Genomic DNA, 144,179 nt, shown 5'->3' with positions numbered 1-144,179 from the left:
AAAGATAAAGGGCCAGAATAATTATTTGAATAAATAAGGTCTGAAAATTTCCCTAATATGGGGAAGGAAACAGTCATCCAGCTCCAGGAAGCCCAGAAAGTTCCAAATAAGATGAATTCAGAGAAATACACAAAGATATTATAATTAAAATGATGAAAGTTAAGGATAAAGAGAGAACCTTATAAACAACAAGAGAAAATTGAAAGCTTTTCCTCTCAGATCAGGAAAAAGACAAGAATGCCCACTCTCACCTTTATTTATTTATTTATTCATTCATTCATTTATTTTCCACGTTTTAATCACAAAGCTGCTACAAATATTTGTGTACAAGTTTCTCTGTGAAAATACATTTTCATTTCCGAGGATATACATACAATAGTGCAGCTGTTAGGTTGCATGACACATTCATTTTTAGTTTTAAAAGGAACTCTGAAATATTTTTCCAAAGTGACTGTGTACCACTTTTATTTAACATAGTATTGGAAGTCCTAGATACAGCCATTAGGAAGGGGAAAAAAAGGCATCTAAACTGAAAAGAAAGAAGTAAAACTGTCACTATTTGCAGATGACACACAGAAAACCTCAAAGATTCCACCAAAAAATATTAGAACTAATAAATTCAGGAAACTAATAGGATAAAAATATACAAAAATGTGTTGCATTTCTATACATTTATAAGGAACTCTCAGAAACAGAAATTAAGAAAGCAATCCAAACACAATTGCATCAAAAATAATAAAATATCTAGGAATAAATTTAATCAAAGAGGTGAAAAACCTGTACTCTGAAAACTATAAAGCATTGGTAAAGGAAACTGAAGATGAAAAAAATAAATGGTAAGATATACTGTGCCCATGGATTGGAAGAATTAATATTGTTAAAATATCCAAACTACCCAACTCAATCTACAGATTCAATGCAATCCACATCAAAATACCAATGGCATTTTTCACAGAACTGGAACAAGGAATACCAAAACTTGTATGGAACCATAAAAGACCAAGAATAGTCAAAGCAATCATGAGAAAGAAGAACAAAGCTGGGTTGTCATGCCCCTTGACTTTAAACTATACCACAAAGCTATAGTAATCAAAACAGTATGGTACTGGTACATAAACAGACACATAGATCAATGCAGCAGAGAGCCCAGAAATAAACCCATGCTTCTATGGTCAATTAATCTATGACAAAGGAGGTAAGGATGTACAATGGGGAAAAGGCAGTGTCTTCAATAAACTGTGTTGGGAAAGCTACATGCAAAAGAATCCAACTGTATCACTTTCCAGAACACTATGTACAAAAATAAACTCAAAATGGTTTAAAAACTTAAATGTAAGAGCTGAAACCTTAAAACTCCTGGAAGAAAACAAACAACACAGAAACAGACTTATTGATCCACATAACAGACTAGCGGTTGTGAGAGGGGAGGAGATTGAAACGTGAAGTTATTAAGCTGTGTTTTTTGTGGTTGCAGTCTTTGCACCTGTTAGTGATGTCCATCCATACCCTTCCAAGAAAGGGCCTTTCTTTTTCTCCCCTTCCTCACTGTTCTTGTCAATGTACATTTGAACGTGAAACCTGATTCTTCCATGGCCTTGTCAGACTGAGTCATGGCAGTTGTAATTCAGAATTCTCTGGCCCTCATCTCCATTTTACAGAAGTTGCACCTACAAACTCTTCCTAGGAGTCTCCAAAGATTGCTTTACATTTGCCACTAAACAGCTGCTTTCTGCTGGGGGTTACCCTGCACTCTGGACACTACCATACTTCAAACAGTGTCCCCAGCAGACACATCTGTGGGGTTAGCATCTATTGTGTTTGGCATTAAGGTACCACTGGACCCTTGCTGGATGTAGCATCTAAACACTGGATGTTTTTAGTGTCACAGTTTGCAGGTTAGTTTTTTTTTCTTTTTATTAAAGTGCAGCCAATTACAATGTGTCAGTCTCTGGTGTACAGCACAATGTCCCAGTCATGCATATACATACATATATTTGTTTTCATTTTTTTTCCATTAAAGGTTATTATAAGATCTTGAACATAGTTCCCTGTGCTATACAAAAGAAAGTTTTTAAAATCTATTTTTATATATAGTGGCTAACATTTGTAAATCTCAAACTCCCAAATTTATCCCCTCCCAGCTCCTTTCCCCCATAACCATAAGATTGTTTACTAAGTCTGTGAGTCTGTTTCTGTTCTGTAGACAAGTTCATAGCGCCTTTTTTTTTTTGTAAGATGCCACATATGAGTGATATAATATACTATTTTTCTTTTTCTTTCTGGCTTACTTCACTTAGAATAATGATCTCTAGGTCCATCCATGTTGCTGCAAATGGCATTATTTTATTCTTTTTTTATGGCTGAGTAGTATTCCATTGTATAAATATACCACAACTTCTTTATCCAGTCATCTGTTGATGGATATTTAGGTTGCTTCCATGTCTTGGCCATTGTATATAGTGCTGCTATGAACATCGGGTTGTGATTTAGAGTTCCCTCTGGATATATACCCAGAAGTGGGATTGCTGGATGAAAGAACAGCTCTCTGTTCTTCGTACTCTATGTAATAAATGAGTCCCCAGGCAGTGCTCCTGATATCTGACAGAGTTTTTAGTGAGACAGTTGTTTCATCTTCTATTTAGATCTTTTCTATCATCCGTGGGATCCAAAAGTGAATCCAAGGTGGGGACGCCTGGGAGACAATTTGAATGAAGACCATGTTGTAATCACATTTCCCCTTTCTCCTGAGAACCATGGTATTTGTACTGCATCTAACTCCTTTGGCTTCTATCCTTCTTCCTCTAGGAAGCTCACTCTTTTTCTAAGTACATTTGTTTTCAGTCCCTTTGCTCCTTCTGAAAGGTCACGGCTAGTGTTGCTTTCGGCTTGAAGTCTCTCAGATCTCATGAAAACTGACTTTTGGGAGGTTGACTCCACCTGTTCACCAATTATGACATAATGTCACTTGGACTTAGCATGGATTCATCTTTACCTCCATTTTTATGTTTACCTAAGACTGATATATTTTTAATGACTTCAGAAAGACTGTTTAGTATGTTTCGCTCATTGTGTAAAGCCAGGACTAAAAATACTGATCGACTTGAAATGATCGCTATGTAAATAATGTTGTGTCTGAAAAATATAAGCTATTTCAAGCCCTCAGTTCTTGGTTTGTTGTAACAATATAAAGAATCCAATCCACCTGTATATACTGTGTTTGCAAGAGTTGTCATCACCTGCAGGATTTGTGAGACGTGTTTATCTATCCTAAACTGAAGAGGTAGATTGGAGGTCTGCCCTGGTTACGTTGAGCCTGAGTAAATAGCCAGAAGCACTAATAGTAAAGAATGCTATAGCACTTTGAATTCTTTATAGCTGAATAATGAGACCATTTGAAATAATAATTTCAACTTTGGATTAATTTGAACTCATAATAAAAGTATTTAAATAAATTCAACTCTCTTTGTACTATGGCTCAGGCCTGTTGTGAACATTTAGGACCAAACAATAGTTATTCCACACTTTACTCAGAGAAATTGCTATCTGCTCAGCAAGAATATCATGAACTTATAACAGCTCTGTCCCTATTATTTATCTTTTGGTGCAGAACAAATTTACCCAAATATCAGCAACTTAAAACAACAACAAAATTATTATCTTATCCAATTTATAAGGGCCAGGTCCTGGAAGCAGCTTAGCTGGATGGTTCTGACTCAGTCTCTCATAAGCTGAGGTCAAGCTGTTGCTCAGGGCACCATTCATCTGAAGACTTGAATGGGGATGGAGGTTCTACCTCCAAACTCACTCACATGGCTGTTGGCAGGAGGCCTCACTTCCTAGCCAAGGGAGCCTCTCTATTTGGCTGCCCATGACTTGGAAGCTGGCTTCCAACAGAGTCAGTATAGAGAGAAACAGATACTGAGAGAGAGAGAGAGAGAGAGAGAACATTGACTTTAATGCCCTACGTCCCAGTCACACACCATCACTTTCACTTACCAGATTCATAGAAGCAAATCACTAAGTCAAGCCCACACAACAGTAGGGGCTTATATGAGGGCATGAATACCAGGAGGTGGGGGTTGATAAGGGCCACCTTGGGTCGTGGTACCACCGCCACCAACCTGCTGACTGAATGTGAGCAACAGACTATGTCTCTTGCAGCTTTTCGTTTCTTACAGGTTTAGGGATTTTACTGGATAGCCCCTTCTACATCAGTTTGGGCTCTCAAAGCTGAAAATAAACTGAAGAGCGGTCAGATGCTGGAGGACTTGGACAGAAGCGTAGTCCAAATCCGTGAATGGGGAAATTTGACTTTGCTCCCTTTACCCCAGCTCCCTGAAGTGACAGCTGAATTGTTTTGTCCTTATTTTCAGCTATCTGAAACACCTGCCCGAGACGCCTTGTTACAAAGACCCACAGCAATTGTAAATAAGTATCTCAGATTAGTTTACCTATCACTATTTAGGGATGCTTTCTCAAGTTTCTTCATCGTATCTTTAAGGACACTGAGATCCAGATTTGTTTCCTTTGTTAATTACTGGCATCTGTCTTTGTACAATAGTGTATGTAATAGGACTACTTTTGCTCAGAAACTGAAATAAATAACATGTATTGAGAATTACCGTTTGCCTAGCACTCTTCTAAGCGCTGTTTCAATCCTCCCAGCTATCCCGGCGAGGTAGAACCAGAACGTGCTTTGGTCACACACATATGGTGCGGCACAGTTGGGATTCATACCAGGCAGCCTGGCCCCCAGACCAGGCCCTCAATGCCTGTGTTCTACTGTGAAGAGAGAGGCTACAGAACTTGCACTTGATCATAAAGCAAATTCAAGCGAGGAACAGTCACACACCCGGTGAACTCACGCTCACGGCCGATGGGGTGGCGGTTCAGGAAGGACTCAACTCGGCTCTAAGTGTGTTCAGACCCCCAGACTCCAGGAAAATAGAGAGGCTGACTTCATCAGATCTAAATTAGGGTTTTGAGTACATCAGATATGCTTATATTTTAGGAAGTCAGTGTGAACCCCTGTTTCTTAATTACATGTCAGACTTCATGATTTTACATTCCCCAAGCATAAAGCTGCCCTGTTGCTATAGCGTCGGTGAGACAGGATGATTTCATCTTTTGCCTGACATGTTAAAAAGGAGCTGGGCTGCAGTGGGGGATAAAATGATGATGGTCGCTAGCTGTGAGTTGACAAACACTAGTCTCAGTAAACACCAATTATTTGTCTTGTTTTTGTTTTCAGAGTGAATCACATGCTAGAGAATGCCCAGAATAGCTTACAGTGAGGTACACGGGATAACTAAAGCTCCTCTGAAGGCTTTTTCCAGTATTTGTTCTGTTTTGCAGATCTACTCAACAATTCAGCGAAACTTCTGAGCATATTTGCTGGCTGCTTCAGTGAAAACAGCACAGAGCACATAGCTTTTATCTAATACTTTGAGGAAATAACCATATGCATTAAAATATTGGCTCTGAATTTTCTTCATGTTTAAGATGTTTAATACAAATTAATACTGAGAGTACCACCATTTAGTACATTGAATATAGTTGGCCAGATAAAATACAGGACACTGAGTTAAATTTGAGAACAACAGCAAAAATATTTAGTGTAAAATATTTGGCACCTATTTAAACTAAAAAAAAAATTGTTTCTTATCTGAAATTCAAATTTAACTGGGCATCTGTATTTTCATTTGCAAAATCTGGAAAACTTAGTTTGGGGGCCTTCAGAAGAACTGAGAATGCTCTCTTCCCTCCTGTTTTGGGGACTGGTGGCCTCATTACTTTGGACTCCACCTTCAAGTGGAAACTAAGTAAAAACTGAGCCTCCGTATCTCATGAAACTAAGCAGAGGCTTTGCGGTAGGATGGACTAGAGTCCAGCTTAGCTTTGCTGTTTGCTCTCTGTATGACCGGGGGCAAAGCACTCACGTGTTCTTGGAAACTGTTCTCTTAACGCTTTTCATCTCCAGCCTATTTTATAAGATTTGATAGGTGGGGGCACAAACTTCCTATTAACCCATTCTTTGCTCCGTCTTCCCTCCCTCCTTCCCTTCCTTTTCCCCTCCTCTTCTATAAAAGAGAAGTTCAGGTCCTATTGGAGTTACCCTGAAGCTAAGAAGGGTAACTTATAGAGAAAAGAACCCCACGGCAAACTGCTTTCCCATCCAGGACAGCCTACTGCTTTGCCCACAACCACTTGACTCTTCCAGTATTCAGCAGGACAGATTCAAAGTAGAATTCAAGGTCGATGTAGAATGGGAGATATGGAGGAAAAGCTCAATTAAAAAATCAAAATCTCAGTATTTATCAGAGAGAAACAGAACCAATCAATGACTGTTCAAATTTAAACTTCAGAAAATGACTCGCAGAATATTGTGCAATAGTGATGTTTGTTTTGGACTGTTTTGGGGTGACTATTAGTGTCTGTTTATGCTTTACTTTGGGTAGATCTTTTGGGTATAAAGTAATAGGAATTAATGGAGTGATATTTGGGGGAAAATGCCAGAACTAAGTATCAAAAGAATGATTTTGGTTAGGTCAAAATCCAAAGGTTTAATAACGGCAAGAACACCAAGCTCTGTCTCAGCCAGACAGCACATTCAGGACCTCGGAATGTAGCCGGGCCTCCCCACGTGTTGGTCTCACTTCCTAGAAAGATCTTTTCCCCCTATCTTTCTAAAATTATTTTATTCTTCCTATGAACCACCTTTCTTCTGCTCTAATGCCCCTTATTCTCACACAACCATTATACAGCCTATGCACCCTGCAAATATTTCTTTGATTGCATATGCCACTTGCTATTTTAATGGTATCTTTGTATTTTCTCTTATCTTGAAGGCAGGGACCGTCTCCTAGTCATCTCTGTGTTCCCCATGTCTCTTTAGCATAGAGCTAAGTACATAGTATTTTTCTGTAAAAGTTTGGTGAATTGAACATAGCAGGATCATTGGCTATAAAGCAAGAAATTCACATTTGGATTATTTCATTTCATCACACATAATCTCAACTATCAAACACATTTAAAGCTTTAACAAATTATGAAAAAGGCAGTAGAGATGTAAACAGTTTGATATGTCAGGAGTTGAAAAGTTTTCATCTTCTGGTACCTAGGTGCTCATTCCAACATTGATATGTATCTTTTATTTTCTTATCATGTCTAGGGTCCAGATGGATTTTCATTAGTTCGTCAAACAGCAGACTTGACTTGTATTTAAATCAGTATAATTAGTATAATCTTAAACTAAAGCAAATTAAATTGCTAAATGGGCCTGGATATTTAGTTATGACTTTTTAGTGCCTTATAAATGTGAGTGAAATGAAAGAGCAGTATACTTCCTTATGATCCGATGTGTGACTTTTTCTTATGGCACCAGCGGACATTACAGATTTTGCCTAGTCTTTTGGGTTCCTGCAACTTTACCTGATCCAGTTACTGTTTCATTTACAGGAAATTTTAATGGATTTTACCCCAAAGCAAATACATTTTTTGTTTCTATACCAGAAGCCCGTTTTCCAAGAATTTCAGCTGGTCTGAAACTTGTTCTTCTTTTGATGAGTAGGCACCAGTCCCGAAATTTTCTAAGAAAGCGCTTTTCTTACAAACTCGATGTAAGAGGGAGATAATACTAACAGTGAACAGTTGTCAAACATGTACACATCCAGCGCTGTGCTAGGTGCTTCACATTTAATCCCCACGGTATTCTGTGAAATGGCAGTGACCTCTGTTTTCACCCAAACAGCTAGTAGCTCCGGGAGAAGTCTCCACCCAGACTCTGTTCTCTTGAAAAGCTATTCCAGTTAGCCGTGGGATGGGCGTACATCATTGTGTAAAGTTGGGATTAAAATTTCCTGATTATGTAAATTAAGTTTCCCCTGCACTAAGGTTACCCTGCGTGTTGGAACTCATGACTAATAAGGTGGACGTATTGCTACTGAACCTTGAGCGAGTTCACATCCACGAGAACCACAGTTCATGTGGTCATTCATGATATTACCACAAGGGGGCGCTCGCTAAAGACAAAGGCGCCCGCACCTTCCCTTTTCCGCAGGGAAGGTGTCTTCCCTTTGAAACGTGTTCCTTGATTTAGTGAGATGCCTGGACTTGGAGTTTAACCTTGCTACAGCTTTTCCAGCGTGTTAACAAAAGTCTTCCGACAGTTCAGTTCTCCAATTGCATCACTGCTTGGCACATTCCACGAAAATAACATGGTTTTATAAAGACCGTTTCCAGGGTGGGTACTAGAAAATACCATAATCATCTAACACAACACAGTTCAGCTACTTTTAAATGAGATTCTTTCTTTTTTAGTAACTTTTTCCTGGAGTCTGCTGGCAAGTTCTGTAGAGCCAGAAGATGGATATATCAAGAGCTTTAGCTCACAGCAAAGGGGAATTTGATCATCAACATAAAATTGAATAAAGAATGCAGGCTGAAACCAAGTGGCTGAAAATACAGTTTGCATCTACTTAAGATAATTATGCTAAATGCACTCGTTTAATTTAATAACCATATTATTATAACTGTGGATTAAAAACATATGCTACAACAAAAATTTGAGAGAACGCATTATAGAAAAAAGGAAATTGACTCATCATTTAATAAACTTCTAACGAGGACAAGAATTCATCTTAGACAGATGTAGAAATTCATGGGCTTAATGTAATCTCTACTTTTTTTTTTTCCATGTGAAGTACTATGTAGATAATTCTATATGAGCTTATTAAGGTTTCATTTCTCCATGCACAGTTTTATACACCGGATCAGGAGAAACAGCTAAAAAATAATTATCATGAAAATCTAGATTTCTGTATACATATGTATGTGTATTCGACGTTTTATTTTCAGAGGTTTAATATTCACAATGACATTTGAAGATAGTCCTCCATCTTCACCACATAATTTATTTGCTCATTCAGTGGATATTTACTAAAAGCTTAGCAAATGCTAGGTACCAGGCACATGGGATCCATTAGTAAACGCAATAGCTCAAAATCCCTGTCACCGTGAAGTGTATATTCTAGTGAAAGAGGAAAGGCAACAAACAACAAACCGTAATGAATAAGTAAATGACACAGTGCACTAATATATAAATACCATTGAAAAAGAGGTCAGGTCAAAGAGGACTAGGAGTGCTGGGGACAAATGTCATGAGGCCAGAGGAGGTCTGATTGAGAAAGTGAAATTTGAACAAAGACTCAAAGGAGCAAAGCACATTTCCTTGCCTATTCCTGGAGCAGAAGGACAGGAACTCCAGAGGAGGGAACAGCCAGTGCAAAGGCTGCCTACCACAGGCAGAAGGACAAAGAGTATGAGCTAATCCGTCTTAAGGTTTTAAAGGATTCACCTTGATTTTTATGTTGCAAATAGACTTTCTATGTATGTGGGGATGGGTGGAGCTTCTAGGTTTCTGGAAGAGATGATGGTGGCTACCAGAGTGGTATCAGTGGACTCTGGAATTATTTTGAAGGTTGAATCAACTGGAGATGTTGAGACTGGATGAAAGAGGTAGAGAAGGAAGAGGAGAGTCAGAGATGCCTCTAAGGTCTTTAGCCTGGCAGCTGGCAGGATGAGGCTGTCTTGAACTGTTACAGGGATTCAGAGGGAAGTGAGGAGAGGATGAGTACCTGAATGATGGGCGGGATGGGTTTCAGATGCTCACTGGACATCCGGGTGGCAGATGACAGAATCCTCTCTTCCCTTAAGGAGTGGTAACTCCTGTCCCAAGAACACCCTACCCCTCTCCTACCATGAACGACATCCCGATCAAACCTCCTTCATTCCTGCTAACTTCATGGAGCCTGGACTCTTTCTTAAACACATAGACCCAGATAATTAATACTTCCTGACTAAAGTCTGAAAGTAAAAATAACGCTTGGGTTTCTTGCTAGGCTACTTCTAAAGACAACCAGACTTCTCCAAGATGTCTCACTATTGTAGCCACAGATTTCTCTTAAATATATCTCTATCAATATCTAAATGGGAGCAGGCTTGGCATAAGACCCAGGTTATTCCAGTTGGTAACTTAGAGTTTCCCTGTGGTATAGCCATGGTCTGCTGCATTTTCCCAGGATGCGGAGAAACAATTTGTGTCCCTGAAATCTGTCTCAGGCCTGACGGCAGACTGACTTTTCCTGAACTGCTTTGGAGCTGTCATCCTGTTCTCTTTGGCAGCTTATTTTATTTTATTTTTTTCATTTGTAGGGCAAGAGAAAGCAGAGCAGGCATTGTGGATTTTGCCAGTGATAACGCATGTCCGACAGGAGAGAAGTCCACCCTTCTGATTTCCTACCGAGAAAACATTTATTATTGGGAGGAACAGAACAGCGATCTGACCCTCTTTAACGGTTGAATCTCTGCATCGTGCCCGGTCTCCCCACTCCTCCCACAGAGCAGACGCATCCCCTCTCTCATCCACTAGAATCTAACCAAGAGCAGGTGAGCGGTAGAAGGGAATGTCTTCCCCGGCACCTAGACACCAGACAGCAGGGCATTTAAAAAAGAAATAATTGGAACAAAGTTTAAAAGAAACGCTGTAAACATACACCACTTCTTCATTTCAAAAGGGGTTTATTGAGTGTGTCCAGACTTGTTCCGTTCAAGATAAAAGGTTTTGCATTTCTCTGAGGGTGGCAATAATTCATTCAGTAATAAATGACAAGAAGTGTATGTACAAAAAAGTGTACATACAACTCATGCTGGTTAGTAAAATGTCTTTGTCTTCTTGCTGCGCATAAACACAGATGTCAGGAGAGAATCTCTTTGTTAATCTGAGGATGGGAACTGCTGACACAGCAGCTAACACAGCTGAATTATCTGTCTGCATGCTTGTGCTTTCCTGGTTTATAGAGAAGAGTTGATTTTTTTTTTTTTTTTGGTCTGAATATAAATCAATAGAAAGAGAACTTTACAGCTATTTAGAATTCTAACCACTTGTGTTAAGACAGGAACCTCTTTGACTATGTAATGTTGCCATGAATTCACTCACTTAGTAAAACCACAGCTGTCTTCTTTTCTATTATCCTGAATTTGTGTCTGAAAGGAGCAATGTACCTTAAAATGGACTGCAAAGTCAGTCAGTTGTTTCTTTAAAAAAAAAAATTATCATTTTATAAATACTAAATGCTCGTGAGTTTCTTTACTAGGGAAAGAGCACTTGAATAGAATTGGCAAATTAAAGCCAACAAGCATTGGCACCCCACTCTTCAAGCTAGAGCCACGTCAGCCGCTAGTGCTTCCCACCATCCCCCCGGAGGTCACGCGTGCAGAGGAAGCTGGAAATGCCACCCGCCAGCTGGGGAGGCGCTGGGGGGGGGTGCCTCTCCAGTTCTGTGATTAGCAACAGCAGTAAGGAAGTAAACTGAGAAGGTAACGGGGGTGAAAAAGCGTTCTTAGGGGCCAGTGATGAAGTGTAAAATCAAACATCCCTGCTGCTTAACCTGCTCTAGTGGATGGCTTGATTAGTACACATATCATGGAGAAATGACAGAAAATAAGTCTGAAAAGAGAACTATGAATTCAGTTCTGGTTGAGTTATAAGGCCACTGATTTCTCCATAAGCACGTTATAAGACACCCCGAGTATACATTTATTCCCTAAGTGTCATCTCCTTCTCAACAACCTTGTTACAGAATCCTGGGCAGTTCTTGCTCTTTTTTGTTGTCTTATTTTTTTCAGTCACCTTTACATTCTGCAGCATGTTTCCCTGGCAAACTTCAGTGATTAAGGACATTTCACCTTCCGAGGGTGGCTTTCTGGAAGCCATCCAGTCCTTTAAGGATGGTAAGTGGGTACGGTGAACAAGTGATTAGACTGAATAATATTGATCTGGTCAAAATAACCATGATTCGCAAAGTATGATCCTGAGACAAGCAGCATCACAATCACCCGGAGGGCTTAAGTGGTCAGAGATCCTGACTCTGCGGGTCCCAGGGAGAACCTAAAAGCTTGCATTTCCAGCAAGTTTCCAGGTGGTACTGATGCTGTTGGTCCAGGGACCACAGTTTGAGACCCACTGAAATAATACACTATCTTAAAAGAATTATCTTGACTTTATTTTGTATTTTAAAATCAGTCTTAAAAGCAGTTCCAGGGAGGCCCTCCGATGTTAGTACTGTCAGAAAAAGCTTAAAGCTTCTGACGACTGTTTTATAAGGCAAATATTCTGCAGGTTCTGTTGTATTTGTTTCTAGACAAAAAGCCCCCGGACTTCACTGGGAGGCTGACTCCCTGGGAGGCTGACTCAGCACAGCCTGGCAGGAAGGACCCTGGTGTAAGGCCTGCAAACACTTCCCACAGGGTCACGGCCACCAGCCGCCTCTTGTTTGGGTGTCACAAGTATAAGGAGACAGGATTTTGGATTCAGCTTTCTAGCATCCAGGAATTTTGTTAGGTTTGGGGAGCTGGTTCTTGAGAAATTAGAGTAAAACTGATGCTCTGCTTTACCCATGTGACACTCTTTAAGTGCCTCTCCTTTGGGGATTGTTGTGTGCCTTGTCTGAGAGACACTAAGTTCCATGAGGGTAGGAACCATTTCTGTGGCAACTGTTATGCATTCCATGCTTCAAATGGTATCCAGGACCAGAACAGGCACTTCACAAATTGATTTATTTTATTTTTTCTTGAATTAGGAATAAAAATGTTTTTCTACCTTTTCATGCTCCCTTTGTAAATTTATGTTGAATATTAAAGTCCGGTGTCTTGGCACATAAGGCCCTTCATGATCTGTCCCTTTCTTGCCTCTCCCTCCATCACCCACCATACCTGGGCTGTCCAGAAATAATGATTTCACTTTTTGTCCTAAGCCACCATGCTCTTGGCACTATCGTAGAACTACATTGGTTGGCAGCTTTATTTTTTACTATTGGCAGACAAATGTTATGACCTTTGGGGAAATGAATTAGAATTGGTTGAAACTTACCTGGTCATTAGCTCTTAGGTCCTAAAGATAGTTGTTTGGGTTTTTGTCTGCATAGTTAAAGTGAACTATTGGTTAGCAGAAAAGGAAACTATTTTGGAAATAACAGCAGAGCATCTGCAGACCATCTCAGGTGGCTGCGATGGGGATAGTAACTGAAAGTCCAGTTGCCTCTGCTTCCATCTAGTCAAATTTGGGGAAGGGGGCTGGAGAACAAAGAGTTTCTCTGACATTTTCCTGACCCCCATAGAGCTTGGCAATCCATCTGAAAATCAATACTATCTTTAAACCGCTTACATTGTTTTCACTTGTTTTTGCTAGAAAGGGTGAAGTAGAGGTATTTGGTTTTGAAATTCTGAAATGTCAACAAGCAGTGTGAATGTTCCAGATTAAGGACAACATACCTCGGTTTACATGAGTATGAAAGTATGAGTTACAGTGTCTTCCAGTTGGATACAGAGGGAGCAGAATGTCATACTAAGCATAATTCTAAATTGCTGGACATGTTACAAGCATAGGTTTGGCCTGTTAAGGAGCGCTATGGTCTGAATGTTCGTGCCTCTCCCCAAATTCATATGTTCAAATCCTAATCCTCTAAAGTGATGAGATGAGCAGGTGCGGCCTTTGGGAGGTGCTTGTTATGAGGTAGAAGTCTCATGAGCGACATCAGCGCCTTTGACAAGAGGCCCCCGAGAGATCTGCAGCTCCCCTCAGCAACTGAGAGCACAGGCAGGAGCTGCTGGTCATGCACCAGGGAGACGGCCCTCGCCCAACCCTGCTGGCACCCCGACCGTGGACCTGCCGGCCTCCAGCACTGTGAGAAAAATCTGTTGTTTATAAGCTGCCCAGTCCGTGGTGTTTTGTGATAGCAGCCTGAATGGACTAAAGCACAGAGCAAAATATGACCACGGAAACAGAATCACGAGGACCCCGAAGTCTGCTTTGGTAGACACTCACTAAATGACTAGTCAATTCATCTTTCTTCCTCATCTGTCAGGATTCTGGTGTGGACAAGTGCAGGTGATAGGTACAGGGGGGAAAGAAGCGTTCTAGATAATAAATCTGTTATTACTCTCATCCAAGGCCAGGGGCTGTTCTGGATATTTCACCTACCCTAGTGGTTAAGAATGTAGACTCAGGGTTAGACATACCCGCATTCAAATTCCAGCACCATTGCTGAGGGACTCTGTGACCTTGGACACCGAAATAAAAACTTCTCAGTACAAAGTAACTGCTCAGTACACACAGGCTATTACTATTAACATACTGTTGCTATCTGTGCTCTATGTGAGGATGCAGAATAGACACTGATTTTCCAAGATATCGTGCCTTTTCTGACAGTGACTGTTCTTATTCATAAGATCATCAGCTGCGTCTCTCCTTTATTGTCAGGTGTACTGTAAAGGCATATTTAAGCAGCAGTAGCTTATTTATTCACCAGAAGACCCTCTGCAATCATAGGCTATTTCTTAAGGACCTGGTTTTCTTGAGTCAAATCTGTAAGATGACAGCTTATACTTAGTTCACATCCCTGCAATTCGGCTTGCTGATTTAAAATTGATTCCATCCATCCTTGGGCATTCATGGATGATCAGTCTGAAGCAACAGATTTTTAACATGTAAATATGAAGTCCTGACACTCGAGGTGCTAAGCAGAATGCTTCAAAAAGCAAACCCCACCTGTGTAGCTCAAAACCATAAAAAAATTTTACTGTCCAGAATCTACTCTTACTCTAAAATGCAAAGTGTTTAATGCATTCAAAGAAACAGCAGGTGCTCGCCGTTTGGGTGGACAGAAAAGAGTCTGCAATAGTTAGGTTTCTGTCTTTCTTTTTCTTTTTGCTTACTTCCTACTTCAGTGCCTAAAGGTGGTTTCTGTTCTTTCATTTAAAACACAGTATTCGTTTGCTTTTGTTCATGGTCAAATACCTTTTCAAAGTAAGAAAACCCACTCTTACCTCCACAGTCTTAATCATCTCATCCTTATACACCCACTGCCCTGTCTCAGGAAAGTGGGGTTGCATCACCTTCACAGTTTCAACCCATGAAGGCGGCGGTGGTGACCTCTACCATGAGGGATCTGCATCGCGAGCAGTGGGGCTGCTCCAGGCTTCTGGACTCTGCCCTTGCCTGTCTCCATCACCCTCTCTGGGCCACGCACGCTGCCCACATCTTGTGGAACGAGTCACTCTGGATTAAAACGTCAAATCCCCACAAAAGCAGTGGGAAAGGTGTGATGTTTCTTGGTTTCCAGTGACCTTGTATACTTTCTGCTCCCCTTTATAAAAATACTTGTTCTGTGTTCCATTATTTTTGGTTCCCTAATTTCTCCCAGCTGAACCAAACATTGTACTCCAGGGATCAGAGTCCTAAGCAAATGAATATCGCAGGTATTGGAGGAAGGGGAGAAGACAGCACAAGAGCACTGAGTTCCTGGGGACGAACATTGTAAGGGCAGATTGAACACTTCAAAGGAGAAGGACCAGAAACAAAGACTGCTCTAATTTGCCTAAGGTGGTGGGACGCAACTCTGTGAAATTCACGTGCCTCCCAGCCCTCCTCCCACTACGGATACCCAGGATTAGCACAGCTACCCCTTCCCTTCAGCCTTCTGGCCCAAATTCAGACACAAAAGACTGGCCATCACTGTAGGATGCTAAGTATAAGAAATACAAAATATTAAAATTAGAATCACTCGAGCTTTTCTCCAGTTGGTAGTGGGAGGCTACAGAAGCGCGTGACAGCTACAGGAATGGAACTACTCGTCAAGGCCTGAATTCACTCCGTTTTTACAAATTCCTGAACTTTTTCCTCTTCTTCTGTATTTAACTTCTTACATCTTTCTTCCTAACAACTTTTAGTTCTCTTTTCTCTGTTAAAAAAGCCTGAACTTTCCCATTTCTGTTTTTCTGCTTCCCCCATCATACGTACACGGGTATGTTGCCTGTGAACTCCTCCCTCGCGTGCCCCCTCCTTGCCTCAGTTGATCAGGTCCTTTCTGCACCATATGCTGTCTTGTGCTAGAAGAACCTCAGTTTCAAGGGTCAGGGGAATAACATGTCTTTTTTACACATACACCTTCTAAACGTTTAACATTGTGAACAGATGGACTTGCCGGGCAGGTAGGCAGCTCACCACGAAGACAAAACATTGAGGTATGGAATTTCTACTGTAATGGAAAGACTTTCAAAGAAGACAGTCAAAATCATATTTTCACGACATGCACAACCAAATACTGTACTGAGTGGTAATTTGTGATAAGTGGCAGGAGTTTGCATACCTGGTGAATTACCAATGTTTTTACACAACTGTAAATTTTGGTTCCCATTTTGTTAATTTTTAGTCTGTGCTCATGACAGTCCTCCTGACATACAGGCTATTTAATTACCTCTCCTTCAAGAGAGGTTCTGGCTGTAAGTCTGCAGGGGTCGGGAGCTCTTGTCCTTGACTTTATCACATGCCTCTGTAAAAGATTTTCTTGGCTCCACCCTTGTGTTTCATCTCTCAGACTATTCCTATGTCACATCGTGCACCTGAAAGCTCTTTGAGAAGAAATTCTAGCTGATTATGCCTGTGGGTCATAGATAAAGAAACAGAAACTCTAAGTCTTTCTTAGAGAAGAAAATGCAGAGTCAGCTAATAGGGATCAGGGACATAATACACTGAGAATGAGCTCTTCCTCAGGATCTTGAAAGACATGAATAGGAGAGAAGACTTTACATACAAAGGACGAGCAAGACGGAAGTGTGGCTGTTAGTGCCCCGGGCCCTTCGACAAAAGAGCTCTTTTTTGTTTCTGCTGTTGTTAAACACCAGATGCCCTGCTGAAGGGATGAGTCATGACCCATCTAACCCATTCATGGTACTCTTGTTCTTTTTTGTCAAATGCTGATTTAGGGATGGGCGTGCAGTCCCTTTTGTACAACAGTGTGTGAGAAGAAAACTCGGCGTTGCTTATGGAAAATATTTTCTGCTCTGATTTTTAAAAAAGCCTGCTGAGGTAAAAGCCTTTTCCCCTGGCTCCAGCTCCGAAGGTACTTATGTACTTATTTGTTGTTTGGGAGATAACTCAAACACCCTGAGAATGATGGAGGAGTGTGGAAAGAATCTTGGTCCTTGAGGACATCACTGAACTGCTGCACCAATTTCGAATCATCTACCAAGTGACACATTAAAATTGATCTCACTTATACAAGAAATAGTGAAGGCCCACATTAACATTAACCCCTTCTCTTTACTCTCCATCTATAAAACAAACAAACAAAAAAAACAAAACAAAAAAAAAACTGCTCCTTTTTATGGCCTAGATTAAGTTCCACCTCCTCTGGGATCATTTTTCAACCACTCCAGACTAAGTTTATAATTTTCTTGGTATGAATTGCTGGAAGCTTATTGCGTGGGTATTTAGTCCCATATTTACATGACCTATGGCATCTTCCATGGGATTGTATAATCCTTAGGGGACAGGTTATGCAACCTAACTCACCTTTCTTTTATAGTTTATAGTTTTTATTCTTGTGCAAACTATCCATGAGGACCTCAGTAAACATAGCTTTAATAGCAAACAATTACTGAGCCCTTATTCTGTGCCAGGTCATTTTGCTAAGCCCTTTGTAACAGCTAATCCCCATTAATCCTCCCTCATTGTAACAGTTAATCCTCATGACTATACTGCAGAAAGCACTGCTCTATTCCACAGCGCTCTCCTAGGTTGGGATGGGTGCTCATCACATGCTGTCACGGCATCCTGTAGCTTTCCTTCAGAGCATTCAGTTAAAAAACAAAGAAACTAAGCATGCATTTGATTGCTTATTGTCCTTTTCTCCCCAAGTAAAGTCTGTGAGGGCAGGGATAATTTTTGTCATATATCCTCAGGCCATGGAACAGGCTTGTGTGTAGTAGTCTTAAATATTTGGTGAATTAATAACAAGTACTCTTTTCTTAGAGTAGGAGACAGAGGTTTAGAGCACGGCACATCTGGCTCAAGTTCGCAGCACAGGGACTAGAGTTCACAATCATGCCGCTCTCTCTCTTTCCAGGGGTCCTGCCTAGAATACCTGTGCCATGTTGTTTTCCACTGATGTATTTCAAACTTGAAATGAAGCTCTGAGTTTACCATCCTACTTCTTGTGTGGGAAACAAAGAAAGCACATTTGGACAGCCAATTCAAAGACTTCAGGCTCCTGAAGTGAGCAGCTAAGAGTGGTGATGGTGATGATGTCACTGTGATTTACAGAGCACCCCATTTCTGCTGAGGATATTACAGTCAATCCACAAGTTAGGTTTTACTTCGTATTCATAGAGGAAACTGATGCTCAAAGAGGCTCCGATATACTTTCAATCATCAAATAATCTAAGGGAATTATTAACAGAGTAAGAAAGGAAACAATGGTTACATGTGAATGAATTTAAAAGCAAAATAGGTCCAAAAGTAGGTTTGGAGTCTGGCAGAGTTTTATAAAAACATATCGATTTTCATGGGAGTCTTTGAAACTATCTATTACAGAAAAATGTTCAGGTTTATATTTAATCCATACACAGGGACTAGCAGGAGGGCAATGGACTTGAATAAGAAGGAAAATAAGGTAACTGAACGGCCAAATCACATTTTGCAGCCATGGGAGACTAGCTGCAGACATCCTCAAAGGGTTCGACAAGGATGGGACAGATAGCAACTCGAAATTTAAAGCTGTTACATGTATCTGAGTTCGGTCACTTCTAAGGACATTTGACCTTTTAAAAGGAAACATGTAATCCTGTAAGAGCTCCTATGGGAGAGATCGAGTCTTCATCTCCGGTGCCACAGTAACAAAATAACTGAAAAACAAAATCAGATAAAGATTAGTTGCTTTCTTTTAATCTACAACGTCCGGCCCAGCATCGCTGGGCACAGCCCCGTTCTCACTTCCCGGCCCCTTCCCGGCCCCTTCCCACCAGACATCTGCTGTTGGAGATTTGATTGTTATCTGTCACTCTGGCAATCATGTGCATGTGTGCTTTCCAGAAGGATGAGTTGTAGACTTCCAGTTTGGGCTTCAGTGGTACAATGTGCAGCTGCTGTAATGTTAACAAGAACATTTCATCTACGGTCTCTAACCACGCTGCTAGCGACAGCCTAATGGCCAGAGGTAGGCTTCTCTCCCCAAATGCTCTGTAATGAAACCAAGAACAGCAACACTCAGAAAATGAGCAGATGCTAAAAGCTGAAGAATTCACTTCTCCAAAAGGAAATTTTGATGGCCGAATCCCGAGAAGCAGGAAGAAGAAAAACAGCAAGCAACATTGATAATTTCCAACAGAATGCTTGCTTCTCCTTACTTATTTTTATTTTATAAGTTAATATTTTGTTCTTATTAAAGAATGTTGTTGAATTAGTAAGGGAATTGAAGAAATCCAGTGAGAAATGCTGAAAAGGACTGAGTTATTTAGCTTGAAAACAAAAAACAAACCAAAAATCAAGTTGCCATTGTGAATAACACAATTTTGACATCAAGCCTGTCATTTAATCTGTCTAATTTCCAGGGTCTTTTTTTTTTTTTTCAGGGAAAAAAGGTAGTATTTATTTATCTCTTAGGTCCCTCCTGATAAATACTTCTACTTAGACTTACTTCAGCATTTTAAGCAACCCACATAGATGTGTACAACCTAAAACAGCACACCCAAATTACATGTAACATACAGAATCACTTTGCCCATTGTTCTAAATGCCATGGTCCTGTAAGCAGTGTAACAGGCCACTCACTCTGAGATGACAGACCACAGAGACCATTCTACTGTCAGTCGTCCTAAGGGAGGGTAGGTAGAGTGTGACCATGGAGCCTCCAGATTATTCTCCAGAAACAGGACAAAGATGAGTTGTTTCACAGTTTCTATTTATCTTCCATTTTAATTTTTTTATTGAAGTATAGTTGACTTACAATATTATATTAGTTTCAGGTGTATGACATAGTAACTTGATATTTTTATAGATTATGTTCCAAGTTTATAAAATATTGACTCTATTCCCTGTGCTGTATATTACATCTTTGTAACTTATTTATTTTATACCTAGTAGTTTGTGCCTCTTAATCCCCATTCACCACAGTTTCTATTTATTTTTAATAACTGCATCCCAAGTTAGCGAGATCATTGACTAACTGCCAGGTGACATACTAAATTGGGGAATTTTGCTAGAGATTCCAAAACTTAAAGTAGTTCTTAATCATCTGACACTTAATAGCACAAGAAATAACACTGAATAATCCAAGAAGTGAAAAAAAAGAAACAAGCTGATATTTTTTTTTTCTGCTCTTTCCTCCAACATGCCAGATCCCACACCCCTGCATAGTAAACAAGATGCCTGTTATGGATGGGAGCCTAGGATTACACACACACACACACACATACACACACACACGAGTTATTAAGAGGGAATAAAAGATGCCTCCTGTAACAGGTTCCCGTGTTTTTCTCCTCTGTATGACTTTTACCAAAATTGCAAATGCATAATTCATTTTTGGATTGTTTGTTTAGTGTCTGACCTCCTGTCATGTTCATACTGAATGGACAATAACATCATGCTTTGTATTTCACTGATGTTCAAACCATTGGTTGCATCATTAAATAAAGGAGTGAATGAATGAATAATCTTTCTTTATTCATGGGCCTTATTGATCACATGTAGTGTCTTTTTGTCAATTATTCTTTAAGCATGAGTAAACACACTGAAGAAAGATATTTTCTGTTTGGATAGCTTAAAATAATCAGTTTCATTCTAGATGGCAAAAGTTGACTTAATGATGCAAGGCTTGTAATTCTTAACTATAGTTGCATAAATCACTGAACCCAATCACTATCTTATTCTCTCTCTCCTCTTGATCTCGGTCTGTCTCCTCCCCTCTCTCTCTCACACACACATGCACACACGCATTTACACACTCACTCTACACCTACACAATTGGCTCTCAGCAGTGGAACCATGGTAATTCTCTTTAGTGATTGCTGCTCAGTCCCCAAACTCCACTCTTCAGAAGAAACAGGAATCCCATTCTGAAGGAGCAGTTGGTAGCCTTGTGAAAGTGGCTTAGAGCTGGAGGTTTTCAAAGTCTGGCTGCAGCTACCCCGTCGCAAAATGACGCAAGATGTATCTTCTTTCAAAGACATCTGTATTTGAATCTGGGTGACTAGATAAACAGCCGTTAAGTGACCTCATTTTGGGGTAAAGATCAATGCCCCTGAAAACTGCAAAATATTAAAAGACGGGGAACAGCTCCGTAAGCATGCCTTTGGCAGGGACAGGAGACCCTGACTTACCCTCCTTTCCCGGGACTCAACTCACCACCTCAGCGTGCATTTCATCTACTCTGTTTTCCGGATGAAAGCTTAGATATTCGAGCTTTTCAAAGGTCACACTTCGTTTGACAGAACTTCCTTTGCAGTCTTATAAGTACTTCCGTGGACTGTGGTTTTCTCTCTCAGTGACTTAATGCTGTTGAGAGAAAACGCCACTGCTTTATGTGAGGGATAATTTGAAGAACATGTTGCTTAGTATACAAAGGCCACACAAAAGCCAATCTAAGAAATCCACCTGAAACAATGTAAAAGTCACACACTCGGAAAATGTTTCAAAAAGTGGTTTTATGTATGTTCGTCAGTACTCTGTAAGACATGGAGGAAGTTTTCTCAGAATTTAAAACATACTCATTATCTTTCTTTAGGAATTTAAAATGTGTTCTCACTGAAAAATGGTTTAAATAATACGTATCTTATGGTGTTGGGAAGCATAATTAAGACTGTATGTGTATGAGAGCTTATCACAGAATCTAGGCTATGGCAGGTGCTCAAAATAAGGCAGCTGAATTTGCATTTAAATATATTGCATTTATGCCATGTGTACAATGTAGAAAGATGATGAAAATGAAGGCCTCAGGGAATTTCCTAAGTGGAATTTTGGAGCCACTTTACAAATGAACTAATAAGACAAAAGGAGTATCACAGAATTCAGCCAACAGTCAGCGTAAGCTCAAATGTCATCATCACGTGCTGGTTCTTGGTTGTCGACTTTATGGTTAAATAAAATAAAACAATGTGCTATTGAAACACAACACTGAAATATTTTAATAATGAAAACATTTTTCTAGAGATTGTTAATGCAATAATACTTCTGTAACAGCATAGGAATTATGATATAAAATTTTTTCAATGACAACAATAATTAAAACATTATTATAAAATGTTATTATAAATTATAAAAAAATAGAAAACACAAGGAATATCAGCAATAGAACTGTGAGAGACACACAAATGGAAACACCAAATAAAAAGGCCAATGCTTCCCACATTTAATAATTAATTAAATATACTTCCAATAAAAATCTCAATGAGCTATTGATCTGGAACTTGATAAGTTTTTTAAACAGTAATTTGAAAAAAGTAAATGAGGAGACAGCTAGGAAAAATGTGAAGTGGACAAGTACTACAGAGGAAATTAACTCCACTAGAAATATATACTAAACATATAAAATCACAGTCTAAACTAGAGAAAGTGGATTTTAATTTGGAGTGGGTATTTATTTTCTATTACCATTTTTGAGCGTTTATTACAGTTAGTACATTTTATATTAGATATTTTCCATTATAAAATTTATTTTTAAGTTTAAAATCAGTTTGGGGGTGAAATTTGCTAAAATATTACCAATTTCAGTGCTAAATGAACCATGACCATCTTTCTTAAAACCTTTTCCTTTCTTTCAATTCTTAGTAAGAATATATGTCTATGTATTTTCTAACTGTGACAATTACTATTTTTATGACTTTATCATGTAATATGGCCTTTCTAAACTTTAGTTTTCTCATCTATTAAATGAAGATAACACTAGTAACATCAGCACAGACCTAGCGTGAAGCTTAAGTGAAATGACTCATGTAACTGGCTTACCATAGTGCAAATCAGCCAGCAGTTCATGTTGGGGAGTAAGCCTGGCAGTGGGAGTAGCAGATACAGCTTGTAGACTAGCCTTTCTCTAGTGAATTTGAGACTTAGTTGGAAATTAACGCTCTCTGTGTGGGTTGATTTCTGGGTTTTCCATTTTATTCTAATCTATGTGTCTAGCTCTTTACCAACACCACATTGTCTTGAGTAATGTTGCCTTACGATAAACTTTGATACCAAGTAGACCTGAAAGCTCCATTTTTTGTTCTTTAAAGTTGTTCTGCCTATTCTGGCATCTTTATCTTTCTGTATAAATTTCATAACCCTGCTTCTCCACTTCCTTAGGTATAAAAGTTTTTTTTTTTTTTTTTCAGTTTCCCTCCCCCAGCCACAGTGGGCTTTTCCTGTGCCCCCAGGGATGACAGGCTTGCTTTCCTGCAGGGAAATGCTTCCTCCTGTCTTCCATCACAACCCCCATCTCTCTTGTGACTGCCTGGTGGGGGCCTGTGCAGCAGAGTCTGTGACCAGGTGCAAACACTCCTTGTGTCTGCAGCTTCTAGGGGTTCCAATCACTCACGGTGGATCGTTCTTGGCTTTTCAGAAAGAGTTTAGACATTTTAGTTTAGCTCTTACTGCTTTTACGGTGGCTTTTTCTTCTCCCCACGCCTTTCGCCCATCAGGCCAGCGCTTGTATTCCGTCTCTCCTTAAAGACACTGTCTTTACACAGATGTCGGGGTATTTGGTTATGACGTAACATCAAGTCTTTACAAACACACGATTTTATATTGTAGCCAGGTTTTTCATGCCTTTAAGGTGGGAATGATGTTCTTTCCAGATTTCTGCATCCTAAGCAGAAACTGGAACCCCCAGTGATATTCTGTTTTATCTAGGCTATCACCCTTTCTGATACATCCAGTTTCCTTCTTATTTTGTTGTCTTTTCAGCTTAGTCTTTTCTCGTCAAGTGGATTCCTGCATTAATTTTTAGAGGCCCCATCTCACTGAATTCTATTGAAGTAGTCACATAATGTAATGAATCATGCATTAGGTCATTTTCAGCAGCATGTTCTGCATTCAATTTCACTGTGTGCTTTATTCTTCTTTCCTGTGTTCCATTCAATCTTTTATGACGCTAGCTTGACTTTGGATAAAGTGAGATTTCCTAAGCTCAGCATTTGTACCATACAGGATGTACAGCTTGACCCCGGGCCAGCTTTCTGTGAAGGTGTGTCATGGCCAAATCGCCTTTTGAAATCTACCAGTGGAAGCTGGTCTTGTGCACAGCAGCCCATTCAATTCTAAATGTCTAACCTGCTTCTGCTATAATGACATGACATCTCCTACTCCTAAGGTTGGCTTGCTGATATGCAGAACTATGAAAACATAAACTTTGAGCTTATATTTGCACATTAAATAATATAACTCTCATCATACCCAGATAACTGGGCTCTTATCTACACAGTACCCTCCCTCATCCCCAAGGAGCATTATTTGTACCTTGAATTAGCCTAATTCTATTCAGTTATCTTATTTTCTACAGTTCTCTCTCTCTTTCTCTCTCTCTCTCTCTGAAGGTAAAAGACAGAAAATAGCTTTAGATGGGTCAGGAGGATAAAAATATTACCTTGTTTCCCTCAGAAAGCCATTTCCTGAGATGCCTTATATCCAGGGTTTTTACATTTCTTATCGTCCTCTCATTTAGGAGGAACAGCCCTTCTATGCCATAAGCTAAAATCTGCATTTTCTCTCAGTTCAGCTTGAAAATTTATTGGTAAGTGAGAATTCTTTCCAATTTTATTTATTTATTTATTTTGGCGACTGGGAGTTAGAAACTTAAACTGTAAGTCTGATGTATTGTTGAAAAAAAAGAGTTAAAATTGTAAGTTGGATTGAAATAAGATTATCATATTTGGCAAAGACCTATGACCTTAGCATTCTCAACATCTGACCCTGGAAGGATTACTTAGTGTAAGGTTTCTAATGGGAACTGAAAGAAGGGATGCTCTCGGACGATTTGTAATCTTCATTGTAAGTTTAAAACTCACGTTTACGAATGCATGTGCTTTGGGGACTTCATCAGATCGTAGTGCCATCAACATTCTTTCGTTTGTGTGAGACTAGCACAATACTCAGAACCCAGCAGCCTGAAAGCCTCCTTCTCGTCTTCCATTGCGAAGCCAGTGGTTCTCAGCTGGGAACAATTCTTCCTTCTCCAAGGGATATTTGGCAATGTCTGGAGACATTTTTCACTATCACAACTAGGGTATCTAGTGGATAGAAGTCATGGATGTTGCTAAACATCCTATAATGCATATGACATCCTCCCCATGGCAAAGAATTATCTGGCCAAAATATCAATAATGGTGAGTTTGAGAAACTCTTTTCTAAGCCCACATTGAAATACTAGCTCTTCCAATAAATCTAAGAACAAACAGGACAAGGAAAGAGGAGCCTGTTTTTCCCCAAGCCCCAGAGCAAGAGGTCCAGGCTTCCCGTACTAGGTCGCCTCAGCTCGTCTTATTGTGCCAGCTTCATGGGACAAAGACCCAAAAAGAGAACTGTGATAGAGAGTATTAAGTAGAAAAGTAAAGGTTGAGAGTTTATTCCCATGAAGACTCAGAAATTCTCCTCTTTCCTAAAAATACAGAAATATTAGTGCCTCTTACTAAGACCCAAAGATGGAGTAAAGAGAAATTTACTTCTCCCAAGAGGTCAGTATGTACATTTTCTTCCTTTTATTACCCACTGGGGAGAACTCACTAAGGATTTAAATATATTCTATTCCTATCTTAAAACTTGTTCTTGATTCCTGTTTTCATACAGTCTATCGTCAAAACTCCTTAATACAGCATGAGACATACTCCACGGACAAGCCTTTTCTTATTTCTTTAAACTCATTAACTGTTACCTGTCTTTGCCTAGTCCATAGCTCATTCATACTAAACTCATGGCCTTTTCCTGGGTGTATTACACATTGATACAGTTTTCTTAAGATTTCATTCACCTGGGATTGTTTGAAGCCAGGAAATGCCAAGTCATCAGTCAAAGCTCAAATCAAAGGGCATCATGCCCACACAGCATTTTCAGGACCTGTCAGTCAGACTGGCCTCTTTTCCTTCTGTTGTCCCACAGCACAACGTGACTGCTTTGACTTGGTACTGATTCCATCTGGCTTTGTATTTTACTAAGTTGTTTAATGTTAAATCCTAGAAAACAAGGTTAATTTCTGTGTGCCCACAGCATCAAGCAAAGTAAATACTCCATGACGCTGGTTAAACGTTGTATATATGTGGCAGAAAGGGAATGAGAGGATACAAACAACCAAATGGACTTCAATTAAGTTTTTCAACAGCTTTGAACTTAATTAAAAATAAATTGTCCTACTGAGAAGGAGAAAGGCAGTAGCTTTTTGCCAATATTGTTCTAACATGCAATTTGTTATATGTTTGTTTTAGCTAAACAGGTTATCTTCTGTGCCTAACAACTACTGGGAGTTCATGACTATAGGAACCACATGGGATCAAGACTGGAAATTCCCTCATGACACATTTTCTCTGGACACTTCCTCCTTCTTAAAGAACAGGCTGTTGTGAGGGGACTATTAGCTTAGACAACAACCTGATGGCATACTGGGCAACATTCGAGATAACATAGGAATATTCCATTGGCTTACCCATATGTAAGATCTCATGGGTCAAGGATTTGGGTGGATAATTTTGATAAGATGCTCCTATAGCTAACCTTTCATTTTATCATTGCAAAAAATCAGGTGTGAAGAAAACGCCAAAAAATTGTTTTAGGTAGAGAATCATAATTTGGAATGTATTGGTATAATACAGTTTCTTAATATGCTTTACATAATGAGGATTATTGTGCCCCCAAATAAAAATTATTGTATCTGTTTTTATTCCCAAATTCTTGAAAAGCTAAGAATAACATGCTTTGGCTAACTATGGTAATTGGGAAAACATGTTCTTTTCTGTTATTTGCAGTATTTTCAGAGAAAACTGCAAAGAATTAGCAGATATGTTTCCCTTTGGGCTGTGTCTATTCCTAAAAATTTTAGCTAATACATGAGAAATATTTATATGTTAGCCTCTATTATAAGTATTTTACATGTGTTAAATAATTTATTCCTTCCAACTATATAAAGCAAGAGCCAGCACACTATTTATATAAAGGGCCATAGATAATAAATATTTTAGGGTTTGTAGGCCACATCGTCTCTGTGTCAACTATTCATTTCTGCCATTGTCACTCAAATGCAGCCCTAGGAAATGCATAAGTGAATGAGTACGGCTGAATTCCAATACGCCTGCATTTACCAACATGTGCAGTGAGTTAGGCTTGGCCAAAAAGCCCTAGTCTGACAAGCAAACTGTAAAGCAGAAGTCATTTTTAGTTCATAATTTGCAAGTTGAGAAAATTTAAATGAGACATAAATAAGTAAACAGCAAAGGTAATTCAGCTTGCAAGTGGCAGAAGAGTGATTAATCCAAGCAGTCTTGTTCTAAAATATGGTAGCCACCAGCTTTATGTGGCTCTTGAGTACTGTAGATATGGCTAGTCTGAACTGAATTATAAGGTAAAACACACATCAGCTTTCAAAGATAGTATGAAAAAGGAATATAAAGTATCTGTAAGTTTTCTAATGATTGCATGTTGAACTGATAACACTTTGGCTATACAGGGATAAATAACTTATAAAAATTAAGTTCACCTGTTTCTCTTTACTTATGTTAGTATCACCACTAAATATTTAAATTAAAATACGTAGCTTGTATTTGTGACTCACATTGTACTGGCTCCTAACAACTACCTTTACACACGTACAAGAAGTTACATTAAATTTTCCCTGAAAATGTCTCTAGGGGTAGGACTTTCAGAAGGGCAGAGTGAGGCTCTCCACAAATCTTCTCGTGTGAAAAAGCAACAAAAACACTAGCATAAAACATGTGATCATCAGCTTCTTCAGAACTCTGTAAATTAGCAAGTGCTTGCAAGATTGAGGAGCATTTATTCAAGGAAGACTGTGGTGCAGGGGGCCTATGGCTCCCCTGGGTCCCCAACCTCTCCCTACTGACATCTGGAGTTTTCGCTTTTTCTTTTTTAATCCATTTTTGCTAATTTGCATTTAATTTTTTTTAAAAAGGGACAAAATGCAAAACTATTTTCCCCATCTCTTGGGTTTCTGGGATGTCATCACCTCTAGTTTGTTAGGTTTGTTTCCAACTACTAATACAGCATGGAAGCAGTAAAAATACACACATAGACATATACCATATACATATTATATATGTATATATTATATATATATTTATATATATATGTGGACAAAAGAGGGTGGGGGAAATGGATGTATTACAGAACAAGGTCCTAGTGAAACAAAGTTAGCACTAATCCAAATCCAAACTAGGTTGCTTTAAAATGATAAGTTTAACCTCTAGGGTAACTATTAAGAAAATAACTAAAAAACACAGCAAAAAACTGTAATATGATTAAAATGATACACTAGAAAAGATCTATTTAACACAAAATAAGGCAGTAATGGAGGAAGAGAGAAACAAAGACCTAAGATATATAGAAAATAATAGTAAAATGGCAGACGTAAATCCTACCTTACCAGTAATTGCATTAAATATAAATGGATTGAACACATTAATCTGCTAATCAAAAGGAAGCAATTTGCAGAACAGTTTTAAAAATGATGTAACCATATGCTACCTACAAGAAACACACTTCAGATTCAAAGAAACAAATATGTTGAAAGAAAAGTAAGAAAAAAGAAAAAAAAAAGTTCTATACAAACAATGACCAAAGAGATCTGGATGGGCATGATTAATATCAGACAAAACAGATTTTACTACAAAAATTTTAATAGGTACAAAGGAGGATATTTTATGATGATAACAGGTCATTCCATAAGCAAGACATAACAAGTACAAACACACAAAATGAAATTAAGAAAATAATGTAACTGATAGTATCATCTGGGACCAGGGAGGAGGGAGAATTTTGGTAGGAGCCGAAGGCAGGGAGGAACAAAGCCACTGCCCACTGCTTGAGGCGGAGAGAAGAGGAGACGTGCCCTGCTTTTGTATTTACCTGGCCCTTCAAGGTCTTGTCTGAACTCTCTCAGAAGCAAGTGAACCTGGCAAGTAGTTTGAAAGACTGGCTCCCTTCAATAGAGTGCAACCCATGACGTATGAGGAATGCATCTCAGAGGAAACAGGAAAATAAATGCCTGGCACATTTATCCAACATCATCCTCTGAAGTTAGGCATATAAACTAAAATTTAATTGCCATGGTTTTACAATAGATATAATATGATTATATGGAATATTCATGCCATAATGTTTCTCTTCCCAGATCTATATAAACAGCATGAACTTATAGCCTAGGGTGTGTGTGTGTATGTGTGTGTGTGTGTGTGTGTGTGTGTGTGTGTGTGTGTGTGTGTGTGTTTTGTCCTTTTAATTGCAAAGAAGCTTAGGGAAGTGGAGACAGAGGTGTTAGTTGCTCGGATTCCTGCACAGAAATAATATCCCTTCACTTCATGTGTTAAATGACATTAATAGTACCCATTCCATTATTGAGAAAACTTAATGAAGTACTATGTGTAAAATTCCTAGTACAAGGTCTGGCACAGAGTAAGTGATCAAAAGTGATACTAATAAACTCACCTACAAAATAGAAACAGACTCACAGATATAGTAAACCATCTTATGACTACCAGGGGAAAGGGGGTGGGAAGGGATACATTTAGGAGTTTGAGATTTGCAAATGTTAGCCACTATATATAAAAATAGATTAAAAAAACAGATTTCTTCTGTATAGCACAGGGAACTATATTCAATATCTTGTAATAACCTTTAATGAAAAATAATGTGAAAATGAATATATGTATATTTATATACATGACTGGGACATTACGCTGTACACCAGAAATTGACACACTATACCTGACTACACTTTAATTAAAAAATAAAAAAGAGCATGCAAAAAAAAAAAGTGATACTTTCCCATTTCTGCCTTGTGATCCCATTATAGAAATGTCCTCCTAGAGGCCTTATCTTTTTGGCAATTTGTGGGCTACAGCCACAAAATCAGAGCTTTGTTCCTGTTAAGAAGCTCTCAAAAAGTCTACCATCTCACAAATGATGCTTGGTATTCAAACTGAGGGCTATCATTTTATCTGGCAACTTCCAAGAATGCTGTCTTGGCAAACAGAAGTGGATGCTGGGCTATGTGATTTACATTACATGGCTCTCTGCTGAATTATGATTTGCAATCTGGCTAATCTGTCATCCATTCACTGCAAATCAAATACATGTGTGCAAAATTAGTCCAAGACAAGGAAACCATGACTAATGAACAAAAGTAAAACTAGTGTTGGGGAGGATAGGAGAGCTGTTCCAAATGGCAGCAGAAGCAGTATTTAGCCCTTATAGATGATCTCCACTTTGTCATTTAGATATGAAATTCCTTTGTAGAAATTTGTTAAGCAGTTTTGCAGTTTGCTACTGGCCGCCAAAACACTACTGTTACTATTCTGTAAAATTTGTCATTTAATTGAACTGACTAATTTTTGCAGGGGTCCTCATTATCCTCCTAGATCTCAAAGACTTCTTAATTCTTGTTTCTAAATCAGTGCCCTGCAGCAGGGGTCAAGGGAGGGAACACCCTAACATTGCTGTTAAGAAGTTCTTATTGTGGATGGAGCATGTAACTCAAGGTCATGACCATTTGTGTTCATTAAAAATCCCGCAGAATTTTGAGACGGGATAAGGATGCTCACTCTCTGGTGTTCTGGCTAACTTCCAGCCGGATAATTATTTTCTGCCTGTAAAAATGATCCCCCTGCCATTGGAGCTGGCTAGGGCCTTTACTTATTTATTTATTATTCCCCACCTTCAGCTCACATCTGTGTGACACTGGTGCTAATTTCAGGAGGTCAAATGCTACCTGCTCCTTGCAGGATGAGGTTTTACAATCATTCTGTACTACCCTGAGAATGTTCCTTGGACTCCAGAACTTTGAAGGTTTTTGGTTATATAATCACAACCACTGCCTCTTATCAGTAAATTATCTAGAATTATTGGAGGATCATATCTACTATTTTCTTGAAGTTATGCCTCCTTTGGATTTTACTACATTACAAGCACGCATGCATGTTCAATATTCTACAGCTTTTTTTCATAACTTTGTTGACATGTATGTAGGAATGCCAGGATACATGGCTACAGAAATGCCAGGATACATGGCTACACAAATACTACATCACAATAGGCTGTTCATTACTCTCCCATTTGTTTTATATTTCTGTAAAATATACTTGTATGTATTAACACATATATTCCTTCACCACAGCATATATATTTTCTATCAATGTCTGGTTTTGATCTGAACACCGCAGGAACTTTATACCATACAATTATCTCTGAATTTCAGAAATCTAAAAAGGCTAATGTTCCATACCTCCTCTCACAGGTCATCTTTCAACCAAGTGAATTTCTCTTCCCTGGGCTTCTGTTTAGCATACACGTGGGAACCAAATGGAAATGCCTATTGGAAATTCACCTGGAGTTTGGTTACTATTTATTGAAAAAGTTGTGTTAAGGTTGATTTCAAAGTAGAAGGAGGTTTCTTTTTCCTCTTTTTAAAGTACTTTCCTCCTCCATTTGGGTCCTTTTCTTGCACTCAGTCCCTAGGAACAGTATTTATTCTAAGAAGTCTAGATTCACAGGTTGGTAAGCCCTGAGAAATCCTTTCCCTTGATAAATTAACAGCTTTCATGATCAAAAAGAGTTGTCACAAATTTATTTTCAGATCTAGAGCATCGAGTAGGTGGACGTTTTTTGAAAGGGAGTCTCCCATGTACCTCATGTCAAAGTAGTTAGGTTTAATTGCTTGAAAATTCAGTCCTATCTATGTATCAAAGTATAGATATCAAGGTATCAAGGTTCAGATTAACTGAAGTCAAACTTTGAAAGACTGTTAATGGTTACTTGCACCAGTCTTTCAATAATACAGACAGGGAACTTAAATTGAAGTTATTGGTTCAAAGTCACAAAAGTGAAAGAGATGAGACTAGAATTTAAGTATCTATTACCCTGAAAAATCTTTCCATGACCTCAAAATTTCCAAGTTTTTATCTGGTACTATCACATCTTCTACCTTTCTCTCATTATGTTTTTAGAATGATTGAAAGAACATTTATGCTATTCCTTCTGAAGTTATGCCTCTTTGGGAATTCATTACATTATTTGTTCCCAAATGACTCCTCCATATATACATGATTGTATTAGGGATGGGACTTACCATTTCCTGTGGCACAAAATAACATTCTATGTTGAATCTTATCTACTCAGAAAGCCTGGAATCTGTGGTACAGAAGGAAGACAACTGAGCTCCAAAAACTATCAGAATGGCATTTACACAATCATTCATGTCATCCAATTTATCAGCACAAGCATGGAAAATCGGAAGCTACATAAAAGACAGGAACATGGCTTGTGAAGGTGATTTTGAAGACTGGACTGAGGTGATGAATAGAGCTTGTGACCAGGTGCTCCATGTGAGAGAGTGAACACAGTAAAAGGGAAAGTCATTTCATTCCACAGGAGTTGCCAGTCTGGATTAGATTACTGATCCATAAATTTTGGATACCTTCCCATAGCAACAGAGACTTATTCCAAGAGCTTACCAAGAAATCAGAACACTTTATCGGATTCTAAGCCAAATGAACTATGCAAAGGAAAGTCATTGCAAGTGACTTGAGAGGAGATCAGTTAGATGAGAAACAGAAAATCTGAAACAATAAACACTAATATTTTTGAACAATAAGTGATATGACTACCTTTGAATATGTGCATTACATATAGTCTACATTAATAATCATTAATTTCATTAAAATGTATGGCTGTAAGAAAAGATCTTGAAGCTGTTGTGGCTATAATAAACATAGGTATCTTTTAAGGAAAGCGACTTTAAAAATATTTTTACACATATTTTATGATGGCATGTAAATTGATAATTGGATGTAAATCAGTCAGTCTATCTATCTATCTATCTATCTATCTATCTATCTATCTATCTATCCCAACAGACTGAGGTAGGGATCAGCACCAGAGCTAGACGAACTCAATAAGATTATACAAAAGATAGACTGGTCATGTCACGGACACAATAGTTCATCTAGTAGAACATATTGGATGATGGCCAACAGATTTAATCACTAAACACACACACAGACAAACAAACACAGGTGATTTATGATCAGGTTTCAATTTCATTGTTTTCCACAAAACTATTTAGTTGGAGTAATACTGTTTATTGAGACCTCCATCTTTTCCCCCCAAATTTGAGGTCCAATCTAAACCAAATATTAAAGGTCCATATGCAAATGGGCTTTTTTCTGCTCTATTAATTTACCTTTCAATTCATGAACCAGTGCAACTCTGTTTTATTTGGAGCAGTTTTACAATATGTTCTAATATCTCTGCAGAGACAACCACCGCTCACTCCCCACAGCCTCACATACTATTGCTTTTATTTTTCAGTTTTTTTTTTTCCTGGCTATTCATGCTAGTTTGTTTTTCCAAGAAAACTTTACAACCAATTTATTAGGTTTAGGGAGGCAAAAGGGAAGGGAGAAACTGATGGTGTTTATACTGCAATTGCTTTAATTTTGCAGTTTATCATATGGATATTGGTATCTTTATAACACTGAGATTCCTTAATCAAGAATGCAATATGTCATTTCCATTTATTCCAGTCAACTTTTATGTTGGAAAGTTGGAAAAACAAACTCGTATAAACAGCCAGAAAAAAACTTATATTTTGTTAAATTTCATGTATGTATTTTATATCTACTTATTTTTCTATCCACTTATTCATTGCTATAGCAAGGCTATCTTTTCCTCCATTAAATGATCAAATTGATATTTGCATGTATATGTGAAGGTTATTAATTTTTATATATGGGATTTTATAATGTCATATTTTTTAAATCTTTTTTTTTAAGATTTTCTATACATTAGCATGTCTGAAATTACTTCAGAGGCCACTCATTATGACTCATCATTAAAGAGAGATGATTAGACATTATATACTATCTAATGGAAATTCACACCACCATTTATGAAGTGTACATGGTAAAGAAATATAAAGACTGTAGTACACGAAGCCTCTAGATCCAATTACTAACTGAAAATTAACATAGGGAATAGCAGAATATATTAAATGACAACACAGGGTTCAAAATTCTTAACTGAAGTGGACTCTCTAGTGAAGAGAACATAGTTTTGCTTTGATGAAAGAGTGAAGCAACCTACAGAAACTTAACAGTTGAATATTTTAATGAAAGTGGGAAAAGTAATATTTTGTATTAGACTTTATATTTTATATTCATTTAAATATGTTTAATTTATTTCATATTAGATTTTATAATTATAATTATACTGACTCAAAAATACCTTTTATATTTTACACAATAATCAGCATAGTAAAGGAGTGTGTAAGTAACACTTTTATTTTCTCTTTAACTTTTCTCTTTAAAGGGAAAAGTCACATAACAAAAATAGTTCAGTTCAAAAGCAGGCAAAATGAAGAGTAAAGGGGAATATAAGACAGACGAGGCAAACAGAAAACAAATCATGAGACTGCAAATCTAACCCAAAACACCATCAATAATTTCATAAAAAATCCAACAATATGCTGCTCACAAGAGACACATCTTAAATATAAGAACATACAAAATATAAATGTAAAACACCTTAAATATAAGAATAGTTGGAATTAGAAGTACAGAAAAAGATATAGCATACACACACTAAGCAAAATAAAACTGGTAAAGCTGTACCAAAACCAAAGTTGAGTTTAAATTCAGAAGACTAACAATAAATGTAAAGATACATTTTATGATAATAAAAGGGTCAACCCAAAAAGAAAGATATCACAATGTGCAATACATGTTCCCAATATCAGAGCTTCAAAGTACATGAAGCAAAAATGTACAGAACTAAAAGAAGAAATGGAAGATCTATGTTGCATATGAGACTTTAAAACAAACCTTTCTTCATAGCTGATGGTGTATATACAAACAACAATACTAGAAAAGCTATAGAAGATCTTAACTAGATTAATAAAATTAACCTTGTCTTATAAAGAACGCTAAACCCAACAATGACCAAATAAAGTTTCTTTAGCTGTACCTGCAATAGTTACCAAAATAATATGTTAAGCCCTAAAGTAAGGTCCCCAAATTTTCTAAATCTTAAAATTCAAACATTTTCTTTGACCAGACAGGAATTACACTAGAAATCAATTTAAATTTTAAAAGAGCCTAAACAATACCCAACTTTTGAAAATGAAACAGTATTATTTTAAAATAAATCATAATCGAAAGTTGATAGCACACAGGAAATTACTTTTAATTTGAAATGAATGTGATAATGAAAAAAATGTGAAAACCTATGGGATATAGTGAAAGATATACTTAAAGTGAAATCTATAATACCAAGTGCATAGATTGGGAAAGAAAAAAGTCTGACACTTGACCTAAAATTCCATCTCAAGGAAATAACAAAGGAACAGCAAACTAAACCCAGAGAGAGTAAAATACAGATAATAAAAATATAAAGAACAGGTATGAATTAAATAGAAAATAGAAAACTAAATAGAAAGAAATGTGTAAGAAGAAAACAACACCAAATCTGGGTCTTTTGACAATACTAATAAAAATTCAGATCTATTTAGACTGATCAGTAATAAATAAAAAAGAAGGAATACATTTCTAGTATCAGCAGTGAAAAAGGCAACATCAAGTAAGATATCTTAAACTTAGTAAAATATTAATAAACAGATATTATAAACAAGTTTTGTGCCAGTAAATTTGAAAATGGAGATGAAATAGGAAAATACAACTTAGCAAAACTGAATCCAATAGAAATAGAAAATCTAAATAATCTTATAAAGTAATTTGATCCTTAATTCTAGATCTTTCCACAGAGAAAACTTAAGGCTTAGATACTTCTCCTAATGTTCAAAAAAAACCCCATATTATACAAAATGATCCAAGGAATAAAGATGGAAGGAATGCTTTCCAATCATTCTATGAAGGCAGTATAAACTTGATATTAAAAGTTCAAAAGATCTCTAAAATGTAAAGAAAAAAATTATTACTAGATAATTGGTATTATAAATATAGAGCAAGGATTATAAATAAACTATTAGGGAACCACATCCTTTATTATAAAAAATGATTATACTCTGACCAAGTTGTGTTTATTTCAGGAATGCTAAGTTGGCTCAACACTGGAAAAGAAATGCAGTTCACCACATTACTAGAAAGAAGGATGATCATCATTGATCATGTGAATAATCCATTCATAATAAAACCAGGAGTAGAGTAATTATTTAATCTGATAAATATCTACAAAAGCCTTCAACACAATCACACTTAATATTGGATACTGAGAGCTTTCTTACTGAGATTGGGAGTAAGATCAAGATGCTAGTACTACTTTTATTCAATTCCATGCTGGACATTATAACCAATGCAATAAAGGAAGGAAAAAAAATAAAAGGTATATGGCTTTGGAGGAAAAAATTAAATTATCATTATTTGTAAAACAGAAAATTCAAAAGAGTCCACAGATAAATATTAGAATTAATAAATAAATTTAGCAAAGTTACAAGGTACAGCGTTAATACTCAAATGTCAATTGTATTTCTATCTACCAACAGCAAATAGAAAATAAAATTTAAAAATCACATTATTTACAAAGAAATCAAATGATCAAAAATAGTACGGGGTAAACTAATGAGTGATGTTAAATTTCTTCTGAGGAGATCTCTACTGAAATAGTACAAAACATTATTAAGAATAATTCAATAATTGGAGAGATATGTTGCTGGATTAGAAGACTCATTACTGTAAAGATATCTTTTTAAAGCTGATACATAGTTTCAATAACAATCAAAAGATCAGCAATCTTTTGCTTTTTAATTTTTGGTGGAATTTGAAAAGTATACTCTGACATATGTATATATACACACACACACACACACACATACATATATGAAACCAAAGAACCAAGCCCAAAGTAGAAAATTTCTAGAGAACTTGCAATTTTAGATATCAAGCTGCAGTAATTTAAATATTGTAGCACTGATGTGCTACATACATACAGTCACCTAATAAATGACAATGGCACCATTACTTTGTGAAGAAGGATATCACATTCAATAGACGTCGTGGGAACAATTAAATGTTCAAATAAAAAGTTACACTTGGCCCTTATCTCTCATATTACACAGATACACATTTCGGTTAGATTGAAGACAAATGTGAAAGTTAAAAAATGAAGTTTCTAAAAAGTAACATATGTCATAGTCTGCTTGGACTAGTATAACAAAATATCACAGACTGGAAAGCTTATAAGCAACAGAAATTTATTTCTCACAGTTCTGGAGGTTGAAAGTGCTGGATTAGGGTGTAAGCACAGTCAGGTTACGGTAATGGCCCTCTTCCAAGGTCACAGACTGCTGACTTTCATTGTGTCCGTGCATGGTGGAAAGGAGTAGGGAGCCCTGTGGGGTCTCCTTTACATGAGCACTAATCTCATTCATGTGAGCTCCATGCTCATGACCTATACACTTCTCAAACATCTCACCTTTTAAGAGCATCATATGGAGCATCAGGATTTGAACATACAAATTTTCGGGGGAACACAAACATTCAGACCATAGCAACATACAGTTAAATACCCATGTCTTTGGTGTAGGCAAAACTTTCTTCTGCTGGGCAGAAAAATCACTAAATATATAAAGGTCAAAAATTGGTAAGATGAACTACAACAAAAATGAGAAATTCTATTTATCAAAATACACCATAAAGAAACTCAAGTGACACATGGCGGGAGAAGATATTGTTTAAATATACAGACAAACACATAAAAGCAAAGGACTCATACATACAGTATACGATGTAGTCCTATAATTTAATAAAAGACAACCCAGTGAAAAAAATGAGCAAAGTATTGATTTAACTAGGCACTTTCAAAAAATCCATCCAACCTGCCAACTTAAAACTATGACACATCTATAGATGTATAGAGATGGAATGACATGATGTCTGGGATTTGCTTCAAAATGATCCAGCGAGGTAAGGGCCAGTGGGGCTAAAAGAGAAACGATGCAAGAGCGGTAATGAGTTGGTGACTCCTGTAGCTGTGTGATGAAGTGCAGGGTCACTGAACTAGTTTTGTGTATTAAAATTTTCCATCATAAATATTAAAGAAGTAAAGAAAAACTTTAGTTAATAGAAGTCAGGACATACCTTATGAGGTTTTGAGATAATCATCTAGTACTCCATGGAAGCTTTGCTGTATCCAGGGTTAGATACCCTAGAACCCAGACTGACTATATAGTTAAAAGATGAAATCTTCTATTCCTAAACTCCCATGTAATTTTTCAATAAATTCCAATATTGAAACTATCCGAGGCTGTCTCTTCTTTGCAAACTTAAAGACCTTCATACATTGAATAAATTCATTGAGGAGAACTGTTTACTCATTCATTTAGCAAGTGTTTATTTAGCATTTGTATGTGGGACAAAATATGAAATATCTGCACAACATGGCTTTGTTATCTTGATTTTTTTAAACATAAAAAGAACAAGCTGTGCGCAGTGTGTGTACATAGCAAGCATGTACTGACTCTTTTTGTGCTTTAATTTTTTACTCTGACTTTTGATCACTGTGAGTGTGTACAGAAGCCAAAGGAACAAATCAGTTATATTCATTCAACTAAAATAACTGAAACAAAAACCAAGTTTTTCCACTACCGTATTATGTTCTCTTAAAGAGACTCTAGCATAATTAACCAAATTGCATTGTCAACAAAAAATTTTTTAAAAAGTTCTGTTTTATATTAATTGTTTCAAAGTAAGATATATGGTGATATAAAGGTAATATTTTATATAATTTTGTTTTATTCTCTCTTATACAGATATGTAAATTATAAATTTTTATAGTCTTCCAAATGTTGCATATAATAAACACTTAGTAAATATCTTCATTAAAGAAGATATATGCTTGCATATTATTTGGAAAGAGTGTATTATTATTTTGAGTAACTTAATATTTGAGCATTTTCCAAGATCATCAAATTAACATTACGGCATTTTCCTATATTCTGTACAAAACATAAGTGAAATACTAATTATTTGTAAAACTGATATATTGCATTGATGGTGATAGAAACAGTTTCATATTTCCAAATCCATTGTTTAAAAATGTGGGTATTTCTTTGCTCATATTTACTTCCTAAAATTTGTCACAGTTTGAAACTGGAATAAATTAAAGCATAATTTCAAATTCAGTATATTCCCTATAGCAAAGTAGGTATGTTTCTCTTTATTAAACTGTTTGAAAACTTGCAAGTGCCAGCTGACTGAACACTAAAGAGAACTGGAAGACAATTGAGTTGTGTGCCATTGATTAAATGTGTTTTAATTTACATCCATAATCGGATCTGAGTATTACCTAATTTTAAAAGGTCCATTTTTAGGAAGCCAGAAATTAAAATGCCCAGGAGAATAGCCCTATTTAGGTCAAATCCCAGTTCCAAACTTAATGATTTAATTTACTTGTCCTTTACCTTGTTAGATTACAGGTACAAGAAATTATGTGTTCTAATATAGTTATACGACTATTGTGGTAGGCTAAAAAGAAGAAGATGGTCTCCCAAAGACGTCTACATTCTAATCCCTGGAACCTGTGACAGTGTTATGTTACATGGATAAGGAAGTTAAGGTGAAATTAAGGTTTCTAATCAGATGACTTTAAATTGGGAGATTTTCCCCCCAATTATCTGAGTGCATCCAATATAATCACAAAGGACTTTAAAAGATGTAAGATAGAGGGAGAAAAGTCATTTCAAAGTGATGAAATGGGAAAAAACCTCAACTGAACATTGCCAGCTATGTGTAGATAAGGAAAGTCTGGATTTTGTTTCTGCTTATTGTACTCTTGACTGTCTGGTTATTCAAAATAAAGAATCTGTTAGTTCAGTTGCATATACACATATTGTCAGAGAGTGCAAGAAAAATTTCCAGAAAGGGACTGAACTGTGCCCCACCCCTACCCCCCAAATTCATATGTTGAAGCGCTAACCTTCAATATGACAGTATTTGTTGTAAGGAAGTAATTAACATTAAATAAGGTCATAGGGATGGGGCCCTGATAGAATTAGTGTCCTAGGAAGAGACAGCAGAAAGCTCACTCTGCCTCTGTGAAGAAAGGACACAGTGAAAAGGAGTTTGTTTGCAAATCAGGAAGATAGTCCTCACCAGAACCCAACAATGCTGGAACGCAGGTGTCAGACTTCTAGCCTCCAGAACTGAGAGTAAATAAATTTCTGTTGTTTAAACCACCTAGTTTATGACATTTTGTTATAGCAGCCCTGGTAGACTAATACAGGAACATATTGACTTGGGTGAGCACAAATTCAGATTTTTTAGTTCAAAGATCTTAAGGATTTGCCTTCTTGAATTTCAGAGTAGTGATACCTGTGGTTCTCATATTCCTTGAAGTTGTGATTTTGCCTCAGGCTTAGTGTCTTCCAGCTCCAGCTCATGTATTGTGGGTCAGTCCTCCCCTCCCCAAGATTGTTATGATGTCCTTCATAATGTCAGCCCTGACTTTCACACTCTCATCCACACTCTGCTTCCTTGACGCTCTCCTTGAAGTTGCTTCAAGTCTTGAGCTCACATGGTACTTTCCTTTTGTTTCCTTTGAGAGGTATCTATCACTGGCATGTCTTAGTTGAGTCCAAAACTACTCATGAGAACACAAAATAAATGCAAAAGAGTTTAGAGTAGAATAAATTAAAATGATTGCATCCCATGCTCTGGGGTGTGGCACTGTAAGTGGCTGAAGGCGTAGTCAGGATGCACAGTGCACACCGGCTGTGGCTGGAGATAGAGACAGAGATAGAGATACAGAGGTACAGAAGTAGATATGTAGAGAGAAAAGAGCGAGAAATTGATTTATCTTTTTTAAACATTTCAATGATACATACAATAATAAATTACTCCATATGAAAGTTTGTTAACTAAAGTGAGTACAGAACATTAAAATCTGATTTTTTAAAATTTCATTAGTACTTCTTTTTATTTCAAGAAACTACATCTGTTAAGAACTGTCTTTGCCTAAGAGTCTATGAAAAGGAAGAAAATTACTGCATGCTTTTATGACTCAAGGTTTATTTTTCCCTAATTCTATTGGTCCCTTTTTACAGTTGTGGCTGGTTAATTAGCAGCCATAATAAAGAAGCGCAGTGTGTGGTATGTGGTGGGAACCTCAACACGAACCCGGCGGATACGGGGTACTTGTTCTTCCTCCGGCCACTCCCGGAGGTGTAGGGAATGCCAGCTCCTTGTCCACAGGCGGCAAATACTGCTGAGGCCCAACGGACTGCCCTTTTTGTTTTGTGCACTATATGCCATAGTTTGTCTCCTGGCTCTAGTTTTAAACGTCACAGACCAACACCTCTGTGTCATTTCTCTACTACGTAACAGCAGTAGTGAGAGAAGGAAGGGGACTTCGCATTGCATAAAGGCAAGGAAGAAAATCTTTGAAGGGGACCAAGGGACAAAACTATGTCCTTTACTGGCAGGTAGAAAAAAAGATGACTATGGGTATTAAGATCTCTGAATGTTTTTTATTATCATGATGTTGTTAATTACAATGTCAAAGATTTTACTAAAGGATAGGCAGGCTCCAGTGGCCCTTTGCTAAGATTATTCAGCCACACATAGAAATCAAGTTAGAAATGTGATATCCTTACATCTGCAGACTGTTCCTGTGTGTGATGAGTGTTTAGAATTCAATCACCATCTAAGGAGTCGCTCCTGTGTAATGACTGGAGGTGTCTTTTGGGAGGAAAATGGAGTAAAATGAATGGCATAGGGGTGACAGGCTGTTCCACCCTTTTTTTCCCATCCTAAAATGCTTCACATTTTCATACTCAGATACACTGACTTCCACCAAAAAAGACTGAAGAAAGATATGGCTTTATATTATCCAATCAGGGCTACTGTCTTTTATTTATAGTTATCTCAACAAGTTAGAAAAAGCAGCAATTAAGACAACTTATAGTTTCATTACTCAACTGTCATATAATTGTTCAGGTTCAATAACCAGGATCTCTGATTTGTGGATGTCTGGGAGATGCTGGATGCTGGGCAGGCAACAACTATGACTGCAATATCAAACCACACACACACACACACACACACACACACACACACACACACACCCTTAGTGCACTTCAATTTTAGTTGCTTCTAAAACTTCGTCTCCCCTAACAGAGTCAGTATTAGTGTTTTGTTTCCCAATTGCAATAAAGCAGAATAAAGGATAAAAAATGGATTAGTCCTGGCCAAAATAAAGAATAGAAGATTTAAAAAAAAAACAAACAAACATAGAAGGAGAGATACTGTTTATACTCAGCGAGCATCAGAGGAAGTAGAAAGGTGTCTGTTAGTGCATGCCCTAATTTCTTGCCGTCTATAGACTAGAGGATGACTTTACCATGCATATCTTTACCAGTCTGATGATGTTTCTGTTTGCTTTGTGTTTTTTTTTTTTTCAGAGTAAAATACATTTTCATTCGACATGGTGTAATACTTAATTGTTTTTTAAAATTCTTTTTATACTTCATATCTCAAGACTTTATTGGGCTTTTGGTAATTGTCTCTATGTGTATGAGTATATCAAACTTCATAGCTTACTTCTCTACAGATGCTTATTTGCTGACGCTATCTATCAACACAGAACATAAAAATATACTTGAATAATAACAAAAGATTCTCAAGGATGAGGCACTGAAATGTATGCTTACTTTATGTCATAAAAATGTCTCCTAGATGGTCTCCCAGAGTCTATTTAATTCTATTTCACATGTAGCCTTAATAAGTTCAATTACGTGGTGGAAAAACTTACAGATACAATAACCAGTAAATCGGAATGAGAAGGCTTCTAGAGGAAGACAAAGTGCTAGTATAAAAAGTAATAAGTGAGAGTCTCAAAGTGAGAACAAAGGTTGAAATTTATGAACACTGAACACAGGATATTAAAAATATTTATTTCTGGGGTTGTTTAATATAGAGAGCATACTTATCAGCTACTTAGGTTGTTCTTTCATTCAATAAATATTTCTTTATATCCACAAGGAGAAAAATAAGTGTGAACACCTGTAGGAATAGACAGAATAAACAGTGACACTGATACTGAGCTCACACTGTGCCAGATACACACTAAGCTTTCCTCTTGAATTAACTTATTTACTCCTCAAGGTAAAAAGTGAGTATTATCATCATATCCATTTTACAGATAAGAAAACAAAAATCTAGAAAGATTAAGTAACTTGTCCAAGGCCACATACCCAGCAACAACTAGAGCTCAGTTTGAACTGGTTCCAGAACCTATATTCATAGACACTGCACAGAATTTGCCTCTGAAAAGCCAACTGACCATCAAAATAAAGTGCTTTGGGCTGTAAAAATAATTTCAAAATAGGAACTTGAGTCATACTGCTATTTGTCTTCTAAGATTGGTTCCCTCCTTCTTATAATAACTTTACTAGAAGGGCACATGCAACCCTGCTTGAGACTACATTTCCTAGTTGTTTTTGTAGTGAGATGACTTCCCAGTAGAATGTGAGCTGTCATGATATATGTTACTTCCATTTCACAAGATGAAAAGCAATCTTATCTCCTATATCCTCTCTTGCCCTTTCCTGTCAGCTGTTAAGTTTTGGTAGTGGCAACCCAGCTTCAACTATGTAGCCAAGAGCAACCGGAGAAGTAAGACAGAAGTAATTGGGGTACCTGAATAACTTCATGGAACAGACAGACCATTTGCAGCTGCACTACAATAAGAAATGTATTTGGTCTTTGTCCTTGGTTTCTGGCGTAGAGCGTCTAAAACCCATGGAATTTGCTGAGTGATGAGTGAAGTGGTAAGAGTGTCTTTTGTTCCAGTGAGGTGACTCCTGGCAGGCCCCTAGATAGCTTAGGATAGGGGATGGTCACCAGAAAGACCAAGCCTTAATTAGAAGCTTAGAACGTTTGGTCCCACTCCTCAGCCTCCAGGGAAGGGATAGGGGCTGGAGATTGAATTAATAACCAGTGGCCAATGATTTAATCAACCGTGCCTAGTTAATGGAACCTTCACAAAATCCTTAAATTGTGGGGTTCAGGGTGCTGCCTGGTTTGAAAACATACCCATGTGCCAGAAGGGCAGCACATCACAAGTCGGTGGGAACAGTGGTTCCTGTACTCAGGACCCTTATGGACCTCACCCTATGTACTTCTTCATCTGGATATTCATTTGTAGCCTTTATAATAAACCATAGTAGTAAGTATAGCCTTTTTCAGTTTTGTGAGGAACTCCAGCAAATTATCGAACCTGTGGGAGAGGTTTCGGGAATCCCCAAATTTGTAGCTATGTCAAACAGAAATGGGGGTAACCTGGGACCTGATACTTGAGCCTGGCCTCTGAAGTGAGGGTAGTCTTGTAGGACTGAGCCCTTCATCTATGGGGTCTGATACTAACTCCAGTTAGTTAGTGTCAGAACTGAATCAGACTGTAGGTCACCTGGTTGGTGTCAGATAATTGGAAAACTGGTTGCTGTGGGGGGAAAAAAGAAAAAAACAAAAACCTAACAGCTTACGAGGCCAATCATCTCTAGACTGTTATGTGAGAGAGCAAGAAAGTTTAATTTTACTTTATCTATATTCTAGGTGCCTTTCTTACAGCATGTTAATCTGTTTCCTATCTAATACAGAACTAAGCATGTGTTGGCCAATGATGGTATCGCTGAAATAACTGTGATCTATCTTGGAGAGAACTGTTTTCATGGAAAGTGACATGATGCAATGGAAATTATCTGGAAAAACAGCACAGAGATCTAGGGCTTAGTTCCAGATTTATTATGTTCTCCCTTTTTCAGTGTTTATTGAGCACCCACCATATGTTGTGTTACAAACTGAGGATGTAAAAAGACAATAAAAGCAATAAGTCTGCTTTAATACGAAAAGTATTATAATGGAGAAAATAATTCTAAGAGATGCTAAAGGAGAAGGAGCCTAACACTGCAAGAAAGGGAAGGAGAGAGAACACGGTGACTTCCTAAGAAAGCTGATGCCTGAGTTAAATATTTGAGAATGAATAGAAGTTCCCTGTGTAGGAAAGAGGAGGGGAAGGTATTCTGGGCATGAACAGCATCCTTTATAAAAGCAAACAGATACAAATCAGTAAGACCTACTGATTAACCAGAAGTATCTCCTTATTGTTGAAACGTAATATTGAAAAGTCGTGAAAAGATGATATGGGAGAGGTGCCGAAGAGTGTGCACTTCATACTGAAAGCAATGTGAGGTCGCTGAAATTTTAAAAATAGGGGCACATGGTAATACCCATGTGTTATATTTAATATATATCATACGCTAAATTCTCTGCTAGATATGGGGGATACAGAAAGCTGAAACATGGTGTCTGCCTTCAAGAAATTCACAAGCTATTGGAAAATCACATAAATAAACAGCAGCAATGCCTGTGATAAACGGTCTGAGGAAGGCAAACAGTGTGCTTGTGTTACGGAGGAAGAGGAGAATGTGGGAAATTGTGAAGATGAGAAAGAGGAATTGCAAGTAGTTTAAAAGTGATTCTGGAGGGTGGGAAACAGTGAGGACAGCAGAGAAGTTTGGAGAATAGTTAAGGGCCAGGTCCAGAAGGTCTTTTATGTCATTCTAAGAAGTATTTTATTCTGAAATCAATCACCAACTGTGAAAAGAGGAAGCTGGAAGGTTAAGCCACTAGAAGGGATGCAGCAGGGAAAGGGGACAGAATGAACATTCTTTTGTGTCTCCCTGAGTAGCTGGAGTGATGGGCTCTCTAACTGAGACAGGAAACAGATGGGTCAGAGTCAATTTAGGAGCAGGAGAAAGATGAGCCACTGCACAGATGCCCCGTCCACAGCCCTCGATGAAAAAGGCAGCCCATTTTACTACCTAATACCCTGGCCATCGCTGCGGTAACTGGATTGAGAATCTGACTGAAAAGTAGCCAATCTGCAGTCAGGACCAGCCAGCAGTGGTGTGCCCTGGCACGAAAGCAGAACTATCCAGATAACAAAGGAGGTACTAGTGGGAACTGCCTTTATTAGGTCCCAGTGCAGACAGAGAAGCCTATGGCAGACCATGGTGAGCCATGCACAAATCAAAGTTATGAGGAGGCCGACGTGTGGAAAGCAGCGGAGATGCCCTGGAGAGACCGTGTGAGCTCCTGGCAGTGATGGGAGAGAAGCGGTTGCCCAAGGTGTCGGCTGCCAATGGCTTTGATGGCTTTCCGCATCCATGCCTTACAACAGACTCACTTTTCCTTGAGGTAGTGGTGTCAGCGATTCTCTGTCGCCTGGAACCAAAAAAATCTAACTGAAGCAGTCACCAACAGGCTGTGTGCTCGCTCTCTCACTTCTGAAAGAGCCTTTGAAGAGTGAGGGTCATAGTCAAAGTCCTTTAGAACCATTTTTTGCCTCCTTTCAGCAAAATTTTTGTTAACCGATGAGCAAGACCTTTGGATCTACTGATATAAAGTCATATGGGACCTCACACTTAGAATCATGGGCGCAGAGGAAGGGCTGCCTACTGCCCTGTCCAGTGCCACATGAAAATGTGGGGACACTGCCTGGGGTGGTTTAATCTCCCTTTCCACACACTTTCATCTCAACACTCAGTGGATGGGCAACCCAAAATGGGTTGCAACCTCAGCACGGGGACACTCTTGGTTTCTGGGTAGGGTGGGAGACTTCATCGCAAGTTGCCTAATGAATGAGTCCAGATGCACAGCTGACCTGGGGCAGAGGTGGTTACTGCTCTCCCAGCGCAGGGAGCCCACAAAATGTGTTTGACTCCTGTTCCTGTGCCCAGATCTCTGGCAGCAGTGGTCACCGGGTGGCTGGCCAAGGGGAGCAGGAGCTAGGAGGGGGCAATAGAGAATCCTTCCCGGGCAGAGGGAGAGATGATGTGAGGTGAACCATCTAGTTGCTGAGACCTCATTATCCCCAGCACATGGTTCTTGCCCCACTGGACTTCATCACCAAACAAATTCAATGACAACCTTATTAAAAATTTCAAGACAGAGACTTCAAAGCTTTAAACCTCAAGCAGGAGCCCTACAGAGTTTGAGACCCTGATGTGATTTGCTGAATAAATGTCTAGGCCCAAGATGGAGCTGCTCTTGCTCGGGGTGCTGTACTAGCAAACCGAAACTTAGGTAACGTTTGTGTCCCTATGCATGCTTGGCCAGAAATGGCAGTAAATCCAGTCAGCCAATCCCCAGATGCCAAGCCAAGCTCTGGGCACTATGCTAATTTCCTTGTTCCTCATTCATTTTCTATTTTTCTCTCCCTTGTTCCTTATTCTTTATCCTTTAAAAGTTTCCTGCTTTCTGTCACAGTTTGCAGTTCTCTGGACCCTTGGGAATAGAGACCACTTCATGAAATGTTAAATAAAGTTTGCTCTTTATCAACTTAATTGTCCTCTTTAGTCATTTTTAACATTGGTCACATTTTAACTGGTCACATTGGTGACATAAAGTCAGGCCTAGGTCGATGGAATCTGGATAGAGAAAGGAGGAAACGTGGGAGTAAAATGAATATTTGTTAAAGAATTCTGATTTTTTTTAACAAGAAGAAATCTTATTTATAACTTATGTTTTGAGATAGAAGGATTTCATACATAATTTTCCCCAAAGATTATTTCTTTCGTGGACAGAATTATCACTAAAAACCAAACCAAACCAAACCAAAACTAAAACTAAAACAGAAGTATTATAAGAGTCATACTGTAAAAATGCAGTATTTATAAATTCTCAGAAGGTAATTCTCTTCAAGGTAAGTCTGAGAATTAACCATCTTGATGTTAATGATTCAACTGCTTAACCTCTACCTGTAAGACTTTGTTCTTTATCAATGTGAGAACACAACAGAGGACTGTAATTTACAAGCATATGTAACTCCTACATGTCAGATTCCATTACAATACATGGAAAGTGGAAATCCATGGATGAAAATGTAGCCTGGGACTGTGGCCTTTGAATCTCCAAAATAGCCAGGCTTTGAGAAGTAGTCTCACAATTTGTACTTATTTCTTATCAAGCAGCTATTTTTCAGGAAGCAGCAAAAAAAAAAAAAAAAAAAAAAAAAAGAAAAAACCCAAACCAAAACAAAAAAAAAACACGTTTTGTTTTGTTCCAGTTTCTAAGGGAAACAGGGGAGTTCCCAGATTCTAAGCAGTAAGCTTATATTCCTAATCATGCAGAAAACTCTTAGAAAGGATGGTTGTTAAACCAACAAGTTGTTTTGTTTTTAGAAGCCTCCAGGAAAATGCGGCTTTATTCATAACACTTTTCACTGAAGCAGCAGCAACGTCCATAGCGACTTTCTCACACAAAGCTCCTGTTTAACCAAAGAGAGAGGACGGACAAGTGCAAGTTCAAGTGGGAGAAGGTGAGAGTAACTTCACAATCACTGGCGTCCAGGGGAGGGATCAGTGGCCAAAGAGGACAAAGACCACACAGTGAGCTTTTGACACCTCAAGAGTGGCTCAGGAGTTCTTCATTATTCAAGCAGGAAATAAAAAAGATTATTTCTCCCTGGCAATGATTAGTATGGGCCATTGAACGAGAAGGAGCTCTTGAGACTACAATGCGCTATGTCAGTTCTCACAGAAGTTTTCTTTCCCCTAATGAATCCCCAGTATAATGACTTGCGCTGCTACCCTGTAAAGTCATGCTGTAATCCGCATGAAGGATGCTCAAGGCAGCACTCGACTGGTGTCACCTCTCTACGCCCTCTTCTGCAAGCGGCAGGGAGACCCTCAAAGGTGGAGACTTGCAATGTAAAGGAAAAGACAGAGGAGAATTTATTATTCAGCTGAGATGTTGCCCATATGTCCCCAAGTGATAATATTGTTCTCTTTTCCTATATGTGTCTTCAAAGGGATAAATAAACGCCACAGCACTGAGTTACTGTGGGGTACAGAAATGCCCTCTTGATGTTTAATTGCAAGGCAAGTGTTCCCTGGAAATGAGCCAGGGTATCTTGTGAATCCAACAGCCTTCGTTCAGTACTGCCTCTGCCTCATCGACGCTGAGGCGCTGTGATCCTGTGCACTGCCCCAAACCCAGAAGCTGGGTGCGATTTTCTGCTCTGCCTAGTGAGGATGATTTAGCCATTGTTATGTTTCGGTCAGAGTTCATTTAATTGCTCCTAATGTTAATGCACTGTAATACATATGTTAATACTCATGGCACCCTGCTTCGGGGACCTTTAGGTTATTTAGTGTCAGCCCATTTCACTGGCAGAGACCAGGCTCAGGAAGTTTCCCCCTTCACAAAAGCACTTTGCATTCATTAATTCTTTCATGGCTCTTGAGTGTGAGGCAGATTATATTCACAGCTGCAGCGATGGTACTAGGAGAAGTGGTATTTCCCAGCACCCCTCTATGTGTGTAGCCTTCTTTGACATTCTTTGCTAAATAAAAGACCCAGTCACCTGCTTGACATCAAACTTCTATTATCGCAAGCCTATAGTTGGATGAAGCCCTCTGTTAGTCCCCTGCTGCACTGCACACGCCAGTGCTCAGAAAATAATTCCTTCCTTGACATACTTGTAAGCATAACTATTACACCATCTCCCCAATGGGAAGGATCACAATCACCCCGACATCACCTCTGACCACAGCATCGCCTACTTTTAGTTATAGTCCCCAGGAGAAGCTTTAGTTTATTTGAGGCATTATCAATAGAATCATGGACTCCTATAATACTATATCTAAAAGTTACTCTAGAGATAACCTCATTCAATTTCATATATGTTTAAATATATATGCATACACCCCCCCAACACACACACACACCTGAGTGTTAAGGAGAGTAGGTGATCTGCCCAAAATCATCCAGCCTATTAGAGTCTGAGACAGTGGTAAGTTGATTTCCAGAATTCCCGGTCCCTTTACTCCACAAGCTTTCCAGAGACCAGTCTGTCAAAGCCATGACAAACTCCATGGAAACCTTAGCTCCTAGGACCAATGCCTTGGCATTCTTAGGCAGTGCTAAGATGTTTTGCTACTAATCATTTGACCAGGTAATACTGAGCACTTACAATGTGTGAGCCATGGGACTTAAGACCAGGATACAGATGTAAAAGCCATATTGAATCCCTGTGTGCAGAGAAATCTCTCATAGGCCGTAACTGACACCCAGGGCCATCTGATATTTTCAGATATGTCTAGAAGAAGTTGTTTTCCTTAAAAAAAAAGAAAAAAACCCCACTCTTTTGTTAAGCAGAATACAGGTAGAAGGAAAAGATCGTTTTCAATGAAGCTGAAACATGCAGGGATAACTCAATCACTTTAGAATATAATCTTTGGAATAGATAAGCATGTAGATGGTTGATAACATAAATAATTAGTTTAAGATAAGTAATGAAATTTTAACCAAAGTGCCTTTTTATTAGCTGTAAACTGGGAGGAATCCGTGCATTTAGTAGGGACATAGAATATGTCACAATGGAAGTGATGTATTGGAATTAATCATTTCTTCTCTAATTTATTAGAACTGCTTCCTGTGGGAGATGAGATTTCAAGACCTGTTTGAGTGATGAAGTAAAGGGAATTTGTCAGAGAGAATCAAAAGTTTTGTGAGAGAAAGCAATTTGTGCAAGGTCATTTAACTAGCCCGTGTCAGAGTAGGGAATTAAACACACTGAAAAGAAATGAGTGTTTCTATAGTGAGTCTCCTGTAAGAGCACCTTAGAGCTGATGTTAAGGATTTTCTCCAGGAGGTAGAGGAGAATGACAGTGACCTTCATGAAATTACCCATTTTGTCTCAGAGAAAAGGGACTCAGATTTTTCAGCTAAGAACCCTAGGTTCCAAGGGCAGATCTAAACCTCCTGTCTCTCTTATCCATGAAAATGCTTTCCAAATGTCAGTGGAACCTAGAGCAGGACAAAAATACGTGTCTGAGACAGATGAAAACTTACTTTCCTCAACCTTTCGTCTGAGCAATATAATCCTCATTTTTCTCCTGAAAACAAGAGTCATAAATGAATGCAAACATTCACAGCTGAAAGTCTGTAAAGAATTTCTCCCAACTAGTTAACCTGAGTAAGAAGGGAGCAAAGCAAGAAGCATGGCTGATCACACAAATACTAAGTCAGAGAGAAACTTCTTTCCATTAGTCATGTCACCAAGAACTACACGTTTATTTTCCTTATGATCAGATCTCCATCCTTCCAGTCCCTAATCATTCTCTTATCTGCTTGTTCTTCTTTGTAGCAAGATCCTATCTGAAGTGTTTTTTTTGTTTGTTTGTTTTTAGTTATTTGGGTTTTTGGGGAGGGGTGGTAATTAGGGTTTTGTTTTTTTTTTTTTAATGGCAGCAGTGGGTATTGAGCACAGGACCTTGTGCGTGCTAAGCATGCACTCTACCACTGAGCTATACCCTCCCCCTGAAGTTTTATTACTTGTTTTTTCCCCCAAAACTCTCTCTTGCCTCACTGGAGTGAAAGCTCTATGAAGACAAACCATCTGGCTCGCTACTGTAACAACAGCACCTAGAATAGAACCCAGCACACAGGGATATTCAATAAATATTTGCAAAACAAATATCCAACAAATGCCATAAAACATTCAAAATCAATTTCTAATATTTTTCCCAAATAACAGCAAAAAACACAAAGACTGTGAAATTACTGAATGAAAACTGAGGGTAAATATGTGGCATTTTTTATATTGAAACGCTTCACCACTGGTACAGATGGCAGTTATTAAAGATGACAAGTTACATGTTGTGAATAGTATCTTCTCATATGTGTGACATATACCCGTGTGATACATAACCTGAAGACTACAGATGGAGGCTTACCTGAGACACAGAGATCTGGAGATCATGCAGTAAGAAGCATGGGTAGAAGTTACTTATTACACAGTAGCCACTGTGATGTCTTTAAACATACAGCATTGCCCTCCCTCCACTACTTACAAACATCCAGTGGCACTGCAGATGCGTAATTCATCATCCAGAATCTTCACCACAGCTCAGAAGTTCCACCTGATGTGCTCCTGCTGCCCTCTCAGAATTCATCGCTTACATTTTCTGTTTTGCTTAATGAGCTTGTAGATTCTCACTTCCACTGGCCATCAAACTGTCCCTCAGATAACTCAGCTCAGTCCCTCACTCAAGGCCTTTATACGCATAGATTTTTCTGCTTAAAAAGTTTTTAACCTCAGATCTCCACATGTCCAGCTTCTCATAGTCTAGGTTTTTATCAAAATGTCACCTTCCTGAGAACCCATCTTGACCATTTTGTCTAATTTAACTCATTTCAGTTACTGTCTATTGTCTCACACCTCTAAATGTTTTTCATAGCATTATTTGAAGTTATATTATTCATTTACTTGCTTGTTCATGATGTGTCTCCACCCACTAGAACAAAAGTGCCGTAAGAGAGAAGCCATGTGTGCTCTGCTCATCTCTGTACACCCTGTGTTTAGTTACTGGATGTAATAAATATATGCTGAAGAAATGAACAAATCCCAGAGTCTTGCTAGGTGGAGGGGATGGGAATAGTCTGGAGCCTTCCAGGGGAGCAGTACAACACACAGGACAGTGAAAACCCATGTGACACGCAGAGAGAGAGGAGACTTCAGTGGGCTGTTTCCAGAGCCTCAGTGTTGAAGCCGTGACCTTCCCAATTACATGGTGAACTTCTTAAAGTCAGGAAACTGGGTCTCAATCATCTTTCTGACCCCAGATCCTAGCATACTGTGTAACTTCTGCTAAGGTTTCAATATGTGGTTATTGAAATGAATTGGCTGACTTCTCTTAAATAGTATACAAATGTATTTCTGGCTCCAATCTTAAAGCCAAGAAGGATTTCCTTCGTTTTTCCCTTATTAGAGGGAAGCTCTTTTTCGTTAGTTGTCAGCAAAGAATTGTGTCTAAAAGCAAGTCACACAGGTGCCGCAGTGTCAACAGCTCTGGCTTCATGTCCTCCTCTGAGCTGAAGTCACATAAATCTATCAGCGGGGGCTTCTGAGTGACAGGGGGTGGAGATTCTTTTAACAATGTATGTCTGAAGCCGGATGTTAAATTATCTTTCACTAAAGCTTAAGAGGCTGACTATCTGGGCAGGATGTTCAGGGGACAAAAGTGATCTCAGCCTCAGTTATACACGTCACCAGTAGGGCTGGGCTGCAGGGCCGTCACCCTTATTGCAACCTCCTGACCCTGAAAGTTCAGAGGTGCCCAAAGGCTTCCTTGGCATTTCAGGCGGCGGAGACATTTGATCCAAAGGTGTTTATGCCAGACATGAAGTGTCAGTGTGTGAGGTTGCCCCCACTTCCTCCGAGTTAATATAAAGGTCATGGACTTAGAATTGGAAGAGGGGAAAATAACTTATCATTTGCAAAAAGGAAGGCAACAGGTGCTGGCATATTAAATAGAAATTAAATACAGATCACAGCAAGTGCTCTTGGAGAAGTGGGTGATGTGAATTTAGCTGTCCACACAGTCTTGAATCTCATTAAAACAGGTGAGAGATTAATGTTTTCCCTTCAAAACACATGTAGCAGATTTTTTTTTTCCTGTGTGTGACTGTATTGCATGGGCTACCCATTAGATCTCAAGTCCTAGTTTACATCAAGATGTATGTGTTTGTGTGTGTGTGTGTGTGTGTGTGTGTGTGTATTGGGGGGATATTATCCTGAGTCTAAGCTTAGATGTGCTGGTGAAAAGAGGAAAAGAGGAAGAGCAGCTTCTTTCCTTTCTTTCTCACTTGCTGAAAGAGGGAGAGGTACGAGGGGGTGGGGTGGGATGCCAAATGAGGGCCTGGGTGTTTGGCCATGGAAAGAGCCCTGCTACTTGGGCTTGTTCTGGTATCCACAATGCATAAAAGAGAAAGAAAAATAAAACAGCAAAGAGAGATGCTGCGATATTCCCGCAATGGCACTTAGGACTCATATCAAGGATACCTGGGTCTAGATCTAATTGTGTCATGATGTGTCATAATGTGAAAACTAAAGTTAGTGCCCTTCTCTGGGTCTCAGTTCAATCATTCTTCATAAAATAGGGAGGAAAGATGATGATTTTTTGTCTCTGAGGTTCATTCCAGCAGTGTTTCTGTGTTTAAAGGAAGCTGGCCCCCTCGTAACTGGGGTTGACGGCTGAACCAGAATGGTAGCCCATGTCAATAACGTGACTCTGAGAAAATGCTGGCTATAAAAGGACGTCACTGTTCAGTTTACACAGATGGAGGTATTTTTATTCAGCATAGTCTGTAAAGATGTGCCTGGTCTAGAAACCAAAAATTAGAAGACTGACACCAGGGTCCACGGGAGGGTCAAGATAACCCGTGAGTGAATCAGATTCAAGGGCGAAGAGTGCTGTCAGTTAAAGGCACCCATTCTTACTCCTTTTTTCTCTTATTTTATTGATATATAGTTGATACATTATAGTTTCAGGTTTACAATGTAATAATTTGATATTTACATATTTTGCAAAATGATCACCATAATAAGTCTAGTTAACATCCATTACCATGCATAGTTACAAAACTTTTTTTTTTTCTTGTGGTGAGAACTTTCAAGATCTACTCTCTCAGCAACTTTCAAATAGAATATTATTAACTATAGTCACCATGCTGTACATGGCATCCTAGTGACTTATTTTATAACTAGAAATTTGTCCTTTTTGACCCTTTTTCACCATCTCACCCACCCCCACTGAAGACATTATTTTAGAAAGTGAGTGGAGACACCAGGTTAGGACAGAAGACTGAGTCACGGGTTGCTTCTGTGTTCAGGTGGTGATCTCTTTTACTGGCCTTTATTCTCATGTTAAGCAAAGGTTAACGGAACACTCATAGGGTAAATAAAGACTCCTACATGGGAAACAAAGTCCCCTAAGTATCGCAGTGACTGCAATACACGTGAGGGATAAGGACCACAGAAGAAGAAAGGGCAGGCTTAGATCACCTGAACAGTATCACAGAGTAAAACTCGCCAGCTGTCGGAGGCGGGAGAAATAAATTCCAAGAGAAGTGAGCAGTAAGAATCTGAATAAGAGATTCTTCTTGTAGGTTTTAGAGTTGAGAAACATTTTTAAAATAGTTTAAAATAGCAGAGATAAGGAAAATAATGAGGAAGGGGGAGCCTGACTACAAGCAACAGGGCTGAGGGAGCACGACCAGGGACAGCGGGATGGCTGCTCTTTGGGGCTTGGGTGGAAGAACCACTCTGGGCCCGGAGATCATTATTAAATGAAAGCTACCTTACTTCAAAGACAGCATGTGAGGCTAAAACTGGGTTTGAATCCTTATACAACACGGCTTAGCTCTTTGATCTTGGGGAAGTTATGCAAACATCATTTTATTCATTTGAAAAACAGTAACTATATTATTCAAGCACTTATTATAAGGTTAAATATGATACATGTAAAAAAAATAAGCACTTAACAGAAGGGCAGCTATTAGCACACATCGCACCATCATCTGGTTATGCATTTTCTCATTATGTAAGGGAAACGACGCCAAACTTGCTTACCTTATTTCAAATAATTATTATTCTAGAAGACCCGAAAACAGCATAGTAATGAAATCCACAAAAAAAAAAAAAAAAAAAAAGAGAAGCTGGGGTGGTTGGGAATAAACAGTAAGAGAAGGAAGGTCAAATGGGGGAATAAAAACAGTTCTGTTAGGCAGGTATGTAAATAGCATCGTATTTCATGCGGACTAATTAGAGGGCTTGTGGATAAATGAGATGTACAAGAAATAATTTCCAAATATCCTTTCTTTGCTTAAGTGATGAAAAATTAAGCTATTTGATTGGCTACTTTAAAAGAGAGGCGGAATCCTGAGAAGCAGGACGTCCATTTTCATTCTGGATTAATGATTCACTATCCAAGTGTGAAATTAGATAAATACACACTCCTTCATGCAGAGCAGAAATCTGAAATGCCCAGGGAGTTTTGACAGTGTCACACAGTGTCTCTGTTTTCCCTTTCTGATTATTTTCCATAATTTGCAGAATGGTGTCAAAATGTTCGTCATTATGACAGAGAAAGAGAGAGAAAAGAGAAAGAAGAGGTTTTATTATTCACCAGAAGCATACTGCAAATCACTTCCAAAGCTCACTGCTTCCTTGATAAAGCAGATGAAAAACAAAAATATGCTTTTGTGAAAAGCAAGATGACTCTCTGTTTTAGTGATTCTTGAAAAGATCTCACATAAGCCTCTCTTAAGAGAGAGAGGGTATCCTTATTCACTGACTCGTCTTCTTTACTTTTTCTAGCACTATTCAGTGGAAATTGCAGGAACTGATTTAAAGAGAAAAAATTAGGAACATGATAAGCACTGGGTTCTCAAGTAACTTTTTAATAAAAACTCTATTGCCTCCAACAAAATATTTGTCATTGAGAACAACAGTATGATTACGTATCTGATTTTATGCACATTTATAATCATTCGTTTTTTCAAGGAACTTTTTACTAGCCCCCTTCACGGTTTTGATATGAACTAGGAAGTTCTGCCACACTGAGGATATTCTCAGAGAGGAGCAGGCAAGCAGTGGGGCAATGTCAAACCAACCATGAACCAGAGGGAAGCTTTGTTTCTGCCAAGCAGAAATTTTACAATGCTCCTGGACATTCTTGTATGCCTTGGGAGGGAGAAAAAAATGTAGCGATCCCAGAATACCTAGTACACTTCGTCAGGAACATAAAAAGCCCTGTGTGTATAAAGGGGCTACAACTCGATCGGGTGTGCAGAGCAGTCTTCTGGTTCATATTATGCAATGACACAGAATCCTACATGCTCAGTCTAAGAAACAGGGTGAGGAATCTCTACCATGGATGCAGAATTAAATCCTGTGAGATCTGCTGGAATTCAGTAATAAACATTTACAGACCTTACTGATTCAATATTCAATTTGATGCATTTGGATAAAGCCAACACTGCCCAGCTGTTTCCCAACAAGGTGGCTAGGGAAGTAAAGTAGCATTGGAATAGCCCCAACAAAGAGCTGACATTTTGGTAAATTTGAAGGGGCACGTTAGATGACCCAGAAAATGCCATTCCAGCAAAAGCAAGGACAGAAGTCTCCAGGTCAGGGGTATTCTGGCATCTGAAGAGTGCGCAGGTATAGCTGGCCTCCCCTGCTCTTCCAACAGGGGAAACACACTGGGAAGCAGTCCAACTTGGTTGAAAAGGTTGGTAGAAAACCTTAATTGTTACAGCTCACCATTTTAAAAGTCAAAATGCATCACTTACTGAATTTTCAACTTCTAAGAAGGAATTTTTTTCAAGAGAATGCTGTCAGCTTATGTATTGTATTTCAAAGGTCTCAGAAAGTACATGTTTGTCTTGATCTCAGTCCTCATCAGGACTAGTGTGAATGCCATAATTTTCATTTTTCTTATGGGAAATAAAGAAGGTGAGGAATAATAAATAATGTGACACTAGTATTTTTTGAGTTGTTATCAGATTATATTCTTGTTTCCACCCCTTGTTACTGACCCAACATATCCATGAAACACAAATGTACACCTATCCATAAAAATCATCTTAAGAACAATAAGCCTTAGAGTTCCCATTTCAAAAGCCCTCTTTTCCTCTGGATCAATTCTGACTAATACATTCAGATAAAGGAGAAGTCAGTGACTCATTCAAAAACCAACCAGAAAGAAACAGATTTACTTTGGCATCCTTAGAGGCCAACCTCTAGATAAAGAAAGTGTCAGATGGCAAGGCTGGTAACTCTTCCTCCTTCTTTCCTTGCTTCTCTGGTAGCTGAGTGACAGCATCAATCCCCTGCTCAGAAAGCAGCAAAATAAGATGGTCCACAGCAGTCAGTGCTCATGTCCCAGAGCAAACAGTGGAGTGAGGGTAAGCTGACAAAGACATCCTGCCCTCAGTCATGCCTTATGCCAAACAAATCCTTACAGCCTCTGGGTTCCTATGATAACTATTATTACCATTCTGTAGAAACAAGATAGCTGGCAGAAGAGTTCAGTTACACAAACGATTGCAGATATTTTCAGAACTCTGGCTAGACTCAGTCTAGTAATCCATGTCTCAGGTTTGGATTTTTGGTGAGTCAAATGTTATCAAAAAAAGAATGAAATACTGCCATTTGTAGCAATGTGGATGGACCTAAAGAATATTATGCTTAGTGAAATAAGTCAGAGAAAGACAAATACCATATTAGATTACTTATGTATGTAATCAAAAAAGTAATACAAATGAATGTATATGCAAATAAGAAACAGACCCACAGACATAGAAAACAAACTTGTGGTGACCAAAGGAGAGAAAGGAGTGGGGTGGGGACAAATTAGGGGTATTGGTTAACAGATACCCACTACTATGTATAAAATAGATAAGTAACAAGGATATACAACATAGCATAGGGAATTATTACCTTGTAATAACCTATTACGGAGTATAATCTGCAAAGATACTGAATAACTATGCTGTACACCTGGTACTAACATGATAACATAAATCAACTATATTTCAATTTAAAAATAGTTCCTGCTCTCCTCTGTTGGAGTTTATTTGATACCAACTAGTAAAATATCATATGCAGTAATTATACATTTTACTATTTGTTAACCGTAAATCACTTATGCAGTGTCAGCTCAGCCTAGAGAGGAAAATTAGGGCATGTAAGTTACCACGTTGCAGAACTATTCAACTTGGAAAATATCTACCTGAACATTTTTAGCATTTTTTTTAAAAAAGACCTTTTTGAAAAGATCATTTTTATGTCACATTTAACTAAGGTACTGCATTCGTTTGTGTATCTTGCAGTCAAATCATGTTGCGAGTACAAATCTGTGTGTAGTTCACCAGGTCTCATTTTAAAGGGCATTTGGTGAAGGTTTGTTTTGTCAGTGGATTAAATGACTAGACAACTTGTCATTCTCCCAATGTTGATATGGGCAGCCATTAAGCTCCACTGACTGATGGTCTATATTTTATAAATAAGTAAATGCATAAATGATAATTTCTGGACTTCTATTTGAGTCAGCCCCCCACCCCACCCCAATATCATTGAGGCTTTTTGGTTACTGCACAGAGAACCCTGGACATTAAATTACATCATATTCATCTGCCAATCGCTTATGCCTTAAAAAAAGAAAAAAAGATGATTGCTGATGATCTAGTCTACTGACGTATGTGGTGTCAGTCTTCCAGGCTGCCTTCTAGAAACGATCACCCCTCTGTTGATGCTATTGTGACTCATTTTTTCCTCTCAGCTCAAGAAGGAAGAAGTCTCAGTTTGAATCCATTTTTCAGTTCTCTCTAGCCCCAAGTGAGGGAGTGTTCTGGTCTCTGAGTGCATGTGTGTTTGTTGGGGTTGACCTCTATTGACAATCAGGAGGTAAGGTATAAAACTTCTCTTTTTCTTTTCTCAGAGTGAGGCATTATATATAAACAAGCATGAGTGATGGACTCTAAGGAAAGACTTCTACTTCCCATCGATTAAAGTCTCCCTGGCAAATAAGAGCCTAGGATTATAGAAGCTTAACAGGCATAGGAATCACTGTGGGGCTTGTTCAGTTCTGGTCCTCAGATCCTGTTCTGCTACCTGTTTCTTTAAAAAAATGTGCAATTGTTCTTATATTTCAAAATCATGCAATTATACTATTTTAGAGAATCCCAAAGGGGATTCTATAAAAACTAGTTAAATATGATTTAAAAGAAAAAGTATTTGGTGGTCACAAAATTTCAGGGAATGTTCACTATCTTCTCCTCTTGGAGATTTCAAATGCAGGATTACTGTACAGAGGATACTACCGTGAAGAAATCTCTTTACATCGGTTTAATCCAAGACTTCCAATATTTCCTGCACTTACTTGGTAAACAGAACATTTCTGAAGGCAACATCTATGAAGGACGAGAAGCAGCTCTCCATGGAACACACTGGAGAAGCTCTGTTTAGACACTGATACTCATATTTGTACTGTTCTGTTTTTCAAATTCCCTAGATTATAGGAGGTCAGGAGCAGATGCAGAGCATGCTATAGAAAAAACAATATAGGGTTTAGAAAGGCAGACTTGCATTTGAGCTGCACTTTGGGAACCAAGGCAATGTTCCCTGTTGCTGAGCTCAACACGGAGTGTGTGGAAACCTCCAGCAAAACCCACCATGCTCGACTGTAGGATATTTGAACCTAGACCTGGAAAACAAGCATTTCATCCAAGAATATGACAGACTACTGACCACAGGTCTTGTCCCATATTCTTGCACTGAGTGGGGGAAGATCTCCCCCACAAAACGGCCACACTTCTTGATGACACTGGCAAGTGAGGTCTCAGAGTTGAATTTTGTGCAATTTAGAAAAAAAACATGTAAGAATAAAATGTAAGAATTTTGGTGCATTAAGTATTTTAGAAGAACTTATATTTATTATATCTAAAAGCCTTTATTAAATATAATAACAAAACAGCAGCAGTTAAAGTAAGGGCAGGAAGGACCTAAAGAGAGAGTAAACAGGGGAAAACAAACATAGAGCTGAAATACAGAAGAATAATTACAAATTGGCTTTGGCTCAAAAAGAAGAGACCCGATGCAATTAGAGACATGCCACATGAATTCATGCCCTCCTGCTTCTTTCATACTGTTCAGCATTTTCTTGTGAAATATTATTGTCAAGCTATTTCTGAGAATTTGGGCTAGACCAGAGAAGCACCAAATCTCAAATACAGGCTCCTGCCTATGTGTCACTGTAGGTTTCTTCTGTCTTATGAGACGGTTTCACTAGGGACTCACCATTACTGTAATACTGGAATAAAAATATTATTAACAAAACTACACTGTAATTCTCAAGCTGTACCTATGACATTTTGCCTATGAAAATATTTATTATTATACCACACAAAACTATTTTTGCAAAATACAGCACTTTGAACATGTTAAGGAATAATAAAATTGGCTTTGATGCCTAGCGAATATATCTAGAGTTTCAATTATTTTTGACATTTATTATTGATCTCCAATCAAAACAGCTATGAAACAAAAAAGGCAAATTTAAATTCTTATGTTAAGATAAACACTAATACTGTGGAGATGATTAAACTTTCTATATTAGTCACATCTACATTTTATAGAAATCAAAAAGGAATAGGTGAGGTGAGGGTAATCACTTAGAATTTTTTTTAAAATTTGAAAGAATTTCACTACCACTTTTTGGTGAACAATAGCTTTACTTTGCCCTATTAACTCTGATGGATAATGAAGCAACAATTTCAACATTACTGAAGTCCTATGGATTTGCATGCTCTGAGATCAAATGTATGCATGCATTTTCACCACTTGATAATGTGATTTTATAATTTTTTTCATATATTACATGAAACCAGCATGGGAACCCCATTCATCAGAATAAAATGTAATAACTTCCAGAGAGACTCATCCAGGCCACATGGTAAACTGTACCAAAGTTGCCTTCCCTAATACATATGTTTTTACATATAGTTTAGGTTGATCTTTGGGACTATTAACATTTGCATTCATTTCAGAAATATTTATTGGCCAACTATCTACCAGGCAATGCATTAGTCACCTGGAGGTAAATCAGTGAATATTTAAAAAGATAAGATTTCTATTCTCAATCCTCCCATTGAATGCACATTCCAGCATGAATGGGGATGGGAGAGATGGTGAGGGAGACAATACAAAATAAAACAAATAAACAAAATAATTTCAAACAGTGTGAACGTAACAGGATAAAACACGGTGATGTAAACAGAATCACTGAGGGAGTTAACGTGTGATTGAGAAAAGTCTTACTGAAGAAAACAAATTTAAGCTGCAATCTGAAAAATAAGGGCAAGTCAATATTTGGAGAGTAAAAAGAACATTCTAGTTGCAATGTTATCACAATTACAAAGTTCCTGTAAAAGAAGAGGTTAGTTTCTACGAGTTACAGGAAGAAAATCATGAGACTGGAGCATGATGAGTGAGTGACAGGAAGGTATGCCACGCGGTGAGGAAAAGGGGGACACCAAGGTGGAGAGGTGTAGGATTGGTCTGTCCTGGAGGGGAGGGCATTGCTGGTGCATGACAACAAAAAGCAGATTGAGTTGGTCTCATTATCGAGTTACCTGCAGACAATACAACCCTCTGTTGCCCACACCTGGCGGGGGGAGGGGCAGCAGGGAAGGGACTGGATTGCCTCTCCTCACACAGTCATGCACACAAACACCACCCCTGGTGAACGACTACTGAGTGAGGGTGATTCCAACCCCGCACAGGGCAGAGGTGCTAAGTCTTGGCTGAGGTATTAGAACTGATCCACATATGTGTTTTATTTGGCTTGCACAGTATTTTGGAAAAGAAATTGAATCCTTTTCAATATTCAAAAATTAGGAGATTTTACATAAAATTGTGGATTTAAAGCTTCTCTTCAAATACCAGATCATGTGGCAACAATGACCCCACTTTTATCCACAAAAGTCATGCCATGTAGATAGGGCAGTCATGTTCCACTTGGCCACAGTGTCTATTATTCCACACTGTCTCACCTCCATTCTACTTTATTTACTTCCTTCTTGTCCCTGTAGGCTCTTGGTTTTGTCATCCTACAGAGAAAGCACGAGATGGGTTTGTTCAGTGTATGTTTACGCGGGGGACTGATATCAGTCAATTTTTAAAAAATGAGTCTGTTGCTGTAAGGAGGATAGATTCTTTATAGATGGGAAGGAGTGGGACCAAAGAAACCAGCTGAGGAAGACAACAGAATATCCAAAGGAAATAAAATAGTAGCTTGGAGGAGAGCAGAGGTAGTGCGGATGAAGAGAAATGGATGAGACAAAGAATTGGACTTCCTGGTGGATTTGGTGGTGTTGGGGTGTGACTAAGGGAGGAAAAGTTGGAGGGTTAAATATGAGTCTAGATTTCTGACTTGCAAATGTTTAGGCGTGAAAATATTGGGTTAATATGGGTGAGAATGAAAGAAGCTTAGAAGTCAGTTAAAGTTAAAATGGCTTCATTCCTTTGATAACTGTGTAAGTTTAAAAAGCTAAAGCTCTAATCTGTTCTTAGAAACGATGATCAGTACATATATGTAAATTTAAGAAGTGCAATATATTGTATATATGTATTTACATGCAATATAATGTATATGTGTAATCAAACTGTAATAATTCCACCTAATAAAACTGAAAAAGCAAAAAAATTAAAATGGCTTCTGTTTGATTTTTTGGAACTAGTCATGAAAAGCTAGAAATTTGCTTAGTGTTCTTAAATGAAAAGACTCAATATCTAAAAATCTAGCACTCTTCTTTCATTTTCAGTACTGACTCAATTGCATAACATCATTTTCCTTTTCCAGCCTTTGTTCTTCCCTTTTCTTCATAACCAGAAGATCTAGTTTCTCTGCTGCTTTTTTATACTTATGGTTAGCAACATATCTTTTAGGATACAATGTATAGTTACACTGTAAATAGGTTAATGAGGCTTGATGTGAGGTACAAATTATTGAATTCTTTTCCTTTAGTTTTATGGATAGCCACAGCGCTGGTCTATTCTTTGCTCAGTGCAATTATCTCAGAGGAGTTGCTGGTAAAAATGTGTTCCCATATAACACTACTTAATAGTGTTAACTAGCCACTTAATTACTGCATCTAAATAAGTCAAACATATTTAGATATTAAGGATTCTGTGAAGATCTTGTGTGCTGCCATCATTTAGAGAGGCTGTGGACTCCAGAAAGAAGGTCTGGAGGAGTCAAGGCCAAATGTCCTGAGGAAAGTTGAATATGTGCCTCTAAGAGGCAGAGACTGAGGGGCGGGGGCTGACTAATGGAGGGAACTTGAAACAAGAAATTCTTCCCCTTCTAGATGCTGTGGAGTTGGGAGGGCAACAATGGGTGCCCTTGTGTTAGAGGTCACATGAATGAGTGGGGAGTTTATAGGACCTTCGTCCTTAATTTGCTAGGGCTTCCATAACAAAGTACCATAAACTGATTGGCTTAAATGACAGCAATGTATGTCTCAGTGGTTCCGGAGGCTAGAAGTCTGAGATCAAGGCGTCAGCAGGGCCACGCTCTCTCTGAAGGTGCTAGGAAAGAATCTAAGCCTCTCTCCTAGCTTCCAGTGACCCCTTTGTTCACACGAGCGTAACTGCAGATTTCACACGGTGTTCTCCCTGTGTGCGTGTGGGTTCAAACGTGTCCTTTTCATAAGGATACTAGCCATAGCAGATCGGGGGCCCACTCTATTCCAGTATGACTCATCTTAGTTAATTTACATCTGCAGTGACCCCATTTCCAAATAGGATCCTATTCTGAGGTTCTTGGGGTTAGGACTTTAAAATATGAATTTGGAGAGGTACATATTTCAACCCAAAACATCTTCCTTATCAGTACATGATCCGGAGCTCACCTGGTCCTCCATCTCTTTTATGTCATTGGTGCAGTCGAGCTGCTCTGTATTAAGTGAGCCTGCAACATAGCCACTCACCTGCAACTGCACACAATTATAAAGGGTAACAAAGGAGAAAGATCTGGCAAAATGGCAGACAGCGATACCTCAGAGATCAAAGTCAAAACTGGACAGAGGAAAACAGAGAGATGAAGATGGCAACACACTTAGAGGGGAAGAAAAAGGTAACTTTGTTTATAGAAAAAGAAAAACTTACCGCTCTTTTTCTCCTCCATTCAATTTATGAAAAGTGCAGAGATTGCTAAACTCATAGCTGAAGATACTCCATGGATGGCAGAGAGCTCTGTAGATTCTAGATGGATTAGGAAGGGCACCCTCAAGGGGAGTTCGGAAAAAGAAAACCACCTCTCAAAACTTAAAATAACCGTTGGCAAGACAAAGGACATCCATACTTTGAGACAATGACAATTATTTGTAAATGTGTTCCACTATACAAATTAAGGAGCCAGGTTTGTTATACTGCTTACTTTGCTAATGAAATTACTGTTCAGATAGCCCCACAGTAAAAATGCTGGCATGACTGTCTCATGTTTCAGTTATTACTGAGAGTGGTAAGAAAGAGAAACATGCCCACAATAGCAAGAGAACTTGTGAAAACATGCACTGATGTCTATATTGCATTTCAAATTCAAAGGATAATATTTTCTGACCTGAATTAGTTTCCTATTGCTTGTCAATGTGAACAGAATAAATTCTATTCTCCCACACACAGTGGCGTAAGATAACACAAATGTACTATCTTACAGTTCTGTGGGTCACGAGTCCAACATTGGTCTCAATAGGCTAAAATTAAGGTGTCAGTGGGGCTGTGTTCCTCCCTGGCAGTCAGCTCTAGAAAATTCACTTCTTTTCCTTTTCCAGCTTCTTTTGTCTTGGCTCAGAGCCCCTTCCTCCATTTTCAAAGCCAGCACCATCACCTCTCTCTGACCATTCTTTCTTAGCCACGTGTTGCTCTGAACAGAGCTGGACAATCTCTGCTCTTAAGGACTATTGTGATTAAACCGAGGGCACTGGAGTAACTCAGTACCATCCCCCTATTTCAAGGTGTATGTCCTTAATCACAGTTGCAAAATCTCCTTCGCCATGTAAGGTAATGTATTCACAGGTTCCAGAAGATATGGACATCTTCAGAAATTTATTATTCTGCCTACCTCGTGACCGTCTGCACCTATTCTGGGGCTACAGTCAATCTGGACACTGCAACCATCTATCAATATATTAACTACGGGGGTACTTGTTTAATAAATGCTTATTAATCAGTTTATTAGCATAAATGAATTCATAATTCTCACAAAAGTTATCCTGAAGTATCCCAACTAATAATGTCAAACCATGCCAAGTAGTGTGTCATTTCTGAACAAGCCAAGCAATTGCTCTTCAGAAAATGAGGAACACCTGCACGCACTAAGATGTAAGATGCATGCACACATTGTAAGAAAAATCAGAATTTTTTTTTCCTTAGGGCAAAGTAAAGGGCAAAAGGGATGGTTAAAATAAATACAAACTAGGGGCTAGGGGAGGAAGGGAAGGATGAATAGGTGGAGCACAGAGGACTTTTAGAGCAGTGAAATTATTCTGCGTGATACTATAATGGGTACTTGTCATTATACATTTGTCAAAACCCATAGGATGTAAAAAACACCGACAATAAACTCTATTGTCATCTATAGACTTTGGGTGATGATTTTGTCAATGTAAGTCAATGTAAATTTTAACAAATGTCCACTCTTTGGGGGGGTGTTGACAGGGGGAGGGGCTATATATGCGTGGCAGCAGGGTGTCTATAGGAACTCTGAACTCTACACTTACTTTGCCATGAATCTAAATCTTCTCTAAAAAATTCAGCTTATTAAAATAAATAAATACAAATATAAAAATCAGACATAAGTGTTCAAGGATAAAAATACATAATCATTTAGGGTCTGACTTGGAAAAAAGAACTATCAGACCAAAGCATCATTGTATTGATTCATCTGAAGCGTCATAAACAAACATCTCTGATTTTGAATGGAAGTTGAAATGTCCTGAATAGTAATCTATATAGATTAGATAATAATAAAATCATAAGAGGAAAAAGCAATGAACAGGAAGTGAGGAGACCTAAGTTCTAGTCTTGAGCTGGTCACTAACTACCATCATGGCCACAAGGATTGTCTCTTAACCTTTCTGGATCACAGTTTCCTTGTCTATAAATAAAATATAGAGAATAATCCTTGAAGTCTCTTATAAAGATTCAAATTTTAAATTCATGAAGGAAAGTCCACAGGTTTAAATAATTTACCAGCACAACTACCAGTGGAAAATTCTGCATGGATTAGAGGAGGGGCAGGTAGGATAACAAGAGAAAACAGGGGGGGCAGTATGTTCCACTTGATGTAGGGAAGGAAGATTTAAGCCCAAAAGGACTGGCTTTAAATCTTCACTCTGCAACTTTCAATTTGTGTGACCTTTGGGTAAGTTACATAAGGTTTCCGATTCTCAGTTTCTTCATTTATATGAGGATAGTAAAAATGACATCACTGAGTTGCTATTAGAGACACATAAATAAATATTCTAAATATTAATAATACTGTTGCTAATATTAATTGATTGCCTGTTACATAATAGATGCTGTTTTAAACACATTTTATTTGTAAAGTTTCTTGTTTTGCGCATAGACCCAGTAAAAATATGAGCTACCATTGGCCCACTGAACAGATAAGGAAATTGAAGCACAGATAAGTAACTTGCCCAAGGCCACAGGCTAGTAAGTAGAAGAATCAGGGCTGAGATTGAGTTCTTGTGGTTTCAGTTTATGTTTTTAACTAGGCTGGCATAATTCTTTTTTCCCAGGGTTTCCATCCCATCCTTCCCAAAACAATGGTTTAAGGGACTGACAGAACTTATCTATTGCCACGTACATAACAATTTTATTACTGTCACTAATTCCATCATATAAGACCCAACTTCCATTTTGTAAAGAATACAATATTTAAGTGTATAAAATATTATTTTGTAAATTAGTACTTCATCAGAGCAACATATTTGTGAACTCCCTGAAAAAGTAATGTGAACTTACTGAGTGATAAATTTTTAGATGTGGAAAGCACCCAGGCAATCAGCAAAATCCAACTGTTACTTAATGTAGGTGAGAAAACCAAGCCAGAAAGCTGTAAAACGTCTTGTCCGTGTTCATACAACTTATAGAAAAGAATAATTTACTCCCCATACATTCATTGTATTATTCTTAATAATTTCAATGCATTAATCATTTGTCAAAACTGATACCTTTTCAAATGTATTATGTGTAACAAACGAAATCAAGTCAAGATCGGACACCTTTAGTATATTAAGAAAGAAGAGGTTCAAACAACCTCTGGCTGGCAAAATAACCCATTTTTCCCACATCTACTACATGTTGATGATGATGAATCCAATGGCAATGTTCATTTTATAGCTTAAAATCATGGAGAACTAGCGTAGTGGTTATATTATGTGTCAGTTCATGTTTTTACTCTTACTTTATTCCATTGTGATTTTTATTAACTCAGTCCCTCTCAGTGTTGTTGGAATGGGACTGCTTATTGAGTGCTTAAATTCAAGACTATTACTGGTTGTTTTTCTGTTACCTTGTTTATTCCTAAGTCACAATCTAATACTGCATGTTTTTATTTTACCAATAATTTGTCCCTTTTACGTGTGCTTTAAACAAAGTCATGAACATATACCTCTCCCAGGCTGACCTGAATAGTTACAAACGTAACTGGATGTGCACAATTCCAAAAATTTTCTTATACTACACTTACCTAAGAGGCTAAACAGGTGCCTCTCAAGCAAACAGTGTAATTTTTACCATCCTGACACAAGAGAACTGTGTTCTTTTACAGAGAACTATTAGGTACTAAATGTCAAAAATGCACTTCAAACCCCTTAAAAATTCAACTCTGACTAAAATAACCAAGAAACCCATATTAAGATTTTCTTATGTCTCTTAAGAGTAAAATTACTGATTATTATAACCAGCATATCTGCCAGAAAACTTTACTTGAAATTTCTAAGATATCTTCAGTTTAAATACTCCCTTGAAAAGCTTATTTGAATGAATTGCTTTGTGGTGAAAAACCTATTTCCTCTCTCTTACAATTGAAATAATTGTAAGCCATAGCATTGGCTACTATGGCCATCCAGACATTGGTTGTGCTAGTATTGCTATATTTCGGTTTTCAAACATGTGCTGTTCTCTAATATGCTTTACTTTCAGTCATTTCAATTGCATTATTTTCTCGTATAAGAAGCCAGAATACGTTATTGGCAGCCATGCATTGTAAGGAGATGCAATTGATTCCTAGGATAAAGGAGCCTCTTTCTAACACATTTTAGCATAAGCAGGCATTATGGTCCACATTCCTTAGGACAGATGAAATCTATGAAAGTACAGATTTAGATGTGCATCTCAATGCTACAGTGTTGGTTTCCCATAAATATGCGTCGAAAATGAATGCAAATAAATACAGCGTTTAGGACTGCCACTACAGACGCAGGTGTGGGAAGATGGCCAAGTTTTCTTAGCTCAAGTTTTTAACTTCACCTCAGTTAACCAACTGAATGTTCTTGGATAAGCATCATGTATATGATGAGCTAGGATTTAACCAGGAAGACGAGATTAACATTCAGACCCTGCAGGCTCTCTGATCCTCTTTCTGAAACAATCTCTGAAGACTAGGCTTTAATTGTGAACAAGCAAACACTAGTCTGGATTGTGTGAACAATTGAACAGATGAAATGAGACAGAAGTTTTCTCTGCAGGTGGGTTAACAGCTGCTGCCAAATACCTCTCTATCTTCACGTCTCGAAGCAAGCCTTATAGCAGGTCGGTTGAATCATTTTTCTGTCATGAAGCTTCAAGAGCTGAAAAGTTCTGTTTCTCATGAAAAATGTGATTGATGCCGAAGGCTAAGCCCTTTGATTCTCTAAGAGACAAAGCTTTTGATCCATTGAAATAATACTGCTTCATTTTATAAAATATATTTAAGTTATCTCCCATTTTATTTTTCTGAAGTTGAAATCATTAGAAAAATTAGCCCTCTAAATTTAATTGCCTATAATTTTGCTATCAAGACAGCCCATCAAAGTACTCTACAAACAGAGGAGTGATTGAAAATGAGAGACAAGTGTCTAGCTATCTGCAAAACTAATTTGAACACTAAATTAGAATCACTCTGTTTTGCTTTGCTAAGATTTCCTTCATTTGCATCTTGTGTACATACCTCCCCCTCCAAATACATCTCTCCCACATTTCTCTAACATTATGTAAAATGATGATGCCAGAATGCATCTCCAGGGCTGAGCTTGCAATCAGTTTGATTTTCAAGAATCAAATCCCAACTGTAGGAAATGAATAAAATTCAGGGACGTTGTTGATTTAAAGATCTACAAATATGTAGTTGAGAGGAAGAGGAAGAAGAGAAGTGGGAATAAAAAGGTAACTGACAATTAATATATGGGTATTTAAGAAATTCTCTGTGATTTCCAGAGTCCAACAAAATGACTGACTCTCCTGTTTCTCCAATCTCAGCCAAAATTTGTTTCACATGAGCCTTTTAGAATAATCACTTGTTCAATTATTAACTTGCTTTAAAAAGTGTTGCTCGTCCTGTTTCAACAGGTGCAACTTCAAATAATAATGTCAGTATAAGGCATTGTAACACAGGTGGAATAAAAAATGGTGTATCACGTTGTTTCATGATCCATAAGCGTCTTCTACTCAGGAATTTTAGGTTAGCATTGGCCCAGGTTGGACTAAGACGGCTGCAACTTTTGATGTGTGGTCTTTCTATAGTTGCATTTTTACTCAAATGTGTGATGAGATACAAAGTAGAGATGAACACACTAGTGGTTTTCCAAGTAGGAAAATTCTCTGAGGTTATAGTTTTATGAGGTTGTTGGGTTTATCTGATCTATAAACATGTGTCCTTTTTTTTTAATGAATCATTGAGAGAAAAAAAATGATGGAGTAATTACGTACTTTTATAGGGATGTTACTAAAATTAAAGGAGGACATTTTGCTGCCTCATCTTCTATTTACTTGAATTTTCCATTCATAGAACATGAAAGCAGTATGGATAATACAAAGCATTAGATGATTCACAGGACTTTCCTAGCATTTCCCTTGGCCCATAACAGCAGAAAAAAATACACAAGAAAAGGGAAGAAAAAAAATTACGTTGATAAAAAAGACTTTTCTATGTGTGTGTTTATTATCTCAGTAAAAAAGCTAAAAACAAACAAAGCAAAGAAATACAAAACATTCAGGGAACCGGGAGGCCATTTCTGGAAGACTGAGGTGCTCCACACTCACAGTCTGCACCCACGCTTCTGCTTACACTGCCCGCCCCCCACCCCCTGCCTGGACTGAATGTACTTGCTGCAGTTTGGATTCTCTGAGAAGCAATTCTGAGATGCAGTTAGCATGGAAAAGCCTTATTAGGAGGTGTTCCTGATCTTAAAATTTGTGGAAGGGAGGACTGCGCAGAGGCAGAAATTAGCGTGTGATTCAGGCCCAATAAAGTTGTCAGCCAACCCCACGGGGAGTTGTTTACTTGGAATGGATCTTCAGAGTTGTCCCAAGTCAACGGTGAAGAAACCTAGGATTTTAAACACACACATTGAAAAATCATCAGCTATAGATGACCTCTGGCAGGAGACACTATCTCAGGCAAGGGAGTTTGTTTTTATTTTTTGTTTATGTTTTTAATTGAAAGCCACTGCAAACAAGACTGTCAGCCGAGGGCCATCTTAGAACTCCCAGCAAAGGAGGGACCAAGTCTTACCACACTCCAGGGGGTACAAGGAGAAGGAGTGATTCACAGCATTCACCAGGTACTACTCCTGTTTCCTACAACATGAGTTACTACAGATTTTATGAGACTCGTGTAAGATACTATCATATCTATGAAGACTTTCCGGATTTCTCACGTAGGATTGACCATCCCTTTTTAAATGCAACTACTGAATCTTGTATAGACATATATGCACCTTCAAAAATTTTGTTACCTTATTTCTTTGCATATTAGTGTTTCCTACCATACTCAAAGCTTTTTGAGGACAGGGGCCATGGCTTTTTCATCTTTGTGTTTTTAATCACATAGCACAGAACCAAGCATATAGAATGTGCACAATAAAAAGAAGCGTGAGTGGACATATGGCAAAAGAGAATTCTGAATCTGCTAAACCCTACAGAAAAGCAATTAAGTTATAGCAGTAAGAGGACATCACAGAAATAATAAAGGGGGAAATTTTGCCCATTGCAGATGGTGTGCATGGGCCATGCAAGGGACTTCCCAGAGGCCTGAAAGCATCATATAAAGTAAGACAACACATTTAATTAAATTGAGCAGAGAGTTGATGAATGCCTCCTGTGTGGTAAACAATGTGAAAGAATAAATATTTTTTTAAAGTAGCTTAACAGTGTCTATCTTCCAATTACTGAAATCAAGCAATAGATACATTAAAATAAAAGAAGATAGTTTTATAAAACTCTTGTAAAAAAGTACATTTTCTAGTGGGGGGGGATTTCAAGGAATAAGATATTACAGTCAGTTAAAAGGATTAGAAGAAAGTTCATGAAAGTAGTGGCATTTTAGTTGGCCTTGACTTTTTTATAAGTGACGTGATCAACTTTAGAGTGTGTGCTAGTTTACAGTGTGTGCCACTCTAAGGAGCCACATCAACAGGAAATTCAATATGGGAGATATTTATTGGGTAAAGTGCCTGTGGAGGATGGAGGCAAAGGTAGCAAGAATAGGTAGAAAGAACCTTCAGAAAGTGATTCAGAGAAGATACCTATGAAAGGAGAGCCGGTAAGTCAGAGGATTGAGTAGAAAGAGCCCCAGATTGCAGCAAAGCCCTGAGAAAGTCTCAGTCAGATTGAAAGGGGAGGTTCAGAGAAAAGACTGTTCATTGCAGGACAGCTGCAATCAGTCATTGGCTGGGACCTGCCCAGGAAGAGCATGAGCTGGTGTGAGCATTGTCCTCGTTTCCAAAGGGGTGACAGCCAAAGAGAACCTCAAGCTCTCCCTTCAAAGGATGTCTGAGAAGTGTACGCTCATGGATGTCACAGGTGGAGAGAGAAAATATTCAGGAGAAGGAACAACATGGCTCAAGACATGGGGACATACAGCTGAAATCTTTGGTTGCCAATGTCATGACCTATGAGCCGTTGTGCTAAGCAGTAGTAGCAAGCAACTTTCTAAGTCTCGTGGCTTTCTTATTTCCTTGCTTTTTTGTCGTTTGTTTACACTTTTTGCTTTCTCTCTTGCACTACAGATAAGGGCCATGTACCAAACATCCATCAGATTTCCAACCATGGTGGAAGAAAAGATAATAGAAGGTGAAGGGCACTGTTTTTTCCCCTCACAAATGACACTTAATCATAGAAACTTACCACTTTCTTATCCCCATAATTCATCATGCTGTGCCCTTCTCACCAAGAATGTGAGTCTTTTCAGCTCATTTCATTGCAGGTTCTTTTCCAATATGAAACATTTTCAGTGCTGGTTGAGAATAATTCCAAAATAGTTCACATATGGATATGTGGGTAAAACATTCATTGCTGTATTTATGCTCCAGTATTTATCAACATTCCATACAAAATCAGGTTTTGACAGGTGGTTTATTTGTTCAATCGAAAATAGCTGTTTACTCTGAAAGACTGCAGGAAGCACATGGAGAGATGTTCTAAATACTCTTTGTAAAGAATTTCTAGGCAAGAATTTATTTTTAAGTTTAAAGTATCCCTGGCTATGACTTGGCTGTGGCAGTCTCACCGAGAACACACACTGGGTCTCAATTTTGTTATTCTTTCGGCTTCCTCTGAAAATGTGCTCTGCACTCTTAAAGCTGTGAAAACTCCCTTAAAAAGTGCTGTGGTTACCAGTTGTATTGGTGGAACTAGAGACTGTGTTCCAATAACAACCTCCTGCACTTCAAAACTAACTTCTGGGCTTGGCCCTCCTGATTTTGTGTCAGCACTAGAACATGCTTTGGAAGGGGAGATACACATTCCCTGAACAGTCTTAATGAATCAGAGAGAGCTGTGCCCCACATCTCTAAAGCAAACTCAGCAGGAATCCTGAACAAAACAAGTGACTTCTGATGTTGCATCTCACGGCACCAGGTGATGGATGGCCCAGAGCCTAGGGAAGGGGAAACGAAGGGACAAGCCCTAAGTTCCCTCAAGGGAAAGATGTGCCCAGGAGCAGAGAGGGCTACACAGCAGTGTATGATCTGAAACCACCAGGTGCGAGATCTAGGTTCTCACTGAGCATTTTGACATGTCTCCTGAGCTTTCTCGATTGCAAAGTCAGGCAGAAATAAACTTAGGGTAAGCTGGAGATGATGGAGCAGTAAGGCGTGAATGAAAGGACCAAGGTGCTTATCTGCATAAAAACCTTCCCACACAAGCATCTTAAAAATATAAAACAACTTATGGATTAACATGCGTACAGGAGTAGAGGCAGGGAATAAAAGCAGGAGATGGTCCTCTAAACAAATTCTACATATTGTATATTTTTAATTTCTGTCAAGTTTGTCTCTATGTTTCTTGTTTTGGTTTGAAATTTTTTAGCTAAGCTTTTAAGTAGTTGCTAATTCCAGAATCACTTACTAAAATTATACTTGAGATTGGAAAAAACTGAAAACGTTCAAATACCAGTTCATACCTTGCAATGGTGGAGACAGAATTCTGCTCTTTCTAGGAACTGCTTTTCACTGTCTAAGAGGAAACAGATTTCCCTCTGCTGGGATTTGAACTAAAGACCTCCAGATCTCCAGGCAGTTGCTCCTTCACAGGACTTCTAAACAATTTACTTGGAATAAATCAATCTCTGATTAATCTAATTTATATTAAAACCAGCATAGATGTGTCCTGAATTTTTGGGAGAAGGATTAATCAGTGTACGGTTTCCATCATAAAGGCTGCATTTTTTAGGTCTTCAGACGCAGAGCAACACCTTTGCTCACTGAGGGATAAAGTCCTGCTATTTTGTGTGACGTCCACTAGGATTTGGGTCAAAATATACAGTCTATGTTCCTGACTCTCTAAAGATAAGTTTTGATCTTGTTTCCATGCTTCTTTACTCAGCCTTGTCCTGATCCATAAAAATAACTTTGACAAAGAACTAAAACTAAATAGATTGAAGTTTGTGAAGGCTTCTTATGAAATAGTACTGTTTCCCCCTTTTTATTTTACCTCTTAGGATTTGTATGTATTATTCTGTTTTGCCTTTCTATTCTAACATCTGCTTTGTTAGTGGTTTCTGCCTTTATTGACTAGAAAATAAAGGGCTAGACTGCAAAAGGTTCAACTTGGATGCGTTTTAAATATTCAGTCTTCTCGTATCATTGCTGTTCCATGAACGTGGTTCCTCTCCTTGTTGAAGGACCTGCTACCTACCATCACCACCTTTACCACTGTTAATAGCACCTCCCAAATTTCTCTTACCCTTTGTATGCCTCTTCCTTTATATAATTTTTATCTTGTTGACACTTTTGAATTCTTGAGGCTCTTGCACTAAATTGACAAACTGATTCACTTTCCAGTGAAACACACACACACATCCCTGTGCTTTGCAGCTCTCTGTTTCTAGCCTCATATGCAACAGCTCTAAATACAGGTCTAGAATTAAACTAATAATATTAAAATACTCTTCACTAGCAAAAACTTCTCATCTCCAACTCTGATATGCAATGAGTTAGATATCAAGGAATAACATGTCTTCTGAAGTAGTGGTCCTTTTTAGTGCTGAATTCGAAGGGAAGTGGAGAAAATGACAATGAACTCAGCAGCTCAAGGGTGAAACCAAGTGCCAGGGGGATTCAGATGGAGGAGAGGTCAATTCCAGCTGGGAAGATGGAGAAAAGCTTCCTGATGGACCTGTATTTGGTCTGGTCATTGATGAATGGGTAAGGCTTAAGTGGTCAGTTCTAGGTTTCATGAAGCTATTGAATGGTACTCAGAGAGAAATGGGCTCAAGAGTAAACAGGGGGAACAAAGCATGGGGTAAATATTAACCAACAGTCCCATTCAGAACACCCAAACTAACAAGTAAATTCTGGTTGTTATAATCTACAAGTAATTTTTCGAGACTGCAGGTGGCTCTTGTCTCAATTTAAGCTTAAAAAGGAATTAAGTTGCATGCTCTTGGAAACATCGATTGTCTTCTTGCTTTCTTTCGGGTTTTTTTTTTTTTTCATCTTTTTCCTTTTAAAAGATATATTCTGATACCATCAATTATTCTGAAACTTGACAAATACAATTATGTAATGTCATCCACTCATTCATTTTGCATATGTATATTGAGTACCTAATGTGTTTCTGATACAGCTCCACAGAGAAGTAGCTAGAGATATACTTGAAAAAGAAAGTAAGTATAATTTAAACAAATGTACTTCAGTCTGTTCTTCGAAAAATAAAATAAAGTAATGCTCCTATACTTCTCATATTACAAAACACATAAATGTGTTGTCTCTGAAAAATTTCTGTTATAAAGTTGAAATTATAGTCTTTGGTACTTGATAAATCTGTTTCATGTTTCCCAAATAAACCTGGAAGAATTTAGGCACATTGCTTTATCTTTCTCCTTTCTTTATCAAAGAATATTGTTTGCTTTATTTTTCTCTCTTGCAGAAAGATGAAATAAAAGGAAAATGAAGGAAATTCAAATGGTCAACAACAAAAAAGGAGATTAAAATGTGAATTATATCTCAAAAAAGTTAGTATCAAAACCCCAGTTTATAATTTTACAAGGGTATTTTGGAGTACTAAATATAAAAATATCCTTTTTAGAATAAGAAGAAAATTACAATGCTTCCTTGATATCTAACTTGTTATATATCACAGTTGCCTTAATTTTCTAAAGAGATCTTGACTTTTGAGAAAAAAACATTTATAAATTTCTTCTCATAAAACTGGAAAGATGTTACTTTAGTATATTGGAAAGCAGTGTTTATACTTCTAGCTGGAAGTAACCAAACTTCTACATGTAACACAGTTTGGCAACTGGCTGTGGCATATTGTAAATAAAATAAAAACACTTAGATTGTTGCTGCTTTCTGAGTGAACAGCTTTCTTGCTCCAGAAAGACTGATCTCAGCAATAGCACTATAACCTTCTGTTAGTTACAGACTGCTGGATTCCTGTGTCTAGCATTTACTACTTGAGGTAACTAGAGACACAATACCTATTTCTTAGGATGGCTGTGAGGATTTTGATAATGTATCACCAAGATGGTAGGTAGAACATGCATTCATTCTTTACCTACCCTACTTGCAACTCTAGGACTCTTGCACATTTTGCCCACAAGAAAAAAATATGATTGATTCAAAGGGGTGAGTAACTTTTAAAGTCAGGATGAGTTCTCACTGTATTCAACAGAAACAAGGAATCATAAAAGACAAAGACGGGCTGTTGGAAATTTGCCTGAGAAAGGAGACTTAAACAGACACTAAACCAAAGTGCAATACCTGTCACTGGACCAAATCTTGTCCTAGAGGGAAAAATATTCCAATAAATGATATCATTGGTTCAAATGACAAAATTGGAAAACAAATTATAGATTATATAGATCATCATTGAGTGTATCAGAGCTGATAACTGTGCTGTGGCTTTTTTTTTTTAAGACTGTATCTATTACTAAAAAAATACACATTGAACTGTGTAGGAGCAAACAACCATGATGTATATAATTCAACCTTAAATGATCCAGGAAAAATATTTGCACATGTGTGCATGTGTGTGTAAGAGAAAGACAAAAACAAATAAAGAGGGAAAGAATAAATATAATCTAGGTAGAGAATAAATGATTACTTTTTTACTATCCTTATTCTTGCAACTTTTCTGTAACTTTGAAGTTATTTACAAATAAAAAATTAAAATAAAAAGAGAAATTAATTTCTAAGAGGCATGCACTAAAGCTGTACTGAAGGAATTCTTTCAAAAGAAAAAAATATCTGAAATGAAATCATAGAAGAAACTTTTCCCTTGGTGAAAATACAGAAATACAGAAAAGAGCAAAGAGCAAGACAAAGTGTAACTGTGTGGGTAAATATAAATGACTGTTAGCTGTAACAAACAAAACATATAATCCAGGTTATTTCAAAGTATATGTAGAATTAAAACACACCAGAATAACAACACAAAAGGAGGAAAGGAGTAAAGGTAAAATTTTTCTGAGTTCCTTTCACTCTGATACATGAAGTGGTAAAGGTAATAATTCATATAGAATCTATGATGTCAAGAATGAATATTCTAATCCATGGTTACCAACAATAGATGACTAACAGTATATAGCTAAGAGGTTAGTAGGAGAAGTAATTATAAAGAGGAAACTATTTGCTTAATCTTATATAAGGCCAAAAAAAAAAAAAAGAGATTAAAGAACAGATTTATCAAATATAAAACAAATAGTAAGGTGACAGATGTAAACCCCTAACATCAGTAACTACACGAAATAGATTTTTTAAATATTGAAACATCTTTGCATTCCTGCTATGAACCCCACTAGGTCCATGGTGTATTATTTTCTCACTGTAGTATTAGGGTCTTTTCACAAATATTTTAGTTAAGATTTTCATCAATTACAACTTCTCAATATGTATTTTTCTATAAATGTTTTTATTTTTCCTTCATCTTTGAAGGATACTTCTCCTGAGTATAGAATTCTAGGCTGCTACATTGATGATGTCCAACCATTGTCTTCAGCTAATTGATGGTGTCCAACCATTGTCTTCTCACTTTCATAGTTTTGGTTGAGGAGAAGCTGTAATTTTCACTGGGTCTCCTGCGATGGTAATGCATTTCTCATCTACCAAGCCAACCTGCCAACAGATTTTACAATTTATTCTCTCTCTCTTTGATTTTTAATCAGATATCCTATTATGCATTTGTGGTTTTCTCTGTATTTATTTTGCCTTGGTTCATGAAATTTCTTGGATCTGTGGATTGAAGTCTTTCATCTCTGATTTATGCAGTTTTTCATCTCTATTTCTGCAGTACTGTTTGACCCAATTTTTATTTTTTTATTTTGTGACTATATATTAACTTTCTCATTTTCTGATTTGTCTCCTATAGCCTTTCATATATATTCATGTTTTACTCTTCAGCTTTATTTTGAATATTTGCTATAGATATTTTTTTACTTTACTAACAACCTCCTCTGCTATGTCTAATAAGCTGGTAAAGCCATCTGTCAGAATTAAAGCTTTAATTATTGCATTTTCTGTTAAGATTTTTAAAAAATTCTTTTCCATGAATAAAATTCTCTGGCGACATTTTTATCTTGTTATTTAAAAAAATTACTAATTAAGGTTTTATGCAAATCTATAACTCATAATTCCAATATCTGGCTCAGTTCTGGGTATGTTTCTATTGTTGTTTAACCTTTTAGTTTTCAGTCATTTTTTTTCCTGTCTTCTGGATTTCCTGTTAAATTTTAACTGAATTCTGGGTGTGCTGTATACAAAATTATAGAGATTCTGTTCAAGGTTATATTCTCCCAAAGAGGATGGACTTTTACTTTGGACAGATAATTAAAATAGGGGAAATCATAGTAATTTTCATCTGGAATTGAGCTAGTTTGAAACTTGAGGGCTTTTCTATTTCCTGTTCATCTTACTTTTTCTGCTTTGTATCTCTCAGTAAAAATTTGGTGCATTTTTCACAGTATTTCTCCACTGAGGATCTTAAATTCCATTTTTTAAGATCTCTCCAGCATTATAAGAACTGTCAATAGCCCTGCTTGGCTTCTCAGGAACTACACTGCCTCCTTCTTTACTTCTCTCCCATTTACAAATCTCCCATTATTTTTGAAAGAAAAGCATTAGGTAATATCAGTATTTTTCCTTTCTCTCCTGAACTGTGGCCCCTCCAGTGTGGCTATTTTGGAAGACCTAAATACCGAATTTTGTTTCCTCAGTCAAAAGCTTGGAAACACTCTATCAAAAACTTGGCTCAGTTTCCCCAGTCTCTTATTTACTGTTTTCTGCTCAGCTTTATTACTTTTTGGCTTTACACTACTTACCAGAAAATGCTTTGAGGCAAAAAATGGCACCTCAGTGTGTTTCCGTACTTGTATTAGTTTGCTAGAACTTCTGCAACAAAGTGACACAAATTCAGTGGCTTAAAAAATAGAAATTCATTGTTTTACAATTTTGGAGATAGGTAGTCCAAGATCAAGGTGCCAGTAGGATTGGTTCCTTCTGAGGGTTGTGAGGAAAGGATTCAACCCAGAACTTTCTCTCAATTGCTGATGGTTTGCTGGCAATCTTTGGTGTTTCTTGGTTTGTAAGTGTATCACATCAACCTCTGCCTTCATTTTAGAATGGCATCCTCTTTGTGTGGCTCTGTCTCCAAATCTCCCCTTTTTGATAAGAACACCAGTCATATTGGGTTGGGACCCACCTACTCCAATATGAGCTCCTAACTTAATTACAATTACATCCATAATGTTTATAAATGGAAATTTCAGGTTTAATCTAAAATCAGTAGTTAGTCATAGAAATACCACACTCTAAAGCTTCTCTGTAAGAGGTTTCCTAATGGAGAATAGACAGAGAATTGACAACATCTGTCCCAATGTCTCATTAGTTCCCATTTTACTTGATAATCCTGTTACTTTTTTACTTTTATCTACCTAAGTTAGTTTGGGGACCATATAGGAGGATTTTGCATGATGATCACAGAGAAGGGAAGATGGTCAAAATGGCACCTGAGGGCTATTTATTCTGTTGTTCTTCAATCTGTGTAGTAGTAGTTAAAAAATCCATTTTCTAGTTGTGAGTGAAGTCTAAAGACTATAGAGTGAGTGAGAGTTGGAAATCTTTTCAAAATTCACATAGGAACTTGTATGGCTAAAGATTTTGAAATAGTTTACAATTTTTATCATGATAGTGATAAACAATAAGTAATGTCAGTTGAAGCAGATGCAACAAAGACAGCAAAGAATTTCCACCACACAGCAAACAAAGAAACAAAAACATCTTATATTCTAAAACAGCATTGCTATGGCTGTCATAGATAAGTGACAGAAGCACTGGATGTGGTTGTTTCTGTATTTTTCATAGTTCATCTGGTTGTATCAGTCTAAGGCTTTTGATTTGTTGTATTCAAAGGAAGTCATTGTAATGCTGCTGTATTTTAATTCCTTATAGCAAATTTTTGTCTTATGGGAATTGATCCAGATGTTTTTCAGGAAGGTAGTCCAACTCTTATAGTATTAATGCTTGACATATGATACTTCCTTTTCAATTTTCCTTTTTCAAACATATAAATTTGCTTTTTTAAAACAAAAACTCCATATTCATTTTTTTTCTGCTTTACATTGAACAAAGCAGTATATCAAAGTGTTTAAGAAGTCAGTTTTTGATCAGATAGGTTGGCTTGCAAACCAAACTGTAACATTTAATGCTGAGTGAGATCATGGAATAAAACTCTTCCCACTCTATGCTTCAATATATAAAAAATACATAGGCCTACAGACTTGTTATAAATATTAAAATAATATAAGTAGAGTTCTTGGCAGATTGAACCACATTTCCTACTGCACTGCAGGATGAATCTTCTCTTCTAGTCACACAATATAGCTCGGCCTCCAAATACATATACCCCCCACATATATAAATTTATAATATATATGTATATGTGTACTTACACTTATATACATACGTATACATATGTTCATATTCATTGAACTTTCATAAATTTAATTGAATTGGGAAATATCATAGAAGTCTTACCTTGGCCAAAAAGTTAAAGATTTTAAGACTGTCAAAAATAATTAAGAATAAAAGCAGAATCATTAAAGCTTTAGGGATGGTTAATCTCCACAGGAGGGATGTGAGTGAAAGCAGGGTTAGGAATGTCATGCTGAGAGAGTATTTTATAATAAAGTCTTCAGTTCCACTGACTTTATTATGTGACTCATTTAAAAAACATAGTTTTTAAATGCTTTATTATTGCTAATATTTGGTATACCATCAATAATGTATTATCTAAAGGTCTTTTTTGTTTCATTCAGCATTATTTTAAAAGAGATTTGCTGAATTCTGAAATATTTTATTTCTATCTTCCTTTATTTCAAAAAATGGATTTGAGGCAGGAATCTTTTAACATGATGAAATAGAAAAGACTGAGCTTCAATTAATAAAACTTCTGGGAACTGTTTTGAAATGAAAGCCATTCAATACACAGCAGAATGGATTTAAGTGAGGCCAATGAGTGTGAGAATCACAAATTATTTCTTTTCTGTCATAATTATTTTATAAAGAAAGATATTACTGAGAACAGTTTTGAATACAGTTATAAACTCATTCACCACTGACATATTTTAGGTTCTTATGGACCTACAATTTAAAATGCTGGTTCCTAACACCTTCTTCTATATGGTAGTCTCAATTATTTGGAGAGGAAACATAAGGCACAGTGAAGCAAGTTTATCAGCTAAAATTTTTTCATTGATTGGTGATCAAGACAAATTTAGCTTTCCAGCTCTCACTTCAGAAATTTCTTGACATATGATATTAACATTTCTGTTTCAATCTTGCCTAATAATAATAGTAGTAATTATAATGAAACTGTTCTAGGGAAAGACTTAAAGTATTTAATCCAGACAGATGCTCCCTAGATTCCTTTAACTAAGGACACTTCAAAACACATCTACCTCCCTCTTGTATTTATCCTCAATTTAATCGTCCTGCTGGTCTCTGTGGCATTCACATTTTCCTTCCTCTATACTGGGCACTATTGCAGTTCTCAAGTGTGACACAAAATGTACCACTTCAGATTTCTCTTTCATCCTCTCCTAGCACTCATTCTCTTTGGAAATTACTTCCCCTAAGCTGAAACTCCTTTTATTATTGAATGCCAGTGATCTTAATAAATAACTGAAGTTTATTACATACTGTTCATTATAGCCTCTTGACTAGATCTGGCACACTGCAAGGTAGAGAAATTTGTATGGAATTTGATGCCTATATCATCATCAAAAGCAGGTACTATTCGACAGAACAGCCTCATCACTGGTCCTAAGATGAGCCTTTTACCTGGAAATTTTGAAAGAAAAGGAGCAGGTTCAGCTCAGGGCCAGTGATGTCAACATGGAGGAAAGAGAAGGAAGAAACAAATCTATTCCACGTTGGAGGATAAAAAGTAAATATGTTATTAGCAAGATTCAAATGGATCTATCAGCTCTGACCCATAAAAACAGCTGATGAAAATAAAGATCTCCTTTGATGTATCAGTTTCTTTTTTTTTTCTTTTGATTTCCTTTTATTGAAGACGCACACTTAGCTCTCTTAAACACTTCTTCTCCTCCCGTTTTCTCAATATAGTTGTTTAAAGCAATAATCAATGTATACATGATTACAACTTATAACCAAGTAATATCTGTGATTAGATTTCTTCACCTTATGCCTTTATATCTTCCCTCAATTAATAATTGCTTACATTTTCATTTGCTGTATCCAAGTCATTCCATGGTCATATAATTTTCCACATGAACAAACTATGTTGAATATATTCATTCTATTTGTTTTATAAAGACCTCCCTCCCAAAGAATATTCTCTTCATGAACCAATTTGGATCTTTATTCTCTAAACAGCTGTTGTATTAGGAATATTCTCCAGTTTTCTTTTGTGTTTAATTCTATTTCTCCCTCTTTCTTGGCCTATATATTTGCTTTGTCAGAGTCTGTTCCCTGGTAGCTTTCTGAGACGGTATATGTGAGACTGAAATGTTTTCAGTCTTTTCCTCTCCCAAAATGTTACACTTTCCATGTCAACACATGGGTAGGCAAGTTATCAAATTCTATTTAGAAAACTTTCAAGGTATCGTTCCACCATCCTCTAGTATTTTAAAATGCTTTTGACCCTGTTGAGAAATCTGATTCCCACTTCATTTTATGTGCTTCTCTTTCTCCCGTGATGCTTTTAGGATCTTTGTTTTATCCTGTACATCCTAAAATTTTACCCAGTATGTCACATTCTCATTAAGACATTTCAAATGGAAACATAAATCTTACATTTCTGATTTTATTATAATGCCTTTGATCATTATTATCCTGTCTTTTCATCTCTCTTCATGGAATGACTATTTGTCAGATACTGGATCCACTGGACTAACCCACAGTTCTCTTATCCTTTCTTTGTTCATCTCCTTTACTATGAAATTTCTTTAATCATATCTCACAATTCTTTTACTAAATTTTATTTTTTAGCTATCACATTTTTAATTTCCAAAAGCTACCATCATTCCCTGATTGTCCATTTAGTCTCACATCCTGTTTTCATTTCAAGGTTGAAATACATTATCTCACTGAGAATATAAGTTATATTTCCTATGTAGTTTTTTCCCCCTACATTGTCTGTTTTCTTTAAGTTTCCACTATAAGCTTTTGCTTTTGGTTTTGCTCTCTAACCCACTCTTAGAGGTTTTCCATACATGTCTGTTTATTCTTGGCTATATATTTATACTGAGTAGTGAGGCACTGAAAAATTGATTTGAAGGTCTTTTCGAATAGGCACAGCTCATCAACTGCCAGAGTTCACTGTAGAGTGATCAATCTGGCAGTGAGATATATTTTGTACTTGGGATGTTTCAAATTTTATTTTGTTTTGGGACATTTTAGTTTCTCCATAAATAAAGATGCTCTTCTCTCCTGCTTGCATGGTGATAAGCTTGTTTCCTGGCTTTTTGGATAATGTGATAAGAGTCACTCTAATCAATATGCAGAGTTTCTTCAAAATTCCCTGCTTAAGATCAAGTGTCCCCAACTGCTCATCTCTTTTTTTGCTATCTCCAAGTCTGGAAATATTCTGGTTCTGTTGCTGTTTTCTGTGAATTATCAGTTCTACAGTCACAGGTTGGAAGTGAAGAACTGGGGGCATATAACTCTTCCTTATAAAGATTTCAACAAGACTACTGAATTTTAGTCCCCTGCCTTCTCTAATATGGAAGTCTCCAATTATCACTCTTTTCCATGGTGCTCTGGCAAATGACTAATGTCCTTTTGCTATTTCTTTCATTATACATCTAGATTTATTTTTCACTTCTTCTGCTAAATCAGTAACAATTCTTTCTGCTTCTCCTCTTCATAAATTGTTCTTCATGGCTACAGGGCCCTAAAGTGTTATTAATGGGTTTATTTATAATTTTTCATGTATGTTTCCTGTGTGTGGGGTGACGGGGGTGGTATGGAGAGAGAGAGATGGGAGATTGATTTATGGGAGAAGAGGGAAGAAACTTCTTTAGTTTGCCAACTTTAAAATTTAGAGATAGATTCCTAACTAGCCTTGGGTCAGCCTCTTACCTAAACATCAAATTCCCCTTCTGTAGCAACAGAAGATACAGTGGGTACTGCAGTCGCTCACTTAAGAATACGAAGAGGTAAAAGGAAGCCTAATCGGCAGTAAGTTTCCTTAGAATTAGTGCTGCGTTGGGTTTTTGTGCTTCCTCTTTCATTTGTACCTATCTGTTTCTCTAGACACACTAGGGATTTTTGCTATGACTACAATGTGCCCAGCTTCCAGTAAGAGCAGTATATTGGGATAGGTATTGCTCATATTAGAACAAAACAGATCGGTTCTCCTAGAAGAGCTACAAAAGCACAGATTCAGCGTGAATAACTGCCACAGGAAGCATATTTTAATCAAAGAATGTCAATTTAGACTGCTTAGTTTGTGCTTTTGAAATGCGCTTTCTCTAGAATTCACGGAGATAATCTGTCCTTTTGCGAGAAACCTTACAGTGGTTAAGAGAGTGAGTTGTAAAGCTAGATTCCTGGTTTTGCATTCCTGCACATCTGTTTAATAACGAAAGCAAGTATGTATCTTCTCTGTGCCTCAAGTTCATCAGTAAAATGGGAATGCCACCGGAAAAGTTTTCTATAGAGATGTTATGAAAATTTGATTAGTTTAAACATATAAAATACTTAGGATGGTATGCAATAAATTAAGATTCATTTTTACAGTAGAACCAATACTGTTTTCTAAGTTAGGGATTTTGTCCATAAATTCTTCTACAATTTGTAAGAGCTGCTGACTTTGGCTTCATAGATTTATCTGAGTAACTTATGGCCTTATAAAAAGATATTAAAACTTTAAATGACTATTTCACATGATATTGCCATCGAGAGTATACCCATAAGTGGAAATATAATTAATGTTTTTGGTTGAACAGGAATCAAAAAACCAGTGTGCTCCTAAGAAAATGTATATGCACCGTGAATTGTGGGACAGGAAAGAGAAGAAGGGAGAGAGGGGAAGGGGCAGAGGACTTAAGTCTGTCAAGATTTGCCATCAATTCAAGAAAGCTGCTGCAGGATCATAGCAGAGCAAATGAAGTTAACATATTATTGAGGAAGTGAGTGCAGTTGGGGTGAAGAGGGAAATGGTAAACTGTCCACTGTCTTTTTAAAAACATAATTTAATATTTTTCATCCTGTAAATTACAGAGTTTCAGGGAACTCTCATTCCTACACAACTAATTGCTTCTCTGGGCACATGCATTCTCTGAATTTTTATACTTAATTAGTTGCCGATCAACCCACCCATCAGTCAAATCAGTTGTTAATCCTCAAAATCCAGTTCAGACAAAATTTTGCTTAAAATTTTTAAGCATTAATTTGACAAACAGAAAAGTGGTCAAATCCACTGAAGCTAATCATAAATGTTTCTCATGAACACATAAGATCATGGATCATTATTTCCTTCTTAGAAACATTTTTTCATTCTTTTACAGATGCACCTAATATCATTCATTTGTAGGTACCAGACTATACATAAAATTTTCAGGAAGTTCTTATTGTTTCCTTTTTAATTTTTTAACATGTATATATGTATGTCAACCAGAACAATTTTATCTTATGCTATCTTCCTAGGGAAAACAGCTCCCTAGACTAAGAGAATAGTCAGCATCTGTTTTTGGAACAAAATGCTATGATTCTAAGTACAAGATTTCTATGGAAATTATTATTTTTTTAAGTTGGACTTTTAGAAAATAAAATTTAGGGCCAATTCTTCTGCCAGAGGTCTCTCAGATATTCATTTCCCTATCTGACAGTTTGAGAGCAAGAAAATGGGGCAAACTGTTACTGACATTTTTTAAAAGGCAGACTCTTTTTAGTGTTGTTTTTATCAAGAATGGCTAAAGTGTATAGGAAGAAATAATAATAATCAGTATTATCCATCACACATAAAACATTATGTAAAAATTAATATGCACGCTAAAGGATCTTCTCAACAGGAAAATCTACAAATGTTAATCACTGGAAGTATGGAAAGTGTGATTTCCATAACCAATCATGTGCTGGTAAATATGTAATAACTGGCTCTCCAGGGAAGCAAAAGCTCTAATTTGTAGCGTTTTATCAATGTCTGTGGTGTAAATACTTGCCACCATGGCTCATTTCAAGCTACTAAAGTGATGTTCATCAGCTCACAAAATTCCTAAAAACTTTAACAATTGTTTAACTACATTATACCACTGCACCCACACTCTAGACTATTTCTGCTGCTGATTCCATTTTATGAATTCTAATTCAAATTTCTATCAGGAAACATATAAAGGTACAAAAGCCTTAGCATATAATAAAGGTGTGCTTTGACAAGGTTTCTTGTATTTGTTCTCAAAGTTTTGCATTTTTATTTCTATCATTTTCTGTTATAGATGTTCAATGTATGCTTTACCATATATTTCACAGTTCATTTCCCATCCCTTGAACTGTGTCAATCCACCAGATGGTATAATTTTGCTAGTACTTCATTTGTTACGAGAGTGCTTCATTCTGGTACTTATTAATTACGAGCAAGGCTGTATGCATGTGGGTGGAAGGCACTCTGGGTAAGTCTGCTGTTCACAGGTGATTACAATGAAGAGTAAGATTAAAGATGAGTTATGATTCCATCTCTGTTTGCCCTTCCAAAATGTTTGCTTTTCCCAAAGTAATGCTTATAAAAATCAAACTTAATTTCAAAGCAATTCACAAACACTCTGGAATTAAGAGCCAATTCCAAAGTTACTCAAAATAATATTTAAATTCACATTTCATTTAATAGAGCTTGGACTGGCTAATTAACTATATAACAAGATAAGCTTTAGTCAAAGATGAGTCAAAATGTTTAATTCAGTCAAAATAAGAAAGTTACTATATGTCTCATTGCAAATAATAGTTTTTCTCAAGAATGCCTCTTAATTAAACAAAAACTCATTTTGTCTCCTTTTTTACTCTTTTTTCCTCCTTATTCTCCATTGTGTGGCATCTTTCCTGTTGATTTCCTTGTCGCTTTTACACATATTTAATTCAACACTCAAGAGTATCTGTCAAAGTATTCTGCATCATCTCATGTATTTTTTTTCTTTTATGAGACCCCATAAATCTAATTTTCATATCAGTAATTTTCTAAAACTCATTGTTATATACACAAAGTTACTGTTGTTCAAATTTCCCTTATAACAGTGTTGAAATGAGAAGTTCCTTGACTTTATATTCTCTACCCATCACTCAGACATCTCTTAACATTCTGTATTGAAATTAATCACGTTAATTTGAACACATATGATATGCTACATAACTTTCCATGTCAAACTATCCCAGCTTTACTAAATGGTGATAGGCGAATAGTAATAGTTAAAAATGTCAACTGATTTAAAAACTGTACTTGGAGCTTTCTCTCAATCAGTTATCATCTATTTCACAAAGTGGTTATGTTATCCACAATTCGTGAATGAGGAAATTGAGACTTACAGAAATCCAGAAACTATATAGCTAGTAAGCAGAAAAATCAGAATTAAACCAAGTTCTGTCTGAGTTAGCGCCTGTTTTCTTTCCACAATACCATACTATCTTTTAAAATTAATAAATCACTGATGACAGTACCATAACCATGTTATCTTTCTTTAAGAAGTGTTTCTTTATATGAAAACTAAATCCATCAGAAGAAATATTTCCCTCGCTTCAAGATAAAACTTTAGATGTTATAGGAGTAGTGACTGTAAATAGAGAGTTGGGATTTTGATCTGCCAATATTTGTACTAAGTGGAATTTCTAACAGGTTGGATTCTTGGTTAAGCAAGCCAAGGACCTGCTGTTTCTGCAGGAAGGAAAGAGAAATCAAATGAAAAAGGCTGAAGCTTTTAAATTGGGTTATGGAACAGCTGAGAATAACAAGCATGTGATAGGGCTTTGGAAGGCACTAAGAATAAAGAGAAACAGTATAATTTCATCAAGGTTTATCTGCTAATAAGGAAACACATGAGAGAAAGACATTTCGAGTAAATGCTACTCATCCAAGAAAGAAAGAAATGCAAGAAATTCGCTCAGACCAGAGACTAGGAGACAATAGGAGACAGACAGCGTAGGGTGCAGTCTGAGATAAAATGATGGTTAAGATTGAAATAAATCAGAAAGAACACTTCTGCTTTTTTGACCACAAGGGTATTAGGGGAAAGTAGACTAAGGGATTCTTGGGCAGCTAAATTGGAGCAGAGAATCCACTTCCAAGACGGTTCAATTACAAGGCTTGACAGTTGTAACTGTCAATTCCTCTCTGTGTGGAGCTCCCCACAGATAGTTTCGGCTCCTGCGCAGCATGTGTGGCAAAGATAGAAAGAAGCTGTTAGCTTCTTAAGGCCAGGGCCTGAAAACTGTCACAGCATCACTTTCTCCATATTCTACTAGTCAAGCAGTCACACAGCCCAGATTCAAGGGGAAGGGAGTCATGACCCACCTCTCAGTAGATTTTTAGGTCGTATTTTAAAATTGCCAAAGTCATCTAGCCTGTATTTGAAGGCTTCCGTTAGTGATTATAACGTCCAGTGCAAATCATTCCACCTTGATAACTGTTCTGTAATCTGTGTTCTTGTATTTTTATTACTTCCTCACCGTCTCTGGTTCTGCATGTTAAGTCTATGTAGGACAGTCTTCTCCATACAGGGGCCTTTAAAGTAGTGGAAAAGAGACACTATGTCTCTACACTTATTCTGCCTTAAACCCTAACTATAATATGAAAATATTCCTGGCATGTGCTATTAAGTGCTCCTGGTTCTTGGAATTGTTTCTTTACTATCATGGTCAAATGGCCCTTAAAATACTTGATTGTGTACATCCATTCCAAAGCATAGCTCTAGGAACTGCGGACAACACTCCAGGTGTAGTTTGACCAGCACAGAAATAGAACAGGAATATGATCATTCTTTCTTACCTGTATTTTAAATTTTAAGTGCAAATCAGCTGCCATAGCAACTATGTTACCCTGTACACACTTATCAAATACATTTTTAGCTAATATCTATAGCTATTTTTTATTCCTCCTCTTGCTCTATTTAATTTTAAGAGTACACTGTGTTTTCCTGGGAAATAATTATGTTCCAAATAAAAACGCTCCCATCATTTTTGTCTATATCCACTTCTATTAATCTTAAAGGATTTTTTATAAATCAAAATATTATGTGAATAATATCATTTAATTTCAAGCTTTCTTGATTATTAAATAATGTATAAATATAGCACACATAGCAACTTACAAGTTACTAAATCTTTCTTGTAATATCCTTCCTGATTTTTAAAGAAATCTGGCCAGATGGTATACAACAAGAATTACGTAAATGTTCCACACTTGTATGTCCTGTACCTGTGAATAATTGTTAAAAAAAATTAAAGTGCTAAAGTGTGATATCAGACCATGTATATCTTTTAAGCTCTAGAGACACAAAAAAGTTAAGAGATTTAATAAATAGAAAATAAAAATTTTAACTTTAAGTCAGTGGATAACATAGGAGACTGGATAATCTCCATTTGTCCCTTCTCAAGTTCCTGACATTTACTGTCCATGTTACCTTCTCAAGTGGGATGGATAAAGAGAAGAGACATGCTCTCCTTGAGAATATCGAGGTCAGGGCTTATCAATATTTTATGGATCTCAGCATTACCCTGGGTGTCTATTAAACAAGCACAGATCCTTCTCCCCCAGGGTTCTGAGCCAGTCACATTAGAGGGAAGGGGAGGCCACTGGTATATGCGTGGTGAATGCTGCCCGCCCGTAAATCTGATGTCAGTCTTTCGTGGGTCACACCTTCAGATGCACGACTCCAGCCACCATCATTACTACTCCAGCATTTTCAGTACGATGTATTATCTACACTGCCACCCCTATGTGTGCAGGCTAAGCCACTCAGTGCCTTTAACAGTTTATCTGACCTCCCTCCCCAATTTCCTGCATGCTTCAACTTCAGGGCTTTCATTTCTTCCCACATGCTGCCTTCTCCTTCATGATCGGGTTGTTTCATTTTGTTTTTTGGTTTTTTTTTCTGACAAGAATCAGTTGTCTTTCTTTCACATCTTTTTCTTTTGTTCCCCCTTAAGGCCTCTAGGAACATCAGTTTTCAGACCCTTCTCTGGTGTACAGCTGTATTTCCACCCTTGCCAGGAAGAGGGTAAAGGTTATGAAGCATTACGGCGAGAACTATGAGCACACATGGCTGGGCTTTCTCCAGGCTAAAACTCCATAGGCCTGTTTCCCTCTGCCACGATGCTATGATCTGGCTCCTTACAAACTATTTTTTTCATGAAAAGGTAACATCTACTATCCAATACATTATTTTCTGTAACTCTTTCGATGAAATCATGTTTGTCTTTTAACTATTTCATGACCTTGATTACATTAAAATGTTTTAAAATAAAATTTAAAATAAAAATGTTTTAAAATAAAAATAGATTAAAAAAATTTCTTCTGCATAGCACAGGGAGCTATATTCAATACCTTGCAATACCCTTTAATGAAAGAATATGAAAATGAATATATGTATGTATATGCATGACTGGGACATTATGCTGTACACTAGAAAGTGACACATTCTAACTGACTATACTTCAATAAAAAAATTTTTAATAAAAAAATTTTATTCCCAGAATAAGCTAAAATTGTCAGAACTGTCCATAGTGCATTGCTTATTTATACATTGCTGCATTCAGATTGCTAATATTTCTCTTCTCTGAAGGTATCTGTATAATTTAGAAATATCTACAATATGAATGTTTAACAGAACTTTCTAAATATTCATTCAAGCTTGATCTTTTCATTTGGAGAGGGTGTTCAACTACTATATAAAATTTAAAATATATATATAAAAGAAAGAGAAAAAGACTTCTTTCTCTATTTGGTTTTAGTATATTTTTATAGAAAAGTTACATTTCCCACATTTTCAAATTGATTGGCGTAACATTATTCTTAATTTTTCTTATCTTGTTATCTTTTTATGCTACTATAGTTTCATTTCCATTTTTCACTCCTACTGCTATTTATTCATGTTTTCTATCTCTCTTTTTTTCTTTCCTTTTTTTGCCTTATAAATTTTGCCAGGGCGTGGCTAATTTAATCAGTTTTCAAAAGAACAAATCTTTGTTGATCATTCTAAAATAGCTTCTGCTTTTCTTATTTCACGAATATTAACTCATCTTTAATATTTCACTTAACTATAACTTCATTTTGTTTATTTTGTTTGTATTTTGCTGAATTTAGTTGTCAGACACTCATTTTAGCTTTTCTTCTTTTCTAGTATAAAATACTTAATACTACAGAGTTGTTTTTAAGTAGGTAACTATAGCTTTATAAAATTTAGATACAATATTTTTGTTATCACTAAATACTGACATTTAAAAGTTTCCATTATGATTTCCTTTTTTCACATATGAGCTATTCAGGTAATTTTGCTAAATTTTTCAATTGCATTTTCCTGATTTTCTAATTTTTCCGATTTGCTATGTTTTGTTATTGTTATTGATGTGTAAGTTAACTGCATTGTAGTCAGATGATACACTATGATATAAATTATTAAAATATTACTAAGATCTGTTTTATAGCCTTGTAAATAGGGTCTAATTTTTATTATGGTATTATACATATAAGGATTAGATAACTCTTGTTAGCTATGTTGTTAAAATAGTCTAGACCCTTACTATCTTTTTGTGTGCTTCATCTGTAAATTGCTGAGAGAGGTATGCTGCTGTGTTATACAGTTTTAGGGGATTTGTTGATTTTAGTTTTCTTTATATATCTTAGAGATTTGTTATTAGCTATGTGGCACTTTAGAATTTCTTTCTAGTAGGTGAAATAATTTTATCCATAAATAATAAAACTTTATATTTCTAGCAATGCTTTTTGACTTAAATTCTAAATTTTTTTATCTAGTTTTTTTCCTTCTTTTGCTTAGCATTATTTCAGTATTTTTTTCTATCCTTTTATTTTCAAACTTTCTCTACCTTAAATTTATGTGTACTTCTTATAAGCTTCATATTACTAAGTATTTTAAGTTTTCTGACAATCTTTAGTCTCTTAATTGATAAATTGGTCTACTGTATTATTATTATTGATGTATTTGGATTTGTTAATTTATGCTTTCTATTGTTTTCTACTTTATGCCTATCTTTTAAATTCTTCTGGATTGTCTGCTTTTATTAAACTCTTCTTTTTAAAATTTTTTCTTCACTCTATTTTTCCTTCTTTACTAGCTTGGGTGGTGTTTTCACTTTTTAATTTCTATTATTACAAGAGTTAAACTTAAAATTTTGACTTGATTATTTATATACCCACACTTAAGTTGATCAATATGTTTACTATCCAAAAATTTAAAAAGCTTTAGGATCAACAATACTCCATTGTATCTTCATAATATTGTAATGATATTGATGTTTTGTTGCTAGTTATTGGGGACTCATAACACTCCTCAATATTCTGAAAGAATTGGTGAAAGATTGGTGATATTTCTTCATTAAATGTTTGATAAATTCATTAGAAACCTCATCATCTGGTCCTGAAGTGTGTGAGAGACAGTGTGTGTGTGAGAGAGAGAGAGAGAGAGAGAGAGAAAGAGGGAGAAAAGTTGTAACAGACACAGCAATATTCAGATTTTCTGGTGTATACTGTATCAGTTTTTGATTACTTGTATTTTTTGAATAAATTTGTTCATTTGAGTTGTCAAACTTCTTTGCATAAATTTGTTCATAATATATCTGTAAGATCTATATTGAAAACTTTAAAAAAATTTTAAATTGAAGTATAGTTGGATTACAATATTGTGTTCATTTATGACATACAACATAGTGATTCATTTATATATTATATGCATATTTTTTCATATTCTTTTTCATTATAGACCATTACAAGCTATTGAATATAGTTCCCTATGCTATACAGTAGGACCTTGTTGTTTACCTATTTTATATACAGTATTCAATATCTGCAAATTCCAAACTCCCAACTTATACTCCCCACTCCGTTTCCCCTGGTAACTGTTAAGTTTGTTTTCTATGTCTGTGAGTCTGTCTCTATTCTGTAAATAAGTTCATTGTGTCTTTTTTTTTTATTTTTAGATTCCACATATAAGTGATATCATATGGCATTTTTCTTTCTTTTTATGGCTTACTTTACTTAGTATGATATCTCCAGGTACATCCATATTGCGGCAAATGATACTATGTTATTCTTTTTTATGGCTAAGTAGTATTCCATTGCATAAATATACCACAGCTTCTTTATCCAGTCATCTGTTGAGATATTAGTTTGTTTCCATGTCTTGGCTATTGTATATAGTGCTGCTATGAACATTGGGGTGTATGTATCTTTTTAAATTAGAGTTCCCTCTGTATATATGCCCAGGTGTGGGATTGCTGGATCATATGGTGAATCTACTTTTAGTTTTTCTAAGGAATTTCCATACTGTTTTCCATAATGGCTGCACCAAACTACATTACTACCAACAGTGTAAAAGGGTTCCCTTTACTCCACACCCTCTCCAGCATTTATTGATTGTGGATTTTTTAATGATTTTTTTAAAAAAAAGAAATAAGAGTTATCCAAAAAACCCAATCCAAAAATGGGCAGAAGATATAAAGAAACATTTCTCCAGTGAAGATTACATGCAGATTGAGGACGTAAATTATCAGTATCAGAAATAAGAGTTATCCTGCAGCAACATGGATGCTCCTGGATAACTCTTATTTCTGCATGTATAATCTGCATGTCTCCCTACCTATCTAGTGTTTTTCTTTTCTTTTAATTATCTAAAAATCAACTTTTGACTTTATTTATCTGCTCTATTGTTTGTCTGTCTTCCATTTCACTGGTTTATTCTTTAGGTTCATTATTTTATTTTTTTTAACTTATATTTTATTTTATTTGCTTTCCTTTTCCTAGCATTTCAAGATGCTTGGATTTTAGGAATTTCTTCTTTCCTTATAAAAGCATTTAAAACTAGTATTTCAATTCATGCACATCTGTGGATGCATTCAACACAATATTTTAAATTTTCATTATTATGTAATTTTTTCAAAATATTTTCAAATCGTCCTACCTATTTGGTATGGTTGTCCCATATTTTGCATCTTCCCAAATTTATAATTTTCAGTCCTACAAATTTATAATCATTCTTATTGTTTAGATTAATACACATACCTTCTATCTAACTTCTGGCATAATTTTTCCTCTTCCTGAGTTCCATCTTTCAGCTGTTGCTGTCTGTTGGGAGTGATGTCTCCCAGTCTCAAATGTTTTAAAAAGTCTACATTTTGCCATTACTCTTGAACGATAGGTACCCTGGGCATACAGTTATTTGTTTTCATCTCTTCCTTCATTGTTTTGAGGATATGGAGAGTAAGGCATTACAAGGGATAATACAAAAACTGTGGTGGTGCAGATGGTGGACCCAATATGTAAAATATATCTGCATATGTCAGATTAAGTCCAACCTCTATTTGTGCCCTTGTTCGTTTTTTATATTAAGATCTCTTGAAGTTTAGGCGTCAGACTTGTTACTTTCGTTTTGCATTAGCCAATGCACAAAATATTGACTGTACATCCTTCAAATCCAAAGATAAAGTGTTACACGTGGCACAGAATATTCACTATATTTTTGAAGACTTGATGACACATGAAATCAGTAACTGCTACTTTTCACTAATCATTTTTGTCCAAAATGATGCTTAACCTGGATGGAACTTCAAAGCTAAGTGGTACTTCTTGTAAACAAATGGTTCTGATGCTTGTTTATTTTAGTGGGGAGTTGTATGATCTGAAGAAAAAACTCCTATTCTAAAAATCTGTGCCATATTAGTAGCAGTATAAGATATTGTAATATGAATTTTCCCTATCATTTGAAAAATATTCAATTCTGCTGTAGAAGACAAGAAAACTAGCATGAATGTAACTCATAAATGGTGATAAGCCAAGATAACAAGTAAGCTCATATATTACGAGTTGTAGGCTAAACTCATGATATGTTAACTATAGATAATGAGTAAACAAGTAGCGTATGAGACAGAGGCAAAATCTATAAGCTGAGCTAAATATAAATAAAAAAATAATAATCTATGGGACATGTAAAGATGGAAAAATAAATCATAATGTATGCTGAAATAAAGACAAAAAGAAATTGAAAGGTTATATATTGATAATGCATCTTGTGGACTAAAAGCTGTCTCATCCCTACATCTACAACCCACTGGTGACACCTAGTGTAGTTCCATTATGGCCCCAGATACGCTCTACTCCAAAAAGGTAGATAATACCCATAATCACTCAGCAGAGTAACTGGCAAGCTGCTTGCCTCTGCATCTCTCTGACAGAGTACTGTGTGTCATTGGCTCTGGCACCTTTTGTCTATGAGCCCCTTGAACATATTTCATCTCTGATTCTCTAAATCACATCATCAGGAGGGAAGGATGTGGTGGCCAAGGGAGAGACAGAACATTTGAACACTGAAAAAAACAGGATTCATGCGGCAGGGCTTTCTCCCGTGTACAACCTGTTCTAACTTATTCTAATTGTATCAGCCTATCTCATCTTTCTATTTCTTCTTGCTTTGACTTTTAAATATATTCAACAAATGGTGATTCTGTCTGTAATAAACTAGAACTTTTTGTTCTGTGATCTCTGGGGTAGTTTGTCCATGAATCTGTTCAGATCATTGCATGAGGTAATGTCCTTCCTTATATGATAGGTGATGATAAAATAATTAAAGCATATTTGCTAATACTCTTTAAAAGAGATATTTAAACCCAATTATTAAGAAATTTGGAAGTCAGAAATGCAACATATGCTAGGATTAGAAATATCCAGTTGTACTTATTATAGCAAATCAATATTTATCTGTGTGACCTCTCTCTAACCTTGACCAATACCAGATATTTCCAAGGATGAAAGGAAAAATAAATCTTTCATAAAGCTGTTAATTAATCTTTGGATTATCTTGGGTGGCATTTCTGATACCATCTGGACATGATCATATGTCGTGGAGAATGGGAACTTGTGATCCATACATATCATTTTAATCTCTATTTATATAATTACAGATAGTTTGCTTTTTATAAATCTGTAATCCTTTTCTAAAATAGTGTTCTATCCCAATGGAATCTACATACTGATAGCATATCAAAAGCTACATTCCAATGATGCCTGCAATATTTCACTAACTGGCTCTTGTCTGAATTGTGTCAGTGCCCACACATCTATCATATACTTGTCATCAGATCACTCTTGCTAAGGAGATGCTTTGAGTCACTCTCATGTTTAAAATGTTTCAGTGGATCCAAGTTTGGATTCAATAAAGCACACATGTCTTATTCTGGAATTTCAAAACATTAGAGAATCAGGCCTTGCCTCTGTTCCAGATATATTTATTATTATTATTATAAATAAAAGTTATGCCTGCAATGCTTGAATGCTTGATCAACTCCCCAAATCCAACAAATCCTAAGAAAGTATGAAATTTGGAACTACAGGTTTATGTCTGTGTTCTGTTACAATCCAGTCATTACTTAATATTTTAAGCAATAGTCTTATCATCTAAAAATGCGAAGATCATAATTGTAATTATAATCATACACACAATTATAGTATTTTCACAAGGTTGTAAAGATTAAGTTAGATAATCTCTCTCTTCCTCTCTTTCACTCTCAGTGTTTCAAAACACTGTTCTGTGGATCAGCTACATCTACATTTTAAGAATCCCCCTAGGGTCCTTAAAATTCACTCCTTCCTCATACCTAGATAAATAATAATTCTACTTTCTCCTTAAAGCTTTTCCTCTCTTTTATTGGTCTTACTTCATTGGACAAAAAAAAGCTGGGTTGAGTCCCTTCACAGTGTCGTAACGGGATTTGAGCTTTAATGATTGCAAATGCACTGCGGGGCAATGTATATAAGATTGAGAACTAGGATTCTTGCTAACTAAATAATCAAGATGTATTCAGGAAGAAGTCAAAAATATAGGCCAAAGATATCTATGTATAAAGTCTGGGACACTCATGAAACAAACAGAATCAACACAATATATGTTTTGAAAACTGGACCACTGTATATAACATTGCCCAGACTTTAAACTGACAAGGTGGCACACAAGTGGTACATACTAAAATAGCATTGAAAAAGCTTTGAAACCAGTTTGCTGTTTGAATCATGGGCTGCAAAATTAGTCCAGAACATGAATTATGAACCTAAACAGGTATATTCTCTGCTAAAAAGTAAAATATAAATAAGTTATAAAAGTCTTATAACACAGTCCAAATGATCTGTCATGCCAAGATCCAAGAACACCTCAACCTCAATGAGAAAGGCAATCAATAGGTGTCACCATTGAAATGATACAGATGATTAAATGATCTGGGAAGAATTTTAAAGCAGCTATCATTAAAAAATGTTCCAACAAGAAATTACAGGCTCTTTTGAAACAGCTAACAAATAAAACATCTCAAAAACAAACAGAAGATATAAAGAACTAAACCAAAAATTTAAAGTTGCAAATAAAATAACAGAAGTTAAAAAAACAAAACTCACTAGATGGATTTAAGTTAAAAAAGGAGACAGCTGGAAATTGACAACAGATCAATAGAAATGATCTAATTTGAATATCACAACAGAACATACATTTTAAAACAGTGAACAGAGACTTGAATTTTTGGACAATTATAAAAGATATAATATTTGTGTCACTGGAGTCTCAGAAGAAGAGAAAGAGTAGATGGCTAAAAAAATACTTGAAGAAATCAAGACCAAGAAGCTAAATCTAAATTAATATATACATTGATATATGAACATTAAATATTTTGTCTCTAAACAAAAACAGACAAAATCTTGAACGTAGTCAGAAAGATGTAATGCTGTTACTTCTAGGGAAATAACAATCTGAATGACAGCAGAGTATTTTATTAGAAACCATGGAGAACAGAAGGCAGTTGCTCAACTTTTTACAAGTGCTGAAAAAAAGAACTGACAACCTCAAATTTTGTATCTAGATAAAATATCCTTCATTAACTGGGAGCAATAATAACAATCTCAGACCATTAAAAAACTAAAAGATTTGTCACCAGCAGTCCTGTTATAAACAAAATGCTAAATAAAGTTCTGTAGCAAGAAAGGAAATAATAATAGAAGAAAACATGGAGCATCAGGAAAAAAGAAAAATATGAACATTAAAAGAGTAAATATAAGGTCAAGTATAATAGGCTATAATTATCCCCTTAAGGCTTTTTTTAATGAGAGAAGTATTATAACATTATCTGATGTGACTCTCAATGTATATGAAGGTAACATTAATGGTGGACGGTAAAACAACTTCTAATGTAGTAAGGTTTCTATATTCCTCTTTTACTAATAAAATGTTGATAGTAAAAGGCAGTGATTACTTATATATGTATCTTGTAATTCCTAGGGGAACCAATAAGTTAAAAAATATATAAAAATTATCCTCAAATACTGTAGGCAACTCAGAATAAAAGTAACCCATAAAAGGGAAGAAAACAAAGGAGAGAAATGAGAAAAAAAAGGAATTGGAAAATAGAGGACCAAACAGAAAACAAGTAATTCAATGTCAGATTTAAACATGTCAATAATCACATTAAATACAGATGCTCTAAAAATATCAGAGTTAAGACAGAGATTAACAAAGTAGATTTTAAAGATTTCCCTAATTTGAAATCTATAAATAAATTTTACTTCAAATACTTAGTTGGCTAAAAGTAATAAAAAATATACCAAGCAGGCAATAATCAAGATAATGCTGGAATGACTATATTATTTTCAGACAAAGCAGACTACAGAACAAAGAAAATTTCTAGGAGAAAAATAGGGACATCACATAATGATAAATGGGTCATTCATCAAGAAGAAATGATGATGGGTTTCCTTCAAATATTGTTACTAAATATAAAAAGATATCTGACAGAACTAAAATAATAAATAGACAAAACCCGCCATTGTAGTTGGAGACTTAAGCACTCTTCTCCCAGTAATTGACAGAAAAGCTAGACAGAAAATCAGCAAAGATACAGAAAAATTGTGCATCACAATCAACTACTAAGATTCAATTAACATTTATAGAAAACCACACCCAGTAAGAGCACAATACAAATTCATTTCTAGCAGACATAGTACATGAGCTAAGACAGACTTTAATCAGGGCCATAAAATCTTGAGAAATTTAAGTAATTGAACTCATATAAAATACATGCTTTGTGTATAACATACTTACACTACAAATCAATAAGCAAATATACCTGGGAAATCTGAAATTATTTGCAAATTCAACAATATACTTCCATATAATTTACGGAAATAATCAGAAGTCTCAAGAGAAATTTTAAGACATTTTGAACTGAATGAAATGAAAATGCAACACATGAAAAAGTATGTTACGTAGCCAAAGCTGTGCCTATCAGAAAATCTGTGGCATCACATACTTAATAATTTTTTTCAAAAGGTAAAATTCAAATTAATAAACAAGTTTACTTTAAGAAATCTGAGAGCATTGACACAACATTGTAAAATGATTATAAATCAATAAAAATGTTAAAAAAAAGAAATCTGAGAGCAAATGAAAACCAAAGTAAACAGAAGAGAGGAAATATTAAAAGGAATAAATCAATTAAATTGGAAAAAAAGAAAAACAACAGAAAAATCAAGTTCTCTGAAGAAATTGATAAAATTGATAAATACTGGAGTGAGACTAACAAAGATAAAATAAAAATAAAAAATACAAATTATCAGTATCATGAATAAAAGAGGTCATTACAGAGTCTAGACATAGTAAAAAGATAATAAAAACACTTTGAAAAGTGTATGGCCATACCTTCAACAATTTAAATTAAATGGCCTAATTCCTTGAAAGACAAAAAGAACCAAGACACTTAAGAGGAAATTGATTACTTGTATTATTATATATCTATTAAAATTTTTAAAATTTTAGTTAATATCCTTCCAATACAGAAAATACAACTCCTGTTTGGTTTCCCAGGTGAATTGTAACACATTAAAAAATGAATACAAATTTTATATAAGCTGCTACAGAAAATAGAGGAAATAGACAATACTTCCTGACTGAATATATGAAGTCCAAATTACTCTGATATCTAAAGACAGGCTTTAAAAGAAATGAAAACTGCAACCTAGTATCTCTCATGAACATAGACACAAGTTACTCAATAAATTATAAGCATACAGAACCCAGGTGTGTGTAAAAGAATAATACATTATGAGTAATTGGGGCTTATCCTGGTAATGCAAGGATGGTTTAACATTCATGTATCAATCAATGTAATTCAGAATATAGACAAACTAAAAATCATTTGACAAAATTCAACATGCATTTATAACATCTCTGAGTAAACCAGAATAAATGAACACTTTCTTAATGTGATGGAGAAAATTTTTTTAAAAAGTCCAACAAATAACATCATACATAAAGATGAAAGACTGAATTATTTCTCCCTAGAACTGGCAAAGGATGTATGCTCTAACCACTCCTATTCAACTTTCTAGCCAGACAATAAGACACATACAACAAAAGGCATATGAATAATTAAAAATCAAAAAAATTTTAAGTACCTTTTATAATAACATCAAAAAACATTAAACACTACAGGCACAAGATTAATAAACATGAAGTGTATATATGCTTAAAACTGAAAAACACAGTTCTGGTTTTGGCTCTAACATGTAAGGAGCTTGGAAGTATCACTCCATTCCTTACAACTGGAAAGGAGCTAAACAAACTGAAAATCAACAACTTTTCTTAGATCGTTCAGAGAATTGAGGTTACATGACAAACTGCTACTCTGAAATCTGGAAAGACAGGTAAATACAGAGAAACATAGCTGAGATCTGTGTGGAGCAGATGCTTCTAGAGCCATAACTGACAGGAACACTTAAATAATAATAGAGACAAAATTCTGGAGATTGAGTGTGGAAAAAAATGAGGATGAAAATCTCTTAGGGGTCACAGCCTGACAGTGACCCTACACTCTAATGTGTTTTACCTCCAAGAAACTCACCAAACTCTCTAGCTACAGAGCGAAGAAAAATACCCTCATGGCTCTCCCAGAAGGAGGAGAAAAGTAACAAATTTTCTCTTTTTTTCCCTTTTCTTCAATATAAGCTTTACATATTTAATGTTTATGACTTGATAATTTAGAGATAAGGACATACGCATGAAGCCATTACCACATTCTATGCCATAACCATATCCAAGACCTTCAAAAGTTCTTTCTGCCCCCTTTTAAAATAATAATAATAATATATTATTATTATTATTATTATTATTATTATTATTATTATTATTATTAGAACAATAACATGAGATCTCACCTCTTAGAAACATTTTAAGTATACAATGCAGTATTGTTAACTATGGACTCTATGCTGTATACTAAATTTCTAGTATTCATTCATCTTACAGTTAAAACTTTGACAAACCCCTCCCCATTTCCCACTCCTCCCTCACCTCTGGAAACCACCATTCAACTCAATAGGAAAAGAACAAATAATCTGATTTAAAAATAGGCAAAAGAACTGACTAGACATTTCTCTAAGGAAGACATACAAAAGTGTCAATAGGTATATGAAAAGGTGTTCAAAAACACTAACCACCAGGGAAGTGCAGATTAAAATCATAATGAGATATTACCTTATGCAAGTTAAGATGATTATTGCCAAAAAAAAAAAAAAAAGCTAACAAATATTAGTGAGGATATGGAAAAAAGAGAACTCTTGTTCATGTTGGTAGGAATGTAAATTGGTGCAGCCACTATGAAACAGTACAGAGGTTCCTTAAAAACTCAAAAATATAACTACTCTATGACTCAGCAATCCTACTTTGGGTATATATTCAAAGGAACTGAAATCAGAATCTTGAAGAGATATCTATGTCCCCATTGAAGCATTAGTCACAGAAGCCAAAACATGGAAGCAACCTAAATGTCCATTGATGGATGATGGATGAATGGATAAAGAATATGTGGTGTGTTTGTGTGTGTGTGTGTGTGTGTGTGTATAGAGAGAGAGAGAGAGAGAGAGAATGGAATATTAGCCTTAAAAAGATCTTTCCATTTGTGACAATATTGTTGAATCTGGAGGACATAAATGCTAAGTGAAATAAGCCAGACACAGAAGGATAATACTACATGATACCACCTATATGAAAAATAAAAAATAACCGATTTTAAAATATGCCCCCAAGTGTTCTTCATAACACATGCCTACCCACCAGGGGAAAAGACTCTACCAGAAAGGGAGTTTTGTACAACTTTAGTCCTTTCCAGTCTTCCTGTCTCACTGCTGGGTAGAGTTAAGAAACTATTGTCAAAGACACAGCCCAGGGACACAGGCACTAAAAGAGATTTAATCATGAGATTATAGAACACTTCCCCTTTCTATATCTTACCATCACATAAAGCATAACAATAATAGCTTATAGCTGAAAAAAATTGTAAGACAGACTCTGTTTAAGGGGGAGTTCTTAGGGTAGTCAAAAGACAACAGGGGGAGGGGAATAAAAGCATACTGGAGAAATTTGAAGGTGGCACAAATTGAAGCTAGAACAAAACTGGCACCTAAAGTTACAGCAAGCACTAAACACAGCCCATCTCCTATCCAGATTGCTACAAACTTCACATTAAAGGCCTTGTACCTCAGTTCCTATTATCTAATGCATCATGCCTGGCTTTCAACCAAAAATTACAAGCCATGCTAAGAGGCAAAAACAAACAATAAAGAAACAGCAACACTCTACAGCCTAAAAAGAAAAAGTAAGCATCAGAACCACAGTAAGATATGATATATATTGAAATTATCACATAATAGAGAATTTTAAATAACTATGATTAAAATGTTAAAGAGCTCTAACAGAAACAGCAGACAACATGGAAGAATGAATTAGTAATGTAAGCAGAGAGGTTCATATTCTAAGAAAGAATCAAAAGGAAATGCTAGAAATTAAGAACATTGTAAGGGACAAGGGTATATATAGCTCAAGTGATAGAGTACATGCTTAACATGCACGAGGTCCTGGGTTCAATATCCAGTACCTCTATTAAAAAAAAAAGAAACAACAGAGATTGTAAAAGAAAAGAACATTGTAAAAGAAATGAAGTATGTCTTTGATGGACTCATCAGTAGATTGGGCACAGTCAAGGAAAGAATCAGTTTGCTTAAAGACATGTCAATTGAAATTTCCCAGACTAAAGTAAAAAGAAAAGGAAACAATTTTTTCTAAATGGACCAGCCCATCTGTGAACTGTGGAACAATTTCAAGAGGCATATTGCATGTGTAATTGGAATACCAGAAGGAGAATAAAGATTGAATGAATCACAAGAAATAGTTGAGTAAAATAATGGCTAAAATTTTTCCAAAATTAATGACACACACAAAACCACAGATCCAGGAAGCTCACTGAACACTAAGTGGGATTAAAAAAAAACACGTAGGTATATAATATTCAAATGGCAGAAAATTAAAGACAAAGAGAAAAAAATAATTTAGCAAATTAATTTTTATTATGGATATTGTTATAGCAGAATATAAAAATTAAATGATAAAAGTTTCTTTTAAGAGTACAATTAAACTTCATCTTAAAAAAGTTCATCTGTTTTTTTAAGAACTATACATACTCAGGTAAAGAAAGGCTCTTTGACTTAAACTTATGACTTCAGAATTAAACTCTAGAAATAAATTCTATGGCTATCTCAAAGTTTATATTGACAAACTTCATACATTTTTCAAATTATAATGCAATATTTGGACACAGAATAAAAATAACTTACATTGCTGATATATAATAGTTACCAAACTGTCTTGAGAAATGAGGCTTAATATAGATTCAAACTAAGTAGAGGATCAGTCTCAATTACAACATTTCTTTCACAACAAATAAGAGATAATCCAAACATTTGCTGAATATAAAAAAAAGTCCCATGCTTCGTGGTGTGTTCCGGGACCCAATATATTTTAGATGAGAGATGTTGACCATGAAGGAGTTCACTGCGGTGCTCACTTGTAAAGTTGGAGGAACTCTGGTCCAAAGGAGGGGATTGCCCTCCATCCACTGGCCTCAGTGCAGCTCAGGGGGAGATCTGACTGAGTGAGTGAATGCAGCCTGGCAGTTTGGGAAGCCTGAGACGGGAGGGACCAGCACAACTTTAATACGAGGGCCCACTCCTGGGAAAGGGACCGTCAGGACTTGGTGCTTGGCCCGCTGGCTGGTTTGTAAAAGCCCCTTGTGATGTGCTGATTCTCATGACTTCCTCCTGGAACTTGAGCACTTTTAGCATCTGTAAGTGTCAGCGAGGCTGGGTATATTTACTGGCTCCTTCTCTAGCCTGGCCTTCTTTAAAGTTGTCTCCATCTTGGCACACTCCTTTTTAGCCATACAAAGCTTGTCGATGACGTGGCATTTCTTCTCAACCTTTGCAGCCAGCCAGTGTTTTTGCCAGTTGCTTTTCATGTCTTCCATTAAGTTGACTTCTAACAGACTGCTTAAGTCTGAAAGTAAATAAAACACCCAGCAATAAGGTGAGGGCAGGCAGACTCAACGCTGTCTCCCAGTGGAGGCTCTGGAACATGAACTGAGAACACAGGCCATTGGACAGCAGCAAAACCAGGACCACACTCAGCTTCCTAAGGATCAGGCCAAAGCCAGGCTCCACAGAGGATGGCAGTCCCTCCATGGCACTGACCCACCACAGGGCTCTGCCCAGTTACCGTGGAGCCACCAGCCACAACAAGCCCCAGGAGACACCCCAACATTCTACCTGGAACCCAACCGGCAACTGACATCCTGGATTGCTCAGTTATCTGGTCAGTGTTGGTGGGGAGGGGGGGTTTGTTAGAGGAGAGGGTTGTAACTAAAATGTCATTTTCTCCATTATTAAAGACAAAGGGAAAAATGAAAGAGGCCAACACAAGAACAAGTGTAAGATTTACAGCAGCCTTCTCAGAAACCATGCAAGCAAGAAGAGAGTGGAGTAAAATATTCAAAATATCAAAAGAAAGTAAACAAACTTGGAATTCCATATCCAGTGAAATTATCTTCCAAAAATGAAAGAGAAATAAAAAGAATATGAAAATGAATACATGTATGTATAGTTACGACTGAAACATTATTCTGTACATCAGAAATTGACATGACATTGTAAACTGACTATACTTTAATAAAAAAGAATGCCAAAATGAAGGAGAAATAAAGACTTTCTCAGAAAAGTAAAACCAGAGTTCATCAGGAGCACATCTGTCCCACCAGATATGATAAAGAGTTCTTAAGGGAGAAGGAAAATGACACAGGACATGAATTCAGGTATACGTAAGTAAAGGAAGAGCACAGGAAAAACAAACAAGTAAATAAAGGTAAAATAAAATCTGGGTTTTTTATTGTTAATTTATCTAAAAGACAACTTTTGTTTGAAGTATTGGGTGGTACAGCATATGGATAAATGAAATGAAAGACGTCTGTATTATAAAGGATGTAAGGAAGGAACTGGGAGTACGGTTATGAAGTATCTGCACTACACGTGAAGTGATAACAGAGTTATCAGAAGATGGATTTAGATTAGTTTAAAATGTGTATTGCAAAGACTAGAGAAATCACTAAAAAGACTGAAACAGAAGTACAATTTATGTGCTAAGAAAAGAAATAAAATAGAACTGTAAAAAATGCTCTATTAAAACCGAAAAGGCAGGGGGAAAAAAGCGAAGAAAGTGCAACAAACAGAAAACAATTTCAAACTTGGTGGGAATTAATCCAACTAACACTCTGACTGTCAGCAGTATAAATATACCAATTGAAATACAAAACTTATGAGAGTGGATAAATTTAAAAAAAAGTTCTAACTGTATACAACTATATGTTATCTACAAGAAATCTATTTTAATATAAATGGATTCCAATAGGTTAAAAGTAAAGGAACTGGGGAAGATATACTATGATAACACTAAGCAAAGGAAAGTATAGAATAGCTATATTAATTTCACACAAAGCCAAGGAAAGTTAAGAACAAGGAAAATCATCAGGGATAGAGAAACATTACATATTGATAAAGGTATCAGGTCTCAGTAAGACAATGATCCTTAATATGTATACACCTAACAAAAGATAATTAGAATGTATGGTAACAAAATTTGCTAGAATTGAAAAGATAAGTCAACAAATATATGATTATAGTTAATGGCTTCAAGGCTCCTCTTTTAGTGACTGATAGACCAAGCAGGCAGATAATCAGTAAGAATAAAGTTGCCCTGAAGAGCACTCTCAGTCAACTCAATCTAGTTATGATGATACCTATGGTGTATTTCATGTAGCGACAGCAATGTATCCTTCACAGACTCATGTGGAAATTCAGTAAACCACATTGTAGGTCATAAAACACATCTCAACAAATTTGAAAGAATAGAAATCACACAAAATACACTCTCAGATCACAACGGAATTAAATCAAAATTAAATACTAGATATCAGCAACAGAAAGTTGGAAAATTCCTAAATTTGGAGATAAAATAACACACTTTTACATGATACTAGGTCAAAAAAGTCTCAAAATAAATTTAACAAACTTTGTACTAAATAAAAATTTAAATACAGTTTATCAAAATTTATGAGAGCAGTGAATGCACATTGTGCTTAAAGGGAAGTTTATATTAAATGCATATATGAGAAAAGAAAACTCTGAATCAATAATCTCAGCTTACACCTATGGAAACTAGATAAAGAAGAACAATTTAGGTCTAAAGCAAGCATAAAAAATAATAAAAATCAGAGCAGAAAACAATGAAATTGAAAGCAGGAAATCAATAGAGAAAATCAATAAAACTTAACCTAGTTATTTGAAAAGAATTGATAAATTGGTTATCTGAAATAAAATTAATAAAACTGCAGCCAAGCTGAATAATAAAAAAGAGAGAAGACACAAATTAAGAGTATTATAAATGAAAAAGAGGGTCATCACTATGGGTCCTGTAGACATTAAAGGGTAATAAAGGAATACTGTAAAAAAACAAAACAAAACTGTATTCCCATAAATACTATAACCTAGATGAAAAGGATCAATTCCTTAAAAGACACAAACTACCAAAACTCACATAAGGAAAAACAGGTTATCTGCATAGGCCAATACCTATTAAATACATTGAATTAATAATTAGTAACATTCCATAATGATAGAGCATAGGCCCATATACTTTTACTGGAAAATTCTACCAAACTTTTAAGAAAGGAAATGATACCAATTCTTCAGATTAAAATGTTTACTACTTGTTCCTTATGAAGATTAGATTACAGAAAGTGCCTACCACCCAGTGACTGCTACAATGCACAATTACAGTTAGCAAATATTTTCATTTTTTACTTTAGTAATTTGGAAATAACTCAGAAGGCATTTACAGAGTTAATATTCAATTTACATTTAACAAATTCGAAGGAAGGTGTACCTGATTTATTCTTTGTCTTGTAATAGAAATATAGAAATTTTCAGAAAATACACCAGTGTACAAAACATAACATCCAAATGATTTTAAAGCAATAAAGTGGTCAGGGAATATACTATGTTTATTTAACTTAACAGAGCAAAAGTTAAAATACACTGATCTCAGTTTTCTACAGAAGGTAGATTCCAATTTTTAAAATATATGTGAATTGTAAGTGCTTTGTCTTCATAGGTAGTTTAATATATTAATTACATCTAAATTTGGAGGTTATTTGTGTCTTGCATGTTTGGTTCAGTGGTGGCCAATTTAGTATATTTAGGATGTAAAAATATTTGTCACATTATCCATGAAAGATTACAATTTCAACTTTAATTTTTCAAAGATTCAGAGGGCCTTTGATGTATTTCTTGCTAGAGATTACTTCGAGTTAATTAGTTTAGGCCAGCTTGGGCAAACAGAGTTTTAAAGTCTCTCTGGATACATGAGTTGGTGCATTATTTTCTCAGAGTGTAGAAAGTAGTTTTACATCAGTTTCGATGCTTCCTCTGGTGACTGTAAGTCAGATTTGATTTATATAGTGCAGTAATATTGAGAATACATTTTTAGAAAACATGTATTATCCTTTTACACATGTATTCTACTAGCCCAGTATATACTAACATTAACAACCTGAATGTTTGACAGGAATTATAAACATACAATCACCATTGATGCTCAGAATACCCTAATAATTTACATAAACACACTTTTAACCTTAACTGAAATGTATGGGTTCAACAAGTTACTTGAGAAATAGGCTTATATTCACAGGCTTTAACTTTTCTCTCTAAACTGAACTTATTCATTCCCAATTTAATTCATTATTCATTCTTGAGTAGGCAACATAAATGTAACAAACAGAACAAAGTGTGTCCATGTTAAAATAACCCTCCTTTATTGTTTCAAATAATTAGCAATTCTTGGTAATCAATATGAAGTGGACCCAAGAATTCTGGGGGGACATATTTACATAATTTTTATTAGAAAAAAATGATACATCATTTGCCATTGCAGAGAGCATCTGAAGACCACTGCTAGTTGCTAGATTTGCCTTTCAATGCTATGGCAACAGTATCCCGGCAGGGTACCACAGGACAGAGCCATGTGACTAGTCACAATGGACTTCATGTCCTTGGAGTTGCAATACCAAAACTGACATTTTTTTATACCAAAGAGTTTGAGTTCTGACAAGCATCTGTGAGGCTTTTCTGCTCCATCTCACTCTTGTCTCTATTACTATACCACAGCTTTATCTAGAATAAGAAAATATGGTCGTCATTTTACAAATCAGGTTTAATTAACTGTATGGAGAACAGAAATCATCAGGTGTTTTAATATATGTAAATATGTATTCTATATATATTCAATACATATATTCATATATATATCAAGCTCCTTCTTAACCTCAGGTTTTCACTTACTCAACAAAATATCTGCATGTAAGAAAATATTTATATTAACAAACATCTCAAAGATTTTAACTTGTGAAAGTGTCAACAGTGTGCATAAAAATGAAAAAAATTCATTCTGATGTTTGCTTTCTATGACACAATGTAAAATATTGACATGAATAGAAATCAACGTTGAAAATAGAAACACTCGAAGAAAAGGGCATTTAAATTACTGATAGGTACTATTTTCTTTATAACATATTATCACTTAAAAAGCAATAAAAGTTTACATAAAAGACAGATGGGCAGTTAAGTTAAAGAGCACTGGTTCAAAGCTTGAAAAAAAGCTAAGAGACTCAAACATACTATTTGATTAAGTACTGGCTCTTGTTACTCAGGAGTCTGCCAAAAAGTTTGAATCTTATCCAAAGCAGTCTATTACGTTCATTTGTTTTAAAACCCTCAAAGCAAGGGAGACATAAAATACACATGCACTGTATAAAAACTGAAAAGCAGCAATTAATTTGGAACAAATGTCCAACTCACGTGATAAAATAAAGCCCTAAAAAGAGCCTAGTGACAGCTTCTAAGTGTTATATTTTCCCCCAAGGCGTACAATTGTTTTTAAGTCTTTTGTTGAGTATTTAAAGTTTTCAGACTCAAGAAAAATTTTCCTTTCAAACTTTGAACATTAAATTTACATAAGGTATGTTCACCCACTATGTGCCATGTGCACACTACGTTCACTCAATGCATATCAAATTAATATCAAGAACATCTATAATGTAAGCTCCAACAATAGTTTTAACTTTCTCAACAGAATTTGAGACTTTTCTCAACAGAATATAATATTTTCTGTTAGTCTAACATCAACTTAAGTACTTTCTACATTTCAAAGTTATGTGGCTTAATCACCATATAGAGCAAATTGCGTGGCATGATAATCAAAATTACAATACCAAGGTGAAGGTAATGTGTTACTAATTAAAAATCATTTTTATTTAAAAATAATCACTTAGTTTAGAATAATCAGAAAATACAAGATAGAAGAAAAAAATTTAAATGCCCATAATATTCACCCAGAGATAACCATTTTGAGGACACTGATATAAATCTTCCCAGAGGAAAATGTGTTCTTGACTTGAATCTTTATAAAAAATTTCAATATATTGCAGTGGAGGCATTTCAAACGGGAGAGTTAAAGCAATTATTATTTAGAACTTTTATTTTATTTTCTATTAAGATAATTTAGGTAAAATAGGTACAGGGTCCCTGATGATATTAGAGACTCAGCACATTGAAGGGGCATAATAAATTATAGAGTATACAGGTATATTGATATTTTTATGGTAGATCCCACTTGACTTTGGGATACAGGAGAGGCACTGGAGATAGCCTTTCAGTTAGGCAGTTAGGGTATTATGCATAGGTCTAACCTAACCATGTAAGAAGCCAACATCAAAAATATTAATCAAATAACAGCTAACTCTCTGAAGACCCACTATGTGCCATGTGCACACTATCAATCCTGTGCATGAGATGATTATAACTATCCTAATTTTGTATGTGAGGAATGAAAAGCCCAGAGAGAATAAAAACATCCAGGGACAAAAGAAAGTGCGTGACGGAGCTAAGAGCTGGTCACACATACCCAACACAAAAGCTTATCTTCTTAACCAATCGGCACTACTGACTTGTGATTATAGCTGAGGATTCTAGGTGCAAATAATGGTAGATTGATTCAATCCTATCTCCTGGACTCTGAGATAAATCCTGTACCACCTGGACTTATCTATATGTAACTAGTAAGAAGTAAAAGTTTTACAACTATTACTTTTACTTAAAAAGGCATACTATGGTATAACTTGAATAATATGACTCATAGCATTGTCACAATTATCAACAGATACCAGCTGCCAGTCAAACCACTGAGAACTATAGGTGATTAAGACAAAAATGAAAGAAATGTTCAAACATTCAATTTGCTGTATTAATGTAAATTATATTTTCTTTTTCTCAAGGGAAAGGGGGAATGGTACAGTTGGTAGGTCCAATTAAAAATGAAATAGCATTCTGAGTTTCCTAAAAACATACATTAAAAATTGATTATGGTATTTTCATTTTTTTTACCTATCTCACTGTAAAACTTCCAAACATATCAAACACAAAACTTATTGTATATGCACAATCCACCACAGGAAGAAAATGATGAGAGTAAGTCACGTTACAGGTGTTCTGTGGGTGCCAGGGAAATGGCGTCAAATCGGATTGGGCAAATGCTAGAAGAAGTTTGTAAGTCTGAACTCCAATTCAGTGATTCTTAACTGTAAAGTAGCTTTAAAAATATATCATTAAAAAGATACCACCATATACTCATTAAATTATGATCTTTGTTAAGCTGATCCAGCAAGCACTGGCAGTCTTTGACACCTCCCAGGTGTAACAGCTTTCTCTACCAGGTGATTCTAGTGAGCATGAAACCATGAGAAATTCCATCCCTAAGAAGCAGTGTCTCACCACCAATTAGTTCCTCTTCCTTGATACTCCCACCACCGTACCAGTATCATAAACTAAGTCCTTTTTAATACAGATTTATTGAGCTACAACTGACATACATAACATTGTATAAGTGTAAAGCGTACCACATGTTGATTTGATACATCTATGTATTACAAAATGATTATTACCATAGCATTAGCTAACACCCCTATCATGTCAAACAATTAACATTACTCTTTTTGTGTGATGAAAACGTTTAGGATTTAGTCTTAGAAACTTTCATGTATATAATACAGTATTGTTCATTATAATCACAAGAAACCCAACTGTACTCTCCTTCAAGTCTTTGGATTCTATAAGCTGTATTAATTTTTAAAATAATATCCATCCTTTAATTTTCTTCCTGGAGGAAGTTTTCTGATCCTCACAACTGAAAGAGCATCTCCTACTAGGTGACCTTCAGAAGAATGCTTACATCTTAACAGTTTTCATAAACTAATCTGTCACCAGCCTTGGTTTTGTTCATTTCTGGATTTTTTAGTTCCTTAAGTCCTGGTTCTCTGATGTCCTAAATTCCTACTCAAGTTCATCCCAATGCCTTAGTCAGCATTTACAGAAATTGGGCAAACAAGATTGGCATTCTCTTCCTCCTTGCCTCATGCATGCATTCATTCTCTCCATGGACTTGTAACCATCACCATTCAGAACACACTCCCTCATACCTAAAATCCAGATGTAGCTGATTGCTTGCTGTCCTAGAAATGCCTCTTGGCTCGCTGGCATTTTATTTTTACCATTAAATAATGCTTCTCAGAGCTAGCTGGTACTTCGGTTGTTAATCCATATGAACTTGGCTTCTGGTTTCCTCATCTCATTTTTGGCCACTAGGTCAAACCTCTGAGCAGAAAGCAGAGAGACTGGTGGCTCATGTAACCACAGATGTGAAATAACTAACAACACCCTAAGTGGCTGCCACCAGGAATGATGTTTTAATCAAGGTCCCTGCCCCAATGAGGAAATAGATTTTCAGCTGCGATTCTATGTCAAAAAAATATTGTGCCCCCATTATATGAACTTACAATAACCCTCCAAACACCATGGTTCTTACAAAGTAACGATCAAAGCAAAGGGAACACACTGTAGCAGTTAGCACTCAGGTAGTAGAGAGAGACCTAGAACTTCACCACCTCGCAACCAGCACCAACTGACAAAGCTACCTATTTACAGAGCTTCCAAGAGAAGAACCACAGCTTCCACAGAAGTTAAATGATGAATACTCAGAACTGAAAGACTGTACTTCAAGCAAGTCCAGAAGTGAACATAAAAACAGTCTAGAAATAGTACTCTTAAATTAGAAACTAATATTTCTGGAACACGTAGGAAGATTGCTTGGAAGTCTGAATAAGAAATCCAGAACAGAAACCTTTCTCCTGAGCTCACTGAGATGGTTTACCTCTTCTTTAAGATGAAATAGGAAGTAACCAGTCCACTGTTTACACTTGGTAGCTCATAATTATGTAAAGTTAACTGTACAACAGTATAGGATGAGCTTTACCTATTTCTACAAAAAGCCTTTCCTATTTTCAGTAAGTCCTGTATAAAAACAAACAAACACAAAACATGGCTGGTCTTGTTACAATAACTAGGAACCTGGACAAGGTGCCTTATCTCTACCTCTTACATGCATGATTCTAGTGGTCAGAGTGAAATAACTAAATCCGGGAGCAGGTCCATTTCACGTTTGTTTGTGTCTCGCATCCTCATTTGATTTATAAATAACACACACAAATAATTTATACACATACACACACACACACATATGGAAAATCACTTGCATTGTATGCTGCCCAATCCACATAAAGGAAAGAAGTAAAATATAAATAGAGAGACTTAACCTGGTGACAACTTCTAATCCATACCTGTATCCAGACAATCCAGTAGTCAAAACTGCAAAAACACATGAGTACTCATCTTTAATTTCTGAAAAATTCCTAAATGGCATCAACTTAACTGCGACACAGGGAACATTACCAAAATCCAAGGAGTGACTGTTCCACAAGAGCCCCAGGAGACTGGCTGCTGTGGAATTTTGACACAGTTCTAATTTGGTTTCCCTTCAAAGGAGGCGTTCCAATCTTTTCTTCAAATAATTGAGCAAAGCAGTCTCCAGAAAAGCATTCATGTACCCACGGAGGACACAAACTGTTTTTCTCATTATTCCATAATTTATTGATTTTAGAAAACAGTTCATTCGTCTTAAATGACCCACATTCCTCAATTCGTGGAAACAGCTTGATTAGCTACTTCTTAAACACAAATTTAACAAAGCTTGCTCTTCCTAGTCTTGTACTGGTGATTTCATCACTTATTTACTCTGAAGCATTATTATAAACATTTGTTAAACTTTACTATTTATTTCAAACAGCTTGCATTTTATAATGCATTTGAGATGATTTATGACAAGATTGCTCAAATGCTAACTGATCAGTTACAGTAATCCCCAGAGATACCCTACTCTGAGAGTGTGAAAGACTTCCTCATTTTAAATGACTGTAAAGTGACAGTGATGAATAAATTGGTAGAGGGGAACATCCATCACGTGAGCAGTGGTTATAGAGAGTTTGGGAGCTTGAGATCCTGAAAACTGAATACAAATAAAAAGAGACAGGGGTTTAGGAAAAACAAAACTAACATTCAAAGCCAAAATAAAGTGGGGCACTAACACTTGAAATCATGAGCAAAAACCCAGGAGAGAGGAAGCTTAAAAACTTTCAGTGTAGGGAGGTTGCTGGTAAATATCAAAAGTAGAGTGGGATATTCTTCTCTTTCTGTTCATCATAACAAATTTATCACATTCATTCCGCCTCTGGTAGCTTTTCCCTTAGCTCTTTTTATAAAACTTTTTCCTAACTACTATCTTTAGAAGAAAGGAAAAATCACTAATAATTCAATTTCCTGATTAAATCTCTGTAACTGTTTTAGCAGATATACTACCAGCAGTCTTTTGCTCATTTTATACCTCTCCTCATTATTTTGATACACAGGTAATATACAATCATCATAGAAAAACAGAAGACAGAAATAATAAAAACAGAAGTTAGTAAAGCAATCTGGAAACCCCAAATCAAGGTATAATCATTGTTAACATACTGGTATATATTTTTCTATGACAAAATGACCTTGGAATAAGATCAAACACCCATGTTATTTGAATCTCGATTGGGAGTATGAAAAACATGAACCGACTTTAATACTGAGCCATTGAGATTGCACTTTCATTGCCCCACTTATGGGAAATACACAGCTGCCACACTCTTACATGATTTCAGTTGAGGCCAAAGGATCAGGCTGCAGCCCTGTGCAAGAGTAGCCTTTACCTTTCAGTGCGATGGACAGCTCCACTGTCAGTCATCCTGGGATAATTCTAACAACCTTCTCCCTCCCCCAAGGGGATGGGTGGGTAAGAGGATTCAAAAGATAGGATTCAGATCAGGGTAAGTAAAATTTTCTTCTCTCTTAGAAAAGATTGATAAATACCAGATCTATCTTGCTTTCAAACTCTAACAATAAAATTTATGTAAAGCATTAAACATTTGAGCTTATGTTTTTAAATTACCCCAAAAGTCTAAGCCAAATATATAAACTCTAAGAATATGAATATTTTATCCAAAATCTTTAAAAACTTTGAAATATTTCTTAGTATTTTCTCCCTTTCTCTCTTTGAACTGCCCAAAGTGTTAGTTATATCATGACCATTACTTTGTAAGATCCCTAGTATTTGCACTGTTTTGTAACCATAATTCCCTAAGATTGAGAAGAAAATGTAAATATATATAGTTATTAATTATAATAAAATATGCAAATTCATACTAACAATTTTTAAAATTTCATTAAAATCTTATTTCCTACAAAATAAATTTTTAAAATTGACTCAAAATGTAATAGCTAGACAAGTAGCATAATTAAAACGTGTTACTGATCTGAAACATACATTTACCAAACAAAAAAGAACAAGTAAGATGCACTTTTACTGAATAATTCTTTCAAAATCTTAGGAAATTGATAATTTCCACATTATAAAATATTTTAGAGCATGAAAAATATGGTACACTTTACAATTCACTTCATGAATCTACTGAAATGAACCTAATGTATCTATCTCATAAAATATTCTGTTACATTTACCAAAAAAAAGACTCACAGATGAATGAATGCAAGCACATAACACTAGGCATTCAAATTAAATAATATAATGAAAGACTAATCTATACCATCAAGTAAAAAATATCCTTACATGTTATTGGTTTAATATTAGAAACTGATTTCATGTACTATATATTACATTAGTAGTAGAAAACCAGGATCTCAATAGATGTAGAAAAGGTTTATGTACTTTGACATCATTCTTAATATCAAAACCAACTAATACTCTAAAAATTAAAAATAATTTAAAGTAATAATAGTACAACATTTTTCTTTATTTTATTTTCCATTGGTATCAGTTTTTTTTTTTAACATTTTTTGATTTATAATCATTTTACAATGTTGTGTCAAATTCCAGTGTTCAGCACAATTTTTCAGTCATACATGGACATATACACACTCATTGTCACATTTTTTTCTCTGTGAGCTACCATAAGATTTTATGTATATTTCCCTGTGCTATACAGTATGATCTTGCTTATCTATTCTACAATTTTGAAATCCCAGTCTATCCCTTCCCACCCTCCACCCCTCTGGCAACCACAAGTCTGTATTCTATGTCTATGAGTCTATTTCTGTCCTATATTTATGCTTTGTTTTTATTTGTTTGTTTGTTTGTTTTTGTTTTTGTTTTTTAGATTCCACATATGAGCGATCTCATATGGTATTTTTCTTTCTCTTTCTGGCTTACTTCACTTAGAATGACATTCTCCAGGAGCACCCATGTTGCTGCAAATGGCGTTATATTATCGGTTTTTATGGCTGAGTAGTATTCCATTGTATAAATATACCACTTCTTCTTTATCCAGTCACCTGTTGATGGACATTTAGGCTGTTTCCATGTTTTGGCTATTGTAAATAGTGCTGCTATGAACATTGGGGTGCAGGTGGGATCCTGAAGTAGGGTTCCTTCTGGATACAAGCCCAGGAGTAGGATTCCTGAGTCATATGGTAAGTCTATTCCTAGTCTTTTGAGGAATCTCCACACTGTTTTCTCATATAGGCCAATGGAACAGAATAGAGAGCCCAGAAATGAACCCACAAACTTTTGGTCAACTCATCTTCGACAAAGGAGGCAAGAATATACAATGGAATACAGACAGTCTCTTCAGCAAATGGTGTTGGGAAAACTGGACAGCAGCATGTAAAACAATGAAGCTAGAACACTCCCTTACACCATACACAAAAATCAACTCAAAATGGATCAAAGACTTAAACATAAGACAAGATACAATAAACCTCCTAGAGGAAAACATAGGCAAAACATTATCTGACATACATCTCAAACATTTTCTCCTAGAAGAAATAAAAGCAAGAATAAACAAATGGGACCTAATGAAACTTACAAGCTTCTGCACAGCAAAGGAAACCATAAGTAAAACAAAAAGACAACCTACGGAATGGGAGAAAATTTTTGCAAATGAAACCGACAAAGGCTTGATCTCCAGAATATATAAGCAGCTCATATGACTCAATAAGAAAAAAATAAACAACCCAATCCAAAAATGGGCAGAAGACCTAAACAAGCAATTCTCCAAGGAAGACATACACATGATCAAAAGGCACATGAAAAAATGCTCAGTACAACATTTTTAGAGTACAGCAGAAATTACTCACCATTTGTAGAACAGCTTCTGGCATACCATGGGGCTCAAAAAAACCAGAATGTCCTAAAAGTCAAAATGCAACAATTAACAAGATGGTTTTATTCAGGTCACTGACATGGGGAGATATTAATTAATCAGAAATGTCTTGAAGAAATGGAAGGGATCTGGGATTAGATAAACACAAGCAGACAACTGAGTCATGTGTGAGTCTTACGAGCATCACAACAACGATTAGAGACAGGTCTTATCTGAGACCTTCAGGAATGGGAGAGCTGAGTCTTAGACCATGCAAGAACAGGACAACCTTTGGTCATCAGATGTTTCCTGGAATGCATAAGGGGGGAAGATTTCTTAACCATTCATGTTCTCTTGGAGCAAATGGCTTGGATGGAGCTCAACATTGCCAGTGTCTTACCAGAAACATCAAGTGATTATGCAACTGAAGTTATCCACCATGAGCTTGGTATTATCAGATTCACTGAATCATGTAGTCAGACAGGCACAGTAGCCACTGTATACTGCAAATGGTATATTTTGTACTGGGCCCAAGAAGCTCCAAAAAGCATAAGTAAATTATATATACTGGTGACTCAAACTCTCATATTACCTACTTCTATTGTACCTATGCTTCTTCCACAAACTATAACCTTATGAAGAAATTCATGTTAAAAACTGACCCCCCAAAAGGAGAAAAGCAGAGAAATGGCTAACATATAGATGCACTGTGATGTCAGCTGTTGTAAGCCTCATTATGAACTTAATTAGAGGTTGCCTTAATGACAGGTATGAGAATATAGTCTTCCAGTGAGCAGACTTAATTATCACAAGGAGAAAAGCTACAGAGCGTATGTCTACTAGTGAGTGTGTACTCAGAAGAAATTCTAAAGGAAATATTTTAGATGGAGAGAATAACACATCCAATGGATGTCATTTTATTTCTCCATCATCATCTGGTTCTGGTACAAAGAAGAGAGAAACTCTGAAGATACAGATGAAGAATGTGTATGGACCCAATGCCTTTAGCTCCCTCTTACTTCAAATCCTTGATTAGCTAATGACACTGTAGAATGCCTTGCATGCCACCCAAGAGACTGATGCTGAGAATTGTTCTAGCATCATTCCTTAAATACACAGCAATTTTCTGTGTGTGGAAGGTGAACGATATTGGAACATTTCCTAGAGGGAACAGTCATTTTTTTCTGTTTGCAATGGATCATACCGTGGATATGAGTTTGTGTTCCTGTCCACAATATCACTGATAGTACAGCTAACCAAGGGCTTACAGAATAATAGCTCATCTACTAACATGGCATTCCATACACTATTGCTGCAGAGCACTGCACACATTTTAAAGAATACTAGGGGCAATAATGGGTGCACAGCATGGGATATATCAGTCCTATATAACCCACTGCTTAGAAGTAGTTGACCAAACTGTATAGTGGAATGGTCTGTTAAAGGCTCAGGTAATGTGCCAGATTAGGGATGACACTCCCCAGAGTTCAGGATACAGTATATACATTTAACTACCAGTTGATAGGTGGTACTTTGCCCTCTGTAGATTGAATACATGGATCTGAGAACCAAAAGGTGGAAGTAACTGGAAGAAAGCAAGAATATACAATGGAGAAAAGAGAGTCACTTCAGCAAGTGGTGTTGGGGAAATTGGACAGCCACATGTAAATCAATGAAGTTAGAACACTCCTTCACACCACACATAAAAATAAACTCAAAAAGGCTTAAAGAGAGAAGACGGAGAAGATGGCGGAGTAGAAGGACGCTCACAGGTCACCCTCTCCCACAAATACACCAAGACCCACATCTACAGACCCACTCAGCCAACCAGAGCACCTGCGGAACTCCGACAGAACATCGCCCTCTTCAAAAGATAAAGACGCCAAAAATCTGGTAGGAGAAAAGGAAAAAAGAACGAACAAAAGGCAAAGCAGTGCGGGACGGGTCCCGCGGGGAGGGAGCGGCAAAGGAGGACTGGCGCTCGCTCGCTGGGTCTCCCCTCTCCAACTGAGAGGCCAGCGGGACGGAGGGGGAGCCTCCGAGGCTCGGATCTGTACAGAGCAGCCCTTGACTAACAGAACTAAGTTAAACGGGCACAGAGCGTCCCCCCGACACCCAGCCTGAGAGGCGGGCCGGCAGCGGCGGGCAGGGCCAGGCTGCACAAGCCGGGCGGAGGACGGAAGTGGCTGCACGGAGGCAGCCCCGGGGGAACGTAAGGGGCTGCGCGCTGTGGCTGTGGGTGCACAGGGCAGAACAACCTGGGCCCTCCATAAAACAGGAAGGTTGATGTGCTCTCGGGGGAAGGGTGCACACCCCCATCTCTGAAAACCAGCGGAAAGTTTTCGGGGGAAGAGAGGCGGGGCTCAGGCACAGCCGCCATATCCTCCACGCTGAGCACTCAGGCGGGGGCGGGGGCGAAACCTGCAACCGCACCGAAGGGCTTAGCAGCCTCAAAGGCCAGACTGAGACTGGCCTGCAGCCCGGGGCAGATAGGATCCTTCCATCCTGGTCCCTCAGAGAACTTGCTCCACAAAGACGAACAAGGAGCTGGGTTTTGGCTCGGAGCAGGGACAGGGCTGTCCCTCGGTCTTCCCCGAGCCCACCCTCGGAGCGCCGACCAGGGCGGGGCGCCGACCAGGGCGGAGCGCGCAGCTGCACAGAGAGCGGAACTACCAGCGGCGGCGCAGGTAGAGCGAGAGCGGCCCCCCGCCTTTCGGGCAGGAACACAGCCCCTGACCGAGGTGCTGGGAGGGGGCACGACCCGCCCTCCTACCTGGCCAGTCTGCAAAATCTGACTGCGGCATCCGGAGGGGCAGCGACCCGCCCGCCCACAGCAGAGGAGAGCTGCACCTGACCCAGTGTTAGGAGGAGGCGCGATCTGCTTGCGACAGGTGCTGGGAGCAGCACAGAAGAGGGCGCCAACGGAGGGCCTCTGAAAACAGCAAGCTGAGCTTCCAAAACAGGACGAAGACAGAAAGACTTCACAGTAAAAGCACACAGACTCCAGGAGAACATCGACAACCCCCCCCCCCCGCCTTTTTTTAAATCTGTTTTTACCTGTTCTATTTTCTATTACTCTCTTAATTTTTACTTCTTAATTCATTTCTATTTCTCCTGGGTTTTGATGTCCTGCTATTGATTAGACACAGGTTTCAAATACATCTATTCATCTTCCCCCCCCCTTTTTGTAAAGGTTTTAAAAGGACGTCTCAACCCGATTAATACTCTGCTTCAACTCACTCTTCTATTATTCATTATACACTGTTTTCAAACCCTCTTTCTCCCTTCTTTTAAAATTCTTTCTCTCTCTCTTATTTTTTTCTCCTTTTTTTCCTAAGTTCTATTCCTAAATAGGCATCAGATAGATAAAATCCCTAAGGACCAAAATAAACAACTGATACTCCATAAACCACAGTGCCAAAGAGGTATGAGCAAGATGAAGAAGCAGAAAAACCTTTCCCAATTAAAAGAACAAGAGAAATCCCCTGAAAGAAAGATCAACGAAATAGACATCGATAGCCTACTAGATCAAGATTTCAAAAAAGGAGTGATCGAATTGCTGAAGGAATTAAAAGAGATAGTGTTTACAGATATAAAATATGTCAAAAATGAAATTGAAGCTATAAAGAAGAGCCAAGTAGAATGGGTGAACTCATTGACAGAGATGAGGAATGATCTAATAGCTGTGCAAAGCCGACTAGATAATGCAGAGGAACGAATTAGTGATCTAGTAGACAGGGCAATAGAAAGCACCCATTCAGAAGAACTACAAGAGAAGCAAATAAAAAATAATGAAAATAGCATAAGGGACCTATGGGATAATATAAAGCGTCCCAATCTTCGCATAATAGGGGTCCCAGAAGGAGAAGAAAGATCAAAGGGGATTGAAAAGGTTTTTGAAGAAATCGTGACTGAAAACTTCCCAAACTTAAAGAAGGAATCAGATATCCAAGTACAGGAAGCTCAGAGGGTCCCAAACAGGAAGAACCCAAATAGACCCACACCAAGACATATCATAATCAAGATGGCCAGAGTCAAGGATAAAGAAATGATTCTAAAGGCAGCAAGAGAAAAGCAAAGAGTAAGTTACAAGGGAACCCCCATAAGGCTCTCAGCTGATTTCTCTACACAAACACTACAGGCCAGAAGGGAGTGGCAAGATATATTCAAAGCCCTGAATGAAAAAAAGATGCAGCCTAGGATCCTTTATCCAGCAAGGCTATCCTTGAGGATAGAAGGAGAAATAAAGAGTTTCACAGACAAAAAAAAAGCTGCAGGAGTTTAGCAACACTAAACCCATGCTAAAAGAAATATTGAAAGGGCTATTCTAAATAGAAAAGCAGCAGGATGCTACAGAAATGAGAAACACACAACTGGAAACGTGATAACTCATGAATTACAAATAAAGTAAACATGAAATTATAAAAGAAGACATACAAATCACTGAGAGTGGGAGAGGGAGGCAGGGAAATATAGAATATCTTTTTCTTTCTTTTTTAAATTTTTTTAACAGTAGGATGGGTTTGAGATCATGTTACTATCAGTTTAATAAAAACAGTTATAGTAATGGGTTGATAGATTTACAAAAAAGGGTAACCACAAGCCAAAAATTTACAAAGGAGTCACAAAAATTAAATAAAATCCATGATAATACAAAGGAAAATTACCAAACCACAAAAGGAAGAAGAAAGGAACAAAGAGGATATACCAATTCAACTGCAAAGATAAGTTCAAAATGGCAATAAACACACATCTATCATTAATTACTGTAAATGTTAATGGACTAAATGCTCCAGTCAAAAGACACAGAGTGGCAGACTGGTTAATAAAGCAAGAACCTTCAATATGCTGCATACAAGAGACCCACTTGAGGGAGAAGGACACATATAGATTGAGAGTGAAAGGATGGAAAAGGATATTCCATGCAAATGGAAAAGCCAAAAAAGCAGGTGTTGCAGTACTGATTTCAGACAAAATAGACTTTAAAACAAAGGCCATAAAGAAAGATAAAGAAGGACATTTTATAATGATTAAAGGAGTGATACAAGATGAGGATATTACACTCGTTAACATATATGCACCCAATATAGGAGCACCTAAGTACATACAAGAATTACTAACAGAGATAAAGGGGGATATTGATGGGAATACAATCATAGTTGGAGACTTTAACACTGCATTAACATCACTAGACAGATCTTCCAGACAGAAAATAAACAAGGCAACAGAGAAATTAAATACTACAATAGAAAAACTAGATTTGGTGGATATTTTCAGAGCATTACACCCCCCAAAAATAGGATATACATTCTTTTCAAGTGCACATGGAACATTTTCCAGGATCGATCATGTACTTGGGCACAAAAGAAACCTCAACAATTTTAAGAAGATAGAAATTATCTCGAGCATCTTTACTGACCACAATGCCATGAAACTGGAAATCAACAACAGAGAAACAAAGGAGAAAAAAAGGAAAGCATGGAGATTAAACAATATGTTATTGAAAAAACAATGGATCAATGAGGAAATCAAAGCTGAAATTAAAAAATACCTTGAGACAAATGAGAATGAAAGCACAACCACTCAAAACCTATGGGACACAGCAAAGGCAGTGCTAAGAGGGAAGTTTATAGCGATACAGGCCTTCCTCAAAAAAAGAAGAACAATCTCAAATAAACAATTTAACCCACCACCTGAATGAATTAGAAAAAGAAGAACAAAAAGCCCCAAAAAGCAGCAGGAGGAAGGAAATAATAAAGATCAGAGAGGAATTAAATACAATAGAGATTAACAAGACCATAGAAAAAATCAACCAAACCAAAAGCTGGTTTTTTGAAAAAGTAAATAAAATCGACAAACCTCTGGCCAAACTCACAAAGAAGAAAAAAGAGAGAGCACAAATTAGCAAAATACGAAAGGAAAATGGAGAAATTACAACAAACAAAATAGAAATACAGAATATCATACGAGAATATTATGCAAAACTATATGGAACCAAACTGGATAACCTAGAGGAGATGGACAAGTTTCTGGAAACATACTGTCCACCAAAACTGAATCAAGAAGAATCTGAACACTTGAACAATCCGATCACTAGAAAGGAAATAGAAATAGCAATTAAAAACCTCCCTACAAATAAAAGTCCAGGACCGGACGGCTTCACCGGGGAATTCTACCAAACATACAAAGAAGAACTCATACCAGTCCTTCTCAAACTCTTCCAGACGATTGAAAAGGAGGGATTACTCCCAAACTCATTCTATGAAGCCACCATCACCCTGATACCAAAACCAGGCAAAGACACTACAAAAGAAGAGAATTATAGGCCAATATCACTGATGAACATAGACACCAAAATCCTCACCAGAATTTTAGCAAATAGAATCCAACAACACATAAAAAAGATTATACATCATGACCAAGTGGGGTTCATCCCAGGGACACAAGGCTGGTTCAACATATGCAAATCAATCAGTGTAATACATCACATCAACAAGAGAAAGGACAAAAACCACATGATCATCTCAATCGATGCAGAAAAAGCATTTGATAAAATTCAACACCCATTTATGATAAAAACTCTAGCCAAAGTGGGTATAGAGGGAACATATCTCAACATAATAAAAGCTATATATGACAAACCTACAGCCAGCATAGTACTCAATGGTGAAAAACTCAAAAGCTTCCCACTAAAATCTGGGACAAGACAAGGATGCCCACTATCACCACTCCTATTCAACATAGTCCTGGAAGTCCTAGCCACAGCAGTCAGGCAAGAGAAAGAAATAAAAGGGATCCAAATTGGAAAAGAAGAGGTAAAAGTGTCATTATATGCTGATGACATGTTACTATATATAGAAAACCCTAAAAGGTCCACACAAAAGCTACCAGAGCTGATTGAAGAATTCAGCAAGGTAGCAGGTTACAAAATTAACGTTCAAAAATCAGTTGCATTTCTTTACACTAACGATAAATCAACAGAAGAAGAAAGTAAAGAAACAATCCCCTTTAAAATAGCACCCAAAGTAATAAAATATCTGGGAATAAATCTAACCAAGGAGGTGAAAGAATTATACACAGAAAACTATAAACCATTGATGAAGGAAATTAAAGAAGACTTTAAAAAATGGAAAGATATTCCATGCTCTTGGATTGGAAGAATCACTATTGTTAAAATGGTCACACTGCCCAAGGCAATCTACAGATTTAATGCAATCCCTATCCAATTACCCAGGACATATTTCACAGAACTAGAACAAATCATAATAAAATTCATATGGAACCATCAAAGACCTAGAATTGCCAAAGCATTACTGAAGAGAAAGAAAGAGGCTGGAGGAATAACTCTCCCAGACTTCAGACAATACTATAGAGCTACAGTCATCAAGACAGCATGGTATTGGTACCAAAACAGACATATAGACCAATGGAACAGAATAGAGAGCCCAGAAATGAACCCACAAACTTTTGGTCAACTCATCTTTGACAAAGGAGGCAAGAATATACATTGGAATACAGACAGTCTCTTCAGCAAATGGTATTGGGAAAACTGGACAGCAGCATGTAAAACAATGAAGCTAGAACACTCCCTTACACCATATACAAAAATCAACTCAAAATGGATTAAAGACTTAAACATAAGACAAGATACAATAAACCTCCTAGAGGAAAACATAAGCAAATCATTATCTGACATACATCTCAAAAATTTTCTCCTAGAAGAAATAAAAGCAAGAATAAACAAATGGGACCTAATGAAACTTACAAGCTTCTGCACGGCAAAGGAAACCAGAAATAAAACAAGAAGAAAACCTACGGAATGGGAGAAAATTTTTGCAAGTGAAACCGACAAAGGCTTGATCTCCAGAATATATAAGCAGCTCATACGACTCAATAAGAAAAAAATAAACAACCCAATCCAAAAATGGGCAGAAGACCTAAACAAGCAATTCTCCAAGGAAGACATACAAATGATCAAAAAGCACATGAAAAAATGCTCAATATCACTAATTATCAGAGAAATGCAAATCAAAACTACAATGAGGTATCACCTCACACCAGTCAGAATGGCCGTCATTCAAAAATCCACAAATGACAAATGCTGGAGAGGCTGTGGAGAAAGGGGAACCCTCCTACACTGCTGGTGGGAATGCAGTTTTGTGCAGCCACTATGGAAAACAGTGTGGAGATTCCTCAAAAGACTAGGAATAGACTTACCATATGACCCAGGAATCCCACTCCTGGGCTTGTATCCAGAAGGAAATCTACTTCAGGATGACACCTGCACCCCAATGTTCATAGCAGCACTATTTACAACAGCCAAAACATGGAAACAGCCGAAATGTCCATCAACAGGTGACTGGATAAAGAAGAAGTGGTATATTTATACAATGGAATACTACTCAGCCATAAAAACCGACAACATAATGCCATTTGCAGCAACACGGATGCTCCTGGAGAATGTCATTCTAAGTGAAGTAAGCCAGAAAGAGAAAGAAAAATACCATATGAGATCGCTCATATGTGGAATCTAAAAAACAAAAACAAAAACAAACAAACAAACAAAAACAAAGTGTAAATAAAGGACAGAAATAGACTCACAGATAGAGAGTAAAGACTTGTGGTTATCAGGGGGTGGAGGGTGGGAAGGGATAGACTGGGATTTCAAAAGTGTAGAATAGACTACACTGTATAGCACAGGGAAATTTACACAAAACGTTATGATAACTCACAGAGAAAAAAATGTGACAATAAGTGTGTATATGTCCATGAATAACTGAAAAAATTGTGCTGAACACTGGAATTTGACACAACATTGTAAAATGATTATAAATCAATAAAAAATGTTAAAAAAAAAAAAGGCTTAAAGACTTAAGACAAGACACATAAGCCTCCTAGAAGAAAACATGGGCAAAAAATTCCCTGACATAAATCTTAGCAATGTTCTTCTAGAACTCTTTAACTTTCCTTTTCAGTGAACTGATTACAGACTTTGTCTTTTCATTCCCATGACCTGAGGATCGGGTTGGTTAGACGTACTGGTTTCCAGCAGAAGCAATTCAGCTAGGAGATACAGCAAGGGCCCCATTGAACCTGAAGTTGCAACTAGCCCCTAGTCTCTCTGGCCTCTCCATGCCCCTGATACCAGCTGTACTACCAGGAAGACAGGGTAATTACTTCTAGTCGTCCTTATGAATGAGGGCAACTCCTATGCAATGGGAGTAGGGACGACTAGGCCTGGAAGACGGGCTTCATGGAGAACTTCTTGGTGTGTCCATGCCCAGTGATAACAGTAAGTGGGCAGATGCAGTGGGCATGGCCCAAGAAGGCAAGATAATTAAGGATTTAAACTCTTGGGGATAGTCTAGGTCACACCAAAAGGCAGCAAACAAGCAACCCAGACTAGCTGTAGTGCTGGTCTAAGGTGAGAGAAATAGAGAATGTGTGGTGGAGAAGGTAAAATAATAAATACCCATTATAATATTAGGACCAGCTACAGAAACAGGGATTATTCTGTTTCATTTCAACTCTCTTTCCAGATGTCACTCTGGTGGCAACACTGGTGTTTTTCCTGCTAGAATGCACTTTTTTTCTGTATGCTCACATAATTCACTCCTATACTCCATTCAAATATGCTCAAATGTTACCTTGTGAATGGTACCTTCCTCATTATCTAAAATTACAATTTTCCATGTTTTCTAGTCTTTCTATCACTTTTCCCTACTGTACACTACACTTATCAATTTCAAAAAATTATTTACATATTTATGAATGTATGCATTAAATGCTTATTAATGCATTTTTTGTTGTCTGTCTCTCTCCTTGAAAATAAAATTCACAGAAGACAATTCTCTGTTTTCACTATTATATCCCCATCACCTGGCAGAGTACCTGGCTTATAGCAAATGTTTAATAAATATTTGTTACATAAATAAATTAGTTTCCTCTCTTTTCTTGACTGATGACTCCTGAATCTACATCTTTAATCTGCATATCCAAATTTATCTCTTGCTCCATATTTTTGGGTTACAAGAGGCCATGGGTAACCCTGCGCACAAGCAGGTTTGCAAGTATCTTACGGTTTCATTTCAGTGGGGACAGGAAGTCTCTTTCTTCATGCCAAAGCACACCCCTCTTGGCTTGATCACTGATATTTCACATTCCTTACAGAGAGTAATGATAAGGCTGCAATGCAAATAATCTTCAGAAAATTAGATATTTATACAAATATACTCAAACTGTAGTGAAAAGGCTTATATTAGATGAAATAAAAGGTGGGAAGCATAGAGACTCTTGAATGGCAGAGGCCGCAATAAAGGGTGAGAAAGAACATTTAACAGTGAGGACTGGATATTGGGAAACAAATCTAACTCTAAAATTTTCAGGAAGCCTATGTAGCTTTCTCAAGCTTACCACCTTTGCCCTAAAGTTTTATTATTTCACATCTGTATTACTGGATATTCCTCTAAGATTATCATTTCACCTGATTTCCTAGTTTCAGTCAATTGGACTATCATTTTTCTATCCTTCCTAGCCAGAATCCTCTCTTGTCACTGGCCACCATTACAATCAGTCATCCAGTGTTGTTAATTCTTACTGCTGGATTATCTTTAGCAGTGACATCAAGACTCTGTGTACAATACACTAAACCTGCTCTGCCATTCACCATATAGAACTTATGTTTTAAACAAAATGAATTACTCTTTGCTTGACTCTCATCCATGTATTTCTTACTACTTTGCTCATGGAGCCTCTTCCACCAAAATGTCTATAAAACTAGTATTTATCACTAAACATCTATCTCAAATGTCAGCATCTTCCACCTTGGCAGACATCCAAGTGATGAGATTTCTTCCTTCCTTAAATTTCCTCCATAAAACTCCCTATTTGTATCACATTTCTTGATTCAGCTGACTTACACTATTTTCTGTTAGTTTGACTGTGCACTGCATTTTCCTTCATTACATGATAAGCTTCTAAATGACTAGGACATTAGATCCCCAACAAAGCTTAGCGCATCTGCTGAACAGGAATGAATAATGTCATTCCTTGACTTGTAGGAGCATAATTTAACTTCTACCTACTTCCTGAAAGGATTTCTGGATCTCATTGACTCCATGTTGTCTCTAATACAAATTTCACATTTTTCATCTCATCCTCAGGTTTACTGACTCTCAGTAACTTGCTCCACTTAATTAGTTCAAGTTTACCTTCCACTACAACTAAATTATGCCCTGTACCCTAATTACTTGAACATTCAAATAGTTAAGTTTCTTTGATACTTCATAGACAGAGAATGATGTACAGACAGAACTTAGTGACCTGAGACAAAACTGGAAAATGAAAATAAGGTTGTTCTCTCCACCTCTCGGGGTCTTTACGATCTCTTCTCTGCTTTTACCTTTTCCTCTCATGATTGTCATCCTTTTGTAGAGAACTCAAACCAACTACCAACACACGTCTATATGTTCTTCCAGATCTAGGATGCACCACGCATAGACTACAATCTTTATATTTACTGCATATATTCTTCCTAAAGGAAATTTTATTATCTCAGCAATGGGCAAGGACTATCTTTCCAAGGACTGGTGGGTCTTTGATCCAGTCAGCTATGACTGGAATGTGGGGTTGTGGAGCTGAGGATGACGATTCATTTTAAAAACAAGATTGTGAATAGGAAGGCAACACAAAACACTGACTACTTCATTTTTTTTTTCTAGGAAACTAATTGTAACTAGTAAATAATAATTTATACAGAAGTAGTCAGGTTAAACTTACTGGTTTCTTTAGCCTTTTTGAAAAGAACTAAATGACCTCATTATGATTTTAATATCCCTATACAACTAGGACTCTAATCTTAAAATCATCAGTTTTAATGCTCATTTGGATACTGTATCAGTACATTTCCTTGGAAAAGCAGACATGAAGGTGAGATTAGTCATTCAAGAGATTTATTGAATGAAATATTTGTGAAAAAGGAGGAAAGAGCAAGAGAGTTGGAGGAGCCCTCAGACCTCAATGCAGGTTGACTCCTGTTAAAGGAAGTAATAAGAAAGAAAGATTGGATAAGAAGAACCTCAGAATATAGTGCAGTTCTGAAAAAGCCTTGATGGTCTTCTTTGGCTTATCAGGAGCCCCGGAGCAAACTTTTCCCATTAGAAGAGTCACTGATTGGGCAGTGGAATGACTGGAGTACCCTCACCAGGCACAGTCATTAGCTGGAAGGATCCTGAGAAGAGAGCAGCCTCAGCATGAACACTTCAGTGCAGGCTGTCAATTAACTCTACTCTTTTAGTAAGTTCTCTTATCAAAGATCTGAACAGTGTACTCCTATGACTGCCTCAGCCACTGACTCCTACTGTTTGCTCCTATATCTTCTTCCCAACAGAATATAAACACCACACAATCAAATAAAATATATACCTTTGCTCGTTCCTGCATGTGCCCAATCCAATGTAGGAGACACAGTATTAATAAAAGGTTCTGTAGGTGTTAAAAGGTTATATTTAAGAGATACCTTGGCGTGGCAGTGGGTTATTTCCTCACAATGAAAGTAATTTCTTTATTTTTAAAATTCAATAAACATCAGAAACTTTCAGGTTCATCAAAATATTTAAGACCTACTTTGGTTTACATGAGTAACGAAAACATTCCATATACCATATGTCCCTTTTAACAACCTGACTCCATAGATTAATTACAGCTAAATATTAAACATTGACTTTTCACAGTGTCTTTTATCATTTATTTCTTTGCGAGCAAGCTAGGATACTGAGATATAGTGTTTCATTTAAGATTTACAGATGATAAAGATTTAGCCAAACAGAAAGAAGGAAGAAGCTAATGACTTCTTCAAAATCACAAAATACATGAAAGGAAAAATTGAAATTAGGATTCACAAATGATGAACTTTTCATTTGCTACTCTCATTGATTTACACTGATGCTGTCTTTCTTAAAAAAAAAAAAAAGCAGTATCTCTATATAGAGAAAAATATTTAAAGATCAAAACACTAAGTGTTGATGCTCAAATGAATATCCACTGGTCATCTTCAGGGCATCAAGTTCTCCTGGATGGGAAAAGTTGCTATGCATGGATTACTTGGAAAATAAAGGACCTCTTGAACTATCTTAATAATAACTATCATTTACTTATTGGCTTCCAAATACTCTGCTAAGCAATTCATAAATATTACCACATTCTTAAAATGACCTCTTCCCTATTTCATAGATGGGGAAACTGAGCTAGAGAAAAATTAATTGCCCAAGGACACAGAGCTAGTAAGTGGCAAAAGTGGTATTACAACCCAACTCTCTATGACTAAAAATGTTGCTTAGTTACAACATCATGCTATCTTCTTACTTGGAGAATAACTTTTTAATTGAACAAACTTGGATTTCAAAGTAATTCTTGAAGAAATACATCCAGTTTGACTATAGAAATAGAAGATCCAGTAGAACTAAGGTGTTAGAGTCATTTCAGGCATTCTGACATTTCTAAGAGATTGAATGAAAGGAAAAGAAAATCTATATGTATTAAGTAATTAGTATGTGCCAGATTTGGGTTGGTTTGTTTGCTTGTTTGTTTACTTATTTATAATTCTGATAACAACCTTATTCACATAGTTGGCATCTACTTTTTCCTATGCCCATCACTTCTCCCTTATTTGATTAGGATCCACTATTTAGGGACCTGCCCCTTTTCTCACTTCAGGCATGGCACTCCAGGGGCTGCTGTCAATTACACTATTCCATCTCCCTGGATTTATATGTAGAAAATTGATGTAGGCCAGTTTAAAAAAAGCTCTACCCTGGGATGTTTCCAATTAGATCCAAGAAACACAGGTCTGTGTTTTTTAGTGGAAAAGCCATGAAGAGAAAGCTGATCAAAGTGAAAGGAAAATAAAGGGAAGCAAAGAAAGAAATCCAGGCAGTACTGGAGTCTCTGGTTCTGAGCATCCCCAAGTTTCATTCCTGTTCTTGATTCAGTTTGATTATATTAGCCAATGTATTATCTTAATTGCCAAAATACTTTTTATTGGTTTTCAGTCACTTGCAACCAAAAGACTCTTAAGTATTTTGATAAAGCAAACAGGAATTTGGATGCTCAGTCCAACATCCAACAGTCCAACATCTCACTACCCAGTGAATGACAAACAGGCTGGAATCCAAGCCAGGCTATTTCTCAATTTAATCTCCTTCTTTCCTCATTTATTCCTGTTCTACAACAGGACATAAATGTGTTTGAGTCACTGACATACAACTAATAAGAATGATTACATTCTTTTTTTCATTCAGCTAAACTTGTGAGCAAAAATTAAGTGCTAGACACAGTGTCTTTATATACCAAGTCTACATTGTTTCTACCTTTTGGGAGTGAATATCACCTTAGTGGCTGTAAAGAGTTAATCTAATTCACTCAAACTTCTTTTGGATAAATAAATCTTTGATTTCAGTTTAACTGAACAAAATAGGCACAAACAGGTGAAATCCTAAATATAGTTGACCTAACTCACATTCTATCTAAAGAAATACAGCTTTCACACATCCCCCCCACCCCCCGCTCCAATACCTTGGCATATCTTCCATTTCTTTTCACACATATCTGAGCAACTATTTTCTTCATGTGCTACCTGCTTCAGAACATAGTTGTAAAAAGTTTCCCCAGAGAATGGTATAAATGCAACTTCAAGAATTAGATCACTGGAGTCAGTGCAAGGAATAAAAGTAGAAATACTGGAAGAGGAGGAGACAGCTACTAATGCATTGAATTTCTGCATAAACTCAATCTGCTTTTCGCCTAAATATTAAGAAAATTAAATTAAACCAAATCAGAAATATAAAAACATCATTAGCTAACTGAGTCTGACTGAAGTACATTAATTACAATGGAGAAAAGATAGGTAGATATTAAGGATTATATAGAGACTAATGAGGTTCTGAGAAAGGTCACCCATTTTTTTTCCTTACGGTTTTACTTACTTTTAAAACGCAAAAAGAAGCTTGGGACAATATTCATCATTAAACGACCACTATACAGTATTTCTGATTAACATTGTTCACATAGTCATATGAATAATGGAAATTGATAGGTTTCTGATATATGTTTGTTTAGGTATTATGTGGAATTATCTACTTATTTCACTACAGTGTTTTATTATAGATTCTTGAAGCCAATTTCTTAAAGTTAAGAAATTACATAGACCCCTCCCCCTCCTGATACAGTGATTGTATTTCTTGTATTTATGGATTGAGAAAATACCTAAGGTGAAATGCTCTCTTAAGTTCAATAATGTTTATAAATAATTTTTGTATGTTACTTCTACAAAACATTTACATATATAAAAAATAGAATGTATATGTTTAAATACTCTCTGTCTCTCTCTCTCTATATATATACTGTGTGTGTTTGTTTACTGTTCTATTAGGATAATAAACTATGTGATCACCCTTTTTATCATAGTAATACTAATATTTATCACAACTGCTTTTCTGTCTGTCTTTATTAATCTATAAACTCTATAAACTTAGAAAATATTCAAGATTTGAAATCCCAAAGTTAAGCAATACTTAGAGAATATATATACCATACTTGTTCTCAGGGAAATCAATTGCTTTGAATGCTACAAATATTAGTAGTTAATATTCTAGGCCAGGCTCCATGGTACAGATTACATATTCATATTACACCATTTCAGACTCAACAGTAAATAAATGACTGGAATAGGCATTAATATCTCAGAAAGGTTATGAGTTTATTCAAGGTCACAAAGCTAATAAGTTGCCAGGCCAGTTGTTAGCCTTTGTTTCTAAATATACTTTTATATTTACTGCCTCTCTGTGTGAAAAAAATCGGAAAGAGTCAGAGGTAAGGTTTAAAGAGCAACAAAATAAGTCACTCAAGTTTTGGCGGAGGTTGAGGAATGATAAAACAAAAGTTTAGGTTTCATTAAATTAGGAATTTGGATAATTCCTTCAAAGACTAGACTAGTGAATAATTTGTGAAGAAACAAGTTTTTCATTTGCATCTCCTACTTTGAACAGTTTTTTAAATAATCCAACTTTTATAACTATCAAAATCAGGGTTCTAACTTAATGATAAAATATTTTTAAATTATATAAGAATTTATGATCCATACATAATCAGAAAAATAATTGTGTTTAATTCTTACAGTGCTAGAATTTCAGATTTGGAATGTACATTTACTCAAACATTCTAACCTCTGCTTGAAAATTTTGAAGGGAGTAAAGAGAAAGGAAGGGGTTTTACTACTTCATAAGATCAAATATTCAAATTTTAAACTGTTAGATTTAGAATGTTAGATTTTAAAAATTGAATTGTACATAGATTTCCTTTCCCCTATCTTCCCCCACTGACCTTAGTTCTTGTCCTCTGAAGTTACTCAGGATAAATGCTCATAGGCATATATACAAATATCCACATATCTTTAACATGGTAGCCCTTCTGAAATTTGAAGACAGCTTTTTAAAACAGCATTTCACTATATATACCTTCTCACACACACGGTCTTCTCCAATATTTCTCCAGTTCTCTTTGTATCTTGATCTTCCTTCTTATTACCTAGTTTGTACATAATTCATCTCAATTGTTTCCTCCTGGTATCCAAGTTTGTCAAGTTCATAATATTGAACTAACCCTGGATATAATCAGAACAATGTAGTTTCATAATTGTTCAAGATTTATTTGTTTATCTTAAGATAAAATTCATAAAATTAAAAGAACAAAATTAAAATGATCTAGAATCTTATTTTGTTCAATGTTTACCATATTGCTTTGATATACATGTGCCTATGCATAGGTATATATATATATATATACACACACACACACACACACACTGGTGTGTGTATATATATAATATGTTACAAAATTAAATCACCATTTATACATTTTTTATACATAGTAGTCAGCCAGGCACCTTTCATACACTCCTACACACATCCACAAAAGTTTGGCATTTGCCATTACTATTAGGATAGCACATACGTCCTTTTCTTAACATTAATGAGCTATTCTTTGAGAGCTACAAGGGATTTCTTATAGGACAGGAATCCATATTGAGAGAAGCTGCTAGGAATGGAATTAAAATTAATAAAAATTTAAAAGGATAGAAACATTCTCTATGACATTATCCTTATTGTGATCTCTGTCTTGAGTTTTTGAAAATGACCTCTGGATTTTACTATTGCCTCATAATTTTTCCATTCATTGACTGGGGTGAACTCCAAGAAGGCAATATCCACATGGACCACAATGAGAGCCAGAAATGTGGTGTCAAATCCAGAGAATTATGGTTTCACATGGGTACCACCATTGATAGGATGGATATTTGTTCTCTACTTTGACCATTCCCTAGATCTTCTAAGAATATTTATTGACCCAATATACCGAGCAAAGCAGGAGTGCTTAAGAATGATGCAATGTGAATAACCATAGTCTCTAACCTACAGAATTGAGATTTAACTAATGAGTAAAATAGTAAAAGTGGAAGCCAGTATCAAAATTAAACTAAATTGGAGAATCATTTTAAAGACAGTAAATTTAACAGATAAGATTTGGTTATTAGTTAAATTTTTCTAGTTCTCCTATGCAATTCAGTTTGGAATTGATGCTTATCAATCCTGGAAAATTCAGCATTATAACTAAGGTAAAGTTTGAGGTATTCTTAAGAATTTTTATAAAACTATGTTCACCAATAATACCATCTATTTAAGAGGGTTTTACTATTTCAGGAGGAAATGAGTAATATCTTCTAAGAAGAAACTTGTAGAGGAAGGAAAGTGATTTGTCTCAATGTTATATGTATGTATATGTGAATATACATACATATACATACATATACAAATATATAAAAAATTTCCTGTTTCTCATTTCTTAGACGAATATTAAATCTGTTTGCAAATATATTAAATATATATATTTAAATGTACATGCAGATAATAAGGCAACACATTTTCTACTTTAAGATTTAACAATGACTTAGTTGTTTGTATCTTTGAGTTATCTACACCTGAGGTTCATTGTATCACATCCTAACTCAAGGCATCCACTTTCATCTAAGGTTGCTGATAGAACTATAGTAAGAAATACAAATCATTAAAGACGTGGCTCCAAGACTATGCTTTCATTGATAATACAATTTCGAAACAATTACACAGACATTTACCATCGTGTGATGAACCAACAGATGAAATATAATTTGCCATTATCATTACTGTTCAATATTTTAACTTCAAAAGGTAGAAAGCAAATCTCAGAAAAAAGGCCAGTCCTTCAGAGTATTTCTCATTATGGAAAAAAACTCACTGCAGTGAATTTGCCCTCATCTTTCTCTTTTCATATCTGAATGGATTTTAAGCTCTATTTGGGAACCACTCCTCTGTGGACCTTGAAAAATCTAGCTCATTAAATGTTGCTAAGTATCATGACTTCAAACCCCATAAGTATTGTTACTGTTTTTCCTGTCTTATTTGGTTTCATTTGCCTCCACGTTTGCTAGCAATTCCCCTTTCTCAAAGCTCCATGGTCCCTAAGGACATACGAGGCCCAGAGTGCCCACAGTACTATGCAAATAACTAGTACTATTTATGCATTCTGTGCCTATAAGAATACAACAATAAGTTAGAACACAATTACCAGCAACAAGAGAGAGAATCAGACACTTCTCTTAAGATCTGTGTAGCTTTTAACATCCACAAATGAAAACGGATGACACATTTTTAATACAAGGTAAGAAAATTCAAGGTTTCTGGATCAGAGACCATTATTACAAGCACACAATTCTCCACACTCCCTCCTCTTCCTTGAGGTGATGTGATGAGAGAAATTGGAGAGAGTCTCTATCACAGAAGAGGAACCCAGACATTATAAATTTTGCAGCTTATATAGGAACTGCTGCACAGAAGCCCCTCTTTCCCTCTAGAGAGAAGAAAAGCCGTTAAGTTTCCAATCTAAACAAATCCTCTCTTGGAGAAGACAGGAAGATCCCTACATGTTTGCAACTCTTTGGAATGTAAGTAAAAGGCTCCAGGGGAGACAGGGCTGTAAATCTCTCTGGAGGTCTCCAGTGTCCATGGCATGTTTATCAGACAAACATCCTTTAATCCTGGTTACCAGTAATTTTTGTTTAGAGAGCCCTAATTGTGCAAATGTATGAAAATATTAATTCTCCCTCAACAATAGATACATGAGAGTCATATTTTATTTCACATGTATTACTCTCATGTCATTTCTGAGTCCCCTTGGGTTCCCATAAACTGTTCAGACTTAGTCTCCCTCTACTGAGCCTCTATGCTTCTCCAAGTCAACAGAGTTTATTGAGAATATTACTCTTGTGCATATTCGTTTACAAGGCGTAGTTAAAATTTGACCATGTTAGAAAACCCAACTCTCTCATCATGACTCTATCCTATTCCAGAAAAAATATACACTGTGTTTGCTTTTAAGTTGTTCAACTTTCTTTAGACATCTCTGCAGATGAGAACTTAATTGGGCATGGAGCAATCTTTTCTCAATCAACAATGTGCCTTTAAAATACACCATCTGCTCAAAGTGTTTAAGAAGGAGATGATAGATTTGCTCAAACTACCGTCCTCCATCACCACTGCACTTTCTCAACGGCTTTTAAAAATGACTTTTACAAACACATAAAAATGGTCAACAGAAAGGAAAAGTTTTCAAGTTACATGTAACAGAAATTGGAATTTAAACTGCAATGAGATCCTAAGTTTGCTCATCAAATTACATAGTTTGTTTCTTTTTATTAATGGCCATATACTAACTATGTTGCTAGAAAAGAGTCACTTTCATATGTAGTTGATATAGTAACTAAAACACTATTGAAAAATATTTCACTAGTATTTTATATATAGTATTTATATACTCTGATTAGTATATAGTATATACAGTTTTGTACAGTATCTAAAATGCCAGTGAGAAAATTTCTTTTTTAAGGAACTATTTGCCTTTTTAATTTGGTCTGGCTTTTTTTATGGATAAAATTTTTAATTTTCTTGTTGTCCAGGCAATACATACTTTTCCTTTATGATTTCCTAAATTAATTATTTATTTCTAAGTAATTTTCTTATTATACAAAAAGGTGTTTATCAGATATAAAACTAAAGTATAAAAACAGTTACAATAGCACATGTGATATGTCCTTATCATTATTCTATTTCAGAATCTGCTAGACTAATCTTGCCTATTTAGATATATTTTGTCAAGTTCTGAAAAATATTCTATAGACATTTTGACTGTAATTTCAATAAGACCATAAATTTTTAAAGAAGTATATATGCAAATACTAAATCATCACATTTTGAAACATGACGTAATAATAACAAAAAGGGCTTTTTACATGGCAGGCACTGTGCTATGTATTTTGAGTGCTCTATGCAGCTTAATCTTTAGAACACACTCCGAGATAGGACTTATCATACTCATTTTCAGGTGAGAGAAGTTGGAATTAGAAAGGTTAAATAACCTCAATGTTTCTAGTTAAGAGTCAGAGATAACTTTTATTTTAAGCCTGGCTGAGAGAGAAATGCTAAATCTAACAGAGTAGATAAAAGGTTAAAGACAGTTTGTTTATCCCAGGATATAATTCAGTGCCAATCACACTTTAGTTGAGGTAACACAGATATGTCCAAGTGCAAATGCTCAGTGTGCAGTTGCACATGCAGGGCTTATAGTTCAGGAAAGATGCTGGTGATGTAGATGTAGGAGTCACCAACTCAGACATGATCCCTGAAGTGGATAATTTCTTTAAGACAGTGACTAAACAGAATCTAGACAAAGAAGAGCAAAAAGCTGAAGTCTCAATCTTAAGGTACTCCTAAATTTAAGAAGCCAGAGAAAGAATTAAAATCAGGAACATAGTTGGTCATGGAGGGACAAACCCAAGGCAGGAGAAGTGAAGAGCTACAAGAAGGGGTAAAAGATATGAGGGCTTGAATGCTGGAGAAGGTAAGTGTTCTGGGGATTGAACCTTATTTGTATATTACTGGTAACCTTTGGCATAGCATTCTTACATGGAAAGTGGGAGTTTAGAAGTTAGCATCTGATGAGGAAAAGAAGATGACAAGCTTTCACTGCTGTTGATGGGAGTTTACTGTAAACAGAAGGGGAAAAAAAACAGGGTAACATGTACACTAGACTGAAATGCTGCAGAGAGATTCAGGAAATTGAAAACTCTAGGGGGAATAACTGGTTCTAAAAGAAAGAGGGCATGAGTGGTATTAGAATGATATCTCTCCAAGTATTTGATATTAAATTATTTTACAATTCTGTCCTGTAGAAACTGATACAAGATTTGCATCTTATATACATTTTCCATTTAAATTCCTCTCTCACATTTTTAGAATACAACATGCAGTTAGTAGCATGTTATCAGAGTTAAATTCTGCCATTTCGGGGATGCACAATCCTTAACAGTTTAGAAAATCCCTAACAGCAATTCCCAGGAATGGAATGTATGTATTCCTTTGTAATTAGTGGCCGCTTTGTATGTATGACCAGACTCCCAGGCTACTGGACAATGATAAATTACTTTCCTCATACTAGAGGAGTTTGCCCTTTCTTAACTTAGAATAATTACTAAATAACTTACTAAACAAATAGAAGTAGTCCATACATGTACCAATGATGAGTATATGCTTTGAATCAAGGATTAGTAATAATCTACAGTCCCATTCTAGATACTGGAGGTTAAAAAAAAAACATAGGAATAAATTTTATCTTGGTTATTTAGACTGGCATTAAATGACATGCACTTATGCCCCAAAATTGTAGCCAAAAATGAGGTGAACAGGGAGAGTATGTATTTGCCCTGAGCATATACATCTAAAATGTAGAAATAAAAAAAAATAGGTCATATATTCACTTCATTGGAGAAAATACGACTATGAGACATTTAGACAAGTTAATCACAAGGAGACACATTTTCTGTAAGATTTCCTACCCCACCAACCCATGGCATAGGCTCTCCTCTACCAGCACAGCTTCCAAACCCAGACTTCATCACTTCAGTGAGAGCCTGCATATGGCTCTGATGTGTCCCACATCTCCTCCTCTGATGTTCTTCTGCACACTTTTCTTTAGAGTCGGTTCCAACTCCAATGCTTTAGGTCTCCAACGTTTTAAGTCAATTAATACAGATTAGATGTTTTATCCATTTAAATAACTTTCATTACAAAACATCATCTGACAACATAACTATAAAGTCTAGCTACTACTCTTCCCAAATTAGCAACTGTTTCCAGAGGAAACTATAGCCATTCTTATCATTTTCTACCAAAGATACCTACCTAGAAATAAATAAATTGCACGTAGACTCTCATTATGGAACATTATCAAAAATCATCTTATTATACAAGCCTTAGTATAATTCACATTTCTAAAAAGTCACATAAAATTTAAAGTCTCATATCACAATTTTATCATAGCCACCAAATGCACTGTAACTTGTGACACAACTTTACTTCAAACTTGATTCTTTAATTTTCACTAATTCATTTTCTTCATTGACATGACACCCCTTAGATTACATTTTTACTATGTATAGTTCCATAGTTCCATAAAGATCTGAAAAAAGAGATTTGGTGTGGAACAACAGATACTCTAAACCAGTTAAAATATTAATAAACTAAATCTTGTCTCCAAAGCAGTATTTGATACAATTTCAGGTATTACATTGACAGGTTGAAATTAAGTGTGTATCTTTTTTCCCCCCCATATGAGAAACTAAGTCAAGATTGTTAAACTACTAAATACAAATGGTCCATAACATAAATTGGTATCTTGGGGAAGTCCTAACAATGAGGTGAGTATGGTTTTCTTCAAAGTATTTATGCTTAAATCATCACACATTTTACTTGATGGACTGTGGAAAATATCCATGTACATGGATAATGATCGAAAATAACCTGTAATTACCTTGTTTCTATTATAATAGGCAGACCCATACATACAATTACTGAATTAGGAAGACTGAGTTTAGTGAGTATCATTAGGTTGGTTCTACCACTATGTCAATTGTGAACTTCTTTTGATGGACTACATTAAAAATATTTAGAGCTTATTGAACACTTACCATTCTTCAGACAGTGCTAAGCACTTCACATCACTTAACATCTTAAGCCTTAGAACCCCTCTGTGAGGTTGATGTCATCACTAAATCTATCAATTTATCAAAGGAAAAGACTTACCAAGTTTAAGTAATTTGCCCAAACTCATGGAGATTATAAAGACACCACTAAGAATCAAAGTGAAATCTGTTTCACAGCAGAGCCGGAGTTCTTAATCATTATATTCTATGGTACAGTTTTTTGAAAGCATCACTTTCATATCTAGGATGTTGTGCTATCAAACTGAAAAGCCTAAATGTGAAGCCCATTTCTCAACCTTTTCAGGGACTAACTTGGACTAAGTTATTGTATTACTCTATTTTTGCAACTGTGGGTTTTCTCACTGCTTTTCCATTACATGCGTCACTGCTGACCTACTGCAGCAGCCCTGTGACATTCTTACCCTGTCAGAGTCTGCTGCATTGTGGTGAGATACATGCCAATCTGGATCTACATGGAAGCTTTCCGGGTGGCTATGGAATCTATTCCAAATGGAAAACTATTGGAGAGTGTGTAATGGTTCAATTTAAGCTTGCCATCCCAAATAAACATGTTTGTGGGCATGGTGAGCCTTCATTATGCAAAAGATTGAACTGAGCACAACAGTTCCTTCTATAAAAATATTCTTTGCTCACAATGATGTAGTATTGCTGATTACTATAAACATCAGTTTGGTAATCTGTGAGTCCTGGAACAAATCATTTAAACTTTCTGTGAATCAGCACCAAAATAAAGAGACCAAAAGGAAAGACAGTAACTCATTGTGTATTTGTTTTTAAAATATTATTTAGTGGCATTATTACAACATGTAATATTGGTCTTTTACACAAAAATGTATATACTCTTGAAGTATTTGTGATTTGTGTCTCCAAAATCAAGGTTGATTTTGTTGTATTTCTTTAAATAAGCTAATTCTATTGCTAATAAAAATACAGACTGTTAACCTTAAAGAACAATGAATGCTAAAAACATAAAACTACTTGGTTATGTAAACTGGTTTTAGAATACAAGTTTTGGATTCATGCTTTGTAGAATGTTTTCCATCTTTGAAGGTGTGTTAACCTATTAAGAGTGATTTTTCAATATAGTGATCATGCCTGAATTTTCACCAACAACTATAATATTGAAAGAGCCTTTCATTCTAGATCTTAAAATGCAGCTGTTCCAGACTGTGGAAATGTGATGAGATAAATTTTGTGGGGCTTCAGTCACAGTCTCAGACACATGTCATACATGTAGATTTGAACCTTGGAGGTTTTGCTACTCCCACTATGCTTAGTTTTAAAATGCTTCAGGCTGGTGTTGGCAGGAGACTTAAGTTAAGAAGCCCACTGCTTTTACACGAATCCAAAGAGGCTGTTTCATGTTGAAAACAGTCATACAGATCTTTAATAGAAAGCACTAAAGACATATAAAGCCAGTGACTATGGAGTTGATGAGAACCTGCCTATTTTTCAAAGTCATCATTTTCACTATTTCCTGTAGTTTCAATATAATTTTTATCACCACTGAAAAGGATATCTTCTTCCAACTTTAAATAATAAAATCTGGTGATGTTAGGATATTTTTAAACTCAAAATCATATACACTGTCAGAGTTTAAGTACATTAGTAAACCAGAGAACTAATCTATGATTTAACTTTTATCTGCTAAAACTGTTTTTCTCTATCATTTTTCCCTAACCTATTAAGTGATATAAAATGATACTTCGTATATAATGAATCTTTACCTCATAGCTATGATCTCCTAAAATATCAAAGTTTATTTTTGTATGTGGAAGCAACTATGGACCTAACAAAGTAACTTGTTCTAAAATAAACTAGTGGCATGATAGTAAATTTAAACTACAATTCTGGCAGCAGTATTGCTTTGCCTTTATTATTTGGGTGGCTTTAGCCAAATACTGATGGTGCCAAATTCACAAAATCTGGAAACTGACTGATTGATGCTTGGATCATAATAATCTGCTATGACTTAATTCATTAACACATCAGTTTTTTGATATTAGGTAATTCCAACATTTATAACACTTCAAGACCATTTTTGGAAGTGGGATTGTCAATTACTGTTAGCCAGTTAGAAAATTCTAACTAAATCTTTGTTGAAATTTCAGTGTGTTTTATGAACACTTATTTGCAAAACCACAATTCCTTGCCAGTTCTAATTTCCATAACTGGATCCTACTTTTGCTCTAGAACATATTATTATTACGCTACAGCTTGTGGGTAATGAACCACTCAAGATTTTGACAGAAAAGGGGATCAGAACTCTGCTTACATTTAGAATTGCAGAAATATTTCTCAAGCATGGAACCATGTAAACATTTGCCAGTTTTAATCCAGAAGTTACAAACTAAGCTTGATTTCACTGGCTACCAAATGTGGATCATCCAACATGTGTTAATTAACCTTCATGGGAATGATATTGTGCTTCATATTAAGAAGAATGTAAAGAAGTATGAACTATAAGCCTGGTACTCAAAGAGTAGAAATGGAAACAGTGTGAGCAAAAAGGGAAAAGATAACTTCAGTATCAGAGTACATATAGCCTGGACTTTCTTTCGATGGTTCGACTTCACTGGTGTGAAAGCTATATGCATTCAGTAGAAACTGTACTTTTTTGAATTTTGAATTTTTTCCCAGGCTAGAAATATGTGGTATGATACTCTCTGGCGATGCTGGGCAGTGGCAGGGAGCCACAGGTCCCAGTCATTCCTTGATCACGAGGGTGAACAACCAATACAGTTACCCACACAACCATTGTGCTTTTCACTTTCAGTACAGTATTCAATAAATTACATGAGATATTCAACACTTTATTCTAAAAGTGTCTTTGTAGTAGATGATTTTGCCCAACTGTAGGCTAATGTAACTGTTCTGAACATGTTTAAGGTAGGTCAGGCTAAGCTATGATGCTCAGTAGGGTAGGCATATTAAATGCATTTTCAGATTGCAGTATTTTCCACTTACGATGGGTTTACCTGGATGTAACCCCATTATAAATTGAGGAACATCTGTATATGACTTCTAACTATGTTTTGTCAAGGGTAAGGACTATAGTAGTTAATAGCAATAAAAGTTCGCTGAATAAGTGTGA

The sequence above is a fragment of the Camelus ferus genome, chromosome 1 (genome assembly GCF_009834535.1).
Source record: "Camelus ferus isolate YT-003-E chromosome 1, BCGSAC_Cfer_1.0, whole genome shotgun sequence".
Lineage (NCBI taxonomy): Eukaryota > Metazoa > Chordata > Mammalia > Artiodactyla > Camelidae > Camelus > Camelus ferus.
Note: the sequence above shows the minus strand (reverse complement) of the source record.